The sequence below is a fragment of the Carcharodon carcharias genome, chromosome 5 (assembly GCF_017639515.1).
Source record: "Carcharodon carcharias isolate sCarCar2 chromosome 5, sCarCar2.pri, whole genome shotgun sequence".
In the NCBI taxonomy this organism is placed as follows: Eukaryota; Metazoa; Chordata; class Chondrichthyes; order Lamniformes; family Lamnidae; genus Carcharodon; species Carcharodon carcharias.
The window spans coordinates 156,413,497-156,557,675 of NC_054471.1; positions in this window are offsets into that span (position 1 = coordinate 156,413,497).

Sequence of the window (144,179 nt, forward strand, 5' to 3'; positions counted from 1 at the left end):
GTGGTGTAGATAACACCAACAGTGCTTTTAGGGACAGAGTTCCAGGATTTTGACCCAGCGACAGCGAAGGAACTGCAATACATTTCCAAGTCAGGATGGTGAGTGACTTGGAGGAGAACTTCCAGGTTGTGATGCTGCCCTTGTCCTTCTAGATGGCAATGGTCATGGGTTTGGAAGGTGCTGTTGAAGCAGCCTTGGTGAATTCCTGCAGTGCATCATGTAGATGGTACACACTGCTGCTACTATGCGTCGGTGGTGGAGGGAGTGAATGTTTGTGGATGTGTTGCCAATCAAGTGGGCTGCTTTGTTCTGGACAGTGTCAATTTTCTTGAGTGTTCTGGAAGCTGCACTCATCCAGGCAAGTGGAGAGTATTCAAGCACACTCCTGACCTGCGCCTTGTAGACAGTGGACAGGCTTTGAAGAGTCAGGAGGTGAATTACTCGTCACACAATTCCTAGCCTCTGACCCGCTCTTGTAGCCGCAGTATTTGTATGGCTAGTCCAGTTCAACTTTTGGTCAATGGTAACCACCAGGATGTTGATTGTGGGGGATTCAGTGATGGTAATGCCATTGAATATCATAGGGCAATGGTTAGGTTCTCTCTTGTTGGTGATGGTCATTGCCTGAAACTTGCATGGCACGAATGTTACTTGCCACTTGCCAGCCCAGGCCTGGATATTGTTCGGTCCAGCTGCATTTGGACATGGACTGCTTCAGTACCTCCTCTATGAACCCATTCCTAATGACCATCCAACTTTTCCTCCTGGTCCCAATGTTAGCTACGATTATAAATAGTTCCCTCTCCTTCTATACTGTATCCCTCCCTTTCAAACCTGCCATTGTTATCTTACTCCTGGAAATACATATCCTTGAAACTGCAGTCTTTGCAAACTATTAGTCCATTTTCAACCTAGGTTTGCTCTCTAAGTTCTTTAAATGTATTGTTGTTTTCAAAATTCATGCCCATCTACTCCATAGCTCAATGTCTGAACATATCCACTCAGATTTTGTCCCTGTCTCAGCACTGAAACAACAAAGTCACAAATGGCATCTTCTGTGACTATAAACACAACATTGTCTGTCACTATAACTGTGGTGCACTGTCCCTCCTCATCCTTCTCTGCACCTTTTGTATGGTTGGTCACAAGGTCTTCGTCTAATGCCCCTTCTCTTGTCTATCCAAGGGTCATGAGGACTCGAAACGTCAACTGTGCTCTTTTCCGCCGACGCTGCCAGATCTGCTGAGTTTTTCCAGATATTTCTGTTTCTGTTTTTGTTTTTAAACCTTTTTTAATGGCTTCTCTGCCTACTCCCGAGCAATCCCCTGGAGTCCACCATGGATCTATTCAAGGCTCACCCCTATTTCATAGAATCATGGAATATTACAGCTGAGGAGTATGCCCATGGTTACATCATCAGAAGATATGAACTTAGGTTCCATGACACCCAACCTCACCTCACCACCTACTCTATTGATCCTTGCACTGCCTTTGTTTTCATAGGCAGTTTGTCTAACATCCAGTCCTGGATGATCCACAATTTCTTCTAATTAAATTTTGGGAAGAACAAGGGCAAATATCATCAAACATTGCTACAAGTGGTTTTCCCTTGTCGCCTATTCCATTCTCCTCCCTGACCAGCTTTACAAGCTGAACCAGGCTCATATCTCCATCACAAAGATTTCATGTTTCCATCTTTGTGAAATTGCCCATCTTCCTACTGTCATAGTCCATCTGCTGCTGAAACCCTCATTCAGCTGTTATTTCCTCCAGCCTTGACAATTCCAAAGTTCTCCTGGTTGGCCTCTCATCTTCCACTGTCTGTAAATCTGAGCTCCTCCAAAACACTGCTGCACTTAACTTGCACCAAGTCCTGCTCACCCATCACTCATGGGCTTGCTTACCTGTATTGGTTCGCAGTCCAGTAAATGCCTTGAATTTAAAATTCTAAATCTTGTGTTCAAATTCCTCCATGGCCTCACACCTCCCTTTCTGTGCAACATCCTTAGCCCTAGATCCCTCCTGGGTCACGATGTTCTTGTAACTCTGGCTTCTCACACATCCTTCACTCCCATTGCTCCACCATTTGCAGCCATGCTTTCGGACATCTATGTCTTATGTTCTATAATTCCCTCCCTAAACATCTGTGCCTCTCCTTCTCTATCTGCTGCTAAGATCTTCTCCTGAATATCTGCTCTTTGATCAAGCCACTGGTCCTAATATCTCCATTTTTGTTTTGATGTTAATTTTGTCAGACCATGCTGTGAGACACTTTGGAACATTTTCCTATGTTAAAGGGATAAATGCAAGATTTTGTAGCACACCACCTTATTTTTGTGGAATAACAAAATCAGAGTTTTAGTATCCATCAGAAATGAAGCCATTTTTATGGAGTTTGTAGCTGTAGCTTGACTAATAAATCTTTAATTGCATCTTCAGTTTATACCACCAAGGACAAATACTATGTGATATGGCTGTGTGACTGCACGTTTGTATTAATCACTGTGACTTCTAAAGATTTGCAGCAAATATAAGGTCCAAATAGTTCACTCACTAACTCAGACTGGAATGTAGCAGAAGGATTGGAAATCCAGCTGGGAGATCCTTTGCCTCTGACCTTGTGGTTAACAATATTTGGCCTCTGTCAAGAGGGAACCTCTTACCCCTTTCAACCAGGTCCCTTATACCTACAACAAAGTGGCCCTATTTTGACTAGTGGGAGATAAATAGGGTGTCCTACCCCTGCCTACAGACCTGGAAGGGGTCTTCAGCAGATATGCTGAATTGGCACATCCTGTCATTTACTCTGTGATGAGGTCACCTCCAAAGATTTTCAGCTCTCCATTTTTTATCACCAAAATGTAACATATAGGGCACTAGGCTAGAAATGCTGATGTCTATATAAAAAAAAACAGATGATTGGCATATATTTGGGAATAGCTGGGCATACTGTGTAATCTCTTGAGTATAAGACTTAGCTCAGAAAAATCCTGGCTATTTACAAATCTTGCTTGTCTTCCCTGTATGTGAAGGATAACAGGAACATGCATATTAGCAAGATACAATGAAATACTTGCAGCTTAGTGAGGTCTTCACTGTATTTAACTGTCTTCATTGCTTAATATAAGGTTTGTAGTTACTTAATTTTTAAACTTTTTTTATTATTGTCCTGCATACACTGGCAATTTCTGTTGTCAAGTTTTGTTCTGTATCATTTTATTTCCTCTCTCCTGAGACATGTTAACATCAGATTTACATGGGAATTTGTAATAACTCCTTTGCCAATGGAGAGGTTGAATTTATATGTCTGTGTTTGTGTTATTGTGATTGCTATGATGATTTTGCATTGTATTCATGTTTCATCTACATGTCCTGACAATAGTAAAATAATTTGTAGTTTTGCTGCACCACATATCGGTTTGTAATTGAATTGAGTTTGATAAACAAATTGAGTCTGAAAATTACGATATTGATTAGCTAGATTAGCTAATTGATTAGCTAATTAATTAATTGATTAGCTCCATAAGGAAAAGATAAACTTCAACAACTGTATCAGTTATTACAGCAAACTGTGCTCAGAACTATCTTTTATCGAATAAATGGTTCTGATGTGGGGCAAAAACTTTCAAAAGGCTCATAATCTTCAGTAGTTTTCCAGAGGGAAGATCATGTTAGTGCATGGTAAACATTACAAAATAAGACCCACAAATTGGGTTCCAGGTGAAACTGGTATTTACCCTAGTTCTTTGTATTTAATATTCACTGCTCATGATGCAGTCTCCTCTACAGTTTGGAGGCCAAATACAGATTGGGTGACTGCCTTACAGAACATTTGTTCAGTTCAGAAGTGTGCTTCCGAGTTCCCAGTTGCCTGTTATTTATTTCTCCACATGACTTGTTCTGAACCTCCAGCTCCCAGCCTTAAGTTTGTTGAACAGCACCTCAGCTTGTAGTTAGGCACTTTACAGTCTTCCAGACTCAACACTGATTTAAATAATTTCAGATCATAACTTCTGCTCCCAGTATTTTCTTTTTCTGTGTTTAATTTTGTTTTTGGAAGAGAACTGTTGCTGATTCTGGTTTTTCACATTCACACCCCCTCTCGACCAAACTTTTGTTTCTTTACTTTTCCCATTACCAATTTGCCTTGCATCATCCCTATTGCTGCCTAATGTCTGCTGCCTTCTATCTTATTCCCCTTTGTAATTTCCCTCAACACCTTTCCACCTCTCTGTATTTTGATAAAATGTGCTACATCTTTAACTTTTTCCAGTTCTGACAAAGGTCATCAACCTGAAATGTTAAATTTGTTTCTCTCCGCGGATGGTGCCTGGCCTGTTGAGTATTTCTAACATTTCCTGCTTTTATTACAAAGCTTTTGTCTGCTTCCTATTTCAGATAAAGAAAGATAATTTTGTTAAAGTACTTTTGTGATTTTGTTTGTCATAGGGAAGGCAGGAAAACCTCTCCCCATAGGAGAGGTTATAACACAGCAATGAGAGGAAATATTCCTTCCAGATTTTCAGATATATTTCACCATGTCTCTGTTACAGGTGTCTATAAATATAAATGCTGTCTGTGTATGTTTTCTTTTACTGTACATGTGAAAAACTTTACATGTCAGAATATGTCAATGATTCACTGATGTGTTTTATTCACCCCAATATAAATACATAGTTATGTCAAAATGAAAGGCACATTTCTTGAAACTTGTGACAGGAAAAATGACTTAAGTACATGTTAAACCTTATTAGATTTGTGTTAACAGATTGTGAGGTTAGTGAACCTTTAGTTCCACTAATGACTAATTCCTGCAGATTGTGTTGCTTTAAAGGGCACTGTCACCTCAATTATACACTGCAAGATCCACCACAAGTAGAGTGAATTTTTTTACTGCTGTCCAAATGAACAAGGTAGCAAGCGATGGAGGATGCTCACAACATTATCAGGTCACCATCCCACTCATGTTTCCTACAGTTATACCTAGGTGGCTCCCCTTGTACCCCATATCACCGTGGTAATAACTAGTTATAAATTGCAGATTGACCTTTTTGATGTGCAACATTTTTCAATTATCCCATTGGAAGAAATAACAAAAGAACAAAAAAAGAGGAAAGGAAAGAAAGAAAGAAAGAAGAAAGAAAGAAGTAAAACTGGTGGAGAGCTAACTATTGGCCAGAACACTGTTCTTGTTCAAACTGCCATGGGATGTTTTATACCTACCAGAGACAATAGGTGTGTGGACAAAGTCACAAGTGGGACATTCTATGTAGCTATGATAAAGGTAAGTTTTCCCCCTCATCCTTCTTGACCTGTCTGCAACCTTTGACATAGTTGACCACACCATCCTCCTCTAACACCTCTCCAGCTGGGTGGTCCTATTCTTATTTATCAAATTATAGCAAGAAAATCACTTGAAATGGCTTTTCTTCTTGCTCTGCAACTACCTCTAGTGTCACCCAAGGATTGATTCTTCCTCCCCTCCTATTTCTCATCCACATGCTGTCCCATGGTGACATTATCCAAAGACACAGCATTAGTTTTCACATGTACACTGACAACACCCAGCTTTATCTCACCACCACCTCTCTTGACTCTTACACTGTTGCTAAACTATCAGGCTGTTTATCCGACATCCAATGCAGGATGAGCAGAAATTTCCTCAAATTAAATATTGGGAAGACTGAGGCAGGATGTTTCCCAGCTCACCAAACCAAATCCAGGAAAATGAGGTGTGGAAGGTCAGATTTTCATTCAGGGGTGCAGGCTAGATTAGAAGTCCCGGAATGAGTATGGAGCCTGCCAGGTTCGGAGCCATACTGGGTGGAAGGTCTGCCTCTGTGCCCTGGTACTTCGGTGAAGTTATTGAAAAAATGAACAAAACAAAAAGCAGCCCTCAAGCCCTCACCCCTCAATCCCCCACCCTTCAGTCCCCCCACACATTCCCCATGTCCCACCCATGCCAACCTGTGCCGGGTCATGCCCCCACCCATCCCCTATGGCCCCTCATACCCTCAATGCCATCCTATGCCTCACTACTCACCTCTATGGCCCCTCAAACTCCATGACAACCCCTGACCCCCTCATCCCCATAGCCATTTATAGCCCCTATGCCAACTTGGTGCTAACTCATACCAACCTATGCCCCCACTCTATACCAACTCACCTAGCATCTACCATGGGAAAACCTTGGGACCATGCTGACATAAAATAGTGTGTCAATTGATCATGTCACTATTTAAAAAACATTCTCATTGATAAAAATTAAATACATTGGAACTTCTTCAACAGATCTCACAACAACAACATTTCTGTTCTATACCCACTTGGAGCTGTCAATTAAACTGCTCACTTAACAGGCAGCCCACTGTGATAATGTTAGGTTGTAAACTCAGTCATGCAGTGCAAATCGTATAATGTCAGCCCCCAGGTTTATGTCAACAGAGTGAAATATCAAGCATTGTTCCATTTTTAAACTCCACATTTTTTATATTTAAAGTTCAGCAGGGTTACATCCCTTGGCAGCTTTGACAGTTCCATTGAGTTTTGAAAGTTTCAATGAGTTTTGACAGTTCTTTGACAGCTTGACAATTCCTTGACAGCTTTGACAGCTCTTTGACAGTTCCAATGAGTTTTGCACATTTCGCAGACAATCATGTCTACTTTAACAAGCCCAAAGAGCATCTGACCTACCCCAAAGGATTCCTTACCTCTCTCAAAGGATGCCTTACTTTTCACAAAGGACACCTGACATCTCCCAAAGATGTCCAAAGGACCATATCCAAAGGAGGATTATACCTCTTCAAAAGGATACTCTGGCTATCCAAACAAATCCACAAGGTTCAGATCTGCTACTACCAGGTCTAATCTGCACATTCTGGGTTTCAGCCACCTGCCTCGCCAAAATCACATAGCAGTAGATGCAGCTGCTGATTTATAAGGGCAGGGGCCTCTGGGAACCGCTGATATGCAATTGATAATCGACCCCCATCCCTCCTATGAAAATGGTGGAGGCTGGGTTTGGGGGTGGGACTTCTGGATTCAGCCCTCTGCCGGCATTTCTGTACACACACGGAAATGCTCTCTGTGTGTGCAAAAGATCAGGCCAATCTTGTACATTCCCACTCATATTGCTCAACCATTGGGGGTCATGCCTTCAGTCGCCTAGGACCCAAGGTCTGGAATTCCCTTCCTACACCTTTCTGTCTCCTTTAAGGTACTTTTTAAAACCTATCTCTTTGACCAAGCTTTTGGTCATCTGGTGTAATACCACCTTATGTGGCCCGGTGTCATATTTTGTTTTATAATGCTCCTGTGAAGTGGCTTGGAATATTACATTGAAGGTGCTAAATAAATAAAAGTTGTTGCCGATGTTGTTGTTAACACAGGACGTGGGAGGGAAAATTGTAAAATTGCTAGATTAAATTATGGATCAGGAGGTAGATCGTAGAGTGAGCTGATAATTGTTTGCATTTTTAATCATTATGTTAAATAAATAAATTGCATAACCCTATACCATGCCAAAATGTCATGTGCTTCATACAATGAATTAAGTGCATAGCAAAATATGGCAATCTTTCTCTGTAAAACATCCCACAAATAGCAATTGAATGAATGACCAGATATCTTGTGTTTTGCAGTATTAGACAAGGGAGAAATGTTATCCAAAACACCAGCAAGATACTTTGGTCATGAAATATGGTGCTGTAGCATTTGTTTTCTCATGCTATGAGTTCCAAAAGGGTTCTGAAATGATGGCTGCAGCTTGTGTGCAGACTGCTGATCTAAACATTGCTAGATGCTATCTTGGGAAACAGGTTATTATGGGCACACTTAGGGGAGATTTTCTCCCTGTCATGCAGGCTAAGTGGGAGCAGGCATGGGTGGGCACGCAACCGATCGCCACCCGCAATTGGCTGCGTGCCGCCAATTTATGTGGGCAGGCCAACTAAGGCTCGCCCAGCATGACGCTTACACGGAAGTGCTCAGCGCTACTTGTGCAGGTGGTGGGGTGGGGGCGTGAGGGGAGGAGGAGGGAGAGTCAGGGCCTGCGCTCTTTCACGCATGCATGCAAAGACCACAGAGATCTCCCTGAGGCATGGAGCTGCTTCAGGGAGATTAATTTCATTATGATAAATGGAAAAAAAAATTAAAAATTACTCAGACATGTCCCCTCATGTGACAGTGTCCACCAGAATTATGCAAAGCAGGCAGATCATGATGTCAATCAGCATGCAACGCTGATTTGACACCGGTGCTGCCGTTTTGGAGCTCCAACCTCCAGGTTACACTTAGACATACACAGTTAAGCATGCGTTAAGCATCACAGAGGACCCTCCCACCAACAATTTTTAACGGGATCAACAACTACTTACAGGTTAGTTGTTGGTTGATTTCTTTTCATTGTTGCTACAATGCTACATGTTTTTGTTACTTTTAATGATTGTTTCAAGTTTGAAAAGCCTGAAGAAGTGGTGTGGCAGGTGCTGAAATACCTTTTGGCGATTTCAAGGTTTTATGACTAGGGAAATGAGAAAAGCTATGCAGAACAGGACAGGCTGCCAGCAGAGAGACTAAGGTCAATTTAACCAATTTATTGGGGTTCTTTGAAGAAGTTGCATGTGCTGTGGATAAAGGGGAACTATTGGATGTACTGTACTTAGATTTCCAGAAGGCAGTTGATAAAGTGCCACACCAAAGGTGCAGAAAATAAAAGCTCTTGGAGTAGGGGGTAATGTATTGGCATTAGTAGAAGTTTGGCTAACTAATAGGAAACAGATGGTAGCCATAAATGGGTCTTTTTCTGTTTGGCAGGATGTAACAAGTGGTGTGTCACAGGGATCAAGGATGGGTCTCAACTTTTTACAATTTATATAAATGATTTGGATGAAGGGACAAATTGTATGGGTGCTAAATTTGCTGATGACACAAAGATAGATAGGAAGGTAAGTTGTGAGGAGACTGCAAAGTGACATAGATGGGTTAAGTGAGTGGGCAAAGACCTGGAAAATGGAGTATAATGTGGGCAATGTGAAATTGTCCATTTTGGCAGAGAGAATAAAAGAGAAGCATATCAAAATGGTGAGAGATTGCAGAGCTCTGAGATTCAGAGGAAGTCTTAGTATATGAATCACAAAAGGCTAGTGTGCAGGTACAGCAAGTAATTAAGAAAGCTAATAGAATATTGTTGTTGATTTCAAGGGAAATGGAATACAAAAATAGGGAGGTTATGCTTCAGTCGTACAGGGAATTGGTGAGACCACATTTAAGGAAAGATATAAATGTGTTAGAAGTAGTTCAGAGAAGGCTTATTAGACTAATACCTGGAACGGGCAGATTGTCCTGTAAGGAAAGGTTGGACAGGTTGGGCTTGCATACCCTGGAATTTAGAAGAGCAAGAGGTGACTTCATCCAAACCTTTAAGATCCTGAGAGGTCTGGACAGAGTGGACGTGGAGAGGATGTTTCCTCTTGTAGGATAGTCTAGAACTAGGGGCCATGATTTAAAAATAAGGGGGTGCTCATTTAAGACAGATGAAAAGAAGTATTTTCTTTCAGAGGGTCCTAAGTCTTTGGAAATCTCTTCCTCAAAAGGCAGTGGAAGCAGGGACTTTGAGTATTTTTAAGGCAGAGCTAGATAGATTCTTAATTAACAAGGAGGTGAAAGTTTATCAGGGGTAAGCAGGAGGTTACCATCAGATCGACCATGGGGTGGAATAGCCCGAGATTTGCAATAAATGCGGTAGCGGGCAGGTAAAACAACTTTTTACCTGTCAGTTGCAATGACGGTTTTTCGCACTGTATCATCCCAATCCCGCTGCATCAATTATGCATTTCCGCGAAACACACCACTTGAATGGCGGGTGGACTCTCATTCACCCGCCACACTGTCACCTTGTCGCTTCATCAAGCCGACACCATATTTAAAGTGCAACCACATGCACACCTCTTAGTGCTTCCAGCCCATGACCACTGCAAAGAAGACATGACCCTGAAATGCAAGAAGACTTCAGCCCTCTGGTTCAATGATGCACCCTTTGAGAACCTTTTGGATGCAGTGGAGACCCAGCATGATGACTTCTACCCTAGCTCTGGCTACAGGATGGTCAGCAACATCGCTAATCCAGCTTGAAAGGCAGTGGCAGGGGTGGTCGGTGCCAATGTCAATGCCCTGAAAAAGAGGTCAGCCAGTGCTACAAGAGGATGAATGATCTCCTCCGTTCCACCAGGGTAAATCACTATTTTCATCGCTCTTAACTCACACACTCAAAACCCATCCACAGGGCCCTCATTCACTGCCAGTTCAAGGGACATCACCATTCACTCCTTCACACACACCTTCATTGTCCCCATCCCATCCATGGGACCACTCACCACCCACACATGCCATGCATACATATCATCTGGCCTGGCAGGCATCCTGTTTACATTTTCTCCAGCTCTATTCATGCAGGACAAGCTAGCACACAACAACACGGAGAGGTTGCTTACTGGTGGAGGAATGCCTGAGATCAAGGTCCTCACAGACTTTGGAAACAGAGCTATCCAGCTGGCCGGTGAGGACCTGGACTGTTCCTGTGCTGATGGTGAGGCCGGCGCTGCTCTACCAACTGAGGGTCAAACAGTGAACATCCATCAGACAACCAGGCTGTGAATGATATGCCCTGTTTCACAGGCCACTACCATGCACTAATTATCTCTCCTTGCTTTCGCAGGCACATCTGCCAAATAGCCAATAGGGTCCATGACCCAGGGCCTCCAATCAAGCCTCAAAGAAACTTCTGAATAGGAATCTGAAGGCACCGTCTTTGAAGTCCTATCACAGCGCTCAGCCAAGCCTCCACCAGCACAGAGACACACACCTCAGGGGACCTAGCTTTTGGGTAACCTCGGGATCACAATCTGGTGAGCACATTGCATTTTCTGACCCACAGGAGGCAGCAGCAGGGACTTCCCATGTGTCTGGCACTCAGAGGACTGCTGGAGGCCAGAGATTTGCTGAGTGTAAGTCAGATGAGGAGCCTGTGGACCCGGTCATGTTACAGTTGCTGGTGCTGCAAAGGAATGCTCGGGAACATCAGGAAGGGATGCCCACTGCGCTCCTCAGATGGCAAGGCACAATGGAGGAGCCCGTCCGCCTTCACGCTGAGGTGATAGTGCTGGCATGCCATTGCACTGAGGTCAGCACTGGTAGGATGGCAGTCACCATGGAGACCTTGGTCCAGGATGTCGCTCCTGCGCTGCTGCACGGGCTGAACTCCATCGCTGGCACCATAGTTGGCCTCCAACAATGTGTACGCAAGAGGGTTGCAGGGCAGCCTGATCTCACTCCAGCTACCCCTTCTCCTCAAGGAGTCAGCCAGGGGCCCGAGGGCACCCGTAGGGAGGAAGATCAGCAGGTGCACATCCTGGGTTCATCCATACAGGTGACTCCAGGACTGTCCAGCCCATCGAAATCCCCTCTTCCTATGACCCCAGCAGCTCCAGCTCCACAGGCTGAGGAGGGTGCCACTGCCACATAGCAGGTCCCCAAAAGCAGGCCGGAGCCCTCCAAGTCTCAGCCCTCCAGAGGACGCCACCAAGGGTCATCACAGACAGGGTGCAGCAGGCAGCAGGCTGCCTCTACCTCCGCCGTGGATGTCCGGGGAGCACCAAGACACAGCAGCAGGGTTAGGAATGTTAAGGAGGTGTAGTTGCACAGCCTGGGTATGGGTGTTAATTACTTGTACATACTGTTTACTATTGTCAATAAACTCCCAAGAATGTCTCCCTGCCTATGGCTCCTAGTTCTGATAAGCAGTGTTTGTGTCACTCAGATGTGAAACCTTTCTGCACAAGATAAAGGCAGGTGTCTCAGTCTAGGGCCTCTTCCCTGTGCTCTGTGCAGCCTTCAGACCAAAGTGATGGTCCAGCCTCACACTCCCTGGACACATTACTGATGCTTGCACCTTGACAGTGCTTGTCATTGCTGACAAAATGTTGTGGACAGGTGTCACAGAGTTCCGCCTTCCTGTCTGTGTGCTCTCAGCACCTTTAAAGTGGGGATGGCCTCCATCTCTTCAGTATCAGTGATCAGTGATCCTGTGCTCCTGAAGGAGTCAGGTGCTGAAGGTGGACAAAGAATCAAATGCTTTTAAAGCTTCATGGCTGCATCTCTATGATGTGACCCAGATCACAGAGCACAAGCGAGCTGCCCTCAGCCAGACAGGAGTCAGATATCCTCAGAGACATGTGAAGATCTATGGAGTGTCCTCACTGCATGTCATCATCATCCTCCTGGAAATGAACAACTATTAGGACCTCCACTGTGTCACCATGACAGGAGCATTTTCACTGAGGGTACGTGCACTGCTATCTGCTAGATTGGAGTCAAACATTCATAGATGCAATGTAAGGATCTTATTGTGTCTCCTCACTACATGTCATCATCATACTCCACAAACCTAGCAGCCATGAGGGTCCCCTGAGCATGCCTGCCTGATCTGGCCAGTGCGAAGGGCCTCATCACCATCATCGTTGCCTTCAAGGACCTCCTCACTCTCTTCACCATTGACGTCCTCATCGGAGGAGACCTGCAGCTCTTGCAACTCCTTCTCAGCCAGCTCCTCTCCCCGTTACACCGCCAGGTTATAAAGGGTACAGAAGGCGACAACGATGCATGACACCCTCTATGGGCTATATTGCACCAGACTGATCCAGGCACTGCACCCTCATTTTCAGCATCCTGATGATTTGCTCCACCAAATTGCGAGTTGCAGCATTAGCTTCATTATAGTGTCGCTCTGCTGCAGTCTGAGGCCGCCGCACAGGTGTCATCAGACACGTCCTATTTAGGTAGCCTTTGTCTCCGAGGAGCCATCCCTGGAGTCTCTGTGGATCCTGAAAGACATCAGAGATCTGTGACTGAGTGAGAATGTAGGAGTCATGCACAATTCTTGGAAACCATACTCAGACTTGCAGGCTTTTGTGGTGGTCACACACCAGCTGCGCATTCAGCGAATTAAATCCCTTGCTGTTGATAAATTGCACCACGTGTTGCAATGGAGATCTGAGTGCCACGTGAATGCAGTCAATGACATCCTGCACCTGTGGGAAACCTGAGATCTGGGCAAATCCAATTGCTCTTGCATCCTGGCTCTCTTGGTCCCGGGCGAAATGCACAATGTTGTGTGCCCTCAAGAAGATGGCATCCATGGCCTCATGGATGGATTTATGGGTGGCGGCTTGTGATATCCCACAGAAGTCACCCGGAGCCCAGAAAGGACCCACTGGCGTAGAAATTGAGCATTGCTGTCACTTTCACGGCCACTGGCAGTGGATGCCCTCCATGTCCACGTGGTGCCAAATCCAGCAGCAGCTGGCAGATGTGACCGACCAGTTCCCTAGGTAGGTGCAGTCTTCAGTGACACTGGTTTTGGTCAACTGCGGGAATGAAAGGCGGTGTCTATAGACCCTGGGTTTAGTTAGGTGCCGACCAGTGACGGCTCACTGTGGCTCTTCAGTGGTGTGTGTGGGAGCCCCAGCTGCCCTTTCTTCCTGTGAGTGCTGCTCCTCCCTCTGAGCAGTCAGGCAACTCCATCGCTCTCTTCTCCTCCGTCTCCACTTTCTTTAAGCCACGAGGCATACAGCTAGGTCACCAGGCTTCATGATCCTGATGTACTTCTGCTGAAGGATGAAAGAAAAAGATGCGTGGGTTAGCATGGGTGTACTAAGAACCTCTCTTGGTTAAATCTGAAGCCCCTTTAATGCATCCCGGAGTGTGCTGGCCACAACTTGGATGCCCAGAGATTAGTGCGCTACTTGGCTGCCTGAAATCCCACCTTCCTCTGCCCCACTCCACCTGACCAATTGACAGCAGCTTTGCCCGTTGGACTGCATGCTGTGGTCTCAGCTCAGGTGCAGGCATTCTCCCAACCTGCACTGGCTGCACTGTTAGCTTGAACCATGGGGGAGACTGGTCCAAACTGGGAAGATGACATTGCAAGGGACTGTGAACAGCTCCACCAGTGACTGCTCCATGGCCAGCTTTAGTAAGGAGATTGTACAACGTGCCCAATCATCCAACTGTTCTGCAGTCCACTAAAATACTCATTAGTTTGCAGTTTGTGCTGGAGGGGTGAAAAGCTCTAGAGCATTTGGTGGCACTTTGATGCCTCTGCATTGCTTGAGTAGGCAGAGAAGCTGGAGGCCCAATTCCAATCATATCAATGTGGCTGTGTCTTAGCTGTCTCAACTGAAGGACAATGGTCACTTTATACAAGGTTTTACATAATACCCCGCCACTCCACACTTGCTCTGGCGCTACCTTCTACCACAGGACCCCTTTGCGCCCCCCCTACCCCAAAAGTCAATTTAACCTTGAAGTCCAACAGGTGTCCCTCACAATCACCCCACAACATTGTTGTGCACTTACCTCCAAGTTCTCCTCAAAGTGCAGCCCATCAAGTGCATGCCTTATATATGCTGTTGTGAAACGATCCAGTGGGAGGGGCGGGAGCATGAGTCCAGCAGGCTAGCCTTATAATGAAATGCTGATGTATCACAATGAGGTTCCCGATGTCCGATGGTGGGAAAAAAGGCCCACCATCAACAGGCTGAACGGATGATTACAAGCTGGTTTCATACCGTCTTGAAACTGATTTTGACCTTCTCACTATATTGTCCACTCACGCCACCGAACACACCCGACCCCAGCGGGCATGGACGATTCCACTCATGATCTTATTGAATGGCGGAGCAGGCTTGAACAGCTGAGCGGCCTACACCTGCTCCTAGTTCGTATGTTCATAGTAAGAGGAAGAGGTGGATGAAGAGGAAGAGGGGGCGGAAGGGGAAGGGAGAAGACATCCTAAACAATCCCTTTTTACACGGGCTATATATGAAGAGCTAATTCAAGTGCAATGTCAGTAACCTTAACCACAGTTTCCTTGTCACCAACATTCCCACACTCCTAACCTTCCCTATGTCACTAACCATTACAATATCCTCTTGGTTACAATGCAAAATTAAAGGTTCCACAAAATATATGTTCTAAATCTAAAACACAAATTAAATAGTGTCATATTGCATATAAACTTCAACGAATCAGCATTGTGCATTCTCTTAGTATAGATAAGACTGAAGCACTTGCAACAATCTTCAACCAGAAGTGCCGAGTGGATGATCCATCTTGGCTTCCGCCAAAGGTCCCCAGCATCACAGATACCAGTCTTCAGCCAATTCAATTCACTCCATGCGATATCAAGATAATGGCTAAAGGCACTCAATACCACAAAGGCTATTTGGCCATGACAAAATTGCAGCAATAGTACTGAAGACTTGTGCTCCAGAATTTTCTACGCCCTAGCCAAGCTGTTCCAGTACAGTTACAACACAGGCAGTTACCCAGCAATGTGGAAAATTGCCCAGATATGTCCTGTACTAAAAAAGCAGGACAAACCCAACCTGGCCAATTATCGCCCCTTCAGTCTATTCTTGATCATCAGTAAAATGATTGAAGGGGTCATCAACAGTGCTATCAAGCAGCACTTACTCAGCAATAACCTGCTCACAGACGCTCAGTTTGGGTTCTGCCAGGGGCACTCTGCTCCTGACCTTATTACAGCCATATAAATACTATGGCTACAACGGCAGGTCAGAAGCCAGGAATCTTGCAACAAGTAACTCACCTCCTGACTCCCCAAAATCTGTCCATCATCTACAAAGCACAAGTCAGGAGTGTGATGGAATACTCTCCACTTGCCTGGATGAGTGCAGTTCCCACAGCACTCAAGAAGCTTGACATCATCCATGACAAAATAGCCTGCTTGAATGGCACCACATCCACAACATTCACTCCCTCCATCACCGATACAAAGTAGCAGCAGTGTCAGCGTCTATAAGATCACAGTGGCAGCATCGATAAGATGCACTGTAGGAACTCACCCAGGCTCCTTAGTCAGCACCTTCCAAACACACAACCACTACCATCTAGAAGGACAAGAGCAGCAGACACATGGGAACACCACCGACTTGAAGTTCCCCTCCAAGTCACTCACCATCCTGACTTGGAAATATATTGCCGTTTCTTCACTGTCGTTGGGTCAAAATCTGGAACTCTCTCCCTAATAGCACTGCATTGTATATACACCAAATGGACTGCAGCAGCTCAAGAAGACAGCTCATCACCAACTTCTCAAGGGCAATAAGGGATGACAATAAATGCTGGCCTAGCCAGAGATGCCCACATCCCAAGAATGAATTAAAAAAAAGTGTCTGTCCTCTCCGTGCCTTTGCCTGGCCAAGTGGTCCTATGCAGTGCTACCCCAGTGGCTACAGCATGGCTGGTGGAAGGCTGCTGACTTTCAGTTGAAGAGGCTGCAGATGGCCTTGGAGATTGACCTTGACTAGCTCTGGCCCTAAAAGACCTGCTTCAGAGTGTACCATCTTGGCATGGGCAGCAGCAGTCTGAGCTGACTGGCTGACAGATAACAGTGAGGGTTCTGGTGGAGTGGCAGAGCTGGAATCATGAATACTGTCATCTTGAGGAAGGACAACAGTTTCACACTCCATGGAGTTACTGTCACTTATAGGAGTGGCGCCTCAGTAATCCCAGGAATCTGTTGGAGAACAGATTACTGGAATGGTGTGTCATCCTGCAGGCCTCTTTGAACACTGACTTTCATATCCATGAGGATATCATTAGAGACTTGCCTGGCAGCAAGCTGACATTGCATGACATCAGTCTGAGCTTCCTTCGTGGCACTCAGACTTTTGGTGGAAGCTGCTTGGGCTTCAAGAGAGGCTGAGATATCACCCACCAGACATTGCATCATTGTTGGGTCCACAGTGCTTTGATGGAGTTGACCACTACTTTCCCGCTGCAAAAGATGGACTCCACCCTCTGCATAAAGTCCTAAATGGATGCTGGACTCCTCCATGTCATTAAAATGGAACACAGATTTTATTGCAGGCTTCCCAAGCATTTTGTTGTGTGTATATCCATTAGCCTTCTTCTGTTGTCTGGTTTATCAAAGTCTTCATAGAGTCATTATGGCACAGAACGATGACATTTGGCTCATCGAGTCCATTGCAGTTCTATGTAAAGCAATCCACTCAGTCCTATTCCCTGCTCTATCCCTGGAGCCCATCCATTTTGCTTCTGGCATCATTAACTGCTTCCACCATCCTTATAGGCAGCAAGTTCCAGTTCATTACCACTGTAATGACTCAATGGAGTGGACAGGTTTCAACAAGAAACAACTAAACTTTATTACAGAGAGCTTTTTAGGTGCTGCAAGCTCGATCAAGACTCTCGTCAGGAAGCCCCACCCCCCCAGATTGCCTGTACTTATGGCTCATTGGTGGGAGCCTCAACAGAACATCATGTGACCCCTGATAGACAGGAATAGCTATACCCTCAGTTACCACATTTCCTCCCCCTTTAGTTTTTTTTATAATTTCTATTAACAGAAACATTTGAACATCCAAGAACATATACATATGTATTTCAGGTGATTAAAGATCAAGTCTCTGAGGTGCTCTCCTTATATGGCTAGAACGGCATAGATCTACCAGTTGAGGTTCCTCAACAGGACCTGGAAATGCAGCATGAGACACATCCTCAGACCGTGGCAGTTCAGGGTTTGGTAACTCTGCAGAGACATTGGGCATGTCTATTCTAGGTCGATCAGTCACCTCAATTCAGGGATTGATAATTTGACGTTAATCGCAGGCAGAATAGTTGGTTGTCGGAATGTCACTCTGGCAATGAATATGATCTACATGCTTACAGACGATTCTATCTCCCACTTTTACTTGGAAAAATAACGGACCAATCCCTGAGACAATAGTTCCAAGAGACCAACAGGGTCCACTGCCAAATTTCGCACAAATACCATGTCACCTATAGTGAATATGTGAGCTTTGCTGTGTATATAGTGGACAAGTTTTCATTACTCTGATTATGCTCTACCTTCCCCTCTAAATTTGGAAACACCAAGTGTAACCAGGTACAGAGGCAGGATTTCATCAATAACTTAAACGGTATTGAACCTGTAGTTGAACGTGGTGTTGCACAAAAACTGGAAAGAAAGCGGGAAAGTCAAGGTTCCAGAGTGCCGTCCCATAGCTTTTTCATAACAGGCTTAAAAGTATTGCACTATCGGCTAGGCCATTCGATAAAAGATGGTAAAGGGCTGTTTTAATATGTCCGATTCAATTTGGATGCATAAATTTCTGAAACTCTGTGCTGGTAAAAATGGTGCCATTATCTGAAATGATAATTTCAGGTAGGCCATGTACGCTGAAACTGTGATGTAGCTTCTCTATAGTTGCATTCATGTTGGTGACTTGACTTCATACACATCCATCCATTTGGAATGTGCATCTACAATTAACAAGAACATGGTACCCAAGAATGGTCCTACCTAATTGATGTGTAATTGAACTCAGGGTCGACCAAGTCACTCCCACGGATGCAGGGGAGCCGGAACAGGCAGCTTCTTTTGTTGCTGACAGTGGAGACAGTGCTTGACTAAGTTTTCAATATCTCCATCAATGCCTGGCCACTATAAATAGCTTCACGCAAGCATTTTCATTTTTGATATGTCCGGATGGGCACAATGGAGTTCTGTCAAATGCGGCTCTCTGCTTTCTGGTGGGAACACCATTCTTGACCCCCAAAACAAAATCCCACCTTGGAGGCTCAATTCTGTCTGTCTGACATGGAATGGTCTCAATTCTTCAGATACAGGCAAGTTTGGCCATCCTTTTAAGACAAAGTCACTGACTTTAGATAATGTTGGATCTCTGTCCAATTTCTAACGTGTTTCGCACACACAGGCGAAGAATCTAAGAAATTTAATAATAGCACTCATTCCTGTGGAATGGGAGTATGCACAATACTGTCTGGCAACAGGAGATGACTGAGTGCATCCGCATTTGCAATGTGTCAGCCACGATGGTATGTAAAAGTAACCTCGTATTCAGATAATGTCAGAGCCTATCATTGTATCCTTGCTGATGCTATTGGCGGGATGGCCTTGTCCTCGCTGAATAAACCTTTAATGGTTTATGGTCTGACATGATGGTAAAATAGTGACCATGCAGGTACTGGTGGAATTTCTTCACCCTGACTACCACCGATAAACCTTCTCTTTCTAGCTGGGAATAGCCCTTCTCGGCTGTGGAGAGGGTTCTCGAGACATAGCCAATGGCCCTTCAGGGCCATTTTTCATTTTATTGGATAACACAGCTCCCACCCCATAGGGGAAGGCATCACATGTTAATGCCATCCCCCTTTTGACAGGTCATCGTGTCTCAATAGACACGACGAATGCAACAGTTCCTTTGCTTTCTTGAAGACATCTTCCTGTTGTGCCCCCCAAAGCCAATGGTGTTTTTTTTTCAGTAACAAGTATACTGGCATCAACACAGTTGATAGATTTGGTTGGAGGCGTCTATAGTAGTTAATCACGCCCAGGAAGGACTTGAATTCTGTTACATTGGATGTTGATAGCGCATCTTTTATTGCATGAATTTTGTCTTCCACTGGGTGCAGTCCCATGGCATTCACCCTGTGTCCTAGAAAAGTCACTTATGTTGCCTGAAATGTACACTTTTCCTCCTTTAACCATACGTCAGCTTCCATGAACCTCCTTAGCACTTCCTCCAGGTTGGTCAAGTGTTCTGTCTCGGTTAACCCTGTGATGAGGACATCTAGTGGGAGTCCTTGCAAAAGGCTCTCCATTGTTCTCTGGAAGATAGTGTACATCGACAAGACCCCGAAGGGTAGACGGGTGTACTGATAGAGACCCTTTGCGTGTGTTAATGGTTACATACTCCCTCGATCTGTTTTTGAACTCTAGTTGCTGGTAAGCGTGGCTCATATCCAATTTCATATAGGACTTGCCTCCAGTCAGTCATCTATCCTTGGGAGAGGGTACTTGTCTAGTTTGGCTGCCTTATTCACAGTTAATTTATAGTCTCGAAAGGTACGTATGCTGTGGTCAGGCTTAACCACTGGATTTATGGGCGCAGCCAATTCTGAGGATTGAACAGGTTGGATGATGCCCAGCTTTTCTAGCTGGCACAGCTCCTCAACAACCTTTTCCTTCAATGTATAAGTCACAGGTCTTGCCTTAAAGAAGCGAGGTGTCACCTGTGGCCCCACAAGTATCTAGGCCTGTATACCTGTTAACCTCCTTAGTTCATCCCTAAAAACCATATTGTATTTTCTTAGAAGTTCTGGAGCTCCATCAGATTTGAGATGAAATACCTCAGACCAGTTGAGTTTGGTTTTCTGTAACCAGCCTTGGCCTAAAAGACTTAGTCCATCTCCTTTCACAATTATTACAGGCAGCTGGGCTGTCTGTTGCTTGTACTACTATAGTACATAGCGCTACTATGGCGATGCCTTTCATCTGAATGGATTCTCCAGTGTATGTCTTTAAATTAGCACTTGCCTGCTCCAGGTTTATTGGCTGTATACCTTTATTAAGGTATTTGAAAGTGTGCTCTCCCACCACCGTGGTTGAGGCACCTGTATCAACCTCCATTATTAGTGGCTTCTCATTAACTTGGATTGTCACAGTGATAGGCTCGGTTTTCACAGCTATTACATTTTAGGGGAATAAACGTAAGTGTCGGCAGCTTCAGTCTCTGCTGCATTATTTAATTCGATCATGTTGGTTTGCTATTTTGCGCTGCTTCAGCTTTACCCGGCATTGCCTTACCATGTCACCTTTCTTACAGCAGTAATGACATTCTGCTTCCCTCAATTTACAGGTGTCTGCTCCATGGTTGCCTCCACATCTATAATAACTTAATCTTGAAGTCGCTGCTGAAGTGTTTCTACTAGGCTTTTTCATGTTTCTCACAGCAGACATTGCATCTCGCTTTGATGCTGTGGGTCTGGTTTTCATGCCACACCCAGTGGTAGGTTCCCACCCAACATGAAATACAGTGCTATGTTCCATGTGTTGCAAAACCTGAGAGTTTCTCGCAGTACTTTCCATGGTGAGGGGGATTTCTAGGACGCGCTTAAAGTCGAAGTAGACCTCAGCGAGTAAACAGCAGTGTATGGCGTCGTCCTGAACTCCACAAACTAATCGGTCCTGCAGCATATCATTCAATGTGGCCCCGAAGTCACAGCATTCTGTCGACTGCTTTGAGGTTCATTACATTATTATGGATGGCTTCAGCTGGAAGATGTCCACTAATTCATTATTGGACTTAGAATTGGGCCCACTCGGGGCTGTCAGGTTTGCAAATGAGGTTGGATGTTTTACTGCCACATACACTCAAGAGGATGGCTTTCTGCTTTTCCCCCACAGTAATTTTGTTTGCTCTGAGAAAAAATCCAAGATGCTCTACATACTGGCTCTAGTCTTCCATAGTCATGTCATATGGATCGATTCTGCTGAAGAGTGGCATGATTATTGAGTAGTCTTTTCTTTTCTTTCTTAAAATTCAATGTAGTCACGGAAGCCAGGCAAAGCTAATTTTACCCTCATCGCCAAATGTAATGACTCGATGGAGCAGACAGGTTTCAACAAGGAACAACTAAACATTATTACAGAGAGCCTTTCAGGTGTTCAATCAAGACTATCGTCAGGAAGCTCCCCCTCCCCACACCCCCGGATCACCCGTGCTTAGGGCTCATTGGTCGGAGCCTTAACAGAACATTACATGATCCCTGATAGGCAGCAGGAGGGCCTGCACCCTCAGTTGCCACAACCCACCTACTGGGCAAAAAAGTTCTTCCTCACGTTCGCCACTGCATCTCTTTCCCCAAACCTTAAATCTGTATCTTTGTACCATCAGCTAATAGAAGCAGATTTTCTGGACCCTGAGTCCTCTGCAGCAGAACCCATCTGTGACCTTGCTCTCCAGTAAGCTGACACCTGCTCTGTCCTTGCCTCCTTCCTTGTCCTGAGGCCAGCACACTTATGCTTGCTATCCCACCATATGCATACTCCACCTCTATGCTATCCTCCAATATACACATTGTATCAGTATTTGAGCTTGTGCCTGCCAGTATGAAATCAAGTCATAGTGTGCCTTCTTCATATGGTCTTCTTGGTTTGTCTTAATTCCCTGGGAATGTTGCACTTCTTGGGTATCTGAAAGGAAAAACGAACAAAGGTTGGGTTGTGATGAATGGAGCAGAGAAATTTCATCCTTAAATCATTGGAAAGTTCTCAGTCAGAGGAGATTTTAGAATGAAGGATGTGAGAAGGAGGATTGAGTATGAGAATACTCTCAGGTTCAATAGTTTCAGCCCCACCACTGGCCATGGCCTCAGCAATGAACCTTTCAACAATGGCTACCACTGTCTCTTCCATGTGGTAAGACCATGCAAGTCTCTCCCCCTCTGGTTAGTTCCTGCAGCCTCCAGTTGTGTGTCACCTTCTGCTGCAAGAGAGGGAGAAATGTGTCAATAAGCTTTGTGCAATATATTTGGGTAATGTAGCTGGCGTGGATGAATAGCAGGTAGTGTATGCAAACTGGGAAATGTGAGGCTTGCAACAGTGCTAAATGTGTGAGGATGAGATAGGAGTCCTGCTTGAAGGATTGTTGGTAGCTGAGTGATGGTGGTGTGGTGCAATGAGCAGTGTCTAAGATCAGTGGTGCAGTTTGTAGATGTATTCACCAATCTTAAACAATTGTGTGAAGTTATTGAACATCTTGTGGCACTGCATCCAGTTCCTCTGAGCTAAACTCCTGGCACTGATCTCTGTGGCTACCTGCCCTCACTGCCTTTGCACAGAGTGTACAAGGGCCCCCTGCACCCCCTACAGCTACAGCACATCTCTTGTCCTTTACATCTCCTCCATCAAGACGTCCAGCCCAGTTATGGAAAACCTTGTTGCATGTTCCCTCCAATGGTCAACCATTGCACTTTGCTGCACAGCATTATTCTGAATGAAAACAGCATCTTTAAAAACTACATTATAACTTGCAGGCTTGCATTAAGCAGTGCTAGCAATTAACTATCTTGGACACCTCCGTTTGTATGTGTAGTTGATGAATTGCACAGTTAACTCAAGAGGGTGGTGATTGTGGTGATGCAGTGGCAATTTCACAGGACTAGTAATCCAGAGGTCCCAGCTGATTTTCCAGTTACACGGGTTCAAATCCCCCTATAGCAGTTGGGGGAATTTGAATTCAATTTGCGGAGGCAGGTTCAATCAAAGCATTCCAGAGAAAATTAAACTCTTATCTGAAAAGGAAGAATGTGTAGGGTTATGTAGTGCATTAAGTGAATTGCTCATTTGGAGAGGTGGTGCAGACATGATGGGCCGAATAGCCTCCTTCTGCACTTTAACAATTTTGTGATTCTGTAACTCTGGCTGCAGGCAGAAATCAGGCTAGTGACAGGCAGTATAATGATGTTCTGCTGCCTGGATTACATTGAACAGACATGGAGTAATAGCACGTCAGGATCTTGAGCATGTTTTTGGGGCAATCCAACTTGTCCAGCTTTGTTGTTCTTTCATTGGCATCTTATGCATCAACATCAACAACGAAAGCATGCATGAAGACACCATAGATTCAAAGATCAGTACTTCTGATAACAAAGCACTACTGCACTGTAGATTATGAGCTCAAGTCCTACTGTGAGCCTTTAATCTAAAGCCCTCTAACACAGGGGCTGAATGTTCTTTATATCATTGAACATTTTAAGGGAGTTTTTTTTTGGTGTGTGACTAGGCTGACTAGATTGCCTTGACACAATGAATACTAGGAAATCACACAGCCTTGGGTGTGTGCCATAAAGTAATGCATCCAATTTTATCCTCATAAATGAATGGAGGAAGTTCAGGGGAAGTGGAGTGGGTGATCTAAGTTTCTTACATGCATTCATCCTGAGCTTCTAGATTTTCTGCTATTCATTGCATCTAGGCAATCCTGGGAGCTTGGGGCAGATCTGGAGAATTTCCTCCTTAGATGTTTAAAATCAGTCAGGGAGCCAGCAATGATTTTTTCAGGTCCTATACATTCCTATAACCCTTAAATATTCAAATCTACGCTCAGTGTAGTGTGAACAGAAAGCAGAATAGGTGTAGTGGCATGTGAAAAATTTGCTGCATTACCTAGTTCAGCTAAGAGACACTTAACATCCCTCCTCTGTCCCCACCATCCCTCCATGTGTTCATCGTACATCCACGAGGAGATATTGAGACTGAGGCATGCAGGAGACACCGAGATACAATATGCACTTTTTCATGAACAAAATTGCCCAATTTTAGAAAGATTTTTTAATTGTTAGAAAATTACCAAGCCATTGCCATGACACTCATCCCGAGTGTGCAGCTTGTTTTGGCTAGCTTCGCAGCTCAATTTTTACAGATAAATTTCTCTCTAGGAATAATCTTTTGCCATAAGTTTACTAAAAATTATGCAGTATAGAAACAGATGATGTCTCAGTGGCCTGCATACAAAGATACCTCTCTTTCTCCACTAAACTCAGCTACCAGCAAGGGAAACACTGCTGAAAGAACCAGCAGTATACAGGTGAACATGTGTCAGCAGCACTACAATGGCTTGGATTTTTGCTATAGAGTACATTTACTCTGAGAAAGATTGAATTTGTCTGGTGTGCAGAATAGAATGGATAAAGCTGTCTTCCCTCAAAAGGGTTAAAAATATTACAATATCTGTGCCACCAAGCTGGCTGAATTCTGCCTGAAGGAAGGTCTCCAAAGCCACTCAACTGCAGTTTGAGATGGAGCTGAGTCCTTCTTGCATATGAAAAGCTTGATCAAGCTTTCAGAGGAGGTGGGGGTGGGGGGGAGGGAGAAAGGGAAGTCCGCTGGAGGAGAAAATCATCAGCATGGAACGCATTGGTTTTTTACTGGCTTTTCAGCTGGGTGACCTAGTCTTCATGTCAAATCAGAGCAAAAAGCAGAGAGAGAGAGAGAGAGAGGGAGAGCTAGAGAGACAGAAAGAAGATGCATGGAAAATAGATTATTACACATCAGAGTCCCTGGTAATGGATGGAGTCTTTTGTCCTGTTACAGTTAAGCATTAATTGACAACAATTTAAACTGACTTTTCTTGACACTTTATTGATCTGAATCAAGGAAGTGTTGTCATTTTTTTGTTGTAAGATTAAACATGGCAGAGTTAATTGGAAAGCAAGCCTAGTTTTTGGTTGTTCTACACTAGATGGCAATCCAAGTTTAAAAAGACAATACTTTATCTGTCAAATTCTGATTTCTTGTGTTTAACAGTTCATGCACTCCAGTCACATTTGGTACTGTGTAGTGTTTGCTAGGTAAAAGCTGACAATTCTTTCACAGCTACTATACTGTATAGCTCACGTATATGTCTAAACGCCAATTCATGTTCATGCCCTGTGTGAATGGCTATGCTGTCTACCCAGCTATGGAAGAGAACTAATATCTGAGGGGAGGTCAAACTGTGTTGGGATGGATGAACTATGTGACATTTAATTAGGAATAGAAGTTATAACAGTTCCACAACTGCCTTGTATGTGCATGATATACTTACTTTTTATTATACAAACCCATACTCCTAAACATCTTATATTACAATTTTAGTGTCATATGGCAGAATCTTGTGGAGGTGACGGGGGTCTGTGCAGTAGCTGGATAACCGACAAGACCTGCGCGTCATCACTTTTAAGGGGGGCCTGCAACATCTTGTGGCACTCAGGCACTTGACAGATTGGCAACTCTTATGTATTCAGCAGTGCCATTAGGGAGGCGGTGGCTGCTGCCTGAGAACTTAGATCGAGGAGGGACACAGGCATGGGTGACTGACGGAGGGTAGGGTGGGGTGAGGTGGGCGTGGTGGGGGGGGTGGGAGAGGGTGGTCAGCAGCAAGGGCAGGTGCATGGCTTTTAGCAGGCCTCCCCCTTCCCGATGCCAGGTCCCTCAATCAGGCACTGAATGCCTTAGAATGTTGGAGCCAAACCGGGAACCCGCAAGGCTTTACTTGTCGTACTCCCCTCTTGACGAGCCCCCGCCCATCACTCAGTTAATACCAGCGGCAGCAGGATGAGGTCCCCCCTGCCACCCTGCCACCCTCCCACCTATTTAAATGGACCCCTGCCACCGAACTCACTATTGGAGAAGACACAAGATCACACACACGCACACACAGTTATTAATGGCACAGAAGGAGGCCATCCAGCCCATTCAGTCCATACCAGTTTCCCACACAACAATCCAGTCAGTTCCATTCCCCCACTCAATCTCCATTGCTGTGAATTTAGTTTCTGCAAGTGTTCATCCAATTTCCCTTTGAAAGCATTGATTGTTTCTGCTTCCACCAGCAGCAAGTTCCAGGTCATTACCAGTTGCTGCGTAAAGAGTTTCCCCTCACATTCCTCCTGTGACTGTTACCCAAGATGTTAAGGCCTGGGTAATGGGAAGAGTTTTTCTTTGTCTAACTTATCTAAATCTGTCATAATCTCATACACCTCCATCAAATCTCCCCTCAATCACCTTTGCGTCATCCCATTTTTTTCAACCTAACCTTGTAACTAGAATCCCCCATCCCTGGAACAATTCTGGTAAATCTCCTCTGCACCCTCTCATGGACCCTCACATCCTTCCTAAAGTGTGGTGACCAGAACTAGGTGCAATACTCTGGCTGTGACATAACCAGAGCTTTATCAAGTTTCACCATAACTTCTCTGCTTTTGTATTCAATGCTTCTATTTATGAAACAAAAGATCCCATATGCTTTGGTAACCACTTTTTCAATATGTCCTGTCATTTTCAATGAACAATGCACATACACCCTGGACCCTCTGTTCCTGCACACTCTTTAGAATTGTGCCATTAAGTCTATATTGCCTCTCCCTGTTCCTTCTGCCAAAATGCATTATCTCATACATCTCTATGTTAAATTCCATTTGCCACTTGCCTGCCTGTTCTGCTAGCCTATCTTTGTCAGTCAATGGCAGGCAATTCATATCATTTTCATTGTTTGTACTCTTCCAAGTTTGGTATCACCAGCACATTTTGAAATTCTACTCTGTATTCCAAAATCGAAGTCATATATATATAACAAAAAAAGCAGTGGTCCAGTAACCTTGGGCAACACCACCGCCTGCCATTCTCAAATTTTAAGAATAACCATTTATCTCGGCATGCTGTCCTAAGCCAATTTTCTTAACCAATTGGACTGTGACCTTCCTATTCCATGAACCTCAGTTTTATTAATCAGCCTTTTATATGGCACTTTGTTGAATTTTTTTTGCGATAGAAATCAACGTATTGTACTTTATTATCACCCTGACTAGTAAATTAAATAAGAGGTGGAAGAAGAATCCAATTCCATTGTTACTTATTTATTAACTGCATTGAGCACAAATTCACACAATCAAAATTAGGCAACTGGCTGATCACTGTGTTAAGCATATCATTTACATTTAGTTAAAACATCAAGGCTTATCAACAATGGGTAAAAGAAATAGGCAAACATTTTTAAAGTAGCATTGGTTCTCTATACTAGTGTGAAATAGCCTAACACTAAAACACTAATATTCAACTCAGACAACTATCATTTCACAACGTGCAGAATTAGCTAGAGATGGTATTGCAATCTATATGATCTGTTTTCACAGATTCTTCCTCCGGCTTCTATTCTTTATGAGACTACTGTTCTTTCAAGGTTTTTGAACTGTTGGTTACTGGCTTGTGTTTATTCTTTCATTTTAATCCAGCGCACCAAGCCAAACATTCTACTGTGTGCTAAATTTATAAATTCATGTTATGTTCATCAGTGAAGAAAATCACCTAATTGACTAAACTGCCTCCATTTTTGCAAAAGTTTGCACAAAATGTATTTGGACAGCCCGAATCCAATTCTTAGCAAGCATGAGGCCATACCAGAAACCAGCCATAATGTAGCAATATTTGACATGCAATTGGCCATTTTAACTTGGATAGGCTACAGGATAACTGGTGTTACAGTAGTGGGTGTTCTTTTGAGATTGGGGCTGAGACATTATGTTTTGGAGGCAGCAGGAGACCTCTGCCTGCATCTATATGGCCAGCATCTCCTCGATGGTGACATTGAGGATGATCAAAATAGAAAACAATCCAACCCCAGCACTAAAAATACTCACTTTCACAAATACAAAATTCACAAAAATAAGTAGTTTAAAGAAGCAATCAAACAGCAATACTGATGATTCCTAATAATGACTGTGAACACATTGCTGATTCATTTTAAAATGACCAATGGTTTGCGGTGAAGTAGCTGTGCTCTGGTGTCCTAGGTATGTGAAATAAATTATATTCTTGCTAGGATTACTGAGTCAACTTGTCAAAATTGCAATGTGCGAAACTCACCCAGATTGAACTTCATTGCCAGACTTAATGCATCATTTGGCATGTTCAATCTATCATCTCACTTCCTTGAATGAGAGTGTTAACCTTCATCATGACATAAAATGGGCAAGTTGACTGTATGTAAGTTCAATGATGTGGTTTGCATTCAGTCTGAACTCATGAGTTGAGGCAATATTCACAAAGCGTCAATCATACATTTCTGTAAATTGTAATCTTAGAGCTTGTTCATGTTCCAGCTCTTATATATTCAGTTTAAAAGAAGTCAGCCTTACAAGCCTCCATGGCTCAATTAAAACATATTTTTAGGGTCTTTGGGCTGGATTTTACTGTTTGTGTGTAGGACCCAATGGAGGGGTCACATCTGGATCATCTGACCACACAGGTGGGTGGCAGGAGTTCCTTGACAATCTTGCCAGAGATCCAATTAACAGGCAGGGGAGCCGACCAGTTACAATGGTATGTGGGAGTGAGAGTCGGCAGATTTTTGGAAGGTGCCATTTTTTAAAGATAGCCTAAAGCCGTTAGGCAAGCTACAGAGACAGTCTCCATCAGAATGGGTGCTAAGCAAGGGAGCTTGTGGACAAATGATTGCAGTGCAAGGAAGGGCCATTCTAAGGTTTAGTCTTGCCTCCCTAGAGGTGCTCCTGCAGTTAGCAAGATAATGGAGAGTGTTGCTCTTTCCAGCTGATGGGAGGAGGAGGCCACCAAGCTGCAAGGAGAAGGCATAGCTGGAAGTGGCTGAGCAAGTCAGTGGCCATGAGGTGTCCACCAGAACATGGGTCCAGTGCCCGAAGAGATTCAGCAACTAGGTGTGGTCTGGAAGGGTGAGTGGCATTCATAATTGTAAACTGGCAATCCAGCATCAATGAAAAGGTGCCCATGAAATGTGAACTAGTTTGTTGACCTACGCAGGGAGCATTATCAGGCACCATCATCCACATTGAGGAGCCCAGTTTTTGTTTACCCAAACCCCATGGTCAGAGGTGAATGTGTGTTGAGATGACTGAATAGTTGCTCAGCATTGAGATGCCAATGGTGCATGTTGACTGTGACTCAGTGTGAGCAGCACAGCAGGACTATGAGACACTATGTATGTATGGGCCTGCAGGAAGAGCAAGCTCACAATGCCAGGGAAGAGAAGAATGGGAGGTGGGGTATTATTCATAGCTGTGGCAATCCAAATGGCAGAGTAGTCGACGGAGTTTGGATGTATTGTGGCAGGGACATCTGTCACTGGGAGCAAGGCAGGAGTGGAGCCAATGGAGAATGAGTAGAGTAATGGTTACAAACATCATTCCTCATCAAGCATCATTATGTATTCTTGAACAAGAGCCCAGAAATCCATTAGCTTGTTGAGACATGTGAGTCTCAGGGCAAATGTTGCTTGATTTATGGTTTTTGCTCTCTGATCTCTTCTGTAAATCTCACAATGTTTATTTACATAAGATAAAGAGTTTTTAAGTGCTTATGGTTTCTGCTCTTCATACTTTAAGATGTTGGATGATTGATACTTTTATTGGACTGTAGTAAAAATGAGTTTCTTTTAACCAAATGGAAAGTTATCAATGAATAACTTTTTCAGAAAGATTTTTTTTGACACATCTAGTGTTAGCATAGCACTCATTGCGATCATACAGAGTTTAGTGGTTGAATGGGCATGGAAGTGCCAAAGCTTGATATGGGGGGCATGAGGGGCCATAGGGGTTGTTAGGGGGTATACCTTGGCAAAGAAGTATAGCTTGCCATTGGAGGCATGAAGGGCTTAGAGGTAGGATGGGGGCATGAGGTGTCATGGATAGGGAACGAGAATGTATGTGGAAGTCGCACAGCACCAGTGTGGGTCCTTTAAACAGCCCGCCTCTCCACCTGGCAGCCCCTGTGTCTGCATCCAAACTTTTGCCCAGGTCAGCTGGCTAGACTGCAACCTGCAGCAACAATGAAAACCGTGCCCTTGTGGGCACTTTCTCCCAAGGCTCACGCCCCCAACCTGGGATTTTACCAACTCCCAACATCTGCCTCGAGGATAAAAATTCAGTCCAGAATTGTTTCCTTAAACTTACCGTGCATATGAATACAGTGATCATGTTGGCTGTTAGTTTCAGTCTGGTACTCATCAATGGCTGTGTGGCTGTTTTGGGGGCACTTGCTACCGTAAGTAGGATTTTCTCCACCAGACATGTGAAACAAAAACATATAAATAGTCAATATATTCTATTATGACCTGATAAGGAATGCAATTTGTTCCATAAATTGAGCATAATCTTTTAGGTCAGCATTTATATGATCTGATTATAATCTGCTAATCCATTTTAAACAATAAAACATTTAGAAGAGTAGTCAATTTGTTCATTGATTTGTTTTTCCTCCATCTGAGGAAGCATTTTGGATTGTGTGTGATACTCTCCTTTAACATAATAGTCATGAGATCAGGTTTATACCATAAGGAATCGTGAACCCAGACTTACATTCTGTGTTGCACCATGTTGTAAGAGAGATTGAAATTAACCAGCTGCATCCCATCCTCATTATGGCATCAACATATGAATCAGAGTAAGAAATTCTAATTGTTGCTCTAGTGTAATTCCTACCTCACCGTGTAGGTTTTAATGGGAATGACTCAAGCAAGGTTGACAGTTGCAGACAAAGATAAAGACCCAGGCTGATTTCCTGCTTAAAATTCAGCAGTCTTGCCCTTCTCGTCCAAAGTTATTATGTGGTCATTCATGTACTTAATTTGAAAGAATAAAGGGGTTTAAATGAGGATTGAATAACAAAGCAAAATATGCATTTCTCTTTTAAAGATAGACTTAAACCATTGCTTGACTTCTTCAGAAAAGGTATTTGCTGCTAAAAGGATCTGGACAGTTTATCTTTAAAGCTGTCAAGTATGCAGTGAAGTATCTCTTCTGCAATTCTTTTGATGTGCTAAAAAGAGAGTGTTGCAACTTGTTTTGTGTTTAGTCAGCAGATTCAATCAATCAATCAATTTCTCTTTATTGTCCATACAATAACTCATTTCAGGGAGATTGCTCATTCATTCAAAGATTACTATAAATGAATAATGAAAAGAAAGAAAATCACCGCATTACAGAGGTCCAACTTTAATTAAAATGTATTTTGATAAGTTGAATAAGTTATTTTCAACAACTGTTCATTGGTTTTCAATTAATACTGACCTTCTATTCTACAGCCAAGTTTCTTTTGCTTTTTTGCTGGGTACTCTGGGCTCCATCCACTTTCAATGCCATCTTGTTTCATATGGAATTCTCACTCACTTGGGGCTGATTTTCACGTGGTATATAATGGCTAAGCAGTGTTCAGTGGGAAGTGGGCAGGGCATCACTCCACAATTCTAATGACATCACAAGGCCTGATCATTTTTTTGTGGTTGAGCAAAGTTCTGGTAGCATTAATTGTGGTTAGCTAGCAATTTGTGGGGATAAGGAATCCATGAGGTGTCCTAAAACCACCTTACACCTTTTAAGGAGAAGCTTTTGAATGGTACATGAAAAAAATAGGTTTCCATGGAGCATCAGCCATAATGCCAATGGATAAAACACCCAAATATTTGGGTACTGCCATAAAGGGGTTAATCCAGCATGTCAAGGTCCAAAAGAAGGTCCTGTTTATCTCAGCCAGTAAGTAGATATGACACCAAATACGTTATCATGCATAGAGAGAGGTGACTCAGCAAGTCAGTGCCAGAAACACCATTTTCAAAACCTTGCCACAGTGCTGCAAAAAACGTGATGATCTGAATGAGACAACCTCAGGTCTAAAAAGAAGTGGCTGCAGAGATAGTGAATGCATTGGTTGTAACCTTTCTAAATTCCCCAGAGGCAGAATTTTGCTCTTGGTGGGGGTGCTCGGCGGGGCGGTCGGAAAGCCGACCACCGCCTGTGTTCAGCACCGCACCACAATTTTATGCGGATGGGCCAATTAAGGCTCACCCAGTGGGGAACGCAAGCAGCAGCACTGAGTGCTGCCTGTGCGGATAGGGAAGGAGGCCGAGCAGGCGGAGTGCGAACTTCATGCACGCGTGCCAAAGAGCGCTTCAATCTCCCTGAGGCAGCTCCATGTCAAGCAATGACATCGGGTCAAAGCGCTGTTTAAAAAAAATTGATGAGAATAAAAATGTCATAAAACATGTCCTCTCATGTGACTTTGCCACATGAGCAGGGACATGTTTTTCATTCAAGTGTGAAATATTTATTTTATTTTTTATTTGCTTTAGAAAACCTCATCCCGCCCATGGATGAGGTTTCCTAAAAGGTGCAAAGGCCACTTGGCATTTTCACTTGCCTGCCAACCATAAGGCATTTGTTGATGATGCAAAGATAGATGGGAAAGAAAGTTATGAGGAGGACAAAGGGCGTACAAAGACCATTGCACAAAGGGTTGAATTTAATGCCTCACCATGGAGGTGAGTACCAAGGTAAGGGGGCTGTTTAATCAGGTGCAAGGGTGTGAGATCAGGATCCCACTGCCTTCCCACTCCCCCCTGATTAAATCCAGGGAGGGAAGGCTTGCAGGCAGCCCTCTCACCAGGATGCCAATTGAGGCCATTAAGTGGGCAGTTAATACACAAAAAAGTTAGCATGCAAGTAATTAGAAGGCCAAATGGAATATTGGAATGTTACTGGAAGGGGTATAGAGTATAAAAGTAAGGCAGTCTTGTGAGCACATCTAGAATACGGCAAAAAACAATTTTGGTCTCCTTATTTGAGGAGAGATATATTTGCATTGGAGACATTCAAACAAGATTCACTAGGTTGATCTTAGGATGAAGGTGCTGTCCTATGAGGAAAGGTTGAACAGGTTGGAATTATACTCATTGGAGTTTGGAAGAATGAGAGGTGACCTCATTGAAACATATACGACTCTGATGGGGCTTAATAGGGTAGATGCTGAAAGGATGATGTTTCCTCTCGTGAGGGAATCTAGAACTAGGGGTCACAGTTTCAGATGAAAGGGGTTGCCCAGATGGAGATGAGGAGGAATTTATTTTCTCAGAAGGTCGTGCATCTATAGGATTCTCTACTTCACAGAGGTGTGGAGGCTAAATCATGAAATATATTCAAGGCTGAGGTGGACAGATTCTTGAACTATAGGGGAGTCAAGGGTTATGGGAAACAAGTAAAAATGTGAAGTTGAGGCCATGATGAGATAAGCAATGATCTTACTGAATGGTAATGCAGGTTCGAGGGGCTTTGTGGCTGCTCCTGCTCCTATTTATTATGTCTTAGGTACCAAAGAAAGACTCTTTTTCACATCCCCCTTACTCTAAACAAAATCCTGTTTATTCCCCACTGTAACAAATCCTTCCCTCTTTCATTATTCAAACTACTGCTTCAATCTTAACATTACACTTCCTTACAACTCTTACTGCTTATATTCATACACTCAACAACTGCTACTGCCCTCAAAAAAGTTGGCACAAACAAAATTCTGCTTTTATTTTAATTTAACTTGGATTGATTCACATATTTCCGTTATGTCCTTTAGTACTTCACACTAAATACCCTTTCATTCACCCAACTTTCCTTTCGTACACACATTTGTTACTTCTTCCAATCTGCGTTTACACTATGCTAAGTTGCTTTGCACATCCTCACAGTCCTTTCGTATGCCTTGTACTATCCCACTCAAATTGCTCTTGCGGGACAAGCTGGCACACATGAGAAGGGAGACTGAAAGAACCTGGAAGCCTAGAGGGAAAGAAATCAGATGGAGTGCAAAATGGGCTGTTAATTCACCAACTGTGCTACTCGCTGTGACAAATTTATATCTTGCTGACTTTAAACTTGGCACTCTGAATAATACAGAAAAATAAACTTGCTTAAGCCTCTGTGAAGTAATTTTATATCAAAGTATTAAACATTTGTAGTAGGCCAATATTAAATTATATATGTCAGCTCCGATGTTCACTAAGTCTTGAAAATACGCAAATTACTAAATTCAAAGTACTATGTCATTCCTATATTTTGTACAGAATGTATCATGAAACATTTGTTATAATAATTTTGACTGTGAAGTTGTTCAAACAGATTCAATTGCCTAGCAAGGACAGTATAGCTCATTACAGTCCATAACCACATCAGGAAGTGGTTTTATACATTTAGATTTCAACTAACCAAACCCCACAGTTAAGGCAGCATTATTATCATTGAGTCGCCAAGATCAAAAGGCCAAAGCCCATGATATAGGAAAATACCAAGTTAATTGGAGCTTCCCAAGCAATTAAGGAGATTATTGGAATAAATAAAAAAGTAGTTTAAGAAATACTTGAAAACAACTTAAACCAAGAGGAATGGCTACTGAGACTGGGAGGAGATTTTTCTTTATTTTGCTGTCAGTCCATCTGCCATCAATGATGTTTTTGTCTATAGTGGTAATAACTGAAGACAGAATTTCAATCGACTGCTCCTGTGTCTGGAGATCAGTGTCTCAACTGGATCTCATGAATGTTAGAAGATTAAAGAATATTGAAATATTTATAATGCAAATTATTGCCACATTCATCAGTTATATAAGTAGTGGTAAACTAGTCACCTCCTTTAAAACTTTAACACTGAAATTACTATTGTCACCTTCTGAAAGATGCTTGGAAGAGCGTACAATGATTGGTAAAGCTCTTCAATGAATATAGCTGAAACTATTCAATCTGATTCTGGAATGTTTCGATAGAAAATGGTTAGAGGTCAATAATTTATTAGTTGTCTGGTCAGTATTGCAGTCACTCCTGTAAAAAGAAATACATGCATTCATAGAGCACCTTTCACAACCACAGCAGGTTGTGCCTATACCCATTGGAGTTTAGAAGAATGAGAGGTGATCATTTTGAAACATATAAGATTCTAAGAGAGCTTAAAAGGTAGATGTTGGGCGGAGGCTTCACCTCCTGGGAGAATCTAGACCTAGGGGACACATTTTGAGATTAAGTGGTCACCTGTTTAAAGCAGAAATGAGGAGGATTTTTTTTTCTCTCAGTAGGTCATTATCTTTGGAATTCTCAACCCCAGAGAGCAGAGAAAGCTGAGTCATTGAATATATTCAAGGTTGAGTTATTTCGATTTGTGATTTAGAAGGGAGCGATGGGTTATGGGGGCTGGCAGGAAAGTGGAGTTGAGGCTATGATCAGATCAGATCAGCATTGAATTTAGTGAATGGCAAAGCAGGCTCAAATGGCTGAAAGGTCTACTCCTACTTCTTACTGGGCTTCCCAAAGTGTTTTATAGCCAATGAAGTACTTTTGAAGTGCAGCCAATTTTCCTACAGCAACTCCCTGAAAAATCAATTTGATAATGACCAGATAATTTGTTTTTGTGATGCTGATTGAAAGGCAAATGGTGGCCAGGACACCATGGATAACTCCCCTGATCTTCCTTGAAATAGTGCCACCTGAGAGGGCAAACAGAGGCTGATTTTAACATCTCATCTGAAAGACAGCAACTCTGACATTGGCTGGGGCATCAGTCTTCAGTTTTGCAATCATTCATGGAATGGAACTTGAACCCACAACTTTCAGACTCAAGAGGCGAGAGTTCTACCAACTGCAGTACAGATTGTCTGACCTTCAATTCTAAGAACTTCAATGATTTACTGCACAATCTTCCTCATATGGATTCTACATGAACTAGAAGAAAGCAGAAAATAAACAACTTGAAATGCAGAGATGTTTTCTATTGCACTTCCATACAAATTGAATTTGAGTTTCAATGCTGAAGCGATTGTCCTTTTAAAGGAACAGAGGGCCAGTTTGCTGGAACTAGTGCAGGAATCAGTCCATGTGTAGTAGATTATGCCCTTAAAACTGTCGTGGCATGCAGTAAAAGGAGAAATGGGTAGTTTTATGAGTTCAGCACAACAATTGTTGGAAAATACAAAAGCAAAATACTTTGGATGCTGGAAACCTGAAATAAAAACAGAAAATGCTTTAAATACTTGGTTGGTATGGCAGCATGTGTGTGTGGAATTTTATGGCCCAGTCCCAATGGGGGCAGAGCCAGAAAATACGGGTGAGCTGTTCAAAAGCCGATTGACTTTGCCAGGACTGGAAAATCCTGCCGGCGGGAGAGGCCATAAAATTCCACCCTGTGGACCGAGAAACAGTTTTAGGTCTGGACCAGAGACCTGAAACATTGGACTGGATTTTTGAAGATTTGCAGGCATCCTGGAGCCATTTCAAAATGGTGGGTAATACCCAAAGCAAGGATTCCGGCCCCCGTTCCAAATGCCCCCAATTTTCAGTGGCATGGAATAAGGGTGCAGGTAGCCAGCCTGCACCTTGCACTTCTGACCTTGTTGGTTCCATTGCAAGCAGGCAACTCCTTGCCGCCTGCAATTTTTGTGGAATTGGACCAGCTTCTCTATGACTTGTGGCACATGACCCCTCAGTGAAGTTGCGAAGCAAAGAGTAGATTTGGGAACCTTTTGAAAGGTAAGTTAAAAAGGCCTTACCCATGTCCGCCATGCCCCTGATTTCCCATCTTTGACAACTCATGCCCCTCACCCACCCACAATGGCCCTCATACCCTCCATGCTAACTCATGTCACTTACATGCCCATTCACCCATTATATACTCTGAGCAGAACCAATAAGCCATGTAGTAACAACAAGCATGATTGGAACTGCTTAAAAGCACATGTTCATAATTTTCTGTAAAAAAAAAAACTGCTATTGCTAAAATCCTATAAAGGTATTGATGAACCAGGCCTTTAAAATATAAATAACAGAAGCTATAAGCACTTGAAACCCCTTGACCTTATACAGATAAACATTGAGACATTGACAAAAGTGATCACAGAAAAAATAACTTGTTGTAACCTCATAGAATGTCAATCAAGCAAAGACAACACTTCTCTGCACCTATGTCAACAAAGTAAATCATTTTACGGGACTCCAGGCTCTCAGCCAATCATGTATAATGAGTTGGCACAGGAGCGGCATGGGGATTGGGTGGGACATGAGGGGATGGGAGGGCTGAGGGCTAGAGGACCTAAAATGTAAGCAAACAACGGGGACAAAGTTTCAGAGAACTAGACGAGCCGGTTAACCAGGCCGTCTCCACACTCAGCCACCTCTGTCGCTGCCTCTGATTTGCTTTGGGGGGCTCGACTCTATCCCCCATCCCGGAGAAAAAATTGGGTCTGACAGGGTACTTTCTACCCAGGCAAGTCTGCTGAGTTGGTGAAGTCCCTGATTCAAGCAATTCACCTTGGTAGTGAAAGCCCAGCCCATTAACTTTGTTTCTCACCCCACAGATGCTGCCAGACTTGCTGAGCATTTCCAGCATTTTCAGCTGTTGGTAAATAGTGAGTCACACATGTCAGAATTTCTGATATGCATGGAAATATTCCTTAAATGGTTCCTTGCATGTATGAACTATCATTGTGTATGATTTTTCATTCCTATTTCACTATCAAGGACAAGCTTTTTCTGTCTGCTAAATAGGTAGGTAAAAAGAAAAAGGTAAAAAATATATATCACTCCTTGTTCAGTAAGAGGTTTTTGAGGACTACAATGGCTCTGCTGTGCCTTATTGACTAGATTGATTTCAGAGTCAATTCTCAGTTGGTGCTAACATAGTTGGTTTCAGTTAAGGCAATGGTACTGCCTTGGTAAATTGGCTTCATTGCCTTTGGCTTAAGGGGAGGAAAATCAGCTGAGTTTCCTGCCTATGGATGCATTTCCAGCAGCAATTCAATTCATGTACATGCACAGATATCCTGTGAGAACAGGATCTCCTTCATCCAACACCACAAATAATCAGCTTGCCAAAATTCACTGTCTAGGCTACAACATAAGAAATGGCCACTTAAGTGATTATGAAACCATATACCAGTGAAGAATCAATCCCTTCAGAAGCAGGGAAATGGAAAAGTAAAAACTGGAAGTGAAAGGAAGTCAGAATAGGACTATTCAGTTTGTGATAATTCATTGGGGTCATTATAACTGTATAATGTCTTCAGAGTCTCTAAAGGAGTTTCCATACCAATATCTGCCCTTTTCAATCTTTGTAATCACACTAAATGTAAGAAAGTAGCATAGCACACAATTAAATTGTAAGACTAATACTTAAATGCCAGTGTTTAACCACATTAATGCAATAAAATACATAATAAGCCCTCATATACACACCCCTTCTTGTTCATTACTGCCTAATAATAAAATACTTCAGCTGTAAGTTTTACAACTTTACGCAATTTGATGATAAAATGCCTGATTGTGTGTACAGGGCCATCTGGGATGCTTATATATGTACACATCTACTAAGTAAAAAGTCAAGCTGTGTGATACTTAGTTGACAAAAGCATCCCATAGAGTTATTGATTCTGCATCTGTGCTTTAGCAGACTGTTTCATATCATATAATTTATTACAAGGGAAAACAGACTCTTTGATATTTGCCATTGAAGTTGAGCAAACTGTTTAGAAAAATTGAAACTTAGAATATGTTATAATATGAAAACTCTGAATCCAAAATTTTAGACCATAGCCACAAGCTTAGTATGGGCTTTTCAAAACGCAAGGGATTACACATAATTCCCCACTATACTTATGGATTGAGGCGTGCATCAATCATTAGTGTAACAGGGTCAATATGAATAAGCCTAACATAAGGGTAACAAACAGATGAAATTGTACCAAAGTTTCATCATCATCTGCTCCTGTAAGTTCCAGGGCCATGCCCATGGCCAACCAAAGAACAAAGGGAGAATACTGGACGCTGAACGGAACAAAATTGTTCCAGCAACAATTTCAGGCAATGAACAAATAAACCTACTGGGGATATGCCTATTACCAAAGTCAGAAGGCAATGAGGCTGCAATTAAACCATTTTTGGGTCAATTTGAAAATGATTAATGATCATCGTATTTCGAGTATTTCACATCCAGCCAGCTGGAAATCGGAGAGGGGAAAATCAGAATCTCAGATCACAATCGCTCAATCCTCCTTAGATGTGTAAACTGTCTTCAGAGTCTCTAAAGGAGTTTCCATATCAATATCTGCCCTCTTCAATCTTTGTAATCACACTAACTGTCCTGGGACTAGAGGATAGCCAATGCAATACCTTTATTCAGAAAGAGAGGGAAGGATAAATGAGGTAACTATAGACCAGTTGGTTTGATACTGGCTATAAACAAACTCTTCGAGTTAATAATAATTGGACATCAAGTTAGTGAAAATTAGAGGTGCATGGGATAATCAAAGAAAGTCGACATGGGAAGGTAATGTTTGACAAATTTAACACAACTTTTCAAAGCAGCGACCAATTAGGTAAAGGAAATACAGTAGACTTTGCAGTTGGATTGCAATGTATTGGCAGAGTCTCGGTGGGCTTCAAGTTTTCCTCTTGTACTGCAAACCACTTTGATTCTTTGGTTGTACAGTATGCCCAAGTTTCAACTTCTATGCTACTGTGTAAGTTCTGAAATTCTCCATGTTAGCGGAAAAAGGTTGCATTTAAGATCAGGACACTTGTGCTTTTAATAAATAATTTAATATTGCATTTTCCAGCACCACTGATTGGTCTCCAAGGCAACATATTGTCTTTTGCATTTGCTGTATTATGATCACTTGTAATGGCGGAAACAAAATAAAAAAAAAAACAGGAAATGCTGGAAATGCTGGAAATACTCAGCCCACTGGATGACATTTGTCAATAGAGAAACATTTCAAGGCATTTGAAATGTTAAACTCTGTTTCTCTCTCGACATATGCCGTCTGGTCTGCTGAGTATTTCCAATATTTTCTGTTTGTGTTTTGAATTTTAAACTGTTTCTCTCTCGACTTATGCTGCCTGATTTGCCGAGTGTTTCCAGCATTTTTTGTTTTTATTGTGAATTCCCGGCATCCAAAATATTTTGCTTTTATCTGTTCAATTCACCTGAGTTTTCTCATAGGAAGTTTTATACACATATCAGCAAGTACAATAGGAACAAGACACACAACGACCATCTCTGCATGTTGTAGAGAGCATTACAAAAATAGGGATAAAAATGAAAAAAAGTTAAAATATAGAAATAATATAAATCATTGTGAACAGTTTGTGAATTAAGTAATCCCATTAGTAATTGTAAAATACATTGTGATTACACTTAATTTAATAGAAGGCAATTAATAGAAGGGCAATTATGGATGGGCAATAGATGCTTGCCTAGCCAGCGAAGCCCACCTTCCTTGAATAAATAAATAAAAATATTGTAATAGATTTTTCTAGCAACAGGTGAAATATTCTGCAATTGTAAGGAAATTCTGATTATGTTTATATTGCCTGAATAACAGCTTCACTAAATTGAAATAAGTACTTAATTGATGAATTCATATCATTTCTGAAAATTGAGTTGAGCATTTATTCAAATCACTGGAATAAGTTCAATATTGTAAATACACCAAGGCAATGCAAAAAATAGTAATGAAGGATTTATAGTTATATGTGGGAGAGAAATTTTCAATTTGTTTGAACCCCATTATTATGGCCTGTGATAGTGGTTGAAACCTCCACTGGGCTGTATCTGAACATTATGAGATGTTAAGGCTCTCTGATATCAGTGGGATTGTTGTTGGCAATCTATATTCAGAAGAAATTTAAGAATCTACTTTTAGTTTACTGTGCTTATATTTCTAAGAATAAGCAAAAGCTATTTTTTGAACTGATGCACTAAATTTAAAAAAATTATATGATAAGGCAGCCAGTTTAAATAGTCTCAAAGAAGTGAGATGTTCCTCCAAGACTCAGGCACTTGCTGGGATGTGATAATTATGTTGCCTGAAAGATTACAGGAATTTAAATTATTTTCAATAATTACAAATAGGTACATATGTTTCATAAAACTGCTTTCTAATAAGATTGAACTTCTATTTTGGTTGAATTTAGGCTAGGCAAACAACAAGAACATATTTTTAAGCAATCGAGTCAATTTATTGAACTTTTGCATCTAGCAGAAAAGATAGACAACCCTTGTTCTACCATACACTGTTTTCCAATCTCAGGCCTTCCTCTGCCTATCTACAGATCTTTGCAAGTTACAAAAAGATTCCATAGGTGCTTGAAACTATACTTCCAGTCAGGCCTAAACTAATCCTCAACCTTAATCTGTTGAGTATGATTCAATGTCAATATTCTGATCTTCTTAAGCTGAAGACACAAAACACATAAAAATATATTGAGGCAAAATTTTGTCTCACAAATGAACTATATGTGCCCAGTTCACAAAGTATCAGACATGGGAAAAATGCTAAGACCTTTCTGGCCAAAAATTGAGCTGCACCATTTTTTAAGCATGGGGATTGGGGTGCACAACCTGCCCATGGCCATATCCAACGAGGCAGGCTTATGTAGCTAGTTTCATTTACCTGAATGTACTGTTGGTTTGAGTGAGGCATGCACTTCTGGCTACCTGAACACTCAGCAAGGGGCTGAGCAGCACTTGCAGACAGTACATGGTGCAGCCAGTACATGGTGCAGCCAGTCTGCTGTTATGGCAATATATCCCTCCTAAAGGTAAACTGTATTGAATTATTAGTAACTGCAGCTGAATACTACTGTTGCTATTTTAAATAAGGATAATATAACACCAGGCCACAGAGCAGGCTTCCAGATTTATGAATGCACCACATATGAACAAGGAGGAGGAGTAGGCCATTCAGCCCCTCAAGCCTGCACCACCATTTATTAAGATCATGGCTGATCTGGTAGTAACCTCAAATCTGCATCGCCCCTTTGCTTACCAAGAATCAATCCACCTCTGCCTTAAAAATATTCAAATATTCTGCTTTCACTCCCTTTTCAGGAAGAGAGTTCCCAAGACTCACGCCCTCTGAGTGAAAAAATGTTGCCTCATCTCTGTTTTAAAAATGTGTGACCCCTTATTTTTAAACAGTGACCCCTTGTTCTAGATTCTCCCACAAGAAGAAACATCCTCTCCACATCCACCTTGTCAAGGTCCTTCAGGATCTTATGTTTCAATCATACTCTTACTCTTTTAAACTCCAACGGATACAAGCCTAGTCTGTTCAACATAAGACAACTCACCCATTCCAGGTATTAGTTTGGTAAACCTTCGTTGAACTGTTTCCAACTCATTTACATCCTTCCTTAAATTAGGTGACCAATATTGTACACAGTACTCCATATGTGGTCTCACTAGTACCCTGTATGACTGAGGCATAACCTCCCTATTTTTGTATTCAATCCCCTCACAATAAATGATAACATTCTACTAGCTTTCCTAATTACTTGCTGTACTTGCACACTAACCTTTTGTGATTCATGTACTAGGACACCCAGATCCCTCTGCACCTCAGGGCTCTGCAAACTCTCACCATTTAGATAATATGCCTCTCTTTTATTCAAAATGGACAATTTCATATTTGCCCACATTATACTCCATCTGCCAGATCTTTGCCCACTCACTTAACCTATCTATATCTGGTTGTAATATTGGTGGCCTTAGTAATAGAGATATTAATGACCTAAGCTTTGGTGTACAGGGCACAATTTCAAAGTTTGTGGATGATACAAAACTTGGAAGCATTATGAATTGTGAGGAGGATAGTAGATGGTGGAATGGGCGGACAAGTGGCAGATGAAGTTAAATGCAGAGAATGTGAAGTGAATCATTTTGGTAGGAAGAACATGGAGAAGCAATATAAAATAAAGGGTACAATTCTATAGTGGATGCAGGAGCAGAGGGACCTGGATATATATATATGCATAAATCATTGAATGTGGCAGGACAGGTTGTGAGAAGTTTGTAAAACATATAGTATCCTAGGCTTTATTAATAGGGCAGGGAGGTTATGTTGAACTTGTAAAAGACACTAGCTCAGCCTCAGCTGGAGTATGTGTCCATTTCTGGGTGCTTCACTTTAGGAAGCATTGCAGAGAGTCCAGGAAAGATTCTTAAGTTTGGTTCCAGCGATGAAGAACTTCAGTTATGAAGATAGATTGGAGAAGTTGGAGCCATTTTCCTTCCTTGGAAAAAAGAAGTCTGAGAGAAGATTTGATTGAGGTATTCAAAATCATGAGGAGTCTCGACAGAGTAGATAGGGAGAAACTATCCCACGAGTGAAAGGATCGAGAACGAGAGGGCACAGATTTAAAGTAATTGGCAAAAGAAGCAAAAGCGATATGAGAAAATACTTATTCACAGGGTGAGTGGTTAAAGTCTGAAATGCAATGCCTGAGAGTGGTGGAGGTAAGTTCAATCGAAATATTCAAGAAGGAATTAGACAATTACCTGAAAAGGAAGAATGTGCAGGGTTACAAGGAGAAGGGAAGAGAATTGCACTAAGGGAATTGCTTAGCGAGCTGGTACAGACACGATGGGCCAAATGGTCTCTTTTTGTAAAAACCCTGAGATTCTGAAAAAGAGAATGCATATTTCCCTGGGGGAGGAGACCTTCAAGGACAACTCACACGTAGGAATGGGAACAAGTAGCCAGGGAGGTTAATACGAGGCCCTTTAAATAATGCTAGTGATGGACCCCTCTTAATGTTTAGCACGTTCCTTGGGGAGCGACAAGCAAATATATTGAATGGACCTGTTTGTTTCAAATTTGTAAATGAGCATCAAATCAACCAGTGAGGCTGTTTGATGATTTGAAAGTACCAGTTAGGAGGCTTCCAGTGCACTCAGGGGACGCCTGCACCTGCACCCTTCCCAGCATGGGGAACCACATGGGCTATGCTGGAAGTAGCTAGAGATGCTGCATCCCCATTGAGAGGGCCTGCAACTTCTGTAGCCCAATCTCCAGTATACTATGGATCCAATTTTCATGCCCTTACTTTTTTTGCATAACAGGTATTATTGACAGGCTAGTGGCTTGGTGAAGGACGCAGCCTCCTGCAGTGGAAACTACATTGTAACATTCAGGTGGTACAATGTAGTAAATAAAAATCTAAACATTTCCAAATCACAGCCTTATAAATGGACATCCTGCTGGCTGCTCAACTGTACATCAAAGTAAGTTTAAAGACTATAGTGAGAAGATTCATTTAGCATTTTTTAGGCTGTCTCTGGACCATTCTTCTTGATTTTCTTTTCTATTGCTGCTTAGATTTTAATGACCCTTTGTGCCAATTCCTTAATCTTTTGGTCCAGCCTTTCTGGCAAGAATGGCTGTTTTGAGGGAACTCCATAGTTCTTGGCAAAGCAGAGAAGTAAATCAATGTCTTCTGGCCAGCTTGCATGAGAGATGCTCTGCGATCACCCATTGGTACCCACATATCCAGAGGCAAATATACCCTGCATCGCATGTTGACTAGTTTCTACAGAAGCTCAAATCTCAAGTTGTGGTTGTGATAACAAGCCCAATTCTTCAGAAGCACCCCAATTATAGCATGTCATTATTTAAACTGGACTCCATGAAAGAAGGCGCAACAATGTGATCACCAACCAGCCTGAGTGGCCGTACCACCACAATCCTACCAATCATATTCTTGCAGTTACCTGGTGACAACCAAGGGTACCTGTCTTCCAAATCAACAGAGATCCAGGTGTAGAGTTATGTCATCTGTCACTAAGAAACCTATCACTAACATGCACTATAGAGCTGACATAGCCAATGATGATACTAATTAACCTCAGCCTTGACATTCTTCTGAGCATGCTACAGTAGGATCTCATAGGATGATGCTGTGGAGTGGCACAAAGGATATCTCTTCTCACAGTTATGTCTTGCAGTGCCACCTCAAATCCCTTAAACAGCAAATAAGTCAGGTATTTGGCTGCTCTGTCACTTGCTTGTAGGTTATACTTGCTCCTTAAGTCTCACCTCTCTTTGCTCAGTCATTTCTTGATCAGCTGTTTATTTAGCCTTGGCTAAGATGTTCTTAATGCCTTTCAAAAAATTTTCAAATTTGTATAACCCTATTGTGATGCTTAATTGCCCGCATCCCTTTAAATTTCATTTACATGCAGCTTTTCGGTCCCACTGTGTAACTCCCTGGCCGTGTTTTATTATGGTACTATCTAATGGAACTCTCTTATAGTTCTCAATATAGACAAATTACCTCAATCTCTAATTTTAATTGAAAATGAATCACTGTCAGACTGAAATACTTGGGCTAATTGGCCTAATGATTATTACCAGTATGTCTTGATATAAACCATTGCAATCAGTGCGCTGAGAACAATATAGCTCTATAAGATTGTTGCCTTTTTGTACAATAGACACATGTTATGATTGCAATGTATTTAGTTATTGTTTACAACGGCATTTAGTCACAGCCATAGGGCCTTCTTTGAAACCTAACTTTTATTAAAGCCAATTAATCTTATCCAGCTTAAACATTCTAAGTAACAAAACACTTAAATGTTCACAATTTGAGGCCTCTCTTATTTGCTACCTAATTGAGATTACGTCAGAAGTGTGGAACCACTATCTTGTCACAGAAGCAATTAAAAATTTCAGGAGATATGTCAGTTTTATAAAACATCTGGAAGAAGCACAGAACTAAACAGCAAATGAAATCAATCAAATTTGGCTATTTCAATCAAAATTGGTGTACAGCAATACCTTCAAATGCAATTGCCAACAACTGGTTGATGCCGTGAAGTATATATTTAAAAAAAAGTTACTTATGATTTGGGCTGAAATAGGATTGATATTTGGGTTTCCAGCATCCACAGTTTTTGCATTTATCTTGATATTTTCTCTGTCTGTTAGATGTGGTAATTCCCATCAAGGTTAGTTTGTGATCTAGTTTATGATGGAATGAGTTCACAGAACAAAGCTGGCATTAGTTCAAATTTAAGGTACTAAAGGGCTGATTTTCCTCAACCACATTGCTTGCATGCTTAGAAAATCAGTCCTTAGAATTGCAAACTTATTCTGAAAGGCTACAAAGAGTAGGGGGTGAAAATGTTACAGAGAACAGAATGGCTAACCCTCTATTACTGGACAATTTGGTTGGAATTGACTTTGGAAAACATCAGCCTATCAAACAGTATGATAAAAGCAAAATATTACAGATGCTGGATATCTAAAACAACAACAGAAAATGCTGGAAAATCTCAGCTGAGTTTTTCCAGCATTTCATTTTTTGCATCAGCTTATCAAATGTACGTTCAAAAGCCCCATTTAACAAGTTCCAATTCATTTTAAAAGTTTAATTACAATTGTGGATGCAGCAAGCTCATTTCTGTCAATGCCCTTTGCAATTTACTATTAAAATACGTCACTGGGACACAAGAAGCTAAATTTTCCTGGTTGGGTCACCATCCCGATCTTGGCCTCAATTCCGAGTCAGGAATTCAGTATTGGCCATGGTGGGATGTCAGTTGTAACTTTAAGTAGGCAACCAATTAAGAACACTTCTGGGAGCCCCATGCAATTAAGGGGGCAAGCAGACCAGGAAACAGGAGGCCCAATAGCAAGGCCCACTGTGCTGTCCGGCTGAAGACAGACAGGAAGTTGCGAGGTTGCCTCAAGATGGAGGCCCATGCATGGCCACAGCTGGCAGGCCATCAGTCTGGAGGGGGAACCTGCCCACAGGACGGCTTGCAGCCTTGGGCTGTGGGCCCTCTCATCCCAGCAGGTCCATGCTATGCTGAGTAAGACAAAGCGTAAATGGTCCCCTGCTCTGCTGCCAGGAGGCCTCCTTCAGTTAAATGATGGGCTCCAGCATCTGTGGGAGTCCATTTGGCATTGGGAAGATCCCAGCAGTGCCGATACCTTTCCTTTAATTAGAATATTAATGGGTCTAATTGGCTACACACCTCTGTTGCATTGACCTTGCCTTTGGCTTGATCAGTCGGAGGCAGGAGCACACCGCGTAGCCAACCCGACACATTCTTTTACAACTTGGCTCCTGGTCCCACCTCCTAACCGGCTCCCACAGGACCAGGAAAATTCATCCCAGGGACTGTAACCCTGGCATTTTAATCTAGAAAATGTAATACCATCCTTGAGAAAAAAATAAACGTTTAGCTGAGTTTATTGTCTTCTTGTGCAATTACTTGCAGAGTCCCTTTAATTCGCAACACATGAAAACGAAGGAAAATTGCTTGTGCTGGATTGATTTAGCACTTAGCAATTTATATCCGAAGGTTAAAAGTAGCCTGGTTACATAGTGATGTAAAGAGTTAAGTTATAGAGAAAAATAGTTACAACATGACCTTACTGTATATGTTTGGAATATTTATTCAGCATTTGTTTAAGTAAATTTATAAAAGCTGTATAGACCTGTAACTTTATTGACTATTTTCCATCTTATTTTCTTCCCACTTGGAAACTGATCTTTTAAAAAGCCAGCTAGTTAGAAATAAAAACTAATTTTACGGTTGGTCTTTTCCATTCTTCACCCCATAATATTGTTTATTTTCTCAGGAATTGGTGACAGGGACCAAGGACAGCTCCCCACCTCTGCCACTCCTCCAAAAAAATAGATCAATAATTTATTTTCAGGAGAAAAAATGTTGAACTTTCCCATGGGAAAAGAAAATCACCTCATACCTATTTTGAGATATAGCCATCTGGCATAATTTATTAACTTCATGAGTTGATGATGAAGCCTTAGGAAAAATCTGCAAATTTCCTTCTATTTTTATTTTCTCTTCACTTTTTACACAATCACATACTTAATTACCTTTTCCACCTTAGCCACAGCTGAAATTGGAGAACAGACTCTTTATGACCACCAGCAAAGCCTGTTCCTGCTCATCCAAGAGGAGGTGTGCCTTTTGGGTCGAAAAATGTCAGTTTTTTCAAAGGTTTGAAATACCAGAGGGGAATTAGGATGGTATGCCTTTAAATCTTCAACCTGTATGGGCCAATGAAGGGGATATGGCCACTTTAAAAAAATATCACGATTAAACTAATTGTGTTTCACATTTCCCTCCCACTCTTCCACATTGTTCTTAATTTCAGGAGAAAAATTGTTGAACTTTACCATGAAATAAGTCAAGGGAAAAATGAAGTACTAATTAAGAAAGATGGGGTTTTATGCAAATCACTGTACGCCAAAGATATTCTAATGAATCTGCCCTGAGCGGATGCGTGTGCAGGAAGCTGACAGCTGGCTCCGAGGAAGGTCACACGGAATCAGCAGCATGGAGCATAATCCTTCAGATTGGCAGCTTTGCCCCTCGGTCACTGTTTGATTATCTACCAAATTGCTGTATTTCACAGAGATAATGATTTTTTATGGTCACAGACTTCAAGACAACTGCCATATCCTCAGGGTCATCAAGCAAGGAGACAGCAACTTCTCTGGAAAAGGCATCCTTTCAGATTTTTTTTCTTCACTTCAGTCTATTGTGATTTTTCATTTTAATTTATTATCATTTCTTGTGCATATGTGAATATTCTTCTCATATTTCTCGACTTACCCTCTCCTCCCCCTCCATGTACTATTTAACCAATTAAGGACCAGACTATAATCACTAAGTAAACCAACATTTTCTCCATGCTTGGCAATAATGTTGTACTCCTGTGATCTTACTGTACAGGCTCCAGGGTCATGCATGATATAAGGTGCACCATTTCCCATGAGTAGAGGTTATCTGACTAAATACACTCTCCATGGCCTCCCCTTGTACAAGATGACAATCTCGTAATGGTTATCAGGCACAGCAGGAATGGAGGTGAATGGAAAGGAGGGAAGGAAAGAAGATCAATAGGGATTCCACATCAGGTCATACTTCAGCACCCCCTACTGGCTAGTCATAGGTTAACAATGATAATGCTGTGGAGATCTTTAAGATGAGTTTATCCTTTCATCCAAAGGTCAAAGTGAGTGATCTGGAATGAAAAGGATCTATGATGAGAAAAGGCGTAGCTAAAAATAAAACACAATAACAGAGAAAAAGTTCTCCTCATAACATAAATATTTTCTAATATAGTTTCCCTGTTTCTTGGTGTGTTCACTGCAATCTACCTCATACGTTGTGAATGAGAACAGCTAAACATTTAACTGCCAGATCTAACAAGAAAGCTGTAGTTAGTGATGTAATGTGGAAATTTTTGCATGCATTTAGCCATCAAAATTTGAAAGTAAAATACATCTGAAATGTTGGAACATAGCAATTTGAGGGATTGGCTGGTGCTGGTTTAGTATTTTGAGAAGGTAGCTTTAAACTGAGCTTACTGCGGTGAACTTTCTCAAATTTTTAAGAAGGAGAAAAGAATCCCAAGGGAAATATTACAGAATTATAATTTGGGCCTATTGTATTTGTAGGGCAGCATTCCATAATTCAACAATAATGTAACATTGCAAAATTACTTGCGTCAGGGAACAAGAATGAAATTTTATTGGGCTATGTGCCCCACAGACTCCAGCTGGCTGTAAACATTGCTTTGAATTCTATTCCAATATTCTCATGCATTGCTTTAACACCAATGTCCTGTGAAGACGTGGTTCTACTTAAAGACGGAAAACCAACACAGACACATACAAAAGAATATCACTTCCTGGCCAAGTAGTATTCATTTCTGAAATCAGATCATCCCACAATGTGGTAGATTTTAATTTGGTTTGTCTGGTGTAAATGGAGCAATAGTGCCTTCAAAATGGCTTATCCTCCCATTTACGTCAGTACGCTATCCACTGCCATTTGCAAAGTGGCCTACCACTAGGTGGCCTGAGTATGTATCCGATTCATTTGGTAAACTTTTTAATATGCAAATTCAAATTCATGATGTGCATAAGACCTTGATTGCAACTTTGGGACACAATTAACTGAGTAGATCAAATGCTTTGCACACTGTGCTCGGTTTTAACTGGATGATTCACCAGAAAAGGACCAAATGGATATGTCTTAAAATTATCTTTTTGTATGGCCAAAAATTGGAGGAGAGCTCCTCCAGGGTCCACAGAAATAATAGTGTCAAAATGGTACCTAATGCGCCATTATACAGGCACACATGGACAAAACAACAACTAATATTTTTACAGCAGCACCCTGCACCCAATCAGCACCAGGTCACGAACCATCGTATTACATAAATGAAGGGCGCAATTCCTATTTCACTGTTCCAAATTATTGGACATTGGGCAGCCATTCAGGATTATTCAGTGGTCACTACATTCCAAGCAGAAGAAGCCACTAAAAATGTTAATTTTTTTAAAAGCAAAAGGTCCTGTGGACCCCAGAGGGTCTTTCCACCTTCACAACACTCCTGTTACTTCTATTTTATAGATCAGCTTGGCTCCATTGATAGTGTTCTCTTCTCTCTTTCTTTCAGTTAGAGGTTTTGTATATTTAAGCCCCAATAATTGATCTGATTGCATATATTTTTTGTGAAATACTCAAGACGTGCTTTATTGTTGAAGATACAATGGTCTGATGACATATTAAACTAAAGTCAAGTCTGTCAACTGAGCTGGACATAATAGATCCCATTGCATTACATAAAGAGCAGGTAGCCCTAGCCCACATTCCTTTCTATCTGACTATCTCATTCATTTGCACTTTGTGGAGAATTGCTGTGCTTAAATTGACTGTACTTCAAAAGTAAAGCACTAATTCTGAAGCATTTTGAGACATCCTGAGGACTTAATGGGCACTGTATAAACACAAATTCTTTGTTTCTCATTCTCGTTGTAACTATGCATATTTAATTGAGAATGTTTTCTCTATGGAGCTTGGATTTTGAATCGTACAACTTCAACACCAAGGATATAGCTTTGAGGTTTTTTTTATATATATGTCGAGCTTAAAGGAATGGTGGCACACACCAAATCATTTTTACAACTGTTGCAAAATAAATCAAATTCTGCTCATAATCTGTAACTGATTTTAAAGCAGCTTGTTTTCAAGCCCCAGGAAACAGGATACTCAGCACCTTAAAGTGATAATTTGTTTGCCACAAAACTGCATTAAATTCTTTGAACTATGATACTCAACTGAAATCGTATTAAAATATTCCACTGTGTACTCAACAGCAAAATTACTGTTTTTATCATATCGTCAAAGAAATTTAACAATGAAAATGACCTGTTTTATCACATTCATCCTTTTTATGGCATTTAAAATATATACTACAAATAGACTGATAGTCTACTGGTAGCAATAGTGCTTTCTTCTCAACCAAACAGTCAGGGATCATCTCCCAGGGCCCATCACTCAAATGTCCCTGTTACTTCTGTGTGAGTACTGGTGCTTTTTGTCTGGCTCCCAGGAACTCATACTAATGGAATGCTTCACCACAGAAGAATTTGCATTCCCTAAAAAATAACTTTTCTTAAGCTTCAACCAACAATACCTCATTAACAGATACTAAATACAACTGTACTGGGCATTGGTCAGGCTACACCTAGAATCCTGTGTACAGTTTTGACCATCTTACTGAAGGAGTTCAGAGAAGGTTCACTGGGCTAATTCCTGGAATGAGGGAAGGTTGAGCCTATACTTGTAGTGTTCACTTGTTCTGTGTTTGATTATTTGAATCTGTATACTATTGATGCTCACTGTGATTGATTGGTTTAGTCTGAGTGTGGCCTCAGGGAAAAGTAAACCAAGCTGAAGAAAGAGCTGGAATCTCTTGTAGCATTCAGTTATTCTGTATTTGATTATGTGAATCTGTTGACTTATAATGCTCACTGTGCTTGACTGGTAAGCCTGAGTATGGATCCAGGAAAAGTTGAGCTGGAAGCTAGAACATGAAGTAGACATTTTAAAGCACTGCGATTAAATCTTGTTACACACATGAAAACCAGTGTCATTTCTGCATAGATCTGAGATATAAAATGTATAATACTTATTAAGATTTTAAAGAATGAGAGGTGATCTCATTGAAACAGAGAAGGCTTTGAGGGGGCTTGAGAAGGTAGATTCTGAGAGGAGGAGTGTAGAACTGGGAATACAATTTCAAAGTAAGGGGTCTCCCATTTAAGACGGAGATAAGGAAGATTTTTTTTCACTCAGAGGGTTTAGAATTCTCTTCTCTAGTGAGCAGTGGAGGCTGGGGCACCGCGTATATTCCAGGCTGCGTTAGGCAGATTTTTGATCTACAAGGGAGTTAAGGGTTGTGGGCGGCTGGTAGGAAAGTGAAGTTAAGGCCACAATCAGCTCAGCCATGATCTTATTCAATGGCCTACTCTTGCTCCTATTTCCTATGTTTTTGTTAGCTAGTTTTGCAAATTAATTGCCTTTCTCAGCACTTCTGGTGAGCCTGGTGGCCTTTTGTCACCTTCAACCTGATTGACTGTCTCCTAGCTCCACATCACAATCACTCTCCACTTCCTGATCATCGGCCTACCCCCTGCTCCCAATTGCTGGTGACCGTTCCCAAGGTTGCTCTGTTGCAACCTTCTGCCTCTGGTATTCCCTGTTGAACACCAACCTGACTGCTGAGCAGGAAACAGTTCGAAAGAAATTATATTTAGGTTCCACCATTAAATTCAGCAGGACTCACTGTCCCAGCTTTACTGAACTTTTTATCTGTTTTCAGATTTCCCTACACCCCCTCACGTCTTCATTAATATCATGGCCGCTGAGTAATATTACAACCCAGTGCTCACTGTAGACATCCTTGCCTATCAACAACTTGCTTTTATATAAAATCATTAACATAATGGAGCATCCTTGATTGCCCCATAGAAGCATTATCATGCATTAGGCCAGGCGACCAAATTCTTCATTAAGAGATGGATTTTAAGGGAGGAGGGCCGTGGAGAGATGGAGAGTTTTAAGGAGGGAATTCCAGGGCTGATGACCTGGATAGTTGAAGGCCTGGCTGCAGGTGGTGGAGCAATGAAAACTGGGAATGTACAAGGGCCCAGTATTGGGGTAGCGCAGAGATCTTCGAGGTCTGTAGCGCTAGGGGATGCTACGGAGAGAGGATAGGCCATGGGGAAATTTGAACACAAGGAATTTTGAAAGTGAGACACTAACGGACTGAGCACCAATATTGGTCAGCGAGCTCAAGAAAAAAATTGAGAAAACTTCTGCCATGGACTGCGCACTATTTTCCAACCATTTAAAATAATTGTGAAAACGAAGCACTTAAAGAATGCTGCAGACAATGGAAACTCTAATGTTCTCTCTCAGCAAGCAAAGATCTGCGATGGGAATGCAAAATTGGAAAAATACCTCGACTGAAAATACTTTACTTCACAATCTTGTAATTACATCTGTAAATGCAAAATTATACACACTGTTTAGTATGTGTAATAACTGATTTGAAATGCCAATGGGAATCAACAGCCTGGATTTTATTTGACATGTAAATCTACCCTGCCAACGCCCTTCAGGCAGGTTATAATCTTAACATAAAAACAGGAGCATAATAAGAAGTTGCATCATTGTAGCCATTTAACCTGCAAGAATCAATTGTCATTGAAGAAGATTAGCCATACAAAACAATTAGCAAGTCTTATTTATTGAATTGAAAGAAAAAGAAAGATATTGAGAAATAATTGAGTTGGTGAATTTGTATCATTTAAATTTTTGAGATCCAATAACCCAAATCAATCCTTAGTTTATATATAAAAACAAAATCTGGAAAAAAGCCATGTTAGGGTCAATTTTACAGGCCCAGTACAGGGTAAGTTACCATTGCAGAAATTTTCAAAGGTTGACTTTGCATGATTTTGCTTCTGACCAACGAGCTGTCTGCCAGGATTGTGTCTGGATCCAGAAACTGATTGCTAAAGTTAGATAATCCACACTGTAGCAAGTAAGAAGCAGTTTGCAGCTGTTGGAAGGAAAGCACCCTTTGAAATTTCAGGCAGCCATTTTGGAACTATTAAGGTTTGATGACTGAAGAGAGTAGGAGGGTGTCCCTTTTAAAAATATTGCACTGAAAATGCTGCTGTATTTGCAATAAGAGATCAGAATACCATGATTCTCATTATACAACATGGAAGGAGATGGTCGAATGGCTCTATGACATTCACATGGAGAGTTGCCAAGAGAAACATGATCAGCATTTGTTTACCAAACATTCATGGGAAATGTAATCAAAAATTGACTTGGTGCATCATATCTGATGCTACCAGCAAAACAACCTGATAACTTCTCAGCTCTTTCAAACGTACATGTAAGTTAAGGGACAAACTTTGTAACAGGCGGTGAACCATAAAACTTCATCATACAACAAAACAACATCAACAAATCATAGGTGCATGACATCTGCATTCACTGGTAATAAAAAAAATAAGCCCAGTGGACCAATTTTCTATGATCTTGCCACTAACGTCATTACATGCATAGACCCGCACTGGGATTGCACCTCAGTTTGAGCACAATCCAGTTTTGAAGGCTTAGACTTTGATTCCATCCAGTGTGCTAGGATTAAATGCCAAAGACTGAACTAGAACTAAGAGTTAGAACACATGGGTATAGACTTAAATTTGATTTTACCCTATTTTCTTCCTCTATAACACATTAATACAGGTCATTATGCCAGCTACAGGCACAATGCTACACCAGTATAAATGTCTGCTATCTTACCTCCCTTCTTCTGGCACAATGAACAGAAGCTTGCTGGCAGGTATACTTCAATTCTTAATGTTGCATTTATAACTAAAGCAAAAAGAGGCCCCCCACTGAACCTCAAGTGAAACAGGGGTTCAAATCTGTCTTGGCACTAATTTAAAGCAAAATGCTCCAGATGCTGGAAGTCTGAAATGAAAACATAAAATACCCAGCAGTTCTGGGAGCATCTGTGGAGAAAGAAACAGAGTTAACAGCTTGGATTTTCAGTGTTGTGGAGACAACACAGACATTTCTAAAATTGGCGGGCAAGAACTGTAGATTTAAATCAGAGATGAGGAGGAATTACTTTTCTCAAAGGGTCGTGAATCTGTGGAATTCACTACCTCAGAGTGTAGTGGATGCTGGGATGCTGAATAAATTTAAGGAGGAGATAGACAGATTTTAAATCAGTAATGGGTTTAAAGGTTATGGGGAGAGGTGGGAAATTGGAGTTGAGGCCGAAATGAGATCAGCCATGATCATATTGAATGGCAGGGCAGGCTCGAGGGGCTGAATTGCCTACTCCTGCTCTTAGTTCTTATGTTCTTATGTATTTGGAAATCTCGCCCCTTTTTGACATATCCCATTTTCGAAGGTAGGGAAAAGGGGACAGTGTGACTCACACATGAGGGAAACCTGAACTCAGCAGTCCTATTTTTGCTTAGAAAGAGCTTTAAGCTGCAATGTGGGAGTTGTAATTTTTTAGGGTAGCCATAAATGCTCTTGAATGGTGGAGAAGGTCTGTTGAACTGTCAAGCTATAAAGTTATTTAAATCCCCATCCCCTAAAAGTAGCCCAAGTGAGCCAGTGAGAGGTTAAAAAAGTCATGCCCAAGCAGTTACAATAGCTGTTTGTTGACATGACCCTAAGGGTTCTCTCTACAATATATAATTACCTTAGCAAGGGGCCCTAAGCGCACAGTTTGGCAGCTCAAAGATTTTATTAAAGGAATAGCTTTCTTTGATATAGGGTTTTGAAAAGGAATGTGTTTCTTTTATACGGGATTAAGCACTTGAGGAGATGTAAAAGTTTTGAATGGGCTTTCATGAATGGGAGTGTTTTATTATGTTGAACATAATAATAGATAATTAGACCTTTACTTTATTTTGCATGGGTTAGCATGAGTTGGCATGGAGGGTATGATGAATCACTGGGGTGGGCGGGGAGCATGAGTTGGCACAGATGGGGCAAGGGGAATGGGTTGGATTGATGGGGTGTGAGGGGTGAAGACTAGAGAGCCTAACATTTAATGAAGTAACTGAGACTAAGGCTCAGAAATCCAAAGTGGGCCTTTTAACCAGCTTGCTTTGGCACTTGGCCCAACATTTCAAGTAGGTGGCCTTTCATCAGAATGCTCAAGAACCAATAGTCCTGAGGATATTGGCACCATTGCTACAGAGCCACTGGCATCCGGTCCAGCAGAAGTCATCCTGGTATATTTTTGTCTTATTCTCCGCTAACGCCTAACTCTCATCCTGAAAGGTGATATGAAATGGAATATGTCAATCGATTTACTGTGGACCTTTGTTTTTTTCCCGCTCCCCTTCCCTCACCCCTCTCCTCCCTTTTAGCTTTTATACATTTAGATAGCCACAAATTGGCTGCTTAGTCCCCGCAGCCTTACGTGGAAGAGGAAGAGAAAGAACAGGGCTCTGAGGAAGATGCATCATCACTCAATCGAATGCTCACTGCCACCAGTTCAGATATTGGCACAGCACATACTTTAGGAGATATTTAGTGGTGATTTACGGAGACTCTCTCAGGCTTGTACTGCAGAGATCCCCTTGAGTGTTCTATGCAGGGAAATCTCAGATTTAGCAGACTAATAGCTTGGGCCACAGTGTTACAAGTGCCCCCGTGGCTCTTGTTGAAAGCCCTCTGACCTCATTGGATGGAATTGCAGAAGTAAGTCATAAACTGTGTGGAGAGGGATATCCATTGTCTCTGAGCAGCCACCCTGTTGTCTGTCTTGGAGGCCAGTAAACAGTTGAAATTGCTGGCTGTCACTGGATAAAAGCAATTTGGTGCAGACATTCACCGAGATGAATTTCTTGCCATGGTCGCACACCAACTGTACATTAACTTAGTGGTTGCAGTTGTGGTATTGGGGGGGGGCGCTCAGAGATACATGTGTGCAGTTGATGGTGCATTACACCATTAGGAGGCTCGCTGTCCTGATGAATCCTTGTACCTTGGTGTTCCCTCCTCAGGTCAAAGAGGATGAAGTCCCCTCCTCCTGTAGAGACCCTCTGTCACCTTTCAGATACTTCTATGGATAGTGATCTGTGGGATGTTGCAACTACCACCTGGAAGGAATTGGTTGTGAAGAATGAAGAGATGATGGCGATTTTCACTGGCACTGAGAGGGCCATCCTTGCTCTGGTTTGAGGCTTGAAGTTTTCATGAAGGAGATGACACAATTCCATCACCAACTCCTTAGTGAAGGGAAGCCTCCTGAGGAACTGCACCTGGCTAATTCCAGTGTAGGAATGATGGTCCCAGAAGACCAGCTTGAGATAGGATCTTACAAGGACAGCCTCTCTTCCCCTCTTTCCTCACAAGTTCCCCTCTCTGCCTTCTCGTCCTCCTCCTGCCAGTCTTGTTCATGTTACAGAGCAAGTGGCAATTCAGCTACTGCCCTCATAAATATGAAAGGCAATGTAATTCTCTGCCTTTCTGCATGGACAGCAGAAAACTACAAACTTCTCCATCAGCTCAATAAAGAGCTTCCACCAACAATGTCTGGGTGCAAATGAGTCAAAAGTGCCTTGGCCGTAACTTGTTGAGTGGCCCTTTAAATATCCCAGAACAGGGCCCATCTAACGTGTGATAAAAGCAAAATACTGTGGATGCTGGAAATCTGAAACAGAAACAAAAAATTACTGGAAAAACTCAGCAGGCCTGACAGTGTCTGTGGAGAGAAAGACAGAGTTAACATTTTGAGACGACGTTTTCCCCATCTAACGCGTATTGTTTCAGGAATGAATAAGGAAGGCAATCACTGCACATTCGTTGACTGGTTTTAATATTCATGCATTAATCAGTCCATTGAGTCATGATCTCATCCTTTCAACCTCTTTTGGGGCATACTCAGGGGATGCCCCTGCAAGTATCTTTCATGTTGCCTCATGCCATGAATCGCACGTGGGCTAGCAGCGCCACCCGTAATTCAACTCTGTTGTTATGTGAATGGATTTCGGGGTCAACATCTACAAAAGCAGGTCGAAGGCTAAATTGCAGGTGATTTTCTCACCAATGACTTCCCAAGACCTTTCCACCACCTTCTCACCTACTGATATCCTGAGACCTCTCCACCATCTATAAGGCACGCTCCATGAATGAAATAGAATAACTTTATTGTCACTAATTTAAAACCATGGTACTCACTGTAAGATAGAATTTTGGGATTACCTTCACCACATGGATTGCTGAGATTCACAAACACAACTCATCATCATCTTCTTGGGTTAGGCAATAAATACCAACCTCGTCCACAGTGTTCATGTTCTGACAATAAATTTATGAAGAGCAGCTTTTGTTTATATCAGTAGAAATTCCTACATTGGTAACATATTCATCATTCCTAATCTATCCTAAATTTCTGCTTTAGACAGGATTTTAATGATTATTTTTGCTAGGGCTAATCAATATTCCTTTTGAGTTATTAACATTTATTTTATAACCTGAAATATCAAATACCTCTAAAGTTGAAAAAAGAACATTAAAGCATAGAATGTCATCAGCTGTAAATGTTAAAGTGCCATCTGCCAGTAAAGCTATTTCACTCTCTCTCATAAATATGAATACCTTTGATCATATTATCTTGTTTAATGTATAGTGCCAGTGTCTCAAGAAATAAAATAAATAGATAGGGAGCTAATGGAGAGTCTTGTACCTCTTCAAAGGAAATCCTTTCAAACACAAACCATTACAACTCATAAAAGAATACAAGCCATTATATAAAATGGATATTCATTGTAAGAAATAACCAAAATAAAAGTACAAGATAAGAAAATATAAAAGACCATTCTGAAGAGCTCAATACTTTCTGCAATATCTAAAAATCTAAATCACATTGAGTATTCAGTTTGTCTGCAACATCAACAATGTTGATTTAAAGTCTTATGTTGCTGCCAATACACCTCCCCTGAAGCTAGCTTTAACAATTATACCCTATTCCCCTCAACAGGCACTAACAAATCCTGTACTACTATTACTAGGCAAATGGAATATGGTGATAGGTTGATACACTGATAAGTATTAATGGCCTATTCAACTTTGCCAGTGAAATTATCAAACAGAAGCACAATAACAATAAAAGCTGCACACAACAGAGTGGATATTGATTTTGTGTGACAATGTAAAACAAGTGATAGCGATTCAACAGTTCATTTTACATCTCTCCTGACATTTACTTCCATGAAATTGTGCCCAAGTATTCTTATTTTTTCCTTTTAACAAGTTTAAAAATATGCTATTTAAGACAATCACTTTTGTCTCTTATGGAAACAGTAACTTCACATAAGTTTCAAAACTGTCAAGTTTCAAACACGAGGGAACATTGTTTGAAAGATTTTCTGCCAAAACCCCTATAAGTCATTTCAGTTCCACTAGCAGCATATTATGTCCCTCACATCCAGAACAATAAAGGATCAGTTGTAACCGTTACCCATGGCTTCAACTCCTCTGTTGGCCTCTGTCACAACCATGTAAAAGACATTTTCTCAAAGTGGTTTGGGAGCTAGGAGTTTGTGTGTGTGTGTGTTTCTGTGGCCCACTTTTAACTTGTGAATAGTCCAATTTAATATGAGATATCACTACAGGCTTGTAACTCTTTTGAGTACAAACCTGTTTCCATCTGTTTCAGATGAAGCTACATTGTTTCATAGCTTGCCATCATGAGATTTGAACTCTTGATCTTGGGGTTACAAACCCAGTACCATAACCACTTGGCTATTTAGGTCAAGCCCACTATGGGCTTGTAACTCTTTCGAGTACAAACCCATTTCCATCTGTTTCAGATGAAGTTACATTGTTTCATAGTTTGCCATTGTGAGATTTGAACTCTTGATCTTGGGGTTACAAACCCAGTACCATAACCACTTGGCTATTTAGGCCAAGCCCAAAGAATATGGAACCAAGTGCAAAGTAACTCTTTCGAGTACAAACACGTGTCCATCTGTTACTATTCAGATGAAGTTACATTGTTTCATAGCTTGCCATTGTGAGATTTGAACTCTTGATACTCTTTTTGAGTAAACCTGTTTCCATCTGTTTCAGATGAAGTTACATTGTTTCATAGTTTGCCATTGTGAGATTTGAACTCTTGATACTCTTTTTGAGTAAACCTGTTTCCATCTGTTTCAGATGAAGTTACATTGTTTCATAGTTTGCCATTGTGAGATTTGAACTCTTGATCTTGGGGTTGCAAGCCCAGTACCATAACCACTTGGCTATTCAGGCCAAGCCCACTATGGGCTTGTAGTTGAAGAGTTAGTTGTCTGGAATAAAGTGTTCCTTCAGCAGCTGTGATAGCTTCTGTTGTTGATTAGTCAGTGCTTGTCTTTTCAAGTGGACTCAGCAGGTCTGGCAGCTTTGGGGAGTGAGTGAAGGCCTCTTTTCTTTACTGGTTCTGCCAGAACAACACTTGAAGACTGTCTGAATTTCTTTCCAACAGAACTGTGATAATTTCTGGACAACTTCCTTTGTGACTCCTGGTGGCAGAGAGAAACCCAGCTCTCACATGCTGTTCACAGTTAGTTCAGCTGAGAGCTGTGGGCTGGAACTGACTTTTGGAGATTTTCTGGGTTCTCTGCACTAAATGGCTATTCTTAGCCAGACTTTATGCAGTTCAAAACTCAAAGTGGCTGCTATTCCAAATTGTTGAATCGTGCTTCCATATTAGATGTTGGGATAGCCCAAGTCTGGGGCCACATTCCACCCATTGTGCAGAATCATCCCAGCTTTGCACTGGGTGTGGTAGCCGGCGGGAAAAACGACATTTTACCCACCGGACATAATGGCGGCTTCTCACTCCATATCATACCAACCCCGCCTCATTAATCATGCATTCCCGGGAATCCCGCCATTTTGATGGCTGGTGTGGTAGCTAGAGACCTGCCCGTGAGCCGCCACCCCCCCCACCCCCTCCCCCACAAAGAGTGCTGTGGTGCTTTCCACGAAGCCTGGTGCTGATGACTTTGAGTGCTGTCTGAAGCAAGATGGGCAAACAAACCTCAAAATCCCAAGCAAAGTGCAGCTCGCCAGGTGCACGTCGCTAATGTACACTGGTGAAACATGTCGGCATGCAATCATGCCGATATGGGCGGACAATCCAGCCTGGTGAGATGATTCCAGCTGGCTGGCCTGATAATGATGTGCAGATGTATTACAATGAGGTTCCCGGTGTCCCAGGGCAGGAAATAAGGCCCGCCATTGACGGGCAGAACGGACAATTGCAAACTGGTTTCACACCATCGTGAAAGCGATTTTTGGCCTACTCACCATATTGTCCGCTCACACCCGAGGCCAGTGGTCATGGAAAGTTCCACCGATTGACTTTTAGCCAAAGGTTAATTAACTTTTTTAATATCTGAGTTATTAACTTGAATGGCTCCCATTGTTCCAGGTTTGGAGGTTTGGTGAGATGGGAAAGAGTTATTCGCATCTCCAGATAAGCCATTGTCAATGAGTTTCTGTTTATTCTTGTGGAAATGTCTTTGAATTTAAAATGTCTTCACATGTTTGGAAATGTCTACTTCCAATCAACTGGGAGCCTTCTAGAAGCTTGTCAACATAGCAATTCTGAAAGGTCAGGTAACTTTTGGAGCCATCTTTAAGGCTTCTTGTGTCCATTTAAAAGAAATATTAGCTTTTTTACAAAATCTATGATATCACAACTACATTTTGGTGACACCTCCATAGTTCTTCAGCCATTTTCAGCTACCATGAGACTAGTGGACAGATATCAGTGGACTGACTCCTGGCTAAGCTAGGAGTGCAAAAATGATCCAGAGGAGATTCTCTGTTATGGTGCTTTATGGACAGAAATGGCCTCAACAAAGAAACAGGCATGCTGTGCTCCATCTATATTGACTAATCTCCATTTCTAAATGATCGCTCTAAGAACCTTACATTACCATGCTAGGATATAGGGGAAAATGATCAGATGTTTTTAGTAGGAAATAGTCCATAGTCCCACCAAGTTTCTAATGGCTTTATGTCTCCCATTTCACTGAATCGTCATGTCCTGTGACCATTGAAAAGAGCTTCCCTCAGTTTTCAGTGAATTCCCAAAATGGCTACTAGCAGTAAGGCCCACTCTGGTGATTTCTCCTCCCAGCCTTGGCAGGTCAAATCTCCCAGAGTCTTTGGAGTTCCATGGGATGTGTTTCTTCAGCCATCCTTCCCCTCCGCAACCCCCGCCCCCCACCCCACATTCTGCCTGGTAGCTTGCAGAGGGTGGGCAGCCTTCACCTCTCTGCTGACCACATCAGCTGCAGCTTTTTGTCTCTATGAGACCTCTATCTCTTTCCCTTTCTGTCTGAAAACTCTGAAACAGAAAGCCTGTCCACAATCAGTCCAACTGCTCCTGCCTTTAATTTCAGGTGTGAACCTTGCTCTCAGTATGTCTCTATCTGGGCCTTCAGGCCCCATGGTAACCATGCCACACAGGCTTGTTTTCAGATAGAATTCATAGCAGATCATATGACTCTCTTCATTTCTCCCCTTTATCATAAGTTAAATAGATGGTTCAAAACACAACAATCCTACAAAACCTTGCATTCATAATGCCATGGCCAACAGCATGGCTGAATTCATCAAGGATGATATTATGTTCTTACCTAATGCATCTTCTCACCGGGGGCATAGATTTAAAATAAGGGGCAGGAGGTTTAGAGGGGATGTGAGGAAGAATTATTTCACCCAGAGATTGGTGGGAATCAGGAAATCACTGCCTGAAAGGGTGGTAGAGGCAGAAACCCTCATAACATTTCAGAAGTATTTGGATGTGCACTTGTGATGCCAAGGCATACAAGGCTATGTGTCTAGTGCTGGAAAGTGGGATTAGAATAGTTAGGCACTTGTTTGACAAGCGCAGACTCGATGGACCAAAGGGCCTTTTTCTGCACTGTAGACCTCTATGACTCTATGACATCCCACTTCACCCTCATCCTTCTGTCTGTTATGATTTAAAAGTTGCTGATAATGTAACCCTGAACCTCTTGCTTTCTAGACTCCTCTCCCACTTCTCATCCCTACACTGACCATATGCATTTTTTCTTTCAGATACCCCAAAACTGCCTCCTGGTCAGGGAGTGAGGCAGGAGAAGGGAGTCCTCAAGGAAGAAGAGACTGATAAAAAAGAGACACTGGAACTCAATCTGACACTCAGAGTCTTCACCTGAGATACTGGCACTGTGTGAAATTTAGAGGCTAATGTAGAGGCAGGATCTGCACATGCTGTGTCACCAGCCACAAATGGGCTGCAGCCAGGGCAAGGGAAAAGGTGAGCATGGGTGCGAGCTCCGCAGAGGTCAACATCTCGCACAAGTTCTGCTTCAGAGAATTCAGATGAGGACTTAGATGGGGAAACATATAAAAAAAGACTGATGGCCATGCACACAAGAATATTTAATGCCTTGGCAGACCTATCATAAGATCTGTTTTCAATGTCATGGAGAATAGAGATTTCAGTCTCCATCTTGGCACAGGGCTTCGTACAGAGTTTGGAGCCCATCTCCTCTAGTGTGGAACCAATGGCCAGCTCCATGTGAACACCTGCAAGCCTGACATGAAGCAACATCTGATGGTCAACGTCACAGTTTCCACTACAACACAGGCAGAAACCATTCAATGGATGGATGTTGCAGTGGAAGTTCTGACTAACATTACACAAGCTCAGGCTTTCTTTTTATTCTTTTATGGGATGTGGGTATTGCTGGTAAGGCCAGCACTTGTTGCTCATCCCGAATTGCGCTTGAGAAGGTGCTGGTGAGCAATTTTCTTGAATCTCTGCAGTCCATGTGGTGTAGGTACACCCACAGTGCTGTTAGGAAGCGAGTTCCAGGATTTTGACTCAGCAACAGTGACGAGACGGTGATTTATTTCCAAGTCAGGATGGTGCGTGGCTTGGAGAGGAACTTGCAGCTGGTGGTGTTCCCATAGGTCTGCTGACCTTGTCCTTTGAGGTGGTAGAGGTTATGCCTTTGGAAAGTGTTGTTGAAGTAGCCTTGGTGAATTCCTGAAATGCATCTTGTAGATGGTACACACTGCTGCTACCGTGCATTGATGGTGGAGGGAGTGAATGTTTGTGGATAAGATGCCTTTTCCTGGATGGTGTCAAGCTTCTTGAGTGTGTGGGAGCTGCATTTATCCAGGCAAGTGGGGAGTATTCCATCACACTCCTGACTTGTGACTTGTAGCTGGTGGACAGGCTTTGGGGAGTCATGAGGTTCCTAGCCGCTGACCTGCTCTTGTGGCCACAATATTTATTTAGCTAATCCAGTTCAGTTTTTGGCCAATGGTAACCTCCAGGATATTGATAGTGGGGGATTCAGTGATGGTAATGCCATTGAATGTTAAGGAGCAATGGTTAGATTCTCTCTTGTAGGAGATGGCCATTGCCTGCCACTTGTGTGATGCAAAAAATTACTTGCCACTTATCAGTCCAAGCCTGAATGTTGTCCAGGTCTTGCCACATGTGGACATGGACTGCTTCAGTATCTGAGGAGTCGTGAATAGTGCTGAACATTGTGAAATTAGCAAACATCCCCACTTCTGATCCTATGGTGGGACGAACATCATTGACGGAGCAGCTGAAGATGATTGGGTGAGGACACTACCCGAAGGAACTCTTACAGTGATGTCCTGGAACTGAAATCATTGACTTCAAGCAACTAGAACCATCTTCCTTTGTACTGGTATAACTCCAAGCAGCTGAGAGTTTGCACCTTAATTTCCATTGACTCCAGTTTTGCTACAGCTCCTTGATGCCACATTCAGTCAAATTGATGTCAAGGGCTGTCACTCCTCTTGAATTCAGCTCTTTTGTCCATGTTTGGATCAAGACTGTAATGAGTAAAGAAGGCTGAGTGGCCCTGAGGGAACCCAAACTGAGTGTCAGTGAGCAGCTTATTGCTGGGTAAGTGCCATGTGGTAGCACTGTCAATAACACCTTCCAACACTTTGTCGATGATTGAGACTAGGCTGATGGGGTGGCAATTGGCCAGGTTGGATTTTTTCTGCTCTTTGTGTACAGGACAGACCTGGGCAATTTTCCACATTGACGGGTAGATGTCAGTGTTGTAACTGTACTGCAACAGCACTGCTGTTATCATGGCTGTGGATACCAGTGCTCAAAGAGAATTTCAGGGTCTCACAGCTGTCCAGCAATCTGTACTCCAGTAGATTACTTGGATTGTTGAGTCATTGCACCAGGGTAGTGGCAATGGCTCCCTAAACAATGGAGCTTTTGTTCTCTCTCAGGATTACAGCATTCTTACTCCCACCATATCCCACTGCCATATTGCCAATGTTCTTTCTGTTGCCCGTCATCCAGCCAGCCAGCCCATGCTGCTGGGCCTATGCTGAGGCAGTGCTATCGGAAACAGGCCGTCTAGACTCAGAGCTGCTCAAGAGTTTCCTGCTAGACCATCTGCACTTTCTCTCCCTGTGAAAGCCAGGAGCTTTCCACCAGCTGTGCTGTAGTGACTCATTTGTTGCGCACCTCTAATTGCCCTTGAGAAGGTGGCGGTAAGCTGCCTTCTTGAACCGCTGCAGTCCATGTGGTGTAGGTACATCCACAGTGCTGTTAGGAAGGGAATTCCAGATTTTTCCCACTGAAGCTGAAGGAATTATGTAATCAGTGGAGTCACATGTAGGTCAGATCAGCTAAGGACAACTGATTTCTTTCTCTAACATTTTATGGCAATGTGATACCATTTTCATGGTACCCATTTTTGAGACTAGCTTTTAACACCTGATTTATTAATTGAATTTAAATTGCCCCAGCTCCTGTGCTGGGATTTGAACCCCTGTCCCCAAAGTATTTTCCTGGAACTCAGTAACATTAATACTATGCCATCATCTCTGTTAAGTGTGGGAATGTTGAACAATGGGTATTTGGGCTTGCATTCACAGGAGCCAGAGTTGCCTAAGGCATTCATGGACAGCCCAGTCAGAAGATGGATATGCCAGTTTCCTCCTGCCTTCTTCCTCCTTCTCCTGATCCTCACCTCTTTCTTCTGCTCTTCCTCCTACTCCTGCATATCATTGGTGTTGGCTGTTGCAGCAAACCACCCACATCAGTAAATGCCGGAGGGCTCCTCAGGAGCATTTAAGGCAATAGAACCAACACTTCAACACCTCAATTGTCTGCTCAACATTGCTTCTTGTGGCAGCATGGCACTCTTATACGAATGCTGGCTATGTGTGGTTAGGTTGCAGAGGCAAGAGCAATAGCCCTTGTCACCTAGCACCAACCCTCTGGTTTTATATAGTGGCTCAATGATTGATGGAACAATGGACTAGTGTAGAATCAAAGCATCATGACCGCTGCCAAGATAATGGATGTTTGCCAGCATGATGTGCTATCACAGTTAACACCAGCTGCAGATTGTGTAATCTTTACATTTTCAGAGCTTCTTCCATCGTTGGGATCCGGCACCTGCAAAGCCACATATGCACAGTTGATGATTCCCTGCATATTGAGGAAGCCCCTTATCCTGGTAAAGATGGGTGCATGCTGCACCTATTCAGGAGGAACACAATGGGCCATAACATCCTCAGAGTGGCAATCAGTGTCGGATTGCCACTCTGTGCCCACTTGCTTACACAAAATTTCTTCTGTGCCTATTTCACCCAACCTTCTAACTCAGGCCAAGCGAGATCCAGATGGCACAGCTGTCCTCGAGACCCAGCACTGCAATCCAGCAGAATCAGATTGAAGAAGGACATGCTCCCTTTGTACGGCACTAGCTGCCGTGAACTAGATACGGTCCAATTGAAATTGACAGGCCAGGGAGAAATACGTTTCTAAGGTAAGTGGGGTGTGGGGATCGGAGGTCGGGTGGGGCTGAGGGGCTGGGGGCTGTCGGACATCGGGGGGGTTAGGGAGGATAGACATCGGTGGGAGGAGGTGGAGGGTAGGACACTGGGGTTGTGGGGTGTGTCGGATATAAGAGGGATCGGGTGTTGTACATCAGGGGCAGTGATGGGGGGAGCTGAACACCGGGACAGGGTATGAGAGGTTGGATATCGGGCAAGTGGGGGTCAGACGTCGGAGGCTATGGGGGTGTTGGACATCAGGGGGAGTAAGGGGTGGTCAGACATTGGCGGGGTGGGAGAGGGTTGGACATCAGGGGTGTAGTCGGGGTGTCAGACATCAGGGGGGTGGGGGTGGATTGGACATTGGGGGGAGGTGGGGTGGGTAGAAAGGTGTGTTGGACATTGGTGGGATGGGGAGAGGGGGTCGGACATCAGGGGGGTGGTGGGGGTGGGTTTTGACCTTGGGGGAGGGGCGAGTGCTGGAGGTCAGGAAGGAGGTCCAGTTGGATCAGAAGGAGGCTAGGATCTGCGAGGGTGTAAGGTAGATGGGTGTTCAGTCATGTCTGGTGGGGGAGTTCAGGACTCTGGGGTGGGTGGGGAGGTGGAGGTTTGGGTCAAGATGGGGGAGATATGGCCTGTGGGGGTGTGTGGCCAGTACTGCATGGAGGGGGGAAATCGGTACTGCAGTACTGGGAGTCGGGGTGTGATTGGGTCAGGTCAGAGTGGTTCAGGCCTGCAAGGGGTGGTGTCGGTCCTGCGGGCTGAGGGTGGGTCAGGTCAGGTCAGGGGGTGTTGGGCTTGTGGGGGGTGGTGTTGATACTGCGGGTTAGGGGAAGGATTGGGTCGAGGTTGTCAGGGGTTGGGTCGGTGGGAGTCAAGCCTTCTGGGGTGGAAGGGATTGAGTCGGGTCGGGGGGAATTTCATGGGGAGTCGTGGGAGGGGGGGGCGTAGTCGAGGGGTGGGGGCGTAGACCATTGTGGGTGTGGGTGTGTGGGAACCGGTAGTGTGGTGGCAGTCCTGTGGCAAGGTGGGAGGGGTATGGCCTTTGTTTTTACAATAGGTGCCCTGAAGTTAGGAGAGGGTTTAATTCTTCTAACTTTTTCTGGTTCTTGAAAATGAGGTTGGCCAAGTAGATCAAGTGCCAGTGGGGGAATATTTAAGAGACAGTGATCATTGTACTGTACATTTTAGGATGCTGATAGAAAAGGGCGATAGGCAACCCAGAGTAAAAATAATTAACCGGACAGGAGCCAACTTCAATGGGGCAAGAACGGAGTTGGGCCAGATAGACTGGAATGAAAGATTGGCAGGAAAAACTGTAGCTGAACAATGGGCTACCTTCAAAAAAGAAATGGTTTGGGCACAGGCATGCTATATTCCATTGAAAGGGAAAGGTAGAACAAACAAATCCAGAGCTCCCTGGATGAAAAAGGAGATAGAAATTAAACTAAAGAAGAAAAAGTGCTTATGTAAGGCATCCAGTAGAAAATACAATTGAGAACCAAGAGGAATACAGAAGGTTCAGAGGGGAGTTGGAAAAGCGAAGAGGGATTATGAGAAAAGACTAGCAGCCAGCATAAAGAAAAATCCCAAAGTCTTCCATAGACATATAAAGAGTAAAAGGATGGTAAAAGGAGTAGTGCCGATTAGGGACCTCAAAGGGGATTTACACATGGATGAAGGGGCCATGACTTAGGTATTAAGTACTTTGCATCTGTCTTTACCAAGGAGGTAGATACTACCCAGGCCATGGTGACAGACAAGGAAACTCTGTCACTAGAAGAGTTCAAAATTGACAAGGAAGAAGTGTTGAATAGACTGTCGATACTTAAAGTTGACAAGGCACTGGGACCGGATGAGATGCATCCAAGGTTATTGAAGGAAGTGAGACTAGAAATTGCAGGGGCACTGGCCATAATCTTTCAGTCTTCCCTAGACTCAGATGAAGTGCCAGAGGACTGGAGAATTGCAAACATTAAGCCTTTGTTCAAAAAAGTTTGTAAGGATAAGCTCAGCAATTAAAGGCCAGTCAGTTCAACTTCAGTGGTGGGCAAGATTCTAGAAACAATTATTCAGGATAGAATTAGTAGGCACGTGGAAAAATATGGGTTGATAAGGAAGAACCAGCATGGATTTCCAAAGGGGAAATCATGTTGAACTAACTTGCTAGAGTTTTTTGAAGAGGCAACAGAAAAGGTTGATGAGAGTAATGCTGTTGATGTGCCGTACATGGACCTTCAAAGAGCTTCACAGTGCCACACAACAGACTTGTGAGAAAGTTATTGCTCATGGAATAAAAGGGGCAGTAGTAATGTGGATACAAAATTGACCGAAAAATAGGAAGCAGAGAGTAATGGTCAATGGATATTTTTCGGGCTGGAGGATGGTTTGTAGTGGAGTTCTCCATTGGGACCCTTGCTTTTCTTGATATATATTAACGATCTAGATCTTGGTGTGTAAGGGACAATTTTAAAGTTTGCAGATGATACAAAGCTTGGGATTGTTGTGAACTGTGAAGAGGATGGTGTGGAACTTCAAAAGGATATAGACAAGTTGGTGGAGTGGGTGGATAGGTGGCAGATGAACATCAACGCAGAGAAGTGTGAGGTGTTGCATTTTGGTAGGAAGAAAATGGACAGACAATATCAAATAAGGGGTGAAATTTTGAAGGGGCTGCAGGAGCAGAAAGACCTGGGTGTGTATGTGCTGAGATCATTGAAAGTGCCAGGACAGGTGGAGAGAACAGTTAATAAACATATAGCATCCTGGGCTTTATTAATAGGAGTATAGAGTACAAGAGCAGGGAAGTTATGCTGAATTTATATAAGACACTTGTTAGACCTCAGCTGGAATATTGTGCACAGTTCTGGATGACACATTATAGGAAGGATGTGAACACATTGGAGAAAGTGCAGAATAGGTTTACAAGAATGGTTCCAGGGATGAGAAACTTCAGCTAAGATTGGAGAGCTTGGCATTGTTCTCCTTGGAGAGAAGAAGGCTAAGAGGAGATTTGATAGAGGTGTTCAAAAACATAAGGGGGCTGAACAAAGTAGATAGGGAGATGTTGTTCCCATTCGTAAAATGATCAAGAATGAGAGGGCACAGATTTCAAGTGATTTGTGAAAGGAGCAAATGTGACGCAAGGAAAATTTTTTTCACATGATTGGTTCGGGTCTGGAATGCACTGCCTGGGAATGTGGCAGAGACAAGTTCAACTGAGGCGTTCAAGAGGTCATTAGATGATTTTTTAAATAGAAACAATTTGTGGGGTTACGGGGAAAAGACAGGGCAAATGGCATAGTGCTCATTTGGAGAGCCAGTGCAGACATGATGGGCCAAATGGCCTCCTTCTGTGTTGTTAAAATTCTGTGATTCTGATACATGCTCGTAATATCTGTGCTAAAACGTTTACCATATGGCATTCATTGTGGACCCTGATGGACCTGAGCATGGACATTGCTTTTGAACAAGAATAACAACCGTGTTGCCAAAATTTGGGCACTAAGAAGTTGAATTTTGTAGTTCTTTTCTCTAATTTAAATAGGATATTGTACAAAACATGATTATCTAGACAGCATAGACTGTAGGACACTTGAATAGGCATTTAAAAGCTGCTGACTCACTACATTTTAAGAAATTGCAGTTCACCACTAAGGGGGAAATGAGTTCTAATTGCTAACAATAATACAGTAGAGACATGAGCGCAACACTGTTACTATGATAATGAGAAGGTGGAGATCCTGCTGCAGGACATTTGCCAAAGGTTTGTGGCTCTGTTGGTTCCTGAAGGACAACTTCCATTAAATTTATAGGTTATGTAAGAAGGACTATCTAATTGCAGGTCTTCATATTCAAAAGGGTTCTTCATAAAGCATTCCAACAAACCATGCACTTTTTCACACATTCTTTCATTCTGCCAAAACTGGACAACTCTTGGTAGAAAAGACAGATGTGGAAGCCAAATAGATGTCAGACCTCCTGTCCCAGATGTTCCTCAACTTTTAATGTGCTCCTCAGTGAGATGAGCAGCTATACAAGTAAAGCCATGGATCCCTAAGAGTAAAAATATGATCTGCTGCATAATGAAGATGTCATGGCTGGTTCCTGGAATACAAGATCTATTAACATGTATAATCATTTTTTTCAGTTGCTATCTCAGCATTAACTGAGTGCACACTCTTTTTGTTCAAGCATTCGAGTTGCTATGATGAGCCTGGAAATTCTTATGAGTGCTGTTGATACTCTGATTGCAAAAGAATCCTACTACCCAATGAATGCACTGCACATTGATGCCTTGTTTCATCTTCAAAAATGATGAAGGTATTAGACCTGTAAAAAATGCAAATTAATAGAAACAAGAGTTTACTGTTATTGAACCTGACCCATGCAGACATGAAGCTGGGACAGAGCTGAAATAAGCCACTTCCAAGCACTTCTATCTGTACTTCAACATTATCGAATTACACCAAACAATCATTCTAGCAGTCGTATGGACTTGAATGACATTTTGTTTAATTTATTTTATAACTTTTCACCAATATAAGTAATCTGCTTACAGATCATACCCTTGCTCACACAGGGTCATACAGATATCCTCTTCGAACATGGCTGGCACACATACATTTTGTAACATTAAAGAATTGGGAGTTGATCCAAGGGTTTATGGAATATCTATCATAATAATTCATTTACAGAAGACCTGCTCATTTAAGGAGTAGATGCATTGGTAAAAAATGCGATTTTTGAGAAGCTGCCCATATTTGCAGTCAAGTACACATTCACTTTTAAAAATCCTGCAATGTTGAACTCATGATTTGACAACTATTGTTCTTTTTATGGAGAAACAAATGAAGCATAAAAAATGCAGCATGATAACTTCACACTTTTTGAATGCATCTGGACATTGTGCTTTGAGCAATGACTGGAGTTTTGGAAAGTGGCTGTAGAAAATGAAAATAAAGGCATAGGTACAGCAGTAAGACTAGCTGAAGCAATATTCATATTTCGAGCAATGAGGCCATAGTTCTCTACGCCGAACTCCCTGTGGATCTCCTTACACTCTGCGTTTCAAAGTAACCAATAAAAATCAGCCTAAAAATCTTTCCATCTGGAGCAATATCTTCCAACCTATTTCCTCCTTCAGGGTAAAACTTCAAGGACTCTTTGGAGAGGCCAACAGCTTCCGTTATTCTAAGTAGAGTTATGTTTGCAAGCACTCAACATGTATTGTGTATTAAAACTGCAATCATCAGAACATGTGTTGGAAATGATGAATAATAGTAGATAAATGCACTGACTATTGTTAAAGGGTGGATGCACCTTAATAATTAGTAAATCTCTGGATGTTAAGATTGTGTGGATTTGTGTGCAGAAATGTCTTTGATAGAAATTTTTGGCTAATGGAAAATTGACCATACTTGTGTCTTCTGCTCATCTTCCAATTCCTCTTCGCAAATGGACTTTACATCTAGAAAAATCCTCATTTCCTTCTATATTCTTAATCCTAATGTAATACTAATTTGACTCTTCAGACTGTGATCTACAACAATTGTCCACAAAGGAAAGTACCAAAGAGAGCTAATAAAAGGTCACACAAAATTCAATTTTTAAACTAAGAATGCAAACAAATTTAAAATTTTTAATTACACTGAAATTATTATCCTAAAGAAAGACTTTCTCAATGAAATGGAATGAGAAGCAGGGCTGCATCAATTGAAACACAGGTATGATCAATGTCATGCATATATTTGCTGGCACTCCAAACAACAAGAATATAGTGCAAGTTGTGATTTCTTTCTGCTAAGTCAGTCTTTGATAAAATTCCTTTAGAACTTACATTTTCTGGAAATCACAGAAAACCTTTTATTTCTTCCTCCCAGGAATTCACTTTGATCCACGGAATAAATGCAGAGTGGGAAATTCAACTAGTATATAATTGCTTTCTCAGCGACTAATAATGCTGCATAACAAATTTGGGGTTTGAATGAAAAAAAATCAGCAGTTGGCCCCTGACAATTACATCCAAATATTCCTTTGAGGATACAGAAATCCTACCAGGCTTGGGGGCATGAGTGATGGCCAGAAGACAGTTAAATCCTGTCAGCGCTTTCGCAGAGAACTGTGAGTAATCCTCAAGGGGGAAGAAATGTAGATTTTTGATGAGAATGTCCTTGGGGTACTGCAAATATTTAAATATTTAACTAATAGGAAGAGACCAAGTAACACAAGTACAAAGTTACATTTATGATGTTCCCCCCACTGCACCCCACACCACAATTCATACATGCTTTTCTCAAGACAAGTCTTATTGCCTGCGTACAAATTTATTCGACCAGAAAGATGAGATAGTCAATGTTATAGAGTTTCCTATGTTGTATCTCTGTGATCAACCAACGAGGGATAAACAGACCTTGAGAGGGAGGGGAGAATTACAACAGCATGTCTTCTCCCCCCCCCCACCCCCCTCCCCCTCCCCCTCCCATCCTGCTAGAGTCCTTGTTAGTGCCACATGGACAGCTGGGCCAGACTGCTCCAGTCCACGCAGGGATGTTACAGTCTGTAGCCGAGCCCTCAAGGCCCACAGCTGTTCAAGGTTTCCCAATGCAACCATCTGAAGCATTCTCTGAGCTTCCATTGAGAACAAAGTGTTTCCCCACTGGCAACAGCCTTGGAGGGAAAACACTTCATAGGAGCACAAGGATAGAATAGCACACAAGACATTAAAGGTTTGCACAAAGGTGATTCATGTTTCTGTTCAATGAAATATATAAACAAAATTGAATAATTCGATAAAGTTGTTTTCTTTTGTCTTGAATTTAGCATCAGCGTTTTTATTTGTGGTGAATTGAGGGCAAGACTCATTTGCCTAGACAGAAGGAAGGCAATCAATGGTTGTGGTAAGGAAGGTGATGATAAGGATTGTAAGACTTGGTATATTGGGGATGGGTGGGATACTTAGCCAACATGCTCTTTGATGAGCTGCTCTCTGAGAATTCCAGTAGCCAAGGGCACTGGTGGCAGATGTATTTCTTGTTTTTCCTTCTCTTCATGCCCCTCTCCCTTCTCCTGCAATTCTTTCTGCCCTTAGAGTTGGTAAAGGTTGGTCCTTTATCGATGGCAAAGTTGCAGCTGGCCATTTAAATCATCAGTTTCCCCCACTGAAGTGGGATTTTAGTAGCCCAGGATTGTGAAATCTGGTGTGTGCAGATTGGACCAGGTAAGAGCTGGTCTGAACTTTGTGGATTTATTTGGATAGATAGGAGAGGAATCTATTGGAGAGGTAGGGTATCCCTTTAGATGTGGCCCTGCGACACCTTTGAGAGAAGTAGGGCACTCTTTGGGAGAGGTAAGGCATCTTTTGGAATTGTTAAAGGTAAACATGCTTGTAAGCAAAGGGTGCATAAACTCATTGGAACTTCAAGCTGTCAAAGAACTGTTAAGCTATCAAAGAACTGTTAAAGCTATCAAAGAGCTGTCAAAGAACTGTCAGATTGTCAAAGCTGTCAAGACTCATTGAAACAGTCAAATTGCATTGGAACTGTCAAACCTGTCAATGGATTTTACCCTGCTGGGATTCAAATGTTTTTCAAAGTCTGGATTTCAAAAAAAAAAGTGTTTGATATTTCACTGTCTGTTGACGTTTGCCTGGGGACTATCATTTTAGGATTTGTGCTGCAATCACTGATTTTATAAACTAACATTATCACGGTTGGGTGCCTGTTAAATAAGCAGTTTGACTGACAGCTCCAAGTCATTATAGAATAGAAATGTTTGTTTTCATAAGAGATTAGTTGAAGGAATTTCCATGTATTGAATGTTTTCTGTTATCAATGAGTGTGTACTTTTGATTAAATAAAGTGATGTCATCAATAGACACGCAACTTTGTTTTGTGTCAGCATAGCTCCTGAGTTTTGCCCATAATAGGATAATAGATGAAGTTGCATGGAAGGGGGCATGGGGGGCATATGTTAACATGAGTTGGCACTAAGTTGGCGTAGGGATTATAAAGGGCCATGGTGATGTGAGGGGCATAGGGTGTATGAGGGCCATGAGGCTGTGTAGATGGAACAGGCTGGCATGGTGGGTATTAGGGGCCAAAAAAATCCTGTGCCCTTACCAACCTCAGTGCTTCTTCCAGTGGTGTTCGGCATGGACGAATACTGATTCATCAGCTGAGGGGAGTTTGGGGTGGTGGTGGGGGCTGTAGGTGGTAACCAGCAGGAGACTTCCTCGACCATGCCGATTCAATAAGCCTCGTGGCCGAGCGCCATGCTTCTTCCATGGAGAGAGTGGTGACTCTCGTGAAGAGGCTCCTCCGGGAGACCAGTCAGGGCTTCCTGGGGATGCACTGGGACCAGCAAGCCTGCACATCAGCATTGACCTCAGCTGGTCAGCTGGGAGATGGATTGGGCACCAAGTTTACCAGCTCAGTGCCCATTCATCCACGGTGAGCAGGGAGGGCTAAAGCGACCTCACATCAGCGCAGCAGCTGCCCGTCATCTCTGTGGGCTCCTCTCAGGGTGCTCTGGATGAGTGCGGGAGCTCCTCTGCCCCTCTGCCAGTGACCATTGCATCTGATGACGCTCTGACAACTGGAGAGATGCCAGCTGTGGAACTGGCCACTCCCTCCCAGGCGGGGCCAGCACAGGCTCCGGGGGCCAGAGGACGATCGCCTGAGGCCAACAGGACAGCAGAGTGAGCAGGCTGTCTCAGATGCCAGTGCCAGTGAGGGGGGAGCACCAAGACGTACCACTCGGAAACATAAGTTTAAGGCATCTTAGGCACACCATGGGTTTGTCATTGGTGCTTTTGTGTTGCCCGCAATGAAGTCATGATTAGTTGGTGTGCTGTTTAACAGCTTTGTCATTTTGTTTCCTTACGTTCATGTTGTTATATCATTAAATTTAGACATATGACCATGGCTGAGGGTGCCTCTTTTCCTCTGCAGCTGAATGGTCACTTGTGATGTTATGAGTGAGTTGTGTCACATTGAGCTTTATTGACAAGGCCCTTAGTTAACGTTCCTATCCAGGCAGATATAGCATTCAGGTAGAATATGGAGTCTGCAGCACAGGCTTCTGTTGGAGTTCATCTGTGGTGTTCTAACTGAAGGTTCTTTGGATTAAAGCCTCCCGGGTGTCCCTGCCTCCCTGCAGTAAGCCTGGGTTAGTGTCTATCCCCTCAGCATTTCCCTGTGTGTGCTAATCCTTGGACTCACTGCTGGACTCATCATGTGGAGCGGTAGTAACTGTGTCTACATCTTCTTCATCCACAGCATCCCCACTTTCCAGCGCAAGATTGAGGAGAGCGCAGCATGCAACCACTATCACCGATCTGGGGGTACTGGAGTACGCCTCCTGAACGGTCCAGTCATTGGAAGCGCATCTTGAGAAGACCGATGGTTCTCTCCACCACAGCCCTTGTGGAGGCATGGCTCCGATTGTACCACTGCTCAGCTTCTGTTCTTGGATGGCAGAGAGACGTCATGAGCCACCCTCTGAGGAGATAGCCCTTGTCACCCAGCAGCCATCCATCCAGCCGAGCCGGAGCACTGAAGAGCGCCGGCACCTGGGAGTGTCTGAGGATGTAGGTGTTGTGGGAGCTGCCTGGGTACCTTGCACAGACTTGTAGAATCAGCATTCTGTGATCACACACTATCTGCACGTTCATGAAGTGGAAGCCCTTCCTGTTGACAAAGGTACCGGGTTCACCTGCTGGTGTCTTAATGGCCACATGTGCAGTCTATTGCACCCTGGACACGGGGAAAGCCAATAATGGCCATGAAGCCTCTGGTTCACTCTGTCTGACTGGCCTGGTCCCAGCAGAAGTGGATGAAGGTCAATGCACGCCTGAACAGAGCGTCTGTCACCTGCTTGACACAAGTGTGGACAACTGATTTGGAGACACTGCAAAGATCACACACCAACCCCCGGAAGGAGCCGGAGACATAGAAGTTGAGGGCAGCTATGACCTTCAGAGCCACTGGCATGGGGTGCCCACCCACACACTTAGCGGAGATCCCAGGGCCTATCATCTGATAGATAGAGTTGACTGTTTCCCTTGAGAGATGGAGCCTCCTTTGGCACTGTACCTCAGACATATTGAGCTAGCTGCTTCACTGCCTGTATACCCTGGCAGCAGGATAGTGGTGTCTTCTCTGGCCCCTTCTGCCTTGCACTTCCTGTTGGCTCTGTGCCACTTGTGTCTGCGCTTCTCGTCCCAAAGGTGACTCCCCTGGAGGCTGAATGTGCACTCCTGGTCTTCTCCCCCTTTTGGCCCTCCCCTCCTCCTCAGAGGAGGTGCCTCCAGTGGAGAGTACAACTCCCATTCCCAGGCTAAGGGAAGGTTTCCTGAAACATGCAGGTCCCAAAAAGGATCTTCACTGCAGAGTGCTGACGTGAAGCTTGTGAGCCCTGTCCAAGCAGCTGGTATGAGTTTTGGAGTATTTCTGCTCCCACAGGCAAATATCAGTAACTTTCCAAATTAAGTATCTGACTGAGCACATTCATGATCCCACTGACCCCTCTTATCCCGCCCATGGATGAGGTTTATACAAATGTGTCCTACCCGCCTGCCAGTTGCACCTGTACAACAACCTGAAGATCGCACGGCCCCAAAAAAACCCCATCAGTTGGTGCCTCAAGGGCCTTAAGTAGCCCGTTAATTAATGGCGGGCGCGCACCATCGTGCGCAGGCTGTTACTACTGGGGTACTGTAAGGATCAGTGCTGGGGCCACAGCTGTTCACAATATAAATAATTTGGATTTGGAGATCAAATATAATATTTCCAAATTTGCTGATGACCCAAAATTCGGTGGGAATGTGAGTTGTGGAGATGTTAGAAGGCTTCAAGGGAATTTGGACAGGCTAAGTGGATGGGCAAGAACATGGCAGATGGAATATCATGTGAATATGTATGAAGTGATCCACTTTGGTAGAAAAAAATAGAAAGGCAGACTATTTCCTAAATGGAAGTGTTGATGTCCAAAGGGACCTGTGTGTCTTTGGTCATAAGTCACTAAAAGCTAGCATTGCAGCTGCAGCAAGCAATTAGGAAGGCAAATGGTATGTTGCCCTTCATCACAATGGAATTTGAGTACAGGAGTAAAGATGTCTTGCTGCAGTTGCATAGAGCCTTGGTAAAAGTGCACCTGGAATATTGTGTACAGGTTTGGTCTCCTTATCTAAGGAAGGATATCATTGTCATGGTGGTTCACCAGACTAATCCCTGGAATGGCAGGATTGTCTCATGAGGAGAGACTGAGGAAACTGGGCCTATATTCTCTAGAGTATTGAAGAATGAGAGGTGATCCCATTGAAACTTACAAAATTTTTACAGGGCGTGACAGTTTAGATGTGGATAGGATGTTTCCCTTGGCTGGGGCGTCTAGAACCAGGGAAACCAGTCTCCAATAAGGGGTAGGCCATTTAAGAATGAAATGAGAAGGAATTTCATCACTCAGAGCGCTGTGAATCTTTTTAATTCTCTACCCCAGAGGGCTGTGGAAGCTCAATCATTGAGCATGTTCAAGACAAAAATTGATGAGTACTAATGACATTGATGGATAGAATTAGTACTATGGTGAAATTAAGCCTATAACTTTAACATTATCAAATGTTAAAGTACACTTCTGGCTCTGATAGCAAAAAAATCAATTTGGCATAACCCATTATCAGTGGTGCCTGGAACACACCCTGATTATTGGATTACAAAAAAAAGAGTAAAAGGAAGACTTGCATTTACATATTACCTTTCACAAACTCAGGACATCCCAAATAACTTTACAGCCAATTAAGTATTTCAAACTGTATTCACTTTCTAATGTAGGAAACACAGCAGCCAATTTGAGCACAGCAAGCTCTCAAAACAGCAATGTTATAATGGCAAGATAATCTGCTTTTGTGATGTTGACTGAAGGATAAATATTGGCCAAGATATAGGGAAAACTCTTCGATTCTTCTTTGGAATAGTACTATGGGATATTTTACATCCATTTGGGAGGGCAAACACACTCTATGGCTCATCCAAAGACAGCATCTCTGCCATTGCAGCACTCTCTCTGTAGTGCACTGAAAAGCATTAATCAAATTAACTAGAATTTCAAAACTAAATTAAAGTCAGAAAATGTTTAGTGGATTCTTTAAAGATAAAATGTAGGTCAATGTATGTATCTGAAATATTTTCTTAAATTTCCAGAGCTATTCTCCATCTTCTGTTTTTAGTTCCCAACATTTGCAGCTGTTTTTCCTCTTTTCATCTTCAGTAATAAAAGTAATGCTCCAGGAAGCAAATGAGATTTGACAATTCACCAAACCTCGTGCAGAACTTCAAACTGTAAGAGAATATGAGGCCTTCCTGCACAAACCTGTGGCACCAACAATAGCATATCTAGGTGGTGTTCATGCTGGGGGTGATAAAAGTACCTTTGACTATCTAATAGCGGGAGCAGTTAAACAATGGAAAAGGATCATGTTGCCAAATCACAAAATGTCAGCATGTCTGAATGCTCACAAATTCCTCAGCCAATGTCTGACTCTTATCAGAAAGCTAGATGAGGTAGATTGTCCTAGAAGACGCTGAGTTGTTTCAATCTGCAACTGGGCCCTCTCAGGCCTTTTATCTCTCAGCAGTACTTCAGTACCGGGGCTGTACATTGTAAAAACTCTGGGATATGAAAGAGAGTATTTAAGATAAGCACTAATTACTGACACCAGTGTGGTAATTTGCAGAAACCAGTAAAATGGCAATTATTTTTGAAATGCTTGTGTATAGAGATTGTTGTTGTAGTGGTTGGTAATCCTGCAATGTCAGTTGACATGAAAATCAATGTTGCTCTGTGGGCAATGCAATTTACTTGAGTATGGATGGACTGGGAGAGATGTTGGACATGATTGTTAATGAAGGGGAGCATGCATTGAAAGACTGGAACGCTCATCAATGTGCTACTGCCAAAGAAGCTCTGGCTACAGGCAGAGTTTTTGTTCCCACCCATATCCTCTACTTTTTTGTGTCCTCTCTTCCATTACACCTCGAATGAGGGCTCCATGAGTTTTTTCCATTGCTGAACAAGTTATGCAACATTCAGCAAGCCATAATTGCAGAGGACACTTTTTCTGGGTTCGATTGGTGGAATCTGTCCAGAATCATTCCTAAACAAACCAATTGCCTTTGTGGTGATGCCTCTATGGATTCATTATTTAATTCAGCTGCTGAGCATGGATTCCTGTGAAGAGTCATGGTACAAGTGTGCAGGGTATAGATGACCCTGGTGCTGAAGCAGCTAGCCTGTCCCTGGCTGTGTAAAGGCAATATAAAAGAATCAATGCAACCATCTGGAAATTGGACACAGGCCTGCATATTGCATTGCTGGTTGGCAGGATGTGACTAGTGGAGTATCGCAAAGATCAGTGCTTGGAACCCAGCTATTCACAATCTATATAAATGATTTGGATCTGGGGACCAAATGTAAAATTTCCAAGTTTGCTGGTTACACAAAACTAGGTGGGAATAAGAGTTTTGAGGAGGATGCAAAGAAGCTTCAAGGGATTTAGACAGGCCAAGTGAATGGGCAAGAATATGGCATATGGATATGGAATATAATGTGGAAAAATGTGCAGTTATCCACTTGGGTGGGAAAAACAGGAATGTGGAATATTTCTGAATGACGAGAGATTGAGAAGTGTTGATGTCCAAAGGGACCTGGGTGTCCTTGTTCATGAATCACTGAAAGCTAACATGCGGGTGCAACAAGTAATTAGGTAGGCAAACTGTATGTTGGCCTTTATTGCAAGAGGATTTGAGTACAAGAATAAAGATCTCTTGCTGAAATTGTATAGAACCTTGGTGGGACCACACCTAGGCCGGAATCTTTTGCTGGCTTGCGGGGGCGGGCCCCGCTCGCCAAAGTGTAAAATGACATGCGGTTGTGCCGGACGTGTGTCCCGACATCACCGCGCATCATTCAGATCTTCAGTTCAGTGGACGCACACCGGAGTCGGGTGCACACCGCCAAACTGTCAAAGGCCTATTGAGGCCATTTAAAAACTAATTAACATAATTAACTGAGCTGCCCGTCCAACCTTAAGATTGGCCTTTGCATTTTTCATGGAACCTCATCCACAGGCGGGATGAGGTTTCATGAACGTTTTATAACTTTAATAAAATTTTTTAATAAAATTCATAGACATGTCACAGCTCATGTGACACTGCCACATAGGGCTCATGTCTGAATACTTTTTAAAAATCTTTTATTGACTTTTTCACAATGAAATTAAACTCCCTGACGCAGCTTCATGCCCGCTCAGCGCTTCAGGATGCACATCATGCTTGGCCTTGGCGGGCCTTAATTGGCCCGCCCACATAAAGTGGTGGGTGGCAATTGACTGCGCACTTGCCTGTGCCCACTCAGCAACCCCCCCCGCCCCCCCCCCCCCCCCCACCCACCCACCGAGTATTGTGTAGAGTTTTGGTCTCTTTACCTAAGGAAGTGTATAATTCCTATAGAGGTAGTGCAATGAAGGGTCCAGACTGATTCCTGGGATGGCAGAAGTGTCTTATGAGGAGAGATTGAGGAGTCTGTGCCTGTATTCTCTAGAGTTTAGAAGAATGAGAGGTGAGCTCATTGAAACTTACAAAATTCTCACAAGGCTTTACAGTGGAGATGCAGGAAGAATGTTTCCCCTGGCTGGGGGCTCTAGAATCAAGGTACATAGTCTCAGAATAAGGGGTAGGTAATTTAGGACTGAGATGAGGAGGAATTTCTTCACTCAGAGGGTGGTGAAACTTTGGAATTCTCTACCTCAGAGGGCTGCGAAGGCTCAGTTATTATTTCAAGAGAGAGACCAATGGATTTCCAGATATTAAAGACATCAAGGGACATGGGGATAAGTACAGGAAAATGGCATTAAGTAGAAGATCAACCATGATCTAGTTGAAGGCAGAGCAGGTTCAAGGGGCCAAATGGTCTACTCCTGCTCCTATTTCCTATGTTCCTATACACAGTTGCACTTTCACAAAATGAAAGCCATTGTGATTCTTGAGGACAGAGGAACTCATGTGAAGGAGCCTGCAAGAGTACATCTAGTCAAAGCAGTCTTGGACTTTGGAGTATTCTGCAATCCGTGTGATTGACGGAGCCTCATTCTGCTGCCTTTGGTATCCATGAGGAAAATGCTTGTTCTACCAAACATGGCATCAGTCACTGGTTTAATACAAGCATGAATTGCAGATGGGGTATTATTACTGATATCTCCGGTGGCAACTTGGAACTTACTTAGAGGGAGAGATGTTCAACGCTGTTGTGTCCTTATCTGCAAAAGTCAATGCAGTATCAGCTGTGACAATTTGTTGCAAGAGGCGACATAATTATGACACAGCCTGTTTAGAAAAATGCAGCTTCCTTATGCACTATAACTGTAGCTATGTTATCCTGGTCCAAAACCTTTCTTAGGAGTGAAACATGCCTGAAAGGACATCTTCTATTTGCTCTCCCTGCATAGTTACTTGTTCCTTCTTCCTGCTGCTATTGCAAACCCTTTACCTCCTCTTGTCAGAGTGGAATTCCCAGAAGGACCCTAGTGAAGCTAACAATGCATTGCAAGAAACCCGCTTTGAGTTTAGAATGTTCTACAGCCACTGAAAGCAATTCAAAATCATCTAGATAGCAAAACAGCACAAAGTACTACAAGCAAAGTGTTTTCAAACAGTTTGTTCAACAGTTTTATCTGAGAATGCCTTTAAATATTGCAGAAAATGGCTGCCTGACTACTTCTATCACCCATGTTTTGGAGGTAGAAGCAGATAATCACCTTAGCAAAGTGGACAGAGATGGAATTAGCATCAGGGATCATGATTGTATTTTCTGGCTATGACTGTATTCATTTAGGGGGAGGTGGTAGCATAACAGTGATATCACTCAACTAATAAACCCCAGGCTAATTCCCTGGGGACATGGGTTCAAATCCCACCACAGGAGCTGGTGGAACTTAACTTCAATTAATAAATCTGGAATTGAAAGCTAGTCTCAACTATGGTGACTCACTAATGTCTTTTAGGGAAATAAATCTGCCATCCTTACCTTGTCGGGCCTACACGTGACTCCAGATCCACAGAAATGTGATTGATTCTTAATTGTCCTCTGAAATGATCAAGCAAGCCATTCAGTTCAAGCATGTTAGGGATGGGTAACAAATGCTGGCATTGCCAGTGATGTCCGCCTCCCATCAACAAATTTTAAATAATCATGAGATAGTAAGAGTCTCTCCAAGTACTTAAAAAGGAAAGGATTAAAAATATGAGTATTGGTCTGTTAGAGGGTGAGACTGGTGAATAGAGAAAAAAGGGGCTGGATTTTAAGGACCCAGTCAAGTGCGTTTTCAGCAAGGAGCATGTCAAGTGGCTTATTCAGGTGTAAAGCACCCACCGTCCCACCTGCTCTTAGGCATATTGAAACCCTTAAGTGACCAATTATTGCTTACTTAAGATCCTCAGTCCATCTCCACTGCCATAATATCCTGGGCAGCTGAAGGTGGGTGAGAGTGAGACTGATGTTTCTTTCACCCAAGTTGTTGAAAAAGAGGGAAAGTGTTGCAGGGTGGTTACTTCCTTTGGAGAGTGCACTTTATGCATCAGGGTCAAGCCCCCCCCCGCCACCCACCACCCACCCACTAAGATCGTATACCCCCTATCCCACTTTGTGGCTCCTTGCTTGGCCTCAACAACTTACAATCTATACCAATGACGTAGATGAAGGGACCAAAGTTATAGTAGCTAAATTTATTAATGATGCTACAAAGATAGGTAGTAAAGTACATTGTCAAGAGGATGTAAAGAGTCTACAAAAGGATTTAGATATGTTCAGTGAGTGGGCAAAAATTTGGCAGATGGAGCAAAATGTGTGAAAATGTGAAAGCAGACGAATAGAAAAGCCGTATATTTTTTGAGAAAGACTGCAGAATTCTGAGATGCAGAGGGATTTGGATGTCCAGGTACATAAATCATAAAACATTAGGGTGTAGGTACAGCAGGAAGGCGAATGGAATGAAGTCATTTATTGCAAGGAGAATCAAGTATAAAGGTAAGGAAGTCTTGCTACAGCTGTACAGGGACATATTTATGCTGCACCTGGAGCACAGTGTACAGTTTTGGTCTCCATGCTAAAGAAAGGATATAATTGTATTGGAAGCATTTCAGAGAAAGTTCACTTGACTGATTACTGGGATTAAGGGAAAATAAAAGCAAAATACTGCGGATGTGGGAAATCTGAAAGAAAAACAGAAAATGCTGAAAAAACTCAGCAGGTCTGACAGCATCTGTGGAGAGGAAAACAAAGTTGATGTTTCAACTGGGATTAAGGGGTTATCTTATGGGGAAAAAATGAGCCGGTTGGGCCTATACCCATTGGAGTTTAAAAGAATGAGAGATGATCTTGTTGAAACATGTAAGATTCTGACGGGACTGGACAGGATGGATGCTGAGAGGACATTCCCCCTTCTGGAGGAGACCAGAACTAGGGGACACAGTTTAAATATTAGTGATTTCCAATTTAAGACTGAGATAAGGAGAATTATTTTCATTCAGATGGCTGTTTGACTCTGGAATTCTTTTCTCCAGAGAGCAGTGGAGGCTGGGTATTGAATATATTTAAGGCTGAGTTCCATTGATTTCTGATTGACAAGGGAGTCAAGGGTTATGGGGAGCAGACAGGAAAATGGAGCTGAGGCCACAATCGGATCAACCATGATCTTATTGGCTGGCAGAGCAGGCTTGAGGGGGCAACTGGTATCGTCCTGCTGCTAATCCTTATGTTCTTTGCATCTAGGGAGTGCTACAGCCACCAAAATTGAAGTCCATCCCAAGAACCAAGGCGGGTGGATAGCAAGACATAAGTCAGCACTTCCATTTCACACACACTTTTAGTCCTGATTCTGCACCAATTTTATGCATAAATAGGGCAGTTAGGGTGAAAATCGTTCCCAGTAACTTATTTATTCCAGATCCAGACACATATCAAATAAAGGGGGGAATACTTGATGGCATTTTCAAAGTCAAGTAATAAAAAATGATTTATATCCGAAACATGCTGCAGTATGTGTGTACTACTGCTTCAATTTGGTAAAATGCTCATCTTAGATTATATTGAGATTCAAAATCTGGATAATTATCACCATTTTACCCAATTTAGCCTTGAAAAATTATTTGCCAATTATCTTTCAAAATAAGGGGAATCTTGAAATGATGCTCTATTTGGGAACCAAACTGAGATCGAGGAGCCAGCACCACTTCTGTTTTTGTTTTGGATTTCCAGCATCCGCAGTTTTTTTGTTTTTATCTCAGCATTTTCCATAAGTTTGATTTCCATAAAATCAGCAGAAGGACAGTTCTCTAACAATGCACTGCCTGTCAGAGCCTCAAACATAGGAATACAAAGAGAAACAAATAAATATAAACTTTCAAACAAATGTCTGCTGTCTGAGTTATTGGACTTAATACCTATAGACGAGAAATGGATTTCAGTCCTTTTTGGATATGTGTTAACACTTGTATTGGTGCAGCACTGAGGTCTTATCAATAAACTTCTGAAGCCACCACTATTTGAATAGCCTGACAATAATGATTCCCATGTCACTAACCACAAAGAATGGGAGAATTGGGCGTCAGATCTATTATTTCTTCAGAAATCCTCCAGTCCATTCCTTTTGTCCCTCGCTGTCTGGTATAAGTATCTAAAAGGATTATTCTGGATAGATGTCATCAAGCAAATATGAGCAGCGGGATGTAGAAGTATCAACCAGTGAATTGCTGAGATAATCAGCTCTGGAATGACTGTTAAATTATTTAATCATTATTTCAAAACATACAATAACTCAAAAGCCCACTTGCACCTGGCTTCTCTGAATTTATCAGAAATAAATATGTTCATTATTGATGATGGTTGTTGGTTAGACAGTAAATTGACCTGAAAGTTCCTCTGCCCGTTGATCAAAAAAGGCCAAATCTAATAATCTCTTTACCCTACAGTCAAGACCATTTTGTCGCAGCCTTAACCAGTGAGAAATGGAAAAGTTACCTGAGAAAACCTATTATCTGCTAAGCAAGCAGGACCCATTGACCCAAACATTTTTGTCCTTGACAAATTACGCATTGGATTTTTTTTTTGCTCTCTCTCACTGAGCTGTCTCACGTATCTCACATTTTTATGCAATCAACACACTGATGGATGATCAGCAAAACCTGTCACTCTCAACCCATCAATGTTGTAAAGTGTTTTTCAAATCACATTTATAATTGACAACCTTTGAACAAAGAGGCAGACAGGGTTCCCTAGCACAAAGGCCTTGGCCTGAGGAGAAAAATTCCTTCTTAAGAATAAAAACCTGACACAAGGCAGACCACACTGATAACCAGGGGCATCAAAATTCAAGCTTATTACTGGGCTGTCTAGCAGAGGCTCAGATTGAATTTAAGGTGCTTTAGTCTCCCAATTGACAAGAAAACCAACCTCAGATATTAGAGTGCTGGAATGATCATGTATTGTCACTAGATTTCAGGGCAACTATGATTTACAAAACACATTTAATTACTTGTTTTGTATGAAGTAGAATACATTATTCACAGGAAGTATGTGTGCTAAATCTGGAATAACATCTTGCCAAATATAAATGAGTTGAAAGACCACATTATAAGGACATATAAATGTATTTATTGTGAAAAGTAAAGTCCAATAAATAATGGGCCAGTGAAACCTCCAGTGCACCAGTGACAATCCATTGCTGCCATTCCATTCAAATTTGAGCCCATTCATGTGGATTGGTCTTGTATGTATTACGAAAATCTCACATAGGAATTTTTTCAACTGTAGCTTTGAATAGATGCTAGGGAACTAATCTAGGCTCAAAAATTTCTATGGTTAGTACATTATTCATAAATAATAGTTGCCAATAGTAGGTAACATAGTGATTATGTTACTGATTAATCAGGTAAATGTGGGATCAAATCCCACCATGGCACTTTGTGAATTTGAATTCAATTAGTTGAGTAAATTTAGAAGAGACAGCTGGTATCAGTAATGTAGATTATCATAAAAACCCACTGGTTCACAAACAGACTTTAGGGAAGGAAATCGGCTGACCTTATCCTGCCTGACTTTTTATGTGATTCCAAGCCCAAAACAATGTGATTGACATTTAACTGCCATCTGAAATGGCCTACCAAGCCACTTAGTTGCATCAAATCACAACAAAAAGGGGTAATAAGAAGGCTACCTTTAGGACACAACAAAGTCATGACCAGCCAAGTCAACGTTGCAAAGTCCTCCTTACTATCATCTGATTATCTGCACCAAAACTGAGAGAGCTGTCCTGCAGACTAATCGAGCAACATTGACATACACACAGAATCACATCTTTCAGCCTATGTCCCAGACTCCACCCTGGATACTTCCCGCCCTTTTGGCAGGACAGACCCTTCAGAGGTGGCAGCAGTTAGTGTTATGCAAGTAGGAACTAGTGACCCTGGAAGATCTCAACATTGACTCCAGACCTCACATAGTTTTATGGCATCAGGTCAAGCCCGGCCAAGGAAATATTTTTCTGATTACTGCCTTCGTTCAGCTGATGAAACTGCACTCCTTCAAGATGAACACCACTTGGAAGAAGTACTGAGGGTGACAAGAGCACAGAATATACTCTAGCTGGGGGACTTCAATGTCCACCACCAAAAGTAGCACCACTACTGACCCAGCTGGCCAAGTCCTGAACAATACAGCTTCCAGACTGGGCCTGCAGCAGGTGCTGACAAAACCAACTCGAGAAAAACCTACCTGACTGTACCCTCACCAATTTACCTGCCACAGATGCACCTCTCTGCAATTGGTAGGAGTGACTGTCATGAAGCTATTAATGTATATAATATTTTGGAAAATATTTTTCTTTTAAAATAGAGGTTTAGCCTCTGCGTGTGTCTTAATTGGATTAAAGCCAGCTAGCTTGGGTGCTTTGATGTGTACTAATTTTGATATGTAAGAGAGATTATGTGCACTTCTGGGGGAGGTGGAGGCATAGTGGTATTATTGCTAGATGAGTATTCCTGAAACCACAAGCTTTTGCTCTGAGGAACCAGGTTCAAATCCCACCATAACAGAAGGTGAAATTTGAATTCAATAAAAAAACTTGGGGCAGAATTTTCTGGTTGGTGTGGGGGTAGGCCCAACATGTAAAATGATGTGAAACTGATATCATCAAGTGCCATTGCAATATTTTGTTCAGTGGATGTGTGCCAGAGTCAGCTGCATGCCTGTTGAAATGTAAATGGCCTGTTAAGGACATTAAGAACCATAGAACTATAGAACACTACAGCACAGAAAGACAGGCCATTCGGCCCTTCTAGTCTGTGATGAAATATTATTCCGCTAATTCCATTGACCTGCACCTAGTCCATTATCCTCCAGACCTCTCCCATCCATGTATCTATCTAATTTATTCTTAAAACTTAAGAGTGAACCCGCATTTACCACGTCAAATGGTGGCTCGTTCCACACTCTCACCACTCTCTGAGTGAAGAAGTTCCCCCTAATGTTCCCCCTAAACCTTTCCCCTTTCACCCTAAAGCCATGTCCTCTCGTGTTTATTTCTCCTAATCTAAATAGAAAGAGCCTACTCGCATTTACTCTGTCTATACCCCTCATAATTTTGTAAACTTCTATCATATCTCCCCTCATTCTTCTACGCTCTAAGGAGTAAAGTCCTAACCTGTTTAATCTTTCCCTGTAACTCAACTCCTTAAGACTTGGCAACATCCTAGTAAATCATCTCTGCACTCTCTCAATCTTACTGATATCCTTCTTGTAGTTAGGTGACCAGAACTGCACACAATACTCAAAGGTTGGTGTCACCAATGTCTTATACAACATCACCATAACATCCCAACTCCTATACTCAATATTTTGATTTATGAAGGCCAGTATGCCAAAAGCTTTCTTTACAACCTTGTCTACCTGTGACGCCACTTTCAGGGAACTATGTATCTGAACTCCCAGATCCCTTTGTTCCTCCACTCTCCTCAGGGCCCTGCCATTTACTGTGTATGTCCTACCTTGGTTTGACCTTCCAAAATGTAACACCTCACACTTTTATGCATTAAATTCCATCTGCCATTTTCTGGCCCATTTTTCCAGTTGGTCCAGATCTCTATGCAAGCTTTGAAAGCCTTCCTCGCTGTCCACAACGCCTCCAATCTTAATGTCATCAGCAAACTTGCTGATTCAATTCACCACATTATCATCCAAATCATTGATATAGACAACAAACAACAATGGTCCCAGCACAGATCCCTGAGGCACACCACTAGTTACAGACCTCCAGTCTGAGAAGCAATCATCCACTACCACTCTCTGTCTTCTCCCACACAGCCAATTTCAAATCCAGTTTACAGCCGCTCCATGGATACCAAGTGTCTGAACCTTCTGAATTAACCTCTCATGTGGGACCTTGTCAAAGACCTTACTAAAGTCCATGTAGACAACATCCACAGCCTTTCCTTCATCTACTTTCTTGGTAACCTCCTCGAAAAACTCTACAAGGTTCGTTAAACATGACCTACCACGCACAAAGCCATGCTGACTATCCCTAATCAGCCCTTGGCTATCCAAATAATTATATATCCGATCTCTCAGAACACCTTCCAATAATTTACCTACCACTGACGTCAGGCTCACTGGCCTGTAATTACCTGGTTTACTTTTGGAGCCTTTTTTAAACAATGGAACAACATGAGCTACCCTCCAATCCTCCGGCACCTCACCTGTGGCTAAGGACATTTTAAATATTTCTGCCAGGGCCCCTGCAATTTCTACACTAGTCTGCCTCAAGGTCCGAGGGAATATCATGTCAGGCCCAGGGGATTTATCTACCTTTATTCGCTGTAAGGCAGCAAGCACCTCCTCCTCTTTAATCACTATATATTCCATGAAACTACTGCTTGTTTCCCTTCCTTCCTTATACACTATGCCAGTTTCCTAAGTAAATACTGATGCAAAAAAACTGTTTAAGATCTCCCCCATCTCGTGAGGCTCCACACATAGACGACCACTCTGATCTTCAAGGGGACTAATTGTGGCCCTTACTATCCTTTTACTCTTAATATACTTGTAGGAACCCTTCGGGTTTACCTTCACATTATATGCCAAAGCAACCTCATGTCTTCTTTTTGCCTTCCTGATTTCCTTTTTTAGTATTTTCTTACATTTTCTATACTCTATAAGTACCTCATTTGCTTCTTGTTGCCTATACCTGCTATACACCTCTCTCTTCTTCTTAACCAGATCACCAATATCCCTTGAAAACCAAGGTTCCCTATGCCTGTTAACTTTGCCTTTAATCCTGACAGGAACATGCAAACTCTGCACTCTCAAAATTTTGCCTTTGAATGCCTTCCACTTACTGAACACATCCTTGCCAGAAAACAACTTATGCCAATCCACTCTTCCTAGATCCTTTCTCATTTCCACAAAATTGGCCTTTCTCCAATTTAGAATCTCAACTCGAGGACCAGACCTATCCTTATCCATAATTAGCTTAAAACTAATGACATTGTGCTCACTGGACCCAAAATGTTCGCCTACACATACTTCTGTCACCTGACCTGTCTGGTTCCCTAATAGGATATCAAGTATTGCATCCTCTCTCGTTGGTACCTCTATATATTGATTTAAAAAACTTTCCTGAACACATCTGACAAACTCCAAGCTATCCAGCCCTTTTACAGTATGGGAATCCCAGTCAATATGTGGAAAGTTAAAATCTCCTACTATAACAACTTTCTGTTTCTTACATCAGTCTGCTATCTCTCTACAGATTTGCTCCTCAATTCTCTCTGACTATTGGGCGGTCTGTAATACAACCCTATTAGTGTGGTCACACCTTTCCCATTCCTCAGCTCCACCCATATGGCCTTTGTAGACGAGCCCTCTGGGCTGTCCTGTCTACGCACAGCTGTGATATTTTCCCTGACTAGTAATGCCACTCCTCCCCCTTTCATTCCTCCCCTTCTATCACGTCTGAAACAAGATTAAGAAATCAATTGAGCCACTTGTGAACGCTGCTCATCCAATCTTAAAGTTGGCGGCAGGCAAAGAGCCCAAGCGGCTTTTGTATTTTTCAGGAAACCTCATCCACGAGAGAGTTGAGGTTTCCTGAAGCTTTTATTAAATAAATTAATTAATTTTCATAAATGTTCGCATGTCGGGACATGTTTAAATAAATTTTTAAATCAATTCTTTAATTATTTTAATATCCATTTCATCTCCCTGAAACAGCTCCATGCCTTAGGGAGATTTTTGCACTCTTTCACGTGCAGAGTGCTGGCCCCGACTCTCCCTCCTCCCTCCGCCCACACAGGTGGCTCTGAGCGCTACCAGTCATGTATTACTCTGGACGGGCGATAATTGGCCCTGGCCCTGGAATTAAGGGCCGAATTTTCCCCACGTTGGAAGGGAAGTTGATGGGTGGGCGCATACAGGCGTGCTTCCGATCGGTGCCCCCGGTTGGAGGCATGGCAGTCATTTTACGTGGATGGGCCAATTAAGGCCCACCCAGCGTGATGTCTGCAGGGAAGCGCTATGCACTCCCTGTGCAGGTGGGGGGCAGATTCCCAAATCGAGAGTCACTCTTTCGCACATGCACATGAAAGAGCTAAGTGCAGCCTCAGGGAGATAGTCTGTAAATGCAACGAAGACAAAAATAGAAAAATAAAATTTCTCTTACATGTCCCCTCATGTGACAATGTCACATGAGTTGGGACATGTCCATAATTTTCACAAAATCTTTATTAAAAATTTTTAAAGCCTACATGAAACCTCATCCCTCCCATGAATGAGGTTTTTCTAGTTCCCACTGGAGGTCCTGGCCTGCCCGCCAACCTTAAGATTGGACGGGCAGGTCCTTTAATTGCTTAACTGACCCTGTCAATGGCCTCAATTGGCCTTTGACAGGTCGGTGGGCATGCAGCTAATTTTGCTGCGCTCTTGCCTTCCTGAAAATTTACATGGGGCATGGTGACGTTGGACATTCCCCCCAACGTCACCGCGCATCATTTTAAGCATCGGCGAGCAGGACCTGCCCCTGCTCACCAAGTCGTAAAACTCTGCCCTAACAGTCTGATGATGACCATGAACCATTGCTGATTGTTGTAAAAACCCATCTGGTTCACTAAAGCCCTTTAGGAAAGGAAATCTGCTGACCTTACATGGTCTGGCCTACATGTGGCTCCAGACCCACATTAATGTGGTTGACTCTTAAATGCCCTCTGAACAGGGACAATTGGGGATGGCCTAGCCAGCGATGCCCACATCCCATGACTGAATTTTTTAAAAATTGCATTTTTTGAATAGATCATTCAAGAAGTAGGGTGAAAACTGATGCCTATTTAGCAGCTACCAAGCAATATGTTTATATTACTAATAAAATTGATACTATAAAAGGGGTTTCATTGTTAACAGATGAAGTTCAAAGAGGCTGGTCAGACAATGAGAATTTGAATTCAATCAGTGTGGTAAGTATAACTTCAGCAATTTTGGGTGTGCAGAGCAGAGGCAATGTGAGATCAAAAGACTCCAACTTGCTCCACGAGAATTTTTGGACTTGTAAGGTGAAAATGCTTTGCCTGGTATTTGGTTAAGTCTATGGGTTGCTGTTGCTTTAATGGAGTTTAGTTTGGGAATTTGTTAAAAGTTATGGTAGTAATTTCTAGCCATGTGTATATATATATTTTAACCTATGTAGATTAATAAAATGTTTCATTTAATTTAATGTAAAGCCTCGAGAACTGGTGGTCTAGTTCCTGAATTTCGAGTTGCATTGCAAATGTAACTCTTAAAATTATAGGTTATGACGATTGTTTAAAGTTTCCCTCTGGGATTTTTAAATAACTCACCTTTATCAACTGCATCAGTTGTAACAGTGACCCTGCACTGCTTGGTCCTTGTGGAAACCAGGTCCTGTCTTCACAGTGAGACTACCCTTCATTGTTTTATGAGGTACCAGATTTTCATAAAAACGTATCTCATTCACTAATGTCCTTCAGGGAAGGAATCTGCTGTTCATACCCAGTTTGGCTGGTATGTGACTCCTGACCCACATCAATGTGATTGGGACTTAACAGCCCTCTTAAATGGCCTGGAAAGCCACTCAGTTGTATTCAACAAGGTGTTTCTCCATCATCTCTCATGGGCAATTAGGGATAGACAATAAATGCTGGCCTTGCAACTACAGATCTAGCGAGCCAAGAGATCCTTGAAAGAAGGATGAAAGGAACAGATTCAAAAAGCACCAACATGTCAGAGCATTGGGGTGCAGTAGACACAAGCTGAGACACAGACTCAGAGCTCAGACAGCAGTGAGCACAGACTGAAGCAGCAACAGCGCCAGCGAAGAACAACAATTCCAAGGCTCAGTAGAAGTGTGGAGTCCACGCTAACACTCCCAGAACCATTTTGGAATGCTGAAGGCTCACGACAGACCCAAAACTTGGACAACTGGAGAAAGATGTTCACTAGGCATAGAACTGTTTCTGGCTTGCAAAAAAAATCAAAAAGATCAGGTCAGTTGGATCAATCGATAACAACGTGATAGCAAGGCAGGGAGTTGATGAGACGTCAAAATCTTACAAAGAAGTCCTGCGAGCATTTTATTTGTATTTTAGCATTTACAGAAATTTAATTCTAGCAAGAACAAAATTTAACAAGAGAAAACAAAGCCCAGGCAAATGCATGGATTCATTCATCAACAACCTATACAGGCTGGCAGGGAACTGTTATTATGCAATCTTAAGAAAGGAAGTAATTCATGATCAGATATAGTTGAAGGATGAAGGATCCTAGATGAAGGATTATCGGATCTCCTAAAGACAAGAGAGGGTTTAACATTTACCAAAGCAGTACAAATGATGAGGCAAACTGAGCGTAAAAAACAAAATCGGGCATTTGTTCGTGGAGAAGTAAAGGCCCTGTGGAAAGGATGTAGTGAGGACATTCAATATGTCGGCCATAAAAAAGAAAATGTGCCAAAGCCTAAGCCTACCAAAATGTTAAAAAGTGTGCCAACCGCCATCTTGAACTGTTATCGATGTGGCGGGAACTATCTGCACAAGCGAGAAGAATGTCCAGCAGGTGGAGGAGAATGCCACAACCGTGGAAATGTGGAGCACTTCAAAATGTCTATTGTTCAAAACTGCTGACAAGCTGGAAGAAGAAGGGGAAAATTTTAAACCAAAAATACAAGAAGTGGAAGAACCACAAACAAAGGAAGTAGCCTTCCTAGCAGAGATAAATGATACTACAAATAAATACTAGGATGTTAAACTCAAAGTGGATGGACACCCCACAGAGTTTAAACTAGACAAAGGAACAGGTGTTTCTGTTTTATCAGATGAAATAAAATGGCTCAAGCAAATTACACTGCAGCCCTCAGCTTTCAAATTACAGGGTCCCGGTGAGATTACGTTGAAAATCAAAGGCCAACTCATAGCAAAGTTGAAGTATAAAGACAAAGAAATCTTCAAAACTCTTTATGTCATACAAAATCAAGGATGCTCTCTGCTAAGCAGAAATACTTAAAATTGAAGATAATCTATGAAGTGGATGAAGTTGCTTATGGACATTAAAGCAGTACATTCAGGAATGAATTTCCAAAATTATTTACGGGCCTAGGGAAACTAAAGGCTTAGTACCATATCACCCTATGAGCTGGTGCAAAACCAATCTGCCTTTTTACACTTTGTCCACTCTTGGACAAAGCTAAGGGTGAAATTCAAAAGGTGCAACAGGAGGGGATTATTTCGCCAGCCACCATGCCAACAAAATGGTGTTCAGGAATGGTCACAGCCCCGGAGCCAAACAGGTCGATAAAAATGTACATGGATTTAACTCAACTAAATGAATCAATGGAACGTGCGATCCGCCCAGTGGCCTCAGTAGATGAGATCTTGTCAAACTAGCCAAATGTACACTATTCACCAAATTAGATGCAAACAGTGAACTTTGGCAGTTACCTCCGGGCAAAGAATCCAGTTTGCTGACCAGATTTATAATGTCATTTGGTCGTTATTGAATCAAAAGATTCCCATTTGGAATTGCGTCTGCTCTGAATTTTTCCAGAGAACAAAATCTGCCTCAAACCCTAGAAGGCATGGGGAAGTTGTAATATGCTATATGGATAAGATACCTGTACATGAAGCCATGAAAGAAGAGCATGACCACACAATTATAGCAGCCCTGGGAGAATCTAGGCCAAAGCTATGATCAAATTTCTAGGTCACATAGTACAATCCACTGGAATCACAGTTGATCCACCTAAAACAGAAGTAATCAGAGAATTCCCATAACCTAGGAACATTACTAAGCTTCAAAGATTCCTCGGGATTGTCATCCATGTGGGCAAGTTCCTATCAAACTTGGTAGAGGTCAATGAGCCTCTAAGACAGCTATTGAGACAGGGTTAGCAGTGGCGCTGGAACGTGGACCAACAAAATGCTTTTGAAAAGATCAAACAACTATTAACCTCCTCTGAAATGTTGGCATATTACAAACCAGAGTTACTAACAATAGTAGCAACAGATGCTTCACCAAAATGTCTTGGGGCAGTGTAGAGAAGAGGCAAATATAAATCAGTTTACTATGCCTCCAGATCCTTATCAAAAATGGAACAAAGTAGGCCATAATTGAAAAGGAAACATTGGCAGCAATGCAGGCATGCAAAAAATTATCAGTATATGTGATGAGATTGCAGTTCAAAATTGAAACAGACCATAAGCCTCTAGTCACTCTTCTGAACATGAAAGAAATTGTGAAAATACTGCCCAGAATCCAGCGGTTCAAATTAAGATTAATGAGATATGACTCAATAACAGAGTATGTTCAAGAGAAGTATCAAACATACTAACATGCAAACAAAGAGCAGGAGTAGGCCATTCAGCCCCTGCAGCCTGCTGCACCATTTATTAAGAGAATGGCTGATCTGACAGTAACCTGAAATCTGCATTCCGCCTAGCCTCAATAACCTATCAACCCCTTGCTTACCAAGAATTTATTCACCACTGCCATCACCATCCCTGGATATGTCTTATCCTACTGACAGGATAGACACAGCAGAAGTGGTGGCACAGTGGTATACAGTCAGGAGGGAGTTGGCCTGGGAGTCATCAACATTGACTCCAGACCCCATGAAGTCTCATGGCATCAGGTCAAACATAGTCAAGGAAACCTCCTACTGATTACCACATACTGCCCTCCTTCAGCTGCTCCAGTAATCTTCCATGTTGAACACCACTTGGAGCAAACACTGACATTGGCAAGGGTGCAAAATGTACTCTGGATGGGGGACTTCAATGTCCATCACCAACAGTGGCTCGGTAACATCACTACTGGCTGAACTGGCCAAGTCCTAAAGGACATATCTGCTAGACTGGTTCTGCGACAGGTGGTGAGGGAACCAATAAGAGATGAAAATATACTTGACCTCATCCTCACCAACCTGCCTGCTGCAGATGCATCTGTCCATGACAGTATCAGTAGGAGTGACCACCACACAGTAATTTTGGAGATAAAGTCCTGCCTGCACATTGAGGATACCCTCCACCGTGTTGTGTGGCACTACCACTGTGCTAAATGGGATAGATTTTGAACAGACCTAGCAACTCAAGATTGGGCACCCATGAGGCACTGTGGGCCATCAGCAGCAGCAGAATTGTACTCGAACACAACCTGTAACCTCAAGACCTGACTTATCCCCAACTCTACCATTACCATCAAGCCAGGAGATCAACACTGGTTCAACAAAGAGTGCAGGAGGGCATGCCAGGAGCAGCACCAGGCATACCTAAAAATGGAGGTTTGAACCTGGTGAAGCTACAACAAGCATAAGCAGCAAGTGATAGACAGAGCTAAGCGAGCCCACAACCAACAGATCAGATCTAAGCTCTGCAGAGCTGCCACATCCAATTGTGAATGGCGGTGGACAATTAAACAATGGAAGAGGAGGCTCCACAAATATCCCCATCCTGAATAATGGGGGAGCCCAGCACAACCTTCAGCCAGAAGTGCCGAGTGGATGATCTATCTCGGTCTCCTCTGGAGGCCCCCAGCATCACAGATGCCAGTCTTCAGCCAATTCGATTCACTCCATGTGATACCAAGAAGTGGCTGTAGGCACTGGATAGTGCAAAGGCTATGGGGCCTGACAATATTCCAGCAATAATACTGAAAACTTGTGCTCCAATACAGCTACAACACTAGCATATACTGGCTACATGGAAAATTGCCCAGGTATGTCCTGTACACAAAAAGCAGGACAAATCCAACCTGGCAAATTACCAACCCATCAGTCTACTCTCAACCATCTGTAAAGGGGCCATCAGCAGTGCTATCAAGCGACACTTGCTTAGCAATAACCTGCTCACTAACTCCCAGTTTGGGTTCCGCCAGGGCCACTGAACTCCTGACCCTGGTTCAGACATGGACAAAAGAGTTGAACTCCCAAGTTGAGGTCAGAGTGACTGCCCTTGGCATCAAGGCATCATTTGACCGAGTGTAGCTTCAAGGAGCCATAGCAAAACTGGAGTCAATGGGAATCAGGGGGAAAACTCTCCGCTGGTTGGAGTCATAACTAGCACAAAGGAGGATGGTTGAGATTGTTGGAGCTCAGTCATCTCAGTTCCAGGACATCACTGCAGGAATTCCTCAGGGCAGTGTCCTCAGCCCAACCATCTTTAGCTGCTTCATCAATTACCTTCCTTCTATTATAAGGTTAGAAGTGATGATGTTTGCTGATGGTTGCACAATGCTCAGCACTATTTGCGACTCCTCAAATACTGAAACACTTTTTGTCCAAATGCAGCAAGATCTGAACAATATCCAGGCTTGGGCTGACAAGTGGCAAGTAACATTCACGCCACACAAGTACCAGGCAATGACCATCTCCAAAAAGAGGGAATCTAACCATCACCCCCTGACATTCAATGGCATTACCATCATTGAATCCCCCACTATCAACATCCTGGAGGTTATCCTTGACTATAAACTGAACTGGACTACCCATATAAATACTGTGGCTACAAGGGCAGGTCAGAAGCTAGGAATCCTGTGACGGGTAACTCACCTCCTGACTCCCCAAACCCTGTCCACCATCAACAAGGCACAGGCCAGGAATGTGATGGAATACTCCCCACTTGCCTGGATGAGTGCAGCTCCCACAAAACTCAAGAAGCTTGACACCATGCAGGAAAAAGCAGCCTGCTTGATTGGCACCACATCCACAAACATTCACTCCCTCCACCACTAACGCATGGTAGCAGCAGTGTGTACCATCTGCAAGATACATTGCAGGAATTCACCAAGGCTCCTTTGACAGGACCTTCCAAACCCACGACCACTACCATCTAGAAGGATAAGGGCAGCAGATAGATGGGAGCACCACCACCTGGAAGTTCCCCTCCAAATCAGTCACCATCCTGACTTGGAAATACATTGCAGTTCCTTCACTGTCGCTGGGTCAAAACCCTGGAACTCCCTTCCTAACTGCACTGTGGGTATACCTGCATTGCATGGACTGCAGCAGTCAAGAAGGCAGTTCAGCACCACTTTCTCAAGAGCAACTAGTGATGGGCAATAAATGCTGGTCCAGCCAGCAAAGTCCACATTCCGCGAATGAATTAAAATAAATATTTAATGACTCCACCAGGGAGAGATTTCCAAAGACTCGCAACCCTCTGAGTGAAAACATTTTGCCTCATCTCTGTTTTAAATGGACAACCCCTTATTTTTAACAGTGACCCCTAGTTCTAGGTTCTCCCACAAGAGGAAAAATCCTCTTCAGGTCTACCCTGTTAAGACCCCTCAGGATTTTATATGTTTCAAGCAAGTCGCCTCTTACTCTTCTAAATTCCAGCGGATACAAGCATAGTCTGTCCAACCTTTCCTCATAAGGCAACCCACCCATTCCAGGTATTAGTATGGTAAGCCTTCTCTGAACTGCTTCCAACGTATGTACATCCTTCTTTAAATAAGGTGACCAATACTGAACGCAGAACACCAAATGTTGTTGCACAATGCCCCATAGAACTGAAGCATAACCTAACAATTCCCCTCACAATAAATGATAACATTCAATTAGCTTTCCTAACTAATTGCTGTATTTGCACATGCATTTTGTGATTCATGCACTTGGGCATCCAGATCCCTCTGCACACCAGATCTCTGCAATCTCTCACCATTTAGATAATATGCTTCTCTTTTATTCTTCCTGCCAAAATGGACAATTTTACATTTTCCCACGTTAAACTCCATCTGCCAGATCTTTGCCCACTCACTTAACCTATTTATACCTGTTTGTAGCCTCCTTTTGTGTTCTTCACAATTTACTTTCTGACCTATCTTCGTGTCACCAGCAAATTTCGCAACCATCCTTTCAATCCCTTCATCCAAGTCATTTATATAAATTGTAAACAGTTGAAATGCCAGCACTGATCCCTGTGGCATGCCACACGTTTCAGAATAACAGAATTTTAACAGCACAGAAGGAGGCCATTTGGCCTGTCGTGTCTGCACCAAATGAGCTTTATGACCTAGCACCATTGCCTTGCCTTTTCCCCATACCCCTGCACGTTGTTTCTATTCAAATAATCATCTAATGCTCTACTGAATGCCTCAATTGAACCTGCCTCCACCACACTTCTAGGAAATGCATTCTAGACCTAAGCCAATCATTGCAGGAGCAAGTTTTTTTGTCACATCACATTTGCTTCTTTTGCAAATTGCTTGAAATCTGTGCCCTCTCATTCTTGATCCTTTTATGAGCAGGAACACCTTCTCCCCATTTACTCTGTCCACCCCCTCATGATTTTGAACATCTCTATCAAATATCCTCTTAGTCTTTTTCTCTCCAAGGAGAACAGTTCCAACCCCTCCAATCTATCCTCATAGTTGAAGTTTTTCAGCCCTGGAATCATTCTTCTAAACCTCTTCTGCACTCTCTCTGATGTGTTCACATCCTTTCTATAGTGTGACATCTACAACTGTACACAATAGTCCAACTGAAGTCTAACATGTGTCTTATATAAATTCAACATAACCTCCCTGCTCTTGTACTCTATGGCCCTATTAATAAAGCCCAGGATATTATTTGCTTTATTAACTGCCCTCTCCACCTGTCCTGCCACCTTCAATAATTTATGCACATGTACACCCAGGTCTTTCTGCACCCCCTTCAAAATTTCACGCCTTATTTTATATTGTCTGTCAATGTTCCTCCTACCAAAATGCATCACCTCACACTTCTCCGCATTGAACTTCATCTGCCACCTATCTGCCCACTCCGCCAACTTGTCTATGTCCTTTTGATGTCCTGCACCATCTTCCTCGCAGTACACAACACTCCCAAGCTTCATATCATCTGCAAGCTTTGAAATTGTCCCTTGCACACCAAGACCTAGATCATTAATATATATCAGAGAAAGCAAATGTCCCAATACCGACCCCAGGGGAACTCCACTGCAAACCTACCTCCAGCCCGAAAAATATCCATTGACCATTACTCTCTGCTTCCTATTTTTCAGCTAATTTTGTATCCATGTTGCTACTGACCCTTTTATTTCATGAGCAATAATTTTTCTCAGAGTCTGTTGTGTGATACTGTATCAAATGCCTTTTGAAAGTCCATGTACGCCAACATCAACAGCAATACCCTCATAGACCTTTTCAAAAAACTCCAGCAAGCGAGTTAAACATGATTTCCCCTTTGGAAATCCATGCTGGCTCTTCCTTATCAACTCATATTTTTCCATGTGACTACTAATTCTATCCCGAATAATTGTTTCTAGAATCTTGCCCCCCACTGAATTTAAACTGATTGGCCTGTAATTACTGGGCTTATCCTTACAAAGGCGTAATGTTTGCAACTCTCCAGTCCTCTGGCACCACTCCTGAGTCTAGGAAAAACTGAAAGATTATGGCCAGTGCTCCTGCAATTTCTAGTCTCACTTCCTCCATATCCTTGGATGCATCTCATCCGGTCCCGGTGCATTGTCAACTTTAAGTACCGACAGTCTATCCAACACTTCCTCCTTGTCAATTTTGAACCCTTCTAGTGACAGAGTTTCTTTGTCTGTCACCATGGCCTGTGTAGTATCCACCTCCTTCGTAAAGATGGACGCAAAGTATTCATTTAGAACCTCAGCTGTGGCCCTTTCATCCATGAGTTAATTCCCTTTTAGGTCCCTATCATCACTACTCCTCCTTTTACCACCCTTTTACTATTTATATGCCTATAGAAGACTTTGGGATTGCCCTTTATGTTGGCTGCTCGTCTTTTCTCATAATCCCTTTTCGCTTCTCTAATATGCTTTTTCACCTCCCCTCTGAACCTTCTGTATTCCTTTTTGTTCTCAATTGTATTTTCTACCTGACACCTGTCATAACCGCACTCTTTCTTCTTTATCCTAATTTCTATCTCCCTTTTCATTCAGGCAGCTCTGGATTTATTCCCCTTTCAATGTGATATATCTGACTGTGCCTGAAGCAATTCTTTTTTGGAGGTAGCCCATTGTTCAGCTACAGTTTTTCCTGCCAATCCTTCATTCCAGTCTGTCTTGCCCCATCGAAGTCGGCTCTCGCCCAGTTAATTATTCTTACTCTAGATTGCCTATCATTCTTTTCTATCACCATCCTAAAAGGTACAATACAATGACCACTGTCTCCTAAATGTTTCCCCACTGAACTTGATCTGCTTGGCCCATCTCATTTCCAAGAACCAGGTCCAACAGTGCGTTTTTTCTTGTTGGATTGAACACATGCATCTTGCCAACCTGTAAAACACCAATTAATGCTTACTTACTGCTTCCTGTTAGCCAGCCAATCTTCTATCCATGCCAATATGTTACCCCCTATACCATGAGCTTTTATTTACTGCAATAATCTTTGATGTGGCAATTTATCAAATGCCTTCTGGAAATCTTAGTACAGTACATCCACCAGTTCCCCTTTATCTGCGGCTCATCACTTCCTCATAGAGCTCCAACAAGTTGGTTAAGCTCGATTTTCCTTTCACAACACCATGTTGATTCTGCCTGATTACCTTGAGCTTATTCAAGTGCCCTGCTATAACTTCTTTAATAACAACTTCTAACATTTCCCCATGTTAGATGTTAAGCTAACTGGACTATAGTTTCCCATTTTCTGTCTTCCTCCCTTTTTGACTAATGGAGTTACATTTGTTACCTTCCAATTTATTGGGACCTTCCCCAAATCTATCGAGTTTTGGGAAATTAAAACCAATGCATCAACTGTCTCACTAGATACTTCATTTAAGACCCTAGGATGAAGTCCACCAGGACCCGGGATCTTGTCAGACCGCAGCTCCAACAATTTATTCAATATCACTTCTTTGGTGATTGTAATTTTCCTGACTTCCTTCCCCACTTCCATTTCCTGATTTATAGCAGCTTCTGGGATGTTACTTGCATCCCATATAGTGAAAACTAATGCAAAATACTTGTCAATTCATCGCCTTGTTTTCCATTATCAATTCTCTAGACTCGCATTCTATGGGACAAAAGCTCACTTTGTTAACTCTTTTCTTTTTTAAATGCTTCTAAAACCTCTTACTATCTGTTTTTATGGCCAGGATTTTTCAGTTGGCGTGCAGGGGAGGGCCTGGCGCATAAAATGGCACATGATGAAGTTGGGCGTGCGTCCCGATGTCATCGCGCTGTCTCGCGATGTTTCGTTCAGAGGGTGCAGTTGGTCACTACTACCTAGTGGCCTAGTACCAAGGGGTGCCTTCACTATGAGATCATCAATTACTCTGATCTCAATGCACAATGCCAGGCCTAGTATAGCCTGCTCACTGGTTGGCTCCAGAACATGCTGTTCTAAGAAACTATCCCAAAGACATTCAATGTACTCCTCACCAAGGCTATCTCTGCCCATCTGACTTTTCCAGTCTATATGTAAATTAAAATCACCCATGATTATCACGGTGCCTTTCTAACAAGCTCCAACTATTTTTTCCTTTAAGTTTAATGCTATCATGTGGTTACTATTAGGGGCCTTGTACACAACTCCCACAAGACTTCTTGCCTTTACCATTTCTCATCTCTACCCAAACCATTTCCAAATCCTGGTTTCCTGAACTTAGGCCATCCCTCTCTAATGTGCTAATGCCATCATTAACTAACAAAGCCACTCCTCCACCTTTTCCTCAACTCCTGTCCTTCCTAAATATCCTGTATCCTTCAATATTCAGGTGCCAATCCATGTCCTCCTGCAGACATGTCTCCATAATGGCTATCGAATTGTAATTATTTATTTCAATGTACACTCTGAGTTCATCTATTTTGTTTCAAATGCTATGTGCATTCAGGTACAGAGCTTTTAGTTTAATCCTTTTATTATTTTTATAGCCTCTAGTTTCATCTGTTGATTTACTGTTAGATTTGTACTCTCTACTCCTTCCTGTCATGGTCTGTTTTTCATTTCATGTAAAAATACCTTTCTCTGTTGCATTGTCTCTACTCTTTGGTTTACCACATCTTCCCAAATTTGATCCCTTGCCCCCACTATTCAGTTTAAAACCTTCTCTACTTCTCTAGTTATGCAGCTCACAAGAACACCAGTCGCAGCACAGTTTGGTTGTAGTCTGTCCCAACGGTATAGATCTCACTTACCCCAGTACTGGTGCCAGTGCCCCACGAACTGAAACCCACTTCTCCCACACCAGGCTTTGAGCCACACATTCATATCCGTAAACTGATTTGTTCTATGCCAATTTGCACGTGTCTCAGGTAATCATCCAGAGATTATGACATTTTAGGTTCTGCTTCTTAATTTGATACTTAGGTCCCCATACTGACTATACAGAAACTCCTTCTTTGTCCTGCCCTTGTCCTGTCTATAATGACAGCAGACACACTGTTACAGATACAATCAGAAGGAACCAAGCAAGAGGATTTTTTACTTCATCAAGGAGGAGGAAGTATATACATCCCTATTTACTCAACACTTACCAGCTATTAGAAAACGGTTGAAGAGAATAAAACAAACACAGCAGCAAGATGACAACTGTCCCCAGATAAGAACACATTGTCTGGAAGGATGGCCAGACTATATCCCCAGTAATCTAGTACCATGCCAATAATTTGAACAGTGCTAGAACCTTACAGTCATTGATGATTTACCAGCCTTCAATGAGAGAATAGTCATATCAAGAGCACTTTGACTTCAACAAGGACACTTAGGGATAGCAAGATATCAAGTGAAAGCCCAACAACCTGTCTGGTGGCCAGGAATTACTCGTTAAAAATAAATTATTTCTAATCGTCTCACGTGTGTAATAAACAGCCAAGGGCAAAAAGAACCACTATCACCTTGTACTTTTCCATTAAGGGCATGGGAGCACCTGGGAATGAACATTTTTGATTTTAAAGGGAAAACAGTCCTTATTGTCATTGATTACTACTCAAGGTCAATTGAAGTAAACAGATTGAATAGCATCACTGTAGAAGCAGTACCTTAATATCCTGGGAAAGAAAATGAATAGAAACATGGGCATACTACTCACATTCTGATGGAGATAAAGAAGAAGAAACAAGACAAAGCTTTACAGCCGCCCAGGAGAAGAACAGCCACACTGACAGAAGGAAGAGCACGGAATATCCTCGACCTCAGAAAAAGATCAGAACAAAATTAGGAAGATTGGTCAAAGCACCTCAGAGACTAACCCTGTGAAGTCTGAGACTTTGTGGGGAGATGTAGGAGGATGTAAACATTGAAAGAGATAAAGACTTGGGATTAACATCAGAAGCACATGATGCTGATGTAATGATGATTTAACAACACACGACTGAGTGACAGAGATCTGGAGGGTACAGCAGTTCCAACCCCGTGCTGAGGTCCCAATATGTATATAGTAGCTGTAAATCAGGAATAATGATTTTAATAAACAATAGTCTTGAGCAGCTTACTTTGGGAGAATAGACAAGCACTGAAGAACCCCACCTAGACTCTGAACAAATGATGAAACTGGGCCTGCACCAAGCCTATAAAGCCATATTAATGCTGGCATTCCTTGGCCTGGGCAGTATACTTTGATGGGCTTCCCCTACACAGTGCCAGGCTTGGTGGGGGGGAGGGAAATCAGCTCCATTTTTTCCATAATTGATGAAAGTGTAGGAAGAAGGCATAGGGCGGAAATTTTCGTTCGGCGCTTGGGCACATGTCCAACCTGCTCAAGTGTGAAATGATGCAAGTTGATGTCAGCCAGCCAATTAAAAGGCCTGTTAAGGCCATTAAGTAATCAGTCAAATTAAATTTTTCACTGCCCATCCAACCTAACAGTTGTCGGGCAGGCGAAAAGGCCAAGTGGCCTTTGTATTTTTTTGGAAACCTCATCCACGGGTGGGATGAGGTTTCCAAAAGCAAATAAAAATAAAATAAAAACTTTAATTTTTCATGAATAACATGTCCCTGCTCATGTGACAGATGGGGACATGTTTCATTACATTTTTATTATTTTTATTATTTTTCATATTTCTTCATCTTGCTGAGGCAGCTCCGTGCCTCAGGGAGATTATGCAGCACTCGCTCGCGAATGCGTGAAGTTTGCACTTGGCCCGCTCACCCTCCTTCCCTCCAGGCAGTGCTTAGCACTGCTGCTAGCGTTTCACGCTGGGCGGGCCTTAACTGGCCCAGCCAATGTGAAATCGCAGTCCAGTGCCAATGGCAGGCGGCAGTCAGCTTCCTGACCACCTCCGACAAGCATCCCCGCCAAGGCAAAATTCTGCCCATAGATTTAGGATTATCTTTAGAATAATGAAGGGCAATATTCGGAGATTTTTTTTCACACAGAGAGTTATAATCACATGGAAAGCTTCACCAAAGATGGCTTTTAAGATGAACATCAACTTAGCTCAGTTGGCACGGTTTTATTCCTGAGTCCAAAGATTGTGGGTTCAAATCCCACTCCAGGACCTACATACTACAAGTTGATAAATGTGCAGCACTGAGGAACTGCTGCATTGTTGGAAATACCAACTTTCAGGTGACAAGTTAAAGTGAGGCCCTGTATGTTGATTCTGGTAGACATAAACAATCCATTTGAAGAGCACGATGAAGTTCATCTGATGCACTGATTAATATTCCTCTTAGAAACTATATTATTGGCCAATCATCTACCTGACTGTTTGTGGAATATTGTTATGCCCAAATTAACATCTGTGTTTGCTTTGACTACAATAATTGGATCCGTAATTCTGAGGATGTGAGAAAGTGATGTTTAAGTACAAGTTGTTCCTCTCTATAATCAACCGGAATATACTGTCCAATTTTTGGCACTGCATATTAGGAAGGATGTCAAGTCCTTGGAGAAGGTACACAGGAGATTTATCATAATGATACTAGGGATGAAGGATTGTTTTCATAGAGTCATACAGTTATACAGCACAAAAACAGGCCCTTCTGCCCCTCGAGTTCATGCCAGCCATCAAACACATATCAAGTCTAATCCCATTTTCCAGCACTTGGCCCGTAGCCCTGTATGCTATGTCTTTTCAAGTGCTCATCTAAATACTTCTTAAATGATGTGAGGATTCCTGCCTCTGCAAACCCCTCAGGCAGGGTTTCAGATTCAGATTCCAACCACCCTCTGGGTGGAAACATTTTTCCTAAAATCCCTTCTAAACCTTCTGCCCTTACCTTAAATCAATGCCCCCTGGTTATTGATACCTCCACCAAGGGGAAAAGTTTCTTCCTGTCTACCCTATCCATGCCCCTCATAATTTTGTTTACCTTTATCAGGTTCCCCCTCAACCTTCCCTGCTCTAAGGAAAACAACCCTAGCCTATCCAGTCTTTCTTCATAGATGAAATGTTCCAGCCCAGGCAACAACAGGTGAATCTCCTCTGCACCCTCTTCAGTGAAATCACATCCTTCCTATATTGTGGCGGCCAGAACTGCACACAGTACTACAGCGGTGGCCTAACTAGCATTTTATATCTCTTTAATGCAGAGAAAGCTAAGAGGCAATTGAAGAGGGGGTAAAAATTCTGATGAGTTTTGATGGAATAAGTAGGAGAAACTGGTGGGTCAGTAACCAGATGATAAAGATTTAGGCTAACTGATAAAGGAAAATTGGGAAGAATTTGTTTTACTCAGCGAGTTGCTCCAATTTGAAATGCATTGCCTGAAAAGGTGGTGGAAGCTGATTCAATAGCAACTTTCAAAATGGAATTGGTAAAAGGAAAAATTGTCAGGGCAATGAAGGAAGATCGTGGAAAAGAAATTGAAACTAATCAGATAACTCCTTCAAAAAAGCAGCATATGCATGATGGGCCAAATGGTCTTCTTCTGTGTTGTGCTGTAAGACTTGATGATCTTCTAAACACAAAGAATTGAGAGTGAGATCAAATAAGACAGTTCAAGAGAAAGCTCTGGCACAAGTACAATGGGCTAAATGGCCTTTTTACATGTTTTACTGTAGTTTCTTTCTGTGCTACTTTTCTGTGCTATTTTTATGCAGGCACTAACTTGTTTAAGTGGGCTAACACCTACGTAAAAATAGTGCACGCAGGGTTGTGTTACAAGCACATTAAGCGCTTGTACATGAACTTCACTGATCAGAAGTTCTACCCTATAATGACTTAATGCCCCGCTGGACCATAGGGAAATCAATGCTTAATGACCCATTTAACTTGCAGCAGCACTGACTTTGGCAGGAGCACTGTAAGGTAAATGAGGTAGTGCTGGTGCCTCCAGAGACTCCCAGACCCACTTAAAGAAGTAGTTTTTGCCAACACCTCTTTTTTCTGGTGCCAGTGGGCTAAACCAGCTCAGTCCACACATAAAGGCTAGAAAATTTTTTTTTTTTTTCAGTCTTTAGGGAAACAAAGCTGTGGATAGTGATTCATAAATAACTATATAGATGGAAGCTTAAGCATGCTTGAGCATAGTTAATACTTAACTGAGTAGCGCCCTTAATTGTTTGAACTCAGAAAGCCCTGAGTGCCAGGCACCAGTGAAAGTCAAGATGCACTTGTGATTGTAAAATCAGTATCCCTAAAACAAGCAACTTGGCTCACATAAACATTTGACAATTTTATTTATGCTGATGAGACATCCAGAATTGATGACAGTTACATTTCTTTCCATGTTCTTTCTATGTTCTATCTAATGTCTTTAAGAGGCTTTAACTTTTTGAAAACATTAACAATCATCCCTCACTTAGAAGTTCATTTAAACCCTGGATCTAGGACAATGGGGCATACAGATTAATTTGTGCGTCAAGAGCCCTTAACTCTTTCTTTGGAAGTGAAGAGCTTGAGGATCCTAATTGTTAGCAACTAACTAGAATTATTTGTATAATTTTTGCTTCATATAAATTCTCGCTATATAAAGGAACGAAGCTTAAAAATCAATGTAGTTTGTTGGTAATGACACTGCATGGTGGGGATAGCAGCAAGTTGCCTTTCCAAAATTGGTGTCAAAGAAATATGTAATTATAGGCATTGCAACTTTAATTATTTCATTTTTTACTGGTTGGGAACATTCCCAGAATTACAATATGTGTGGTGTTCAGCTCCACTTCATTTGACGTCTTTGCTAATTGGCTAATGGATGAGGCTTTATTTACCTTCTGCTGATTACATTGAAACAGCTGATCAAAGGGAGAAAAAAATAGAGATCAAAGAAAACATTTCAAAGGACTTAACTTTTATAAGAGACCCAAAAAGAAAATAAGCCTTGTTGAATATCAAATGATGCACTGAGAGAATGAACTGAACTATGCTGGTGGGATGAGATGTTGAAAGGAATCTACGGCATCCCCAAACAGAAGGAACAGAAAATCAGAAGGGAAACTTTTGCCTGAGTACTTCCTGGCATTCCTGATGAATTGTCTGTGGGTGGCTTTGGGCAGCCTAGAAAGTCTCCTTCAACCATCAACCATTTTGGTCGCAGCGCACAGTCAAAGCTAAGGAAAGTGAGGATAAAATGCAAAAAATAAAGATATAAACATGCCCACATGAAGTGCACAAAAATGAATCCAAGTAATACTGATAAATATTAAGGAACAAAGCCTCAAATCTATGCAAAAGAGGGCATGGTGGAACTGCTATTTGTTGCTTTAGCTTCCCAAAGATTTGATGTGAAATCCTGGGAAGGATTCACTTACATATTCAGGGTGGGCACAACCCCTTTGTTGAGAGAAATTCTGAGTGAGGGAAGCCCATGGACCTTATCAAGCTGTAGATAAGAAAAACAATTCCGCATGGAATGGTGGATGAGCACTAAGCAGTAAGAAGTTCTCTCTGGGATCAATTACTTGTGCTCTTTTATATGTTTGTGGCCTTTAGTGAGGCTATGACAGAATTACTGAGCTTAATAGGGGCAGAATTCCTAGGATAGCTTGCGAACTTCCCTAGACATGGCCTGAAATGCCACAGGGCTTTTGGGGATTTGGGCAGACGAAGCATCCCATTGGGTTAACTTTCCTTCTTATTGCAAATGGGATGGTAACCTGGCAGATCTGGGCTCCACCCCAAGATGTGAGCTTCCACCCTCCCTCACCTCCGTACAATACTTATGTAACTCCTGTCCCCTCTGAAAAGGCAGGAATTTCTAAACCTTTTATTTGGATGCCCCTGAAATTTTGAATTGAGAATAATGGTGCAACAGGGATATTGAAATTAGGAAACACATTTCATCCTACCTGTATGATAAAAGCAAAATACTGCAGATGCTGGAAATCTGAAACAAAGACAGAAAATGCTGGGAAAACTCAGCAGATCTAACAGCATCTGCGGAGAGAAAGACAGAGTTAATGTTTCGAATCCGTATGACTTCTTCAGAGCTAAAGAGAAGTAAAAATGTGATGAAATTTATACTGTTTACAGGGGGTGGTGCAGGTGAAGCTGGATAGAAGGCCAGCGAAAGGTGGGGACAAAGGAGAGATTGACAAAGATATCATGAGCAAAAGGACAAAGGGGTGTTAATGTTGTTGGTACTGGCTAAAGGAAGTGCTGAAGATGGTATTAAGTTCAGAAAGCAGAATAATAGCCGGACAAGGGTAAGCACTCTGGAAAGAACAACATGAACAAGCGACAGATGGCCCTAGTGGGGGTCGGGTGGAGGGAGGGGACGGTGGTGGGAAAAAAGCTTGAAAATAGGATAAAAGGTGGGGATAAAACCATGAATAAAAATTTAAATAAATAAAAATAAGTGGACATAAAATAAAAATAAAAAAATAAAAATGAATATTGAAAAATGGGGATAAAAAAGGGGTGAGGGTGGAGGAGAGAGTTCATGGTCTGAAGTTGTTGAACTCAATATTCAGTCCGGAAGGCTGTAAAGTGCCTAATCAGAAGGTGAGATGCTGTTCCTCCAGTTTGCGTTGGGCTTCACTGGAACATTGCAGCAGGCCAAGGACCACATGTGGGCATGAGAGCAGGATGGTGTGTTGAAATGGCAAGCGACAAGAAAGTCTGGATCATGCTTGCGGACAGACTGAAGTTGGTCCGCAAAATGGTCACCCAGCTTGTGTTTGGTATCTCCAATGTAGAGGAGACAGCATTGGGAGCAGCAAATGCAGCAGGCCAAATTGAAGGAGATGCAAGTGAAGCACTGCTTCACCTGAAAGGAGTATTTGGGCCCTCAGACGGTGAGGAGGGAGGAAATAAAGGGGCAGATTCTGCGATTGCATGGAAAGGTGCCCTGGGAAGGGGATGAGGTGTTGGGGATGATGGAATTGTGGACCAGGCTGTCCTGGAGGGAATGGTCCTTACAGAATGCTGACTGAGGAGTGAAGGGAAGGTGTGTTTGGTGGCGGCATCATGCTGGAACTGCCAGAAATGGCAGACGATGATCCTTTGAATGCGGAGGCTGGTGGGGTGAAAAGTGAGGACAAGGGGGGACCCTATCATGGGTCTGGGAGGGAGAGGAAGATGCAAGGGAAGAGGTGTGGGGGATGGGTCAGACACAGTTGAGGGCCCTGTCAACCATAGTGAGTGGGAAACTTTGGTTAAGGAAGAAGGAAGACATGTCAGAATTTGGAAAGTGGCATTATTGGAACAGATGTGATAGAGGCAAAGGAACTGAGAGAATGGGATGGAGCCCTTACAGGAAGCAGGGTGTGAGGAGCTGTAGTCGAGGTAGCTGTGGGTGTTGATGGGCTTGTAATAAATACTGGTGGACAGTCTATCACTAGAAATTGAGACAGAGAGGTCAAGGAAGGGAAGGGAAGTGTCAGAGATGGACCATGTCAAAATGATGGAGGGATGGAAGCTGGAAGCAAAATTGATAAATTTTTCCAGGTCCAGATGAGAGCATGAAGCAGCACCGAAACAGTCATTGAAGTTCCAAAAAAAGAGCTGTAGGAGGGGGCCTGATTAGGACTGCACAAGGAATGTTCCACATACCCCATAAAGAGACAAGCATAACTGGGGCCCATGCGGGTACCCATAGCCACACCATTTATTTGGAGGAACTGAGACAAGTTTAAGGAGAAATTGTTCAGTGAGAGTACAAGTTCAGCCAGACGGAGGAGAGTGGTGGTGGATGGGGATTGTTCAGACCTCTGTTCAAGGAAGAAGCGGAGAGCTCTCAGACCACCCTGGTGGGGGATGGAGATGTAGAGGGATTGGACGTCCATGGTGAAGAGGAGGCGGTTAGTGCCAGGGAACTGGAAATTGTTGATATGACGTAGGGCATCAGAGGAATAGTGAATGTAGTTGGGAAGAGACTGGACAAGGGGAGAGAGAACAGAGTAAAGTTAGGAAGAAATTAGTTCCATGGGGCAGGAACAGGCTGAAACAATCGGTCTACCAGGACAGTCCTGTTTGTGGATTTTGGGGAGGAGTTAGAAGCAGGCTGTCCCGGGCTGGGAGACTATGAGGCTGGAAGCTGTGGAGGGAAGATCTCCAGCGGAGATGAGGTCAGTGTCAGTCCTGGAAACAATAGCTCGATGTTAGGTTGTGGGGTCATGGTGCAGGGGGAGGTAGGAAGAAGTGTCTAAGTGTTGGCGCTCAGTCTCTGCAAGGTAGGGGTCAGTACGCCAGACAACAACAGTCTCTGCAAGGTAGGGGTCAGTACGCCAGACAACAACAGCACCACCCTTGTCAGCAGGTTTGATAACAAAGTCAGGGTTGGACCTGAGAGAACAGAGTGCGGCAAATTCAGAAGGAAACGGGTTAGAGTGGGTGAGAGGAGCAGAGAAATTGAGATGGCTGATATCATGCTGACAGTTTTCAATAAAAAGATCAAGAGCAGGTAAGAGGCCAGAGGGAGGGGTCCAGTTGGAGGGAGAATATTAGAGGCGGGAGAAAGGATCCTTTGAACTGGGGGAGGACTCCTGCCCAAAGAAGTGAACACGGAGATGAAGGTGCCAGAAGAAGAGTTCAGCATCGTGCTGAGTCTGGAATTCATTGAAATGAGGTCGTAAAGGTATGAAACTAAGTCTTTTGCTGAGCACTGAATGTTCAGCATCAGAGAGGGGAAGGTCAGGGGGTATGATGAATACATAGCCGGGGCTGGGATTAGAAGATGGGATGGGGTCAGAGGGATGGGCGGAGGTGGAGGGTCCTGGATGGAAATTGGTGTCGCTGAGTTATTGGAGCTTGCATTCCTTAGCACCTGAAAGAAAGAGACAAAGTTCTTGTTAAGGCGTCGGATGAGACGAAGAATAAAATGAAACTGGGGACAAGGACAGTTTTGAGAAAGGGTGAGGCGGTAGCTGGAGGCAGAGGCCGAGTGCGTTCATATGGCAGCACATGGCACTGAATGTGGATCTCAGCCTGCGGTGGGACAGCAGTCCGAGGTGTGTTGTATGTCCCTGAGATACCTGTAATCCTGGGTGGATTCGAAACGTGAGAGACGGAACTTCTGTTGGAATCCATGTGGGACAAGTTGGAGATAGAGACAGTCACTGAGAAGGGAAATTTGGCTGTGAGTTATATGGACAGAGTCATACGGACTTGAAATGTTAACTTGGTCTTTCTATCCACATGTGCTTTTAGACCTGCTGACTTTTTCCAGCATTTTCTGGTTTTGTTTCAGTTTACAGCATCCGCAGTATTTTGCCTTTATCTTGGTGTTTAATTCACTGTCACTTCTCTTCCAGGAATGCCCACCTTGATGAAGTACTGCTCTTCTCTCCGACAGGGTTTCTGTTTGTCTCTTTTGCCCTGTTCACTTTAATTGCTTTCCATTTCCCTCCTGGTGTTTGACAAGATGTTTACTAAAACTCAATTTCACAGCCATATTTCCTTCCTCAGTGACTGTCCCCATCTCTGACTTACCCCACATGGATTCCAACTGTGACCCACCATCTCAATGAAGGCAGCCTCCCTGCAGCACGTCAGGGTTGTGGTCCTGAACTGCCTCAGCAGCCCCCCTCAGCCCCTGAGGCTGCCGAGGCTCCAGATTGGGCAGGCAGCACCAGGAGCCCACATGCTGTTCATTATGGGATAGTGAGCATGGAGGTAACCAATCAGGAGGTTGCCTCTGGGAAGATTGTGCTATTGGGCAGTCTACTAGTAACTGTGAGCTTGGGATGTCCGTTTGTTCTCGACATCGGAATCCCGAAGCCCACGGGAAAATCCAGCACCTAAGTCTACTCTGCTTCCAGTGCATCTTGCACACAATGTCCCAATTTAGGGCATAGCATGCTGGTAGCCTTCACATAAAAGACGCACAAGCTCAACAAGAATTCATGAATTATTCAATTTACAAACCTTTACATAATAACCATGATTTTTACTCCCGGTTGGAAAGCAGCAACATGTGTAGAGCGGATGTGGGCAGGCTTGACTGCTTCCAATGGCCAGGCCTCTTTTGTATGCTGCTTCCTGGCATTTCAGCCAAAACGGCTGATAAGCTAGGAAGAAGGGCCAGTGAGGGAGACTTTGCCTGAGTGAAACAGAGTGAGATAGATACCAAGCGAGTATAATTGGAAACTTGGTTCAAACTGAGAATTTGGTGCGTAGGGGGAGAAAGGTGCTCTGGGTAAAGTTTACTACAAAAAATGGTGTGCTGAGTGGGGAGGGTACGGTGAAGGATGACGGGTGGTGCTTTTTTATTCTTCTCTTTTTCAGCCTCCAGTATTTGATTTCCACTTTGATGGAGCAGAAGGAGCAGGTAAATCTGTAACTGGTATTATTAGAAACTGTGGGCAGAATTTTCCCGTTGGTGTGTGGGGGCAGGCCCCGCATGTCCGCGTGTAAAATGACGCGCAGTGACGTTGGGTGAGTGCCCCGACGTCACCGTGCGCCATTGCGATATTTCATCGGGCATGCGCATGATGCGTGCCCGCCATTAATTAACAGGTCACTTAAGGCTCTTAACTCACCCACGCAATCTTCGGGTGAGCGCAAATGTATAGCACATTTTTGTAAACCTCATCCACAGATAAGAGGTGTCGCGGGTGTGCGCTCTCAAGTATTGATTTTTCAAAGTTATTGAAATTTGCCTGTGTGATCTGCAATACTTCAAAACACATACCAGCTGCTTTTTATGCAATCTTAACCTTCAGGTCAGCACTCTGCAGTGAGGAACCTTTTTTGGGCCTGTAGGTTTCAGGAAGCCTTCCCTTAGCCTGGGAATGGGAGCTGAACTGTCCACTGGAGGCACCTCCCATGAGGAGGAAGGGAGGGCTGGAAGGGGGAGGAGTCCAAGAGTGCATATTCAGCCTCCAGGGGAGCTAACTTTGGGAGCACAGGTGCAGGCGCAAGGGGCGCAGGGCCAAGAGGATATCCAAGGTGGAAAGGGCTGCAGAAGATGCCACTATCCTGCTGCCAGGATATACAGGCGGCGAAGCAGCTACCTCAATATGTTTGAGGCGCAGTGCTGAAGGAGGGTCCGTCACTTAAGGGAGACAGTGAACTATATCTGTAGATGATTGGGCCTGAGATATCCCCTAACTGTGTGGATGGACAGTCCATGCCAGTGGCTCTGAAGGTCACAGCTGCCCTCAACTTGTATGCCTCTGGATCTTTCCAGGGCAAAAGCACCAGTGATAAACCCATGGTGTGCCTAACGTGCCTTATGTTTAAGTTTCAGGGTGCTACATCTTGGTGTTCCACCATCGCTGAGAGTGGCATCTGAGTCAGCCGGTTAACTCTGCTGTCCTGTTGGCCTCAATGACCTTGATGGTCATCCTCTGGCCCGTGGGGTCTGTACTGGCCACATCTGGGAGGGAGCTGCCAGTTCCACAGTTGGCATCTCCCCAGTTGTTGCAGCCTCACTAAATGTTATGATCACTGGGAGAGGGGCAGAGGAGCTACCGTCCTCATCTGGAGCGCCCTGAGAGGTGCCCGCAGTGACTACAGGTAGCTGCTGCACCGACGTGAGGTCACTTTGGACCTCCCTGCTCACCATGGATGGATGGGCACCAAGCTGGGAAACTTGGTGCCCAGACCATCTCCCACACTGGCACTGACCAGCTGAGGTCAACGACGATGTGAGGGCTTGCTGTTCAGAACACGTCCCCAGGAAGCCCTGACGGCTCTCCTGGAGGAGCCTCTCCATGAGAGACGCCACTGTCGCCATGGAAGACGCATGGCGCTCGGACGTGTGGCTCATTGCTTCATTGATCGTCCGTATAGAGTCCTCAACCATGAAACCAAGTGAAGCATAGCCTCATGTATCATCCCCAGATGCTCCCGCACACCCAGGTGCATTTCCTGCAGCTGCTGCGTCGTGGACGACTCCAGAGGCACATTATCAGGCACCAACTGACCATGTGTCTGGTCCCATAGAATCCTCCGACTGCTGGCGCCATGGGCACTCTCTGTATCTGCCAGCTCCTTCAGCGACTGTGAAGTGCCCTCACCACTGTGCCCCGGGACACTCGCCAATGTTCTAACTCTTACCGAGATGATAGTATCTGCGCTGGTGCCTGCCTGGCAGAAATGGTGTGATGCTAGTGAGACTTCAGGGCCCTCAGGTGTGAGAGAAAGCCTCTGCTGCTCCTCCTCCCAGCCCTGCTCCACTGATGCTGAAAGGAAAAACAAGGGCATTGAATCAGTTAACATGGAGACAATGACAAAGTACATCCCTGTCCCCTGGATCATTATGCGCTCACCATTCCATAAGCAATGGTCAAGCCATGTTGCAAACTTCAATCGCTGAACATTCAGCACTGCCATGGCTGTTGGGAGAACAATGGTGACGTCACTGTTGGGCAAACGTACCTGCCCGTGGCACCCTAGCCTCACCGATACCAGTAGACCTGGGCGCATGGGACCTCTCCAAATCCAGGGCCTCTTGCTCAAACCAGCTGAGAATGGCTAACTGCACTTGGCCGTCGCCAGTCCTCGCACGCTCTGCAGCATTATGAACATTCTTCTCCTGAAAATGAGAGACGAGCATTGATTTGTGCAAATTGCACATGGACTCTCTTCGCGCATGGCCCACCCCAACCAGAGTGGGACATTGCAGGACTCCAGTGCCTCCTTACCCTGCTGCCAAACACACACAAAGATGCTAGGCCTGTTCCCCAACCCCTCAACTCACCCTTGGCCACATGCTGCCTATATCACATTAGGCACCACATGGTATATCCTCCCATAGCAAGGAGACGCAGAGGGCAGCAGATGGTTCATTGCCACGCCACCTTGAAGCTCCCCTCCCAACATGTCATCACCCTGACTTGGACATGTCCTGCAGTTCAAGCACAACGCCTAGGTGCAGCTCCTCCAGGTTGCCCCCAAAACAGTCATGTGGGTCTCAGTGTACCACATGCTGCGGGGGCAGAACCCATTTCTTCACCACCGTCTCATGCTGACATCAGCATGGGCAATATCTGCTGGCCCACCCAGCAAAGGACACATGCCATCAATGATTCAGTGCAGTCACTACACTCAAACTTGGAGGGTGGGGTGGGGGGGTAGGGGAGCATGGGAGGAAAGCCAACCTGCTAGGTTAAGTGACCAATGCCAACATTGTCCTCAGCTTCCAGAGTGCAACAAGTTGTTGAAGCGCTTGCAACACTGGATCCAGGTGCACCACATCATGTCGCGGGAGCTCACCATCTCTGCCACCTCCCCCCAGGCACTTTTCGACATGTGGGGTGGCCCCCTCCTCCTGTCCTGGGAACCAGCACCTCCTTGAGGAGGGCAGCAAGGCAGTCAATGGAAAAACAGGGGGCACACTGGCCCCGCCCACCCTACCCTCCAGCCTGGCCTGCTCCAAAGGCCTACCCTCCGGGCTGGCCTGCCCCGATGGCCTACCCTCCGGACTGGCCTACCCTCCGGGCTGGCCTGCTCCAAAGGCCTACCCTCCGGGCTGGCCTGCCCCAATGGCCTACCCTCCGGCCTGGCCTACCCTCCGGCCTGGCCTGCCCCAATGGCCTACGCTCCGGACTTGCGTCACCACTTTTGCCCCTCATCAAAGCCCTTCATACAGTCATTGCGAGCAGCATTTCCAAGGCTGCCGGGCCTTCCTTTATACAGGCTGCTAGGTTGCCATTGGACCCGCGGGCTGAGCGCGCCTGCCACCACCTGCCCACTCCGCCCGCTCACGTAAAATGATGGCGCGGAACTGATCGCGAGTGGTGATTAGGTCCGCGCCCACATGCATCCACTCCCACTCTGCCCCCCCAACCCCCCACCCCACACCGCCCCCCCCCCACCCCCAACCACCCCCTGCCAGCCAGAAAATTCTGCCCTGTAAGTTTTATCAGTATTTTATCAGTAAAGTTTACTGGCAGTGCTAAAGCGTATTGGGAGTTGTAGGCTTTATTAATTATAAATTAATTAGCAATTAATAATTAGTTAACACATATTGGAGATGGCAGGGCAGATGATGTGTTGCGATTGCAGGATGTGGGAGCTTCTGGATACTAGTGTGATCCAGGGTAAACACATCTGCAGTATGTGTTTGCGGCTGCAGGAACTTTGGCTCAGAGTTATCGAGCTGGAGGCCGAGCTGCAGACACTGAGGCATATCAGGGAGGGGGAATTTACCTGGACACTTTATTCCAGGAGGCGGACACACCCCGTAGGATAGGGCCTTCTGATTTGGTCAGTGGTCGGGGACAGGAGGGTGTGATGCACGTGAGGCAGGGCCCAGAGGGCAGGAGTGCAGGGGCCTCAGCCTTTACAGTTATTCAACATCTTTAAGGTTTTTGAACCTGTTTCAATGAGAGTGATGGCTGCAGGGCAGATGAGCTAACAGGCCATGGCACCCTGGTACAGAATGCCATTCAAGCAGAGGGAGCAATAAGGATCATAGTGGCTGTAGGGCAGTATAGTCAGAGAGATTGATGCTGTCCTCTGCAGCAAAGAGCATGAGTCCAGACGGCTGTGTTGCCTGCCCAGTGCCAGTGTTCGAGACATCTGCTTGGAGATGGAGAGAAACTTGCTGCGGGAGGGGGAAGACCCAGTCATTGTGGTCCAGGTGGGTACCAATGACATAGGCAGGACAAAGAAGGAGGTTCTGCAGAGTCAGTATGAGGACCTGGGCACCAAATTAAGAAGCAGAACCTCAAAGGTCATAATCTCTGGATTATTACCTGAGCCTTGTGCAAATTGGCACAGGACAAGTCAGATTAGAGAAATGAATGTGTGGCTAAAAGACTAGTGTGGGAGAAGTGGGTTCCAGTTCATGGGCCACTGGTACCAATACTGGGGAAAGTGGGATCTGTACCATTGGGTTGGTCTGCACAAGCTGGGGGCTGGTGTTCTGGTGAGCCACATAACTAGGGAAGTAGAGAGGGTTTTAAACTAAGCAGTGTGGGCAAGTGATCAAATTTGGGAAGATATGGTAAATGAAAGAGTAGCGACAAGGCAAAAGAGATGGTATTATTATGTGAAATGAAAAACAGACCATGACAGGAAGGGATAGAGAGTACAAATCTAACAGTAAATCAACAGAAGGGACTAGAGGTTATAAAAGGAATAAAAGAATAAAACTAAAGGCTCAGTATCTGAATGCATGAAACATTCGAAACAAAAGAGATGAACTGAAAGTGCACCTCGAAATAAATAAGTACCATTTAATAGCCATTACAGAGACGTGGCTACAGGACAACATGGAACAACACCTCATCTTCTGACTAGGCACTTTACAGCCTTCCAGACTGAATATTGAATTCAACAACTTTAGGTCGTGAGCTCCCTCCCCCATTCCCACCCCCTTTCTGTTTCCCCCTTCCTTTTTTTTCCAATAAATTATATAGACTTTTCTTTTCCCACCTATTTCCATTATTTTTAAATATTTTAAAATATTTTATGCTCTCCCCACCCCCACTAGAGCTATACCTTGAGTCCCCTACCATCCATTCTTAATTAACACATTCGTTTAGATAATATCACCAACTTTAACACCTATGTGTTCTTTTGTTCTATTGTTGTTGACATCTTTTGATGATCTGCTTCTATCACTGCTTGTTTGTCCCTACAACCACACACCCCCTCCACTTCTCTCTCTCTCTCTCTCTCTCCGCCCCCCCACATACACACCTTAAACCAGCTTATATTCCAACTCTTTCTTGGACTCGAACTCAAGTTCTGTCGAAGGGTCATGAGGACTCGAAACGTCAACTCTTTTCTTCTCCGCCGATGCTGCCAGACCTGCTGAGTTTTTCCAGGTAATTCTGTTTTTGTTTTGGATTGGGACCTGAATATTAAAGGGTACAGGATATTTAGGAAGCACAGGAAGTGAGGAAAAGGTGTAGGGGTGGCTCTGTTAGTTTATGATGATTTCTGCACAATAGAGAGGGATGACCTAAGTTCAGGAAACCAGGATGTGGAAATGGTTTGGGTAGAGATGAGAAATGGTAAAGGCAAGAAGTTACTTGTGGGAGTTGTGTAAAGGCCCCTAACAGTAACATAGTATCATGTGGAGAAACGGCTGAAGGCACTGGATGCCACAAAGGCATATTCCTGACAATATTCTGGCAATAGTACTGAAGACTTGTGCTCCAGAACTTGCCATGCCCCTAGCAAAGCTGTTCCAGGACAGCTACAACACTGTCATCTACCTGGCTATATGGAGAATTGCCCAGTTATGTCCTCTACACAGAAAGCAGGACAAATCCAACCTGGCCAATTATCGCCCTATCAGTCTACTCTCGATCATCAGTAAAGTAATTGAAGGAATCATCAACAGTGCTATCAAGTGGCACTTACTTAGCAATAACCTGTTCACTGATATCCAATTTAGGTTCCGCTAGGGCCACTCAGCTCCTGACCTCATTACAGCCTTGGTTCAAATGTGGACTTGTTGCCAGGACTGGAAAATTACAGCTGTAAGGAAAGATTGGATAGGCTGGGGCTCTTCTCCTTGGAACAAAGGAGGCTGAGGGGAGATTTGACTGAGATGTGCAAAATTGTGAGAGGCCTAGATAGAGTGGATGGGAAGGGCCTACATGCTTTAGCAGAGAGGTCAATGGCTAGGAGGCATAGGTTAAAATGATTGGTAGAAAGATTAGAGGGGAGAAGAGGGTTGTGAGGTTCTGGAACTTACTGCCTGAAAGGGCAGTTTAGGCAGAAACCCTCAACTCATTTTAAAGGTGTCTAGGATATGCACCACACGTACTGTAACCTGCAGGGCTACAGACCAAGTGCTGGAAAGTGGGATTAGGCTGGGTGGCTCATTTTTCAGCCAGTGCAGACGCGATGGGACAAGTGCCCTCTTTCTGTGCCGTAAATGATTTATGATTCTATGGTTCTATTCTTCTACTTTTGTAACATCACCTGTCCCTGCCCCTGTTTCAGCTCAGCTGCTGCTGTCCATTGTTTTGTTACCTCCAGTCATGACTTCCAATGCTCTCCTGCCTGGTCTCTCACCTATCACCCTCTGAAATTGAAGCCCCTCCAAAGCTCTGCTGCCAACATCTGAGTTCACAAGAACATAAGAACATAAGGAACAGGAGCAGAATTAGATCATTCGGCCTCTCGACTCTTTTCCACCATTCAGTACGATTATGGCTGATCTTCTACCTCAGCTGCACTTGCATGTCTGCTCCCCATTCCTCTTGATCCCCTGAGATCAAAGATCTCAGTATTGAATATACTCAATGCTGGAACATCCATATCCCTCTGGGATAGATAATTCCAAAGGTTCACAACTTACTGAGTGAAGAAATTTCTCCTCATCTCAGTCTTAAATGATTGACCCCTTATCCGGAGGCTGTACCCCTATGTTCTATGTTCCCCAGCCAGGGGAAACAACCTCTCAGTGTCTTTCTGTGTAGCCTCTTCAGTTTCAAAGAGATAATCTTTCATTCTCCTGAACTCCAGAGTGTGTCTCAATTTACTCATCCTTTCATCCCAGAAACAACTCTCTCATCCCAGAAAAGAAACTTGTGAACCTTCACTGTATCGCCTCCAAGGCAGTATATATATACCATTCATGCCACACAAGTGTCAGGCAATGATGTTAGGAACAATAAGTTTAAATGTTATTTTGTATTTGGGTGTTAAGGAAGGTGAAACCAGGTTTTAGTTTCATTTAGAGTTTTTGGGAGCTGGGTGCTGGGATATCTGAGGCCCTGTTTGCAAAATGCATTTTTAATGAGATTTAACAACTTTTGAAGTGAAGAGATGGGTTACCAATAGGTTAGTAGTTTAGTGGAGTTGCAAAAAGTAGGAAAACACTGCTGTTTCCCAGTGACAGGAGTCAAGAGATACACAGTGAGACAGAGAAACACAGAAGGGCAGTCAGCTAGTGTGTGTATACTAGAGAATGCAGGCAGAAGGTCTAATCTCTCTAATAAGAAATCCTGCAAACCTGCTGGAGAATTGAATTTAGGGAACTCATGGGTTTGCTCTGAAGTTGAAGCAATTGTGAGTTTTGATTGTGGCTTTTGGGTGCCTCAGGGAGAGATACCAGCTGAAGAAAAGCGCCTAGTGAATGCTCAGAAGCCTGCCAGACAAAAACTGTTTGAAACTGAATTAACTCAAGCCAGAAATCTTGGTGTTGATACGGTAGTAAATCTTTACTTGGTTTTTGTGACTGTATGGATTGCTGGGATAAAAGGAATAGCATGAGTTTGAATCATTCCCTGGTATCTGTATTGAAATCTTTCCAACCTCTTTGTGTAGTGTAATATAGTTGATTTTTTCTTGTTTAATAAAAATGTCATCCTTTGTGTTAAAAGTACGCTGGCAGACTCTTGTGACTATGTTCAGTAACTAACCTCTATGGTTTCTTAAAATAAACAAAGTTAGGATCTACCAAGCCAGGCTTTACTCTAGGATCTGACTTGCCCAGTATTAACATCAGCTGGGATTATAACAAATAACCATATCCAGCAAGAGAAAATCTAACCATCTCCTCTTGACACTCAATGGCATTGCCATCATCCCCTACTATCAATAACCTGGGGGTTACCATTGACCAGAAACTGAACTGGAACAGTCATATAAATACTATGGTTAAAAAGGCAGGTCAGAGACTAGGAATCCTGTGCAAAGCAAATCACCTCCCAACCTCCCAAAGCCTGTCCACCATTTACAAGGCACAAGTCAGGGGTTTGAGGGAATACCCTTCCACGTCCCTGGGTGAGTGCAGCCCCGACAACACTCAAGAAGCCCAACTACTTCCAGGACAAAGCAGCCCACTTGATTTGCACTCCATCCATCAATTTAAAGATTCATTCCCTTAACCACCGGCGTATAGTGGCAGCAGTGTGTACCATTTACAAGATGCAGCAACTCATCAATGCTCCTTCAGTAGCACCTTCCCAACTTGCAACATCTACCACCCAGAATGACAAGGACAGCAGCTGCACGGGAACACCACCACCTGCAACTTCCCCTCCAAGTCACAAACCATCCTGACTTGGAACTATATCACCATTCCTTCACTGTCACTTGATCATAAATCCTAGAACTCCCTTACTAACAGCACCGGTGATGTAGCTACAACACATGGATTGCAGCGGTTCAAGAAGATGGCTTACTACTATGTTCTCAAGGGCAGTTGGGATGGGCAACAAATGCTGCTACAGCCAATGATGCCCATAGCCTGTAAAATAAAACAAAATCCTTCATTAGATAAGGAGAGCAAAACTGCACACAGTGGGTGGAATTTGCCATGCCTGCTGGTGTTGGGCATACTCGGTGGCATGAGTGGACAATCTGGTGAGCAGGCCAAATATTGGTTTCCTAACGTCATGAAACCAGCTTGTGATCGTCCACTCAGTCTGTTGATGGTGGGCCACGTACCCTGCCATCTGACATTGAGAACCTCATTGTAATACGTCAATATATCATTATAAGGCCAGCCTGGGTGACTCAATTATCTTCCCACATTGGCGGGAAACCACGCCAGAGCAGAACACATCTTGACAAGTGTGACATGCAGAAGTTGAGACTTACTGCCAGAGCGTTTCTCACACTGAGGACATCCGAGGAGCAGAAGATGCTGGAGCCTGACAGCAATGGCACACTGGAGGAATGTCCATAGCATGCTGGGTGGATTCTCATGGACACGGTTCTGCTGCGAAGCAGCTCATCGATGTTAGAAAGTCACTGCTGATGCTCACAACAGATGATGGTTGAGGGGATGGGAGAGGGAGGTCTAGGATTGACTGGGAGAGGAAGATGTGTCGTGGGGGGAGGTGTTTGAGGTTGGCGGGGATTGAAGGTGCCGGGGGTGTGGGGTTGGATGGGGGACAATGAAGGTGTCGCGGGGGTTAAGGTTGGGAGTGGTGAGTGAAGGTGTCGGTGGAGGCTGGGAGGTGGGAGGGAGTACAGGGGAAGGGAGAGTAACAGGGGAGAAGATGGCAACTGGGGAGGTAGGTGTAAGTGCACATGTGGGCACCATTTCATCAAAGAGCAGGTGGACACACTCCTCCAAATCACGTGCCACTCTGTTGAGGGCCTCGAACAACTCTGTGTGATGTGCCCCTACCTTCTGTTGACTCTCCACGATGGGTTGGAAGGTCTAATCCAGAGGTTCATCATCTGACTCGGACCTCACAGATGCCTCTTCCCCAGCAGTCCTCTGAGTACCGGGGAGCTCACATGAACCTGCCTCCTTCTGATGCGGACTTGTGTCCGTGCAGTGACCACCAGATTGTGAACCCAAGCCTGCTCTAGATCCAGCAAATTTAGATAGATTACTCTTGGTCTCCCTGCCTCAGCTATTAATACAGATTGTAAATAGCAGAGGCTCCAGCACTATCCTTGCGATACTCCACTAACTTGCACCAAGTTCCATTCACTCATCATCCCTCTGCTTGCTGACCTACACTGACTTGTCTTGATTTTTTTAATTCATTCACGGGCTTTACTGGCTGGGCCAGCATTTATTGCCCATCCCTAATTGCCCTTGAGAAGGTATTAGTGAGCTACCTTCTTGAACCGCTGCAGTCCATGTGGTGTAGGTACATCCAGAGTGCTGTTAGGGAGTGAGTTCCAGGATTTTGACCCAGCAACTGTGGAAGAATGGTGTTATATTTCCAAGTCAAGCTCTCAGGCCTGTATTCAAATTTTTCCATGACCCCGTCCTTTCTAACTCTATAATTTCCTCCAGCTCAAAATTCTCCAAGATGCTTGGAGTCCTCCAATTCTGGACTCATGCGCGTCCCCGATTTCCTTTGCTCCGTCATTGGTTGTTGTGCCCTCAGCTGAATCAGAGTGCAATCTGCATATTTAAAGAGGATCCACAGGCTTGGGACAGGAGTCACTGACATCAGTAATTTAAATTGGAGTCAGTCAGGGTGGGGTGGGAAAGGGTTGAGCAAGTGCCCCACTCCATTTTAACTGCCTTCCCGCAGAAGTTGGCAGGGGCGATTTAAAACTGAGGCGAGTGTTTCTAGAGCAATGTTCCCATCATTTATTGCCCACCTGGTGCAACTGTTTGAAGGTAAGTGCAGGGAGTGGATGTGGGGGAAACAATGCTACTGTCTGAATATCTTCCTTATTTAGGGCTATCTTTTTTGTCAGGCAATTTGTTTCAACCTTCAGCAGTCAAATTCAGCAAGATAGCTAAAATTCCAACAGTTGTAAAAGAAAAAATTAATGGCAGCATTGTAGACAACCAGTTTTCAATGGCTACTAATACCTGACATACTAGGCCCAGAAGCACCACAAAAATAATTAAATGAACTGACCTGGTATTCTCACTTGAGGTCAGAGCTCTTCAGCACAGAAACAGCTGGGACCATATTATACACCCCATTATTTCAAATGAGTACAGCAGCAGTCAAGCCCTCAAATTGCAACAAAGACAATGGTAAACTGTTATGTCCTCTGGTTCCCATAAATTAAAAATAATCACACTGGAACTCAAAATGCTAGAGCTGCATAAAGTGTATTTCTTGCTCGTCTCCATGTGGCTGGTAGACTGTTACACTGGTACATTATTACTTGGCCCATGACTGCAGTGCAGCAGTGAATGTGGCACACCAATATATATATTCACGTAACAATTAGTTCCTAGCTCTTTACAAATAATATAACAATATAACAAGAGAACAGAAACTATTTAATTGGCATATTTATAAGATCATAAGATATAGGAGCATGATTGGGCTATTTGGCCCTCAGGTCTGCTCCACCATTCAATAACTGATTTGATTGTGGCCTTAACTCCAATTTTCTGCCCACGGGCCCTCCCATAACCCTTGACTTGTAGATCAAATCTGTCTAACCCAGCCTTGACTGTATTCAATGACCCAACCTCCAATGCTTGCTGGGGAAGAAAATTCCACAGACTAATGACCCTCAAAGAGAAGAAGTTGCTCCTCATCTCCTTTTTAAATGGGAGACCCCTTATTTTTTAAATGGTGCCCCCTATGTCATCCACAATGGGAAACATCTTCTCTGAATCTTCCCTGTCAAGTCTCCTCAAACTCTTATATGTTTCAATATGATCGCCTCTCATACTTCTAAACTCCAATGGAAACAGGCCAAACCTGCTCAACCTTTCCACATAAGACAACATCTTCATCCCAGGAATCAGCCTAGTGAACTTTCTCTGAACATTCCATTTACCTTCCTAATTACTTGCTGTACCTGCATGCTATGTTTTTGTGATTCATGTGTGAGGACACCCAATTCCTGAAGTGCTGCAGCGTTCTCCAGAGTTTCTCCATTCAAATAATATTCTGCTTTTCTATTCTTCATCCCAAATTGGACAAGCTCATATTTTCCCACATTACACTCCATCTGAAACATTTTTTCCCACTCACTTAACCTATCTGTATTAATTGCCAGACTTTTGTTCCCTCCTCACAAGTTGCTTTTCTACCTATCTTTGTATCATCAGCAAATTTGGTTACAATACAGTTTGTCCCCTCATCCAAGTCAATAGTATAGATTGTAGATAATTGAGGCCCCATCACTGATCCCTGTGGCACTCTACTTGTTACAGTTTGCCAAGCTGAAAATGATCCATTTTCCCAACTCTCTGTCTCGTGCTAGTTAGCAAATTCTCTTTCTATGCTAATATATCACCCCCAACACAATGAGTTTTTATCTTGTGTCTTGTATCTTTGAAATGGCACCTTATTGAATTCCTTTTGGAAATTCAAATACACTACATCCACTGGTTCTCCTTTATCCACTTAGCTTTTTACATCCTCAAAGAACTCTAAAAAATTTGTCAAAAATAATTTCCCTTTCACAACCATGTTTACTCTACTTGATGTTCAGTTTGGATTTCGTCATAGCTACTTGGCTCCAGATCTCATTCCAACCTTGGTCCAAAGTTGGACAAAACAGTTGAATTCCAGAGGTGAGATGAGAGCAACTGTCTGTGCATCAATACAGCATTTGACTGAGCATGGCAGCCTTAGTAAAATTGAAATCAGTGGGAATTAGGGGGAATCTTTCCATCGGTTGGAATCATACCTAGAACAAAGAAAGATGGTTGTGGCCATTTAAGACCAATCTTCTCAGTCCCAAGACATCTCAAGATGGTGTCCTAGGCTCAGTTATCTTTAGTTGCTTCATCAGTGACCTTCCTTCAATATAAGGTCAGAAGCAGGAATGTCCATTAATGATTGCCGAGTCTGAAACAACCATACAAATGCTGTAACCACAAGTGCAGATCAGAGACTGGAAATTCTGTGTAACTCACCTCCTGACTCCCCAAAGCCAGCCCACCATCTACAAGGCATAAGTCAGGAGCTTGATGGAATACTCTCCATTTGCCTGGGAGAGTGAACTCTAACAAAACTCAAGAAGCTCAACACCATCCAAGGCAAAGCAGCCTGCTTGATTGGCATCTCATCCACCACATTACACATTCACCCCCTCAATCACTGGTGCACAGTGGCAGCAGCAGTGTGTAGCATATACAAGATGCAGTGCAGCAACTCAATACGAAAGTACCTTCAAAACCCACGATCTCCACTATGTAGAAGAACATGGGAAGAAGACACATGGGAACACCACCAAGTTTTCCTCTTATGTCATTTTCCATCCTGGCTGGTCCTTCACTGTCACTGGATCTAAATCCTGGAACTCCCTTCCGAATAGAACTGTGGATGTACCTACACCACGTGGACTGCAATAGTTCAAGAAGGCAGCTCACTCCCACTTTCTCAAGGGCAATTAATTTTGGGCAATAAAGCTGGCCTTGCCAGAAGCACTCACGTCCATGAATGAAGAAAAAAATCTTTACTGCTTTTTCAAAGTAATGGCTGCAAAATCCAGCACCATGGCAACTCATGTTTCAGTGCTATTGATGCCATTTTGGGTGCAAACAGCATTTGCGTTGAGCACAAACATTTCCAAAATGGCCTGTGCTGGACACCACTTTGGCGAGGTATTAACATGGGCATTAGGACTGTGCACTGAAGTATGCAGAGTAAGCAGATTGTAATGTCAACGAGCGTCTAACTTTGATAATGCAGAGCTGCCATTTTCAACGTCAATGCTCCAACTAACATTCTCTCAAAAAAGCACAGCTAACCATTTAGCAGCAAGAAGGTCACCCCCACCAGTGCTATCTTAAGAGATCATCAGCTACTTTCAGATTAGTTTCTGATTGATTCCTGCTGGCTTCGCCTCAGTTTGTAGAAATGTTTTGAATTTCCTAGTGCTATTTACAGTCGGTGACATTAACAGCAATGTGAAGGCCTTTGGTTCTGACTTCAAGGGAGCTGCTGAGACCACTCACTCCCAGTAATGGATGCTGCTGTAGCTTGCACCATTACAGGCAGATTTTTAAAACATTGTTTCATGGGATGTGGGCTTCGTAGCCTAGGTCAAGCATTTATACTGCCACCCCTAATTATCCTTGAGAAGTGGTGTTGAGCCACCTCCTTGAACCACAATTTTGCAGCTCATATCCCAACTCACATCAAACCTCTTAAACCCTTATTCTTGCTGACCTACACTAGCTCCTGGTTGAGCAACACTTCGATTTTAAACTTCTCATCCTTGTTTTCAATTGCCTCCATGGCCTTGCCATGATAACTGCAAAGCAAGCTGAATTTTGGTGTGCTTCTCAATGCAGGTTCAGTAATGACATACCAACTGCTCTCAACCTAAAATTGAGGTCATGGCTGGCAGTGCAACACAAAGAAGTTCCTTTCTATGAAAGCTGCTCTAAAACAAAAATGCGCTTTTCTGAAAAGGGAATATCTGTAATATTTGTCCTGATTTGAGAAGAAAATCTTCCAATTTTAGCTAATGATCCTGATGGACTGCAGCAGTACAAGACGGCAGCTCATCACCACCTTTTCAAGGGAAACTAGGGATGAGCAACAAATGCAGGCCTTGCCAGCAATGCTCACATCCCTTGAAAGATTAAACCAAAATGATCCTGATTTAAAAAATCTTGGGATTCATTAGGTGAAAAAGTATATGTATATAGCATGTAATTATATATTCTAAACAATAGAAACACTAGCCCTAGTTTACTATTACATTTTCTGCAATAGTGTAAATACATCAGCAATCAACATTTAATTCAACTTTCTGTCAGTACAAAATTAGAGCCCACAGAATATGCAGTAATAAACTGTAATTGTACCTTATCATTAACATATATAGCGGCAGTGATATGGTCTTACAGTAGCTTTGTTTTTATACTGTAATCTCACGAGTGAATCACAAGTGCTCATTACCAGCTACATATATTACACAAGAGTCATGCACCAGAATTATGAAGGCAGAAAAAGAACCGTTAAACAACACTATAAGATCCCTAAAATATTGATTTACTTTTTAAAATTGAGCATTACATGTTCAGAAGTATGAAGGTTCAAAGAGATTGAGTTGTTGCAACCCCCTAAAAGCTGTGATATAAAGTTGGTTGAACATAGTCCATTTAGAAATCCAACACCCAGGCAAAATGTTATCCTAAGCCCTATTTGATCTTTTACATTCCAAACTCATCATTTCAAGAGGGAAGGAAGAGCACAACAAAAGATTGTGGATTTTCCCAAATACTCATGTTGTAGTGGTGGCCCAATGATGACTTGTGAGAAATTATGCAGTTATACCATTATTTACATCATGCTATAATTTCATGTTTCTTTTACACCACTCCACAGAGACTTTCTTTGAAATAAAAACTATGAACATACAAATTAGGGGCTGGAGTGGGCCACTTGGCCCCTCAAGCCTGCTCTGCCATTTAATGAGATTATGGGTTTTACATGTCGGCGACCAGGGGCGGGGCCCGCTTGCTGATGCATAAGATGACGCGGGGATATGTCGGGCATGCATCCCGACGTCACCCCGCGCCATTTAGATTGTCAGTTTGGCTGGCGCTCCCGCCTATTAAGGACATGAAAAAACTAATTAACGTGATTGATGGACCTGCCCGTCCAATCTTATGGCGGGCCTCGGAAAAAACTTGAAACCTCATCCACAGGTGGGATGAGGTTTCATGAGGGTCTTTAAATGTTTACGAAACAATAAAAGTTATGGATGTGCCCTAGCTCATGTGACAGTGTCACATGAGGGGATATGGCAGGGAAATTATTCAAATCTCTTTGTTTCAAGTTTTACATTGGAGACAATCTTCCTGAGGCAGTATTTTGCCTCAAGGAGATCTGTGTGCTTTTGAGCGGCACATGCACTCCAGGCTGAGGGAATCCTCCCTGCCTGTACAGGGAGCGCCTAGCGCTTCTTGTCGCACATCACGCTGGGTGGGCCTTAATTGGCCCGCCCATTAAAATGGCGGCACGACCCCAACCGAGGTCACCGATCGGAGGTCCGCCCGACCGCTCCCACTCTTCCCCCCCGATGTGGGGAAAATGTTGGCCTTTGGTCATTCTGACTGCAACCTCCACACCACATTCCTGCCTACCCCTGATAACCTTTCACTCCCTTGTTAATCAAGAATCCATCTAGCTCTGCATTAAAAATATTCAAAGACTCTACTTCGACTGCCTTTTGAGGAAGAGAGTTGCAAAGACTCACAACACTCTGAGAAAAAAAAATTCTCCTCATCTCTTTCTTCATTGTGCGACCCCTTATATAACAGCTAAACTGTTGACGTACAGATCAGCCACGAGCTAAGTTGATTCTCCTACAAGAGGAAATATCCTCTCCACACCCACTCTGTCAAGACCCCATAGGACCTTAATAATTTCAATCAAATCACCTCTTACTCTTCTAAATTCCAGCAGATGCAAGCCTAATCTGCCCAACCTTTCCTCATAAGACAGGCTGGCCATTCCTAGTATTAGTCTAGTAAACTCTCTGTGAACTGCTTCTAATGCATTAGATAATTATAATAGTCCCAGTCCCCATTAGAATAAATTACAATCGAAAATTTGCTGAATTAATGCTGCTTTTATAGCCACAGAATTTTGACCATTGCAGAATATTTCTGGTGGGCTATGGATTGGCACTGGAAGTCTTGGGGAATTTCCTTTTATATACTAGTCCATTTTATTATCAGGAAAGGATATATAAACATTGGATTTTACCGAGTGCAATCATCCCTGGTTAGAAGTGCAATTTGTAAATATTGAACCCACTATTATTTGGATGATAAATCATCTGGCTTTATCTGGCTTTATGATCTTGAGTCAGGGTGATACAGTAATGCAATGGACAAAACATAAGTGAAATAAATTAATATTATATGGGAGTGTGGATTGTTTGTAGCGGTGAAGAGCAATCAAAAAGGCTAAGAGAATGTTGTTTATTATCTCAATAGGCTTGGTTACAAAGGGGAAGAATTTGTGCCTCTGTTGTACAGCCTCAGTCAGATGCTATCTGCAGTACTGTAATTAATTTTGGGAACTGTACCTCAGCAAGGATATATTGGTTTTAAAAGGGGTAAAGCACAGATTGAACAGAATGATACTGGATTCGAGGGTTAAATAAAAGCAGGTTATGTAAACTTGGTTTTCATTCACTTCAGTATAGAAGATTGAGGAATGATATAATAGAATTGTTTAAATGTTAAAAAGATTTGCTCGGGTAAATACAGGGAGACATTTCCTCAGGTGGGGGAATCAAGAACAAGGGGGGATAGAATTCTGAAATTAAAGACAGGCCATTTCAGAGGGAAATGAGGAAATACTTTTTCACATAAAGAGCAGCTTTTCTGAGATGGCTCTTCAATCTTGGACTCTAGGCATGATACTGGGTTAGTAGACAGACTGTAGACATACTCTGGTATCTGCTTAATGCTTGTTTATTAGTACTACTTCTAAACAGGTTACAGATTTGACATGTTGCCCCTAGGCATGGTATTCCAACCTTTCTCTCCCTGTCTCTCTCATGGGTTAAGTAGAGAGTCTAGCACATGCCTGACTAATGTCAGTGGTAAATCATCATCTATGTCATACATTAACATACCCCATTGTTAATCCTTTATACTCCAGCAGCAAAAATCCAGATTTCCCTTTGCCAACATTCTGTGAATGCTGGGGCAATTAGAACTTTCAAAACTGAGATTGATAAGAGTTTCTGTTAGATAAAGATTCCAAGGAAGATGGAGCTAAACTGTTGACGTACAGATCAGCCACGAGCTAAGTGAATGGTGCAAACAGGTTGGAGGGGGCTGATTGATCTACTCCTGTTCCAATGTTGCTATGCTCCTTTTAAATGGCTTACTTTAATGTCATAACTTTGTTTAAAATATAGCAACCAGCTTTTTAATGGCAAGGCAGACTGTCAGAAGTGAAATTAAGCAGACTGGGATTTGCAACCATGAGGGGTCCTTGTTTTAGCTGACTTGTGCCTTTTTATAAGCAGTAAGAATTAATTGCAAAAGATGAAAGAAAAACTAAGTTTATACCAGTTGATTTTCAAAATTTGATTATGCAAAATCTGCACAAATTGTTTAGATCCTTTACTTTGTGGAACATGAAATAGCCCATGGCTGTATCCTGTTTCCATCCCAAACATCTCGGACACCTATGGGATGTTGTGTTCGCTGCTTCTGCCTTGCTATGATGTACATTGTGGTGTTTTATAGTCAGTTCTCCAGGAATGTTTTAGGTTAAATTCGCAACCGGATGCATGGGAGCACAACAACCTAACTTGTGGCATTTAGGGCCAATTGTTAGCTTTTATGCCTACTACAGAGATGAGTGGTGTTAAAATCCAATTAGTAAAATAATCCTTTGATTATGCATGTTTCTAACCATGCCCCTCTCTCTCTCAGGCTAATGTTTATCATTTGTAGAATAAAATGGGACAGCTGTAGCGAGCACTAAAGTGGGTGGCGGTGGGGGGGGTGGGGGGGTGGGTGCGGGCAACTGCAGAGAGGACAGAGGAGTGTAGCTGCAGAGGGCACTGAGGAGTGGTCCTTCAGGGACCACAGAGGGGGTGATGCAGTGAGTGTACTGAGACAGGAGGAGGGGGAACAGAAGAGGTGGCAAGAGGGACCACTGGAAAGTGGAGGAGATATGTTCTGGAGTGGACATGTTGGGGAAATGTTAGAAAATGTTGAGGAAATGAGATCTAGATTCATATACGTGGCATGTTGCCACTTTCAATGATTGACAAAATGACTGAGCCACCAGCTGCTGTCTAGTCACCACTCATCTCTGTAGTAGGCATAAAAGCTAATTCATTTATTTGATTTTCGCATTGTTGGCAAGGCCAGCATTTATTGCCCATCCCTAATTGCCGAGCATTTAAGAGTCAACCACATTGCTGTGTACCTAGAGTCACATGTAGACCAGACCAGGTATGGACAGCAGATTTCTTCCCCTAAAGGACATTAGTGAACGAGATTGGTTTTTGCAACAATCAACAATGGCTTCATGGCCACCTTTAGACTTTTAACTCCAGATTTTAATTGAATTCAAATTCCACCATGTGCCCTGGGCAGGATTTGAACACAGGTCCCCGGAGAATTACCCTGGGTCTCTGAATTACTAGCCCAGTGACAATACCACTATACTATCATCTCCCCCAGCTGGAGCTGTGCCTTTATTGGGTGGTGGGCGGTGGTTGGGAGGGGGAAAGTGGGGGTGGGATGGCTGTGCTTGGCGCAGGCTGCAACTTATCCTCCAGCGACATCCAGGTTGGCATTTTCTGAATCACCCACCTCCTCCAGCATCTTCTCTGCCCCTTGTTTGCCCCTCAGAGCAGCATCAGCAACCCATTTGATGGGTTTGCTTGCCTGCTGCTTTAAGGGGCAGTTGCTCCTGCAGATCGAAGTTGTACAATGCACAACCCTCAACACTTTGCCAGGTAAGTACTACCAACACCACTGCCCAGGCCTTTGAAACATAATTTCAGCACAGCAGATGTCCTCTCTACTTAGTGTGTGCATACATGGCATGGTTGTTCCTCTGATGTGTGGCATCATTGGCCCTGTAGTAGGTTGCCAGAAGCCACAGCTTCAGCCGGTTGGTCTTGTCACCTAAATTCTACCCAGTTCCTTGCCATGATCTGGTGAAGACATTAGGTAAGTTTGAATGCCAAAGGATGAGGTCATCATGAGCACTTACCCAGTGATCTACATTTTCATTCATGACCTGCAGTTGGACATCGCAATGGATCATCATGCTTAATGTTGTGGTATGTCACAGGCATATGATGGAGTACCTTCAATGGAATGTGGGCTCCATCAATGGTATAGGCTAAAACAAAAATCTCTTTAATATGACTTCCAGGTAATGATTGTCAATGCCGCTTATCACACTTTGCAATGAAATGATGGAGATTGAGAAAACAGGTCTTCTGCAGTTTTAGTAAAATAAACTTCACCAAGCTGAGAGACAAAAGCAGATGATGTCAAGGAAAACAACAGCGATTACAGGCCAGCCAGAGACACTAGTGTTTTATTTATGAAGACCTCGAATCTAGAAGGTGAGGCACAGTGTTCCAGTAAAATATTTTTTAAAATTAATTTATGGAATGTGGGCATTGTTGCCTAGGCCAGCATTTATTGCCCATCCCAAGTTGCACTTGTGAAGGTAGTGGTGAGCTGCTTTCTTGAACCACTGCAGTCCCTGTAGTGTAGGTACAACCACAGAGCCGTTACAAAGGGAGTTCCAGGGTTTTAACCCAGCAACAGTGAAGGAATAGCGATATATTTTCCAGTCAGGATGGTGAGTGGCTTGGAGAGGAGCTTCCGGGTAGCAGCGTTTCCATGTGTCTGCTGCCCTTATCCTTCTAGATGGTAGTGGTCATGGGTTTGGAAGGTGCTTTTGAAGGAGCCTTACTAAGTTCCTGCAGTGCACCTTGTAGATGGTACACACTGCCGCTAATGTGCATCGGTGGTGGTGGGAGTGAATGTTTGTGGACGGTATGGCAATCCAGTGAGCTGCTTTGTCCTGGGTGGTATTGAGCTTCTTGAGTGTTTTTGGAGCTGCACTCATCCAGGGAAGTGGGGAGTATTCCATCATACTTCTGACTTATGTCTTGTAGATGGTGGACAGGCTTTGGGGAGTCAGGAGATGAGTTACATGCCACAGGATTTCTAGTCTCTGACCTGCTTCTGTAGCCACAGTATTTATATGACTAGCCCAGTACAGTTTCTGGTCAATGGTAACCCCCCAGGATTTTGATAGTGGGGGATTCAGCGATGGTAATGCCATTGAATGTCAAGAGGCGATGGTTAAATTCCCTCTTGTTGGAGATGGTCATTGCCTGACACTTGTGTGGTGCGAATGTTATTTGCCACTTGTCAGCCCAAGTCTGGATATTGTCCAAGCATTGCTGCATTTGAACATGGACTGCATCAGTACCTGAAGAGTTGTGAATGATGCTGAACATTGTGCAATCATCAGTGAACATCCCCACTTCTGACCTTATAATCGAAGGAAGGCCATTTATGAAGCAGGTGAAGATAGTTGGGCCAAGGACACTACCCTGAGAAACTCCTGCAGTGATGTCCTGGGACTGAGAAGATTGACCTCCAACCAACACAACCATCTTCCTTTTTGCTCGATATGACTCTAACCAGCAGAGATATACCCCCCCTGATTCCCATTGACTCCAGTTTTGCTAGGGCTCCTTGATGCCAGACTTGGTTAAATGCTGCCTTGATGTCAAGGGCAGTCACTCTCACTTCATCTCTGGACTTCAGCTCTTTTATCCATTTTTGGGCCAAGGCTATAATGAGGTCAGGAGCTGAGTGGCCTTGGTGGAATCTAAACTGATTGTCAGTGAGCAGGTTATTGCTAAGCAAATGCCATTTAATAATACTCTTGATGATCCCTTCCATTACTTTATTGATGATCGAGAGTAGACTGATGGGGCACTAATTTGTCGGATATAAGTATCTTTTCCTGGAAGATTGACTTATGGTAAGTCTTCGCTTTAAGTTGCCCCGTTGTAAGTCGCTTCAATTTAATGTTTTTAATCCATTTGCGTTTAGCATTGTGGATTGACATTAATGTCCTTTCATGCCATGTGTGACTTCGGTTGCGTGACTCGATTGGCACCATTTTGGAGTGGCCTCTCCCACTCCCCAACCTCCCTCTCACCGACTCTTTGCATGCCGAGCCTCACACTGGATGATCCTTCCGTTCGTCAACCCGGCTACTCACCAATCCTCCTACTAGCTGAGTCTCCCACTGGCTGACCCTCCCACTCACTGACCCTCTGGCTCACCGATCCTCCCTCTGGCCAGTCCTCCCGCAGGCTGCCTCCCATTCCTGAAGTTGCTGTGAGCGAGATGGGTATCAGAGCGGTAGTCAGGTGGTCCTGGCAGGTGGGGAGGATTAGTCAGGTGATTGGAGCAGGGGGGTGGGTGTAGTCCTGTGGGTAGGAGTTTGGTAAGGGGGGTAGGGTGTCGTCAGAGAGTCAGGGAAGTATTTGAGTTGGGGGTTTAGTTCAGAGATGTGGGGGGCGTTGGGGGAGGTGGGGGGGGGGGTATGGTGGGATGTTGGGGTGGTTCAGTAGTATAGTTACCCAAGAGTTTGAGCTGGCTTTAATCCTTCTAACTTTTCCTGGGAACTATTCTGTTAAGAGAATTGGAACCATCCGTAGTTTTTGACTATAAATTGGAGTTTTGGAGGGTTCAGAAGCAGGGTAATTGCTGAACAGAAGTTGAAAATTCCCAGGTAATTCCCATGCTGTCCTTGTGTGGGGACTTCCAAGGGGTTCTCCAGCTCATCTTCAGGGGTACGACACATTGGGTGGGATTTTCTGCACCCGTCCACTGCTGCAGTCTTCCGATCCTGCCGCAAGTCAATGGACTCCTGGCTGGAGCGCCGCCATGCCCGCGATGGGTCCCACCCGTGACAGGGCCGGAAAATCCTGGCCATTGTTTTTTTCTAACATGAAATATGCTACAAAACCTAACTAAAGCTGTTACACGGCTGTAATAAGAAAATCTGATTAACATAACATTGCTTTATTTTTAGTTGTAAATTTCAGGAACGCAACTATAATGTTAAGTGAGGAATTACAGCATAAGAGGATTCACAGAATGACAAATCACTGGAGAAAACAAAAGAAAAAAGGACAGCTTGTTGGGCGGATGCAAATCATGGTTTAAACAAAAGCCACAAAATAGTGAGCTTTTAAAAGAATCTTCAAAGGATAATATGGCTTGTCTATATAGTAAATTAACCCTATCCCCTGAAAAAGGTATAAAAGATTAAACATATTGGAGACCTGCACTGCAGTTGAAGGAAGAAGACCCTGCTAATTGTCAGAAGGAGATCTCAGAGAGCCTGGCTGATCATTGGGAGAAGAATTTAGAACCACAGAAGCCGGCCAGTTTTGGTGGTTGCATGGCACAGTTACTAGTGTCTTTGAACTAGATTTTGGTAATAGATAATAAATTAGATCATAAATTTAAAGGGTCTGTATCTAAATGCATGTAACATTCAAAACAAAACCAATGAACTGATAGAACAAATATAAATAAATAAGTATGATTTGATAGCCATTAAAGAGGCATGGCTGCAGGATGACATACATTGGGACTTGAATGTTGAAGGGCATATGACATTTAGGAAGTACAGGAAATTAGGAAGCTGTGGAGGGTTGGCTCTGTTAATTAATGATTGTATTGACACATTAGAGAGGGATGAACTAAGTTCCAGAAACCAGAATGTGGAAGCAGCTTGGGTTGAGATGAGAAACAATAAAGGCAAAAAGTCACTTGTGAGAGTGGTGTATAAGTCCCCTAATTGTAACTACATAGTAGGACAGCGTATAAAAGAAAGAGATAATGGGAGCTTGTCAGAAAGGCACAGCAATAATCATGGGAGATTTTAATCTACAGATAGACTGGAAAAATTAGATGGGCAAAGGTAGCCTAGATGAGGAGCTCATGGAATGTTTTCAGGGTAATTTCTTGGAACACCACATTCTGGAGCCAACCAGAGAGCAGGCTATACTAGACCTGACACCGTGCAATGAGATGGGATTAATTGATCACCTCATAGTGAAGGCATCCTCAGTAGCAGCAAGCATAATATGATTGAATTTACATTCAATTTGAGGGAGAGAAGAGTGGGTCCAAGGCTAGTATTTTAAACTTAAATAAGGGCAATTATGAGGGCATGAAAGCAAAGCTAGCTATTCTGAACTGGCAAATGAGGTTAAGGGATAGGTCCATTGAGATGCGGTGGCAGACTTTTAAAGGAATATTTCAGAATATACAGAATAGATACATTCTAATGAGAAAGAAAACTTCCAAGGGGAGAACCCACCATCTGTGGTTTGCTAAAAAATTTAAAGAGACCATCAAACTTAAAGAAAAAGCATATAATTGCACAAAGATGGGTGGCAAGTCAGAAGATTGGACAGAATATAAAGAACAGCAAAGAATGACAAAAAGATTAATAAGGAGGGAAAAAATAAAGTGCAAGAGAAACCTAACTGGAAATATAGGGTAGAATCTTTCCGATGGTGTGCGGGCTAAGCGGGAGTGGGCTTTGCGGGCATGGAGCTGATCATCACCCGTGGTTGGCTGCACGCTGCCATTTTATGCAGGCGGGCCAATTAAGGCCTGCCCAGTGTAACGTGCAGCCGGTAGCGCTACCTGTGCGGGCGGGTGGAGGAGGGAGAGTCAGGGCCTGCACTTTTTTGCACATATGCGTGATAGAGTGCAGCAATCTCCCTGAGGCACAGGTTGTGTGCAAGAGAAATCATGTTTAACCAATTTATTGGAGTTCTGAATGGAGTCACATGTGCTGTAAATAAAGGGGAACTGGTGAATATACTCTACTTAGATTTCCAGAAGGCATTTGACAAGTGCCACATCAAAGGTCATTTCAGGAAATAAAAGTTCATGGTGTAGAGGGTAACATATTGGCATGGATAGAAGATCGGCTAGCTAACAGGGGTAGCCATAAATGGGTATTTTCCTGGAAATAATAAGTGGTGTGCCACAGGGATCAGTGCTGGGGCCTAAACTTTTTATAATTTATATAAATGACTTGGATGAAGGGACAGATTGTATGGTTGTTAAATTTAGGAAAGTAAGTAGTGAAGGGGACTTAAGGAGGCTACAAAGTAATATAACTAGACTAAGTGAGTGGGCAAAGGTGTGGCAAATGGAGTATAATGTTGGAAAATGTGAAATTGTCCATTTTGGCAGGAAGAATGAGAAAGAAGCCTATTATGTAAATGATAAGAGATTGCAGAGCTCTGAGATTCAGAAGGATCTGGGTGTCCTGGTGCATGAATCACAAAAGACTAGTATGCAGGTACAGCAGTAATTAGGAAAGTTAATAGAATGTTATCATTTATTGCGAGGGGGATTGATTACAAAAGTAGGGAGGTAATGCTTCAACTTCACAGGGCAATGGTGAGACGACACCTGGAGTACCGTGTACTGTATTGGTCTCCTTATTTAAGGAAAGATGCAAATGCGTTAGAAGCAGTTCAGAGAAGGTTCTCTAGGCTATATCAGGGATGGGCAGGAATGGGTTGTCTCATGAGGAAAGGTTAGGCTTGTATCCACTGGAGTTCAGAGGAGTAAGAGGTGACTTGATCGAAACCTTCAAGATCCTGAGGGATCGTAACAGAGTGGATGTGGAGAGGATGTTTCCTCTTGTGGGAGAACCTAGAACTAGGGTACATGGTTTAAAAATAAGGGGTCACTCATTTAAGACAGAGTTGAGAAAAAACAATTCTCTCAGAGGTCATGAGTCTTTTCCGCTCTTCCTCAAAAGGCAGTGGAAGCAGAGTCTTTGAATATTTTTAAGGCAGAGCTAGATTAACAAGGGGATGAAAGGTTATCGGAGGTAGGCGGGAAGTTACAATCAGATACAATCAGAGTGGCGGAGGAGGCATGAAGGGCCGAATGGCCTACTCCTGCTCCTAGCTCGTATGGTCGTATGAAGTGTTCACTTGCTGGAAGTAAAGTAACATAAATGTCAGTGAAGCATTGATTTGTGCAAAGTAAAGTGAAAAAAGCAGCTGCTGTTTCTTTTATATTTTTTCTTTTCTCTTCTTTTATCAGCCTATTAAATCTATTACCATTTCTGTAACCAGCTCAATTTTCCTGTAATTATTTCAAATCTATGCCCATTTTAAATCTGGGTACCAAATAAACTAACCCCATTAAGCACAACAACTTTGAGTAAGTCATCAACTTATTCTCTTGTAATTCGTGAGTTGGAAGAACCATAGGTAGTGTGAGCATTTTATAAAAGATTAAAAACTTATACAATGGTCCCCCACACTCTGGGGAATCCAGCAATCCTGCAGAACAAGATAGACCATTCCTTTACCACGCTGGGGTCATTTCAGAGATGATGATGCATAATATGGCACCTGTGACCTGCTAACTATAGACCCTCAGAGAACTCTAGGCAATGTTGCACATGTGCCTGCCTAAAGTGACTTGCATGCATTAAATGTGCAGGCTGTATTTCCCTTCATTGCCACTTATGAGACCCTATGGGAGTTTCAATGTGATCGAAGGTCTTCTCTCCATTTTTCATAGAGATGGTTGATTGGCTCCTTACTGAAGCACAGCCTCACACACAGTTCCTCCAACATCATCTCGAAAGATATTCTCTCCCTCTAGCTGGGTAATTGATACTCCTGGTGAGCCTTTGACCATGGCACATGACCCTGTATCATTATTTCCTGTGTTCCCCTTCAAGATGTTTAATAAAAATAGAAACACTGGGATACCAAGCGGTTAAGCATTTTCCTCCCTTGTTTTTGTCTCACAATCCACTTTAAGCACTTGCAAGGCTGCTGACAGCACATAAATGTGAAAAAATATCTGATACCCAGCTCTCATGGATCTTTCTGCAAACAACCACATAGAAATATTCCTTTTGTGTTGGTCTAGCTCAAATAACATGTCAAATGATAAAGCTCCACATTGTCAGGGCACTTGTGTTGCTTCAAACCAGCACTATATATCTAAAGTCAGTTTGCTTCATACTAACACTGCAAAATCGACAGGTCTTTGACGTAAAGTGCATGTTACTGGTGATGCTGACAGTGAAATACCATTGCATGAAGCAAAAGGCTCACCAGGCTGATTCCTGGGATGGTAGGATTGTCATATGAGGAGAGATTGGGTTGACTAGGCCTGTATTCACTGTGGTTCAGAAGAATGAAAGGGGATCTCATTGAAATGTATGAAATTCTGACAGGGGATGGACAGACTGGATGCAGTGATGATGTTTCCTCTGGCTGGGAGGTCTAGAACAAGGGGTCATAGTGTCAGGATACAGGTTAGGTGATTTAGGACTGAGATGGAGGAGAAACTCCTTCACTCAGAGGGTAGTGAACCTATGGAATTCTCTATCTCAGAAGGCTGTGGAGGGCAAGTCAATAAATAGACTTAAGAAGGGAATAGATAAATTTCTAGATTTTAAAGGTGTCAAGAGACATGGGGAGAGAATGGGAGCATGTCGTTGAGATGGGGGATCAGCCATGTTTATATTGAATGGCGAAGCAGGCTTGAAGGACCAAATGACCTACTCCTGCTCCTACTTTCTATGCTTCCATGTTCTAAGTGGAACAGCACAAATCGTCCAGCAATTTGTGGTAATTCACAATTTATGGGGATTCTCTTTCTCACCACAAATAGCAAGGCAATTTACATATTAATAACAATCAGTGCCATTAAACTTATAACTTTTCTCTTAACAAATTATGGTCAGTCTCCAGCTTTGTAAATGTTCGTCAGAGATCTAATTCCATGACTTCTCTTCCAACATATCAATTCTTCATCGGTATGCCTGCAATTGAACATATAAAAATGACAGGTGACTCACCACAAGGCATTGAAGCGTATGATATTTTGGTTGCTAATTATCTTGCTTCTCTTGGTGAATTTCATCATTCCTACTATTTCTTTAAATGATGAGATGCTTTCAATTTGCTCATTTATGAGCCCCTTCTCTCCTTTATTTTTGTTACTTATCAATTGCTTCAATCGTGTTCTTAATTTGCCCTGATCAAAGTACTGATTTTCCCTTTGCTACTCCATCCTCTATCCAGTCGAAGGGAAGCCAGTTTAACGTCATTGCCTTGATTTTCACTCAAAACTAACATGTCCTTCCTGACTATCCCTCCCAACAAACCCCCCCCACATCCATTGTTTAACCTAGTTCAATTTGTGCTCTACCACCTGTTACAACCAAGAACACTCCTGAGGTTGATTATAAAAGAGTTTGAATTTTTAAGAAAGTTATGATTTTCAATTCAGTAGGTTCTTGACAGTATGTAATGAGGAGAGTGCAAGAGGAGGAACCTGGGACAGATGGGCAGCAGCACCTAGAGGAGAGATTGAGGGAGATTTAAAAAGACCAGGAGCTGAGAGTCAGAGCAGAGATTTAAAAAGAGCAGGCACTGGACACAGGGCTGAAAGTGGCACGAGAACAGAGCGAGAGTTCAAAGGAGACTCGGGGTTGAAAGCAATGCGAGGACGTCATAATTCAAAAAGTGGTGATGCAGGGGAAACAGCTGATTGGTAAGTAGGGTTGGGTGACTACCTCTACTTGTACTTTTTCTACTAATTAAATTGCTGCAGTTCATTAGCTTAAACAAAATAAGATGAGGACTTTTGACTGTAGTGGGAGTGTTTGGAGTGGAATAAGGCCCCTAGTGTAATTAATATTCGTTAAAGGGAGTAACTAATGAACTTAATCTAAAGGGAAGTCATGGCAGCAGAGCTTGCATCCATGATATGCTCCACCTGCGCTATGTGGGAAGTCATGGGCACTTCCAGTTTCCCTGGCGGCCATGTGTGCAGGAAGTGTGTCCAGCTGCACATACTGGCTAACCGCATTTTAGAGCTGGAGCTGCGGGTGGATTCACTGTGGAGCATCTGCAATGCTGAGATTATCATGGACAGCACATTTAGTGAGGCAGTCACACTGCAGGTAAAGACTGAACAGGCAGAAAAGGGATGGGTGACCACCAGGCAGAGTAGAGGAAGGCAGGAAGTACAGGAATCCCTTGTGGTGGTACTCCTCTCTAACAGATATATTGTTTAGGATACCATTGCGGGAGGTGACTTCTTAGGGGAAACCAGCAGCAGCCAAGTCCATGGCACCACTGGTGGCTCTGCTGCACAGGAGGGGAGGAAGAAGAGTGGCAGGGCTATGGTGATAGGGGATTCACTATTAAGGGGAGAGACAGGCGTTTCTGCAGCTGCAAAAGAGATTCCAGGAGGTATGTTGCCACCCTGGTGCCAGTGTCCAGGATGTCTCAGAGAGGCTGCAGGGCATTCTGAAAGGGGAGGATAAACAGCTAGTACTCATGGCACATATTGGTATCAATGACCGGTAAAAAAAAGGGATGAAGTCCTACAAGCTGAATATAGGGAGTTAGGACGTAATTTAAAAAGTAGGACCTCAAAGGTAATAATCTCAGGATTACTATCAGTGCCATGTGCTAGTGAGAGTAGAATTAACAGGATATATCAGATGTATATGCGGCTGAAGAAATGTTGTAGAGGGGAAGGATTCAGATTCCCGGGACATTGGGACTGCTTCTGGGGATGGTGGGACTAGTAGAAACAGGACAGGTTGCATCTTGGCAGGACCAGGACCAATGACTTGGGGACATGTTTGCTAGTGCAGTTAGGGAGGGTTTAAACTAGAATGGAAGGGGGATGAGAACCTAAGCAGGGAGAAAATAGAGGGGGAAACAAGGATAGAAACAAAAGACAGAAAAGTAAGAAGCAAAAGTGGAAGGCAGAAGAAAAAGGGCGAGAAACAAGTGGGGTCATAGTGCAAAATAATGCTAAGGTGACTAACAAGGAAAAAAAGACAAGTCTCAAGGCATTGTATCTTAATGCATGGAGCATTCACAATAAGGTAGATGAATGAACAGTGCAAATAGATATTAACAGTTATGATATATTGCAGTTATGGAGACATAGCTGCAGGCTGACCAAGGATGGAAACTGAACATCCAGGGGTATTTATTATTTAGGAAGGACAGACAAATAGGGAAAGAAGGTGGGGTAGCGCTGTTAGCAAAGGAGGAAATTAATGCAATAGTGAGGAAGGATATTGGCTTGGAAAATCTTGATGTAGAATCTTTTTTGGTGGAGATAAGAAACACCAAGGGGCAGAAAACATTGGTGGGGGTTGTCTATCGGCCCCAAAACTGTAACGGAGATGTAAGGGAAGGCATTGAGCAGGAAATTAGAGAAGCATACAATAAGGGGACAACTGTAATCATGGGTGACTTTAATCTACATATAGATTGGACAAACCAAACTAGCAATAATATTATGGAGGAAGATTTCCTGGAGTGTGTATGTGATGGTTTTTTTAGACCAATATGTTGAGGAGTCAACTAGAGAGCAGGTTATCCTAGGCTGTGTATTGTGCAATGAGAAAGGATTAATTAACAATCTTGTTGTGCGGGATCACTTGCTGAAGAGCTACCATAAAATGACCGAATTGTTCATTAGGATGGAGAGTGAGGAAGTTGAATCCAAAACAAGAGTCCTGAATCTAAATAAAGGGAACTACAAGGGTATAAGGCACCAGTTAGCAATGATGGATTGGGGAAACTTACTAAAAGGGTTGACAGTGGATGGGCAATCATTAATATTTAAGGAACATATGCATGAATTACAAC